The sequence below is a fragment of the Myotis daubentonii genome, chromosome 2, assembly GCF_963259705.1.
Source record: "Myotis daubentonii chromosome 2, mMyoDau2.1, whole genome shotgun sequence".
In the NCBI taxonomy this organism is placed as follows: Eukaryota; Metazoa; Chordata; class Mammalia; order Chiroptera; family Vespertilionidae; genus Myotis; species Myotis daubentonii.
This window is the reverse complement of record NC_081841.1, coordinates 107,457,737-107,577,889: the sequence shown is the minus strand read 5'-3', so window position 1 is coordinate 107,577,889 and position 120,153 is coordinate 107,457,737. Positions and strand designations below refer to the sequence as shown.

The 120,153-nt window shown below is 38.5% G+C and overlaps 1 protein-coding gene and 1 pseudogene across 3 annotated transcripts; one reads left to right on the top strand and one right to left on the bottom strand.

The window, feature by feature from the left end:
• Positions 1-36,403: 36,403 nt before the first annotated feature.
• Positions 36,404-118,926, bottom strand: PSPC1 (paraspeckle component 1). 3 transcript variants are annotated; one of them, XM_059684159.1, is made up of 9 exons: positions 118,361-118,919; positions 103,661-103,962; positions 94,616-94,711; positions 90,934-91,130; positions 79,948-80,032; positions 64,932-65,037; positions 45,406-45,463; positions 40,865-41,034; positions 36,404-39,074 (listed from the first exon to the last, which is right to left on the bottom strand). In XM_059684159.1, the coding sequence occupies exons 1-9, from the start codon at positions 118,724-118,726 to the stop codon at positions 38,889-38,891; spliced, it is 1,566 nt and encodes a 521-aa protein (XP_059540142.1). In that variant the 5' UTR covers positions 118,727-118,919; the 3' UTR covers positions 36,404-38,888. The 3 variants fall into 3 exon arrangements, with proteins under 3 accessions (XP_059540142.1, XP_059540144.1, XP_059540143.1); XM_059684161.1 differs by lacking the exons at positions 40,865-41,034; positions 45,406-45,463 and having other exon boundaries at positions 118,361-118,921; XM_059684160.1 differs by lacking the exons at positions 36,404-39,074; positions 40,865-41,034; positions 45,406-45,463; positions 64,932-65,037; positions 79,948-80,032 and adding an exon at positions 88,004-88,529 and having other exon boundaries at positions 118,361-118,926.
• On the top strand, positions 107,366-108,810 carry LOC132228169 (actin-related protein 2/3 complex subunit 1B-like; annotated as a pseudogene).
• Positions 118,927-120,153: the final 1,227 nt, after the last annotated feature.

The window sequence follows — 120,153 nt, the reverse complement described above, 5'->3', positions numbered from 1 at the left end:
AGAGAACATGAAAGTTTGAGTCAGTGCCAGATGTGCTAACTGGAATACATGTAGAGGTACATAATTTAATACAGTTGCTCAGAAGTATAGCTTCTCTAAAAACATACTTGTCCCTGAGTGGAAAATGCTGAAAGTTCTGGTTTCTTATATGTAAATGGTATGAACAGTGATTTCTCTGGGAAACAAATCAATTTCTAAGTATTAACTTACCAAAATGTATACAGATAGGCTTAGTACTACAGGTCAAAACAAATCAATCTCCTTGTATAAAATGTGTATAAATAACACAGAACACATACCTGAGCTGCTTATTTCAACCACAGGTGATCTCATGACTAAGCAGGTCATCACAAATGGGATGCATTCCTCTTTGGCCAGACTCCCTGAAAAGCAATTTTATCTTTAAAAAAAAGAAAAGAAAAATCACTCCTCAGCCATTCCTCCTTTCCAATGTATAATGACATAAGGACACATAATTGGGTTATTCAGTCAACTTAACTTCCTAACTACACCATTATAGACAGCACATTACACATTCTTTTATCTGCAATACTTAGTACCAAAGAAAAGTACCTAGTAACACTCACTAAATGATGGACTACAGTTAAATAGTTAATTTCATATTCCTGGACTGAGACCAATTTAATTTCATACAGTATCTTCTCAAGTCATTCCATCTGAATTCTTAAATTTGTGGGATTTACTCAGTGGGATGTCAGGAGGTTGCAATTTGGAACTCGGGTGCTGCTTTTTAAATCCTCAGCATTACACTGTTAGCTTTATTATTTTTAAAAATATATTTTTATTGATTTCAGAGAAGGGAGAGGGAGAGATGAAAACATCGATGTGAGAGAATCGTTGATCTGCTGCTTCCTGCACTCCCCCCACTAGGGATCTGGGCATATGCCCTGATTGGTAATCGAACCATGACCTCCTGCTTCATAGGATGAGGCTTAACCACTGAGCAACACCGACTTAGCTACACTGTTAGCAATAAAAGTCACAGGATAACTTAATAGTGCTAACAGAATATTAACGGTGAAAGGGCCTCACAAACCATTTACCATGAAAGTCTAGACTTTGAGTAAAAACTGGGAGAAACTGAAAAGTATAAATCTACTTTTGCCAAACCTTTATATATCACAATAGCCAAAATTGACTTCAAAAATGAGAACTTTGAAATTTTTCATACAGTTAATACAGTTAATACTGTATAAACATCTCAAACTAAATGTTGCTCAGTTCAGAGGATGGCTGATAGAATACACCTTGCTTCCTCCATCCTGTGCTAACATATAATACTTCTTTCCAACCCAGTCTGGGATCTCTAGGCCTGGATGCTACCTCCGTGTACACAGGACCCCTAATAATAAGCTGGAAATTATAATGAAAGAGGGCTCACAATTAAATCAGTTACAAAACTGGAAAATAGTTATCCATCATCCCGAGTTCCCAGAGGACTCCCATTTGAAATCTAATCAGTTTAACTTGTAAGAATATAATTTCCATTATTCTACAACATATTATCTCTGCCTTACTCATATCGCCCATTTACTTTCCTTGGGCCAAGATATATGCTTTAGTAAAAACATGATTTTTCTCACAACAATGACAGACTTCTTGAATGGCTCCTTATCCTAGAGACTGACCCAAAATTGCCGGGGGTAAAGGAGGTTTGTCCGTTGTTCTGTATTTGTGGGCTGCTACCATAATACTTTACAACAATAACCAGAAAGACCACACAAGGAGTAGGGTACAGATCTTTAAAATAAAATAAAACCAAAAACTGAACAAAAATGTAAAGTTTGCTCTATTCCGATATTTAAATCATAGAAAATTTGTCCACGAAGCCTAATTTTTTAAATGTTGTGTTATTGCTCCTATATGTATACATTGCTAATATGGAGTAATAAACTCACAAGTGAAATACAATTGGTTTATGGCTTTTTTCCTCCCATGTCTTTACAAACATTCTGTTACAAAGAAAATAATTTGCTGAGTCACTGAGCAGCAGACCTAAAAATATTCAAGCATCGAACTAGTCTGTTTGAACTATAAAATATTATTCAATAATTCACTTCTAGGACTGGCATTTTGTTGTGAGGTCATACAGAGATTAAGGACCTGAGGGGATAAATATGTTAATACTAAAAAGCCGTGGTTCCCAGACCAGAGTCCCCCACCTCTGCAGAAATGAGAACCTCAGGCCCAAATCACATGCAGGCGAGGCCAGCAGTCACTTTCACCGGTCCTCAGGGGATTCTGCTGCACCTCCAAGCATGAGAACCACTGTTTGAAAGGATAACCTGAAGATGTCAATGTTTTTAAAGATTTTTGAAAGAGGAAACTGCCATGTCACTTCCTTCTATGAGTATTAAATTTGTATTTTCTATTTTATTAACTTAATGTTCAGAAAGTTAATAAAATTATCTTCAACGAACCAGTATCTTTACACTGACTAGAAAATAAAATTCTGTAATGGAAAGTAGTTACTGTAAAATTTATATATTTCAGAGAGGGAGGGAGGAGAGAAACATCAGTGATAAGAGAGGTCATTTTTTAGCTGTCCCACCCTGGGGATCGGGCCCACAACCTGGGCATGTGCCCTGACTGGGAATTGAACCATGACCTCCTGGTTCAAAGGTCAATGCTCAACCACTGAGCAATGTTGCCCGGGCACTTTTTTTTTTTTTTTTTTTTTAACCAAAATTAACTTCAAAATCCTAAAGTTCCAATAACAAATGCTTTGGTGTGTGGTGCATTTAGCCTACATATATTAGATTTTTTTCTTGACCCATAGGTAAGGGGTTCTCTAGTAGAAACCAGATTTATTTGTATGGCTTTTTTTAAAAAAATACATTTTTTATTGATTTTTAGAGAGAGGAGGGAAGGGAGGAGAGAGAGAGAAACATCAATGATGAGAGAGAATCATTGGTCAGCTGCCTCCTGCATGCCCGTACTGAAGATCAAACCTGCAACCCGGGCATGTGCCCTGACTGGGTATTGAACCAGTGACCTCTTGCTTCATAGGTCCACACTCAGCCACTCAGTCACAACAGCTGGGCTTTTGTAGGGCTTTTCAAAACAAAACAAAAAACGCTGCTGGATCCCACCCCAAGATTTTCTTTAGTGAGCAAGGGTGGATCTGAGAATGTTCATTCTTAAGTTCCCAGATGATAATGCTATTAGGGACTAGCTTTGAGAATCACTGCCCAACATTAATTTTCTAGAGCTATACAATAGTAGCAAAATGGCTGTCACATTTCAGGGCTGCATGAGTTGTCAGATATTTTTAAATGGTTAAACTTCTCAAAAGTCAAGTATGCTACATCAGTGTTCCTCAGTGTGCATGGCAATTTCTGAGTTTTGTTGAAATGGCGGTAGTTCCACTGTGTGTCCTGAGATCCTGCACTTTCAAGAGGCTCAGGTAATGCTTGCGTTTCTGGTCCCAAGAGAATGGAATTTGTCATCAGCAGATAAGGAATACACTTAATACTTCCTGGATCTGTCAGGATGACTACAACATCATCCAAATTCTGTCATAAAGATCACAGAATTGTAAATGTTAACATAAAATTTTGTGTCTGACTTAACAAAACAATAGAAAAAGTATTATCCCTCTACAAAGGTTAGAAAGCAACAAGGGAGAAAGGGACCTTCTATCCCCCTACCATTGATCGGATATTATGATATTAAACCATTTTAAGATTACAGTCTCTCCAAGGGAACAGAAGACTAAAATTTTAGGCTTCAGATCACTGAATACCAAGAGGGATCTTTTTTCCCTTTAGTAAGACAATATGTAATTTCTATTCTCAGTCCAGTTCTACCTAAAGACAAATCAAGGCACCTTACTACTATTGAGGAAATACAAGGGCAATTTGGAGCTAAAAATAACCTCCAGCGGTGGCCAGATGGCCCACCTGGTTGGAATGTCTTTCCTTACACCAAAAGGTTATGGGTTTCATTCCTGGTCAGGGCACGTACCTAAGTGGAGGGTTCAATCCTTAGTCCAGGCATGTACAGGAGACAAGCAATTGATGTTTCTGTTTCTTTCTCTCCCTCTCCTCCTTCCCACCCCCTTCCTCTCTAAAATCAATAAACATATCCTTGGGTAAGTATTCAAAAAAAAAAAAAACTTAAAAAAATAACCTCCATCATTGCTCAGAGAAAATGGACTGTTCAAGTCAACAGCACCAGGGAAAATCACTAAAGAAACTAGGAAGGGGGAGAGATCAACCAAAGGACTTGTATGCATGCATATAAGCATAACCAACGGACACAGACACCAGGGGGGTGAGGGCATGAGTAGGGGGGGTGGGCAATGGAGTAATAAGGACACATATGTAATACCTTAATCAGTAAAGAAAATAAAAACAAAACTAGGAAGGGACGAATAAACAATTACAACAGAGACCCACCTGAAAATAAATGACTTCCGGATATCATCTCTAAACTTGATTTCATGCTGGAAGTAGGATTTCAGGTAGCTTCATCTATGTGTTATTTCATTCTCCTAGGATACAATAAAATCAGATTTAGCCTTTTATAAACCAGTTTCAGTAATCATTTAAAACAGCGGTCGCCAACCTTTTGGACCTCACAGACCATCAGTGGTCCACGGACACCAGTTAGTGACCACTGATTTAAAAGACAGAAATGTTACCTCATTCCTTAGAGGTCTTAAGAGTAATGTTTTCATTACGATGCTATTTAAAGTCTATACCACATTTGATTATTTCCATTCAGTACAATGTTTCTTTAATTCATTTCCTCAAAGATCAACTAACTTAAAATTCAGTTCACTTTTATGTTTTGGCATTAAAAACTATTAAATTCTAAACACTAAATTTTCAAGTCTGCTAATGATTGTAAAATATTGACTCTCGCTAAATCCCCCCCCCCCTTTTTTTTATTTCCATAGATAAGTTCTCTTGAAGGTGTATTATCCAAAATCCTACACAGAATCCTGATTCCTACTCTATTTACAAAATTTTATTCTTGTAGCGAGGGAGGGCACATAAATGTCTGCTGCAATCCATCAGAAAGACTCTTACTTACACTACTAAAAAACCTTGGAACAATGTTCTCCTACAAGAGTGTGGACCCCAGATTTTTAATTGGGGCAGTTTTATGTTTCATATCCTTAGAAAATGTGTGTCTTATAAGGTACCTGACACTGACAGTACAGTAGTCCACAACTCTAATCTCTAGAATTTAGCCAAATTCTAGTTGCCAATATTTAGGCTTTAAAAAGGAGACTTATCTTACTATTTGAACATAATGTTCAAAGGCAGTCAAGTTCTGTGGCCAATTTTCCTGTACACTGCAATATAATCAACACTAATGAAACACCACGTGGAGTTCCTTTACATGTGCATCTTTTTAGTGATACTGGTAATTTGGTTTTGAAATCTGTGAGAATACATACACAAAGATAAAGGCACTTTAAGGAATCAAAATGATACTGTCAAATATGGAAAAAAATAAAAGCATTAAAAGAAAAAGTCTCCTTTGATTAAAATCTTAAAGCTTAACTGTAACAAGAGTATGTGACACCACTTTGGACAAAAATAGTGTGTTTAATTTTAGGATAAAAAAAAAAAAATTTAGGATAAAACTGGGTCAATGAGAACCATGTGCAAGTTAATGTTGCGTTTTACCCTCCTATGCCAAAACATTTGAATTGTTAATAGTGAAAAAGCATCTCTAACCACACCCTAAGGTTTTTTCATATAGTCAGAAATGTATACAAGCCAAATACCACATATACTTTTCTGAAGACTTTTCATAAAGAATAAAACATTGAAGACACAAAGTCAAATGCACCTAATATTCTCCCCTCTCTTTTAAATTACAAACGGTATCCTTTTCTACTGAGAACAGGGGTCTACAATTATTCATAAATTACATATAGTTTATATTTGTAATATGTGAATTACATAAATAATAGAAACATTCTAAGGAAAGAAATGTTTCAAATATACATAACAGAATTCAACAAGCATACAGGCAAGCAAGAACAGTGCTCTGCAAAGCTGTTCACTTTACAACGTACAAGTTGTAAGAACCCAAGAAACAGGACTTCAATAAGGACTCATGTTGAAAGACTCCTTGCCAGAAGTCAACCTCAAAGGCAGGCTTCCTCTCAAGCGGACACCCATGGTAGAGAAACATGAAGGAATCGTATTGTTATCTACATGCTCAACACAGGGCCGGGGCTCCACATTATCAAACATGTCCAGGAAGATCTACATAACAGTATTCACACCTGATGATCCTTTGCCTTCATGACAAAGACTCGGATTAAAGCAATAAATAAGCCAAATGCTATTACAAGCAATTCATAACAGGAAAAATATGCAGGATACTCTCCAGTGAAGTAATCTTATTACAGTGTTAATAGATTCTATTTAAGCAGCAAAGAATGTCCAACAATACAGAGAAATTGTATGTGGAGAATATCAAAAAGATTAAGGCAAAAAACTCAAAGGCCATAATTTCGTACTGAACTTGAGAAAATGCCCATGAAAGAAGCAAATTTGTAAAATACGAGACAACATACGAAGTTTATTCTGCTTTTTGAAGCAATAGTTTTAACTGGTGAACAAATTATGTAACAATATCATTAGAAATGAAAAAGAAAAAATTGTAAACTTTAATTTTCAATTATATAATGAATAACTTCCACAAATGAATAAAAATCCATAATATGAACATTTAACTCTGGATTCCCAACAGCATCTGGTTTTCCAGGATTTTAACAAAGCCACTTTTATTTTTACATCATAGGTTATACATACGCCAATGTTTTGCATCAGATAACAATGAAACCACACAGCCTAACTATAAATAGCAATGGGGGTATGATGAGTAGGGAAAGGCAAAAGTACTTCACACAAAAAAAGGGTATCTGAGTGGCCCAAAGGCATATGAAATGGTATTCACATGAGAAGTCACTAGAGCAATGTAAACTAAAACCACAATGACATACCTCTACACACTCCCTATAATGTCTAAAACTAACAAGACTGACAATGCTGAGTGTAGACAAGTATGCAGGGCAACAGAATCCACATACACTGCTCATGGGAGTATAAAGCAGGAAACTTTGGAAAATTGTTTGACAATATAAGAAACATACCTGTATCCTATACTCAATAATTCCACTCCTAGACTTTTTTTCCAAAGAAAAATGAAACATGTAAATGACTTGTACAGTAACGTTTGTAGCAGCTTTACTCACAACTACAGGCCAGTGCATAAATTCGTGCACTAGTGGGGTCCCTCAGCCTTGCCTGCGGGATCAGGCTGAAACTGGCTCTCTGACATCCCCTGAGGGGTCCCAAATAGTGAGAGGGTGCAGGCCAGGTCGTGGGACCCCACCGATGCATGATCGGGGCCAGGGAAGGACACAGGGGGTTGGCCAGCCAGGGAGGGACCGCAGGAGGGCTCCAGGGCATGTCCGGCCCATCTCACTCAGTCCTAATTGGCTAGACCCCAGCAGCAAGCTAACCTACCGGTTGGAGCATCTGCCCCCTGGTGGTCAGTGCACATCATAGCGACTGGTTGACCAGTCAACAGACTGCCCCCTGGTGGTCAGTGCATGTCATAGCGAGTGGTTGAGTGGCCTTAGCGTATCATTACCATATTATGCTTTGATTGATTGAACGGCCGACTGGACGACCAGACACTTAGTATATTAGTCTTTTATTATATAGGATAACCCCAAACTGGAAGCTACTCCAAGGATGTATCAATAACAGACTAGACAAACAAAACATGGCATGTATATTTAATGGTTACACTAGGCAGCAATTAAAATAGAAACAACTACTGACATATGAAATAATACAAATGAATCTCAAAAACACTATGTTGAGTGAAAGAAGCCACAGGCAAAAAAGATTCCGTTCATATGATATTCAAAAACAGGAAACACTGACCTATGGTGATCAGAACAGAATAATGGTTACCTCTGATATGGGAGATGGACTGACTTAGAAGGAGCTCATAAAATCTGAAATGTATGAAAACGGTCACTGTCAAATCAAGCAAGCTCACAAATTCTGAGTGACAAAAAAGTCTAAATTTTTGAAAAGCAGGATTTTAAGTTTTAAACTAATGAATCAGAAAAGGTTATTTTAAATTCATGAAGCAACTCAAAAGTAAGAAATAAGTACATAAAATATGGTTCTATTTAAGAAATAAGAATTAGCATTTGTAAATATCAACATTGAAACCTAGAAAATATTGAAGGAAAAAAGATTGTAACTATTTAAGCCACAAGGCACATATTTTCAGTTTTATTGATGGCAAGTATTTTTCAGGAAAATAATTTATTGATTATACACACAGGCACACACACACACATACAATCTTTTCCTCCAAAGGTCATAAGTAACATTTACTGTGATTATCAAAGAAATGTAAAGTTCAGCAAAGACTCAAATGAAATCCAGGAAAGTACAAATTGATAACTTGATCAAACATATTCAACTAATAACTTCTAAGAAAAGTTAGTATTACCTCAGAGTCAAGGGTCCAGACCTCTATGTGCTATATTTGCAAAGCAATTGAGATGGTAAACCAAGACTCGGGAATGAAAGGTAACACTGAAATTTTTCAAACTTAATTTTGTCCCCAAATTCTTTTAAAGCCATTGCAATTTTTAAAAATCTGCACCATGGTCTTGTGATAAACTAAGATTTATCAAGCACCCCTCCCCAAAAGGTTAAAGTAAAAAAAAAATCCCTGATCACTGCATAATCAAGGTTAAGTTTTAAAAAGAAGTTGGGCCTTGGCTGGTGGTTCAGTGGTTGGAGCATCAGCCCACACACAGAAGGATCTCAGGTTTGATTCCAGATCAAGGGCGCAAGCCTGGGTTGCAGTTTCGATCCTTTGAGTGCTTACTGGAGGCAGCCAATCAATGTGTCTCTCTCTCATGGATGTCTCTCATGAATCTTTCTCCATTTTCTCTCTCTCATTCTCTCTCTCCACTCTTCCTCCCTTTCACCAGCTCCAAAAACTCAATGGGAAGGATACCCTCAGGTGAAGATTAACAAAAAATAAGTTTTAAAATTAGGACTACAAGAATAAATTACTTTTCTAATTCAAGATAACAGATGATTATGAACTTACCTATATAGCCTTCACTATTTTCTTTAAAAGTTCAGTATGTCTATGGAAAATTGCCACATCAAAGAATCCCTGTTACTTAATGTAAAACCATGTTCATATCTAATGAAGCAGCACTGAAGACAATTATCAAATGATAGTCAACGGCTTATTTTTGATCTTAAAATACCACTTAAAACCACTTAAAAATAGCATCCACTGTTACTTATTTTGAAGATCCCATGTAACTCAACTTAATAGAAAAAATATTTTTTGCAGAATCCATGAAATGGACTTACTGGTATGCAGAAAATAATATCACAATGTTGTTTTGTATGTGGGAAAAATTACTCAGACATCCAACAAGTACAATCTGAACTGTTCAGTGTTGACCACCTATTAAAATCTATTTAAAAGTAGGGTGGCCCAGCCGGCATGGCTCAATTGAACCGTGACCTATGAACCATAAGGTCACGGTTCAATTCCCAGTCAGGGTATAATCAGGTTGTATCGAGCTAGCAGGAGCCAGTCTATCAATGATTCTCTCTCATCGTTGATGTTTCCATCTGTCTCTGCCTCTCCCTTCCTCTCTGAAATCAATAAAAATATTTTTAAAAATAAAAACAGGATGGCATGCTCTGATAGGTGTGTTAAATGGTTAGTGTTCACCCTTGTACCAAAGTAATTGGGTGAAGATTAACAAAAGCAAAAAATAAAAATAAAAATAGGGTAGAAGCAGGTGGTAAACAAAATCAGTGTTGAGGCAAGATGGTGAACATCAATCATAACCCTCCTTTATCTAGTGCTTCATTTAGCAAGTCCTCGCTGGGGTACTCAATTTGTGGAGGTACCCTATTTCTAATTAGAAATGTGTCACCAAACTATATTTACATGAAAATACAAAAATACATTAACATTAAATGTTTTTTTCTTGTTAATCCTCATGAGGATATTTTTTCCCATTGATTTTTAGAGTGGAAGGGGAAGGTGGGGTTGTGGGGGAGAAGAAACATCAGTGTGAGAAAGACACAACCATTGGTTGCCTCCACACAAGCATGGACTGGGGCCAGGGATCGAACCTCCAATCCAGGTACATCCTCTTGATTGATCATTGAACCCACAACCCTTTGGTGTAAAGGCAGATATATGCTCTCACCACTGAACAACACCAACCAGGGCACTTTGTTAAATGTGTTAATGCTTTATCCTGAACAAGTTGCCAACATATATATTTTTTTTAATGGGGGATAATTAAAAAACACATTTCTATTTATTTTCCCCCCAATATACTTTCTTTTTATTTTTTATTTACTGGAGCGACACTAGTTAATAAAATTATCTGTTCCAACTGCCCAATTTCAAAACACATTATCTGTATACTGTATTGTGTGTTCACAATCTCAAGTCTACATCCATCACCATTTATCCCCGCTTTGCCCTCCTCCCCCCTCCCCCCCCGCCCAGCAATCACCACACTGTTATCCATGCAATGTTTCTCTCTTTCTTTCCCTTCCTCTCTCTCTCAAATCAATAAAAACATATCCTTGGATGAGAAGGGGGGGGGGGACCAAATGAAACAAATGTGGGATCTAATGAGCAAAACAGAATAAAAAATATAGAAGCATGGAACAGACTGTCGAATCTCAGAAGGGAGGCAAGGGTGGGTGGGTGGGAAGAGATCAACCAAAGAACTTGTATGCATATATGTATAGTCCTTAGACACAGACCATAGAGTGGTGGAGGTCTGGGGTGGGGCGACGGGGCAGGTTAGAGGGGGTCAATGGGGAGAAAAGGGAGACATATGTAATACTTGCAATAATAAAGATTTTTAAAAAGAAAAGAAAAACAAGACACAAAGTACTACAATCATAAATCTCACTTCTCAAACTTCCGTGCCTCCACTGCATCAGTAAATTCAAGAAACTTCCATCATGAAAAACTCCAAACACGACACCTGCACTATGTCTCATCAAAACCCAACAGGATGCCATGTGTCCCGTGACAATGCATATTACTATCTCCTAAACGGTGTGTGAACCTTTGAACTCCCTGCAGACCATATATACTTCACATTTTCAGTCACCATCAGGGCTTATTAAAATATTCCCAATAACACAGAACTGAGACAAACTGTGTAATATAAATAAATCTCATCTGATTTTAAAACCAATTAAAAATGTTTACTGATTTTTAGAGAGAAGAGAGGTAGAGATAAAAACACCCATGAGAGAGAAACATCATCCGTCGGCTGCCTACTGCACACCCACTTCTGGGGATCAAATCCACAATTCGGGACATGCCCAGGAATTGAACTGTGATCTCTTAGTTCCTGGGTCAACCACTGAGCAACACCAGTCGGGCTCATTTGGACTCTACTCCAGAGTGACCTTGGAAAAACTCTCCCGATTCAACAAAAATGTAGTGAACATGTACAACAGAGTTCCTATGCCCTGTGGTATTCACAATATTTCAGAGGGTCCAAGAACTATAAAAAGATTATTTAATTCTAACAGAAACAATTATAATCACTACTACTGTAGCAGAAAAAGAGAGTAGACTGGCTTTTAAACAGATTCTCCAATAAAAGGCATGGAGTGAATAGAAGGCACAAAATATGGGGTGAGGGCATGTTCCTACTGAGACAAAATAAAACTTAAATGAACCTAGAGTTTTGACATTCTAAATTACTGGGGGGATGTGGGAGAGAGGAGGATTGTGTGTAATCATCTAATTACATACAAATGACTGAAAAACAGGAAAATTATAACAAGGTTAAAAATCAGACAAGAGTCTCATTACCCAAGGGATGTTTCTTTCCTACAATAAAGTGTGTTGCATAGGGCAAACTCTGTGTCTCCAAGGGCATTTTCCTAAGCTTTCATCAATATTCTGCATACATACCTTATTTATGACCGTTAATGCTTTCTCTAATTACTAGAGACCCGGTGAACGAAATTTGTGCACTGGAGGGGGGAGGGAGGGGTCCCCTCAGCCTGGCCTGTGCCCTCTTGCAGTCCGGGAGCCAGCAGTTGGGCATCCTTAGTGCTGCCACAGAGGCAGGAGAGGCTCCCGCCACCACCGCTGCACTAGCCAGCTGTGAGCCCAGCTCAGGGATTCTGGCTGAGCGGCACTCCCCCTGTGGGAGCACCACCAGGGGCAACTCCTGCGTTGAGCATCTGCCCCCTGGTAGTTAGAGCACGCCATAGCGACCAGTCATCCCACCATTCATTGGATTTGCATATTAGCCTTTCATTATATAGGATTCTCTCTTCCTTTCTCCTCTTCTGTATCTACATTATCAATAGTCTTTATAGACCACTGATGGCGAACCTATGACACGCGTGTCAGAAGTGACACATGAACTCTTTTGGTTGATTTTTCTTTGTGCAATGGCATTTAAATATATAAAGTAAATATCAAAAATATAAGTCTTTGTTTTACTATGGTTGCAAAGGTAAAAAAAATTTCTGTATGTGACACAGCACCAGAGTTAAGTTAGGCTTTTTCAAAATGCTGACACGCCAAATTCCAAAGGTTCGCCATCACTGTTATAGACCATATCACCATTACTTTCTCATGACATCCCACTCCATCCCTCTGGAACGTGATTCATCTTTGTCCCACGTATACCTCACTTTATTGGCCCAATTTGTTTGCCAGCTTTTATTCTGGCTCTCCTTCAGCCAAGTCTCCATGAGTAGTTAAAATTCTCTTCTAAAACATAAATTAGATCACATCACTATGTGGCCCAAGGCTTTCCATTTTTTATTTCATCAAGAAAAGTCACAACTATTTGTCAGGGCATAAGTTGTTTCTCTACATCGCCCCCAGTAAAGAGAAAATTAGTTGGAGGTAGGAGAAGGGGAGGGCAAAATCTTAAACTTTAATCCCTTATGTTTAAAGCATAGATAAAAGATACAACTACGATAGTGAAACAGCTGTCTGTGGCGTTAAAATTTCATTAGAGAGTTGGGCCAATTAGAAAGAAAACAAGATTTGAGGAACACTTGCCATGTTGACTCAATTCCAGACACTTTAGACATTTCCCTCTTTCTTGTATTACATAGTAATCCCCTCACATTGAACTGAGTTAAATTCAACACCTCCAACTTTGCAAGTCCTTCCTTTTGATCATTCAGATATCAACTCAAAAGTTTCCTCAGAGGGGCCTCCCAGACCATCCTACCAAAATGGATGTATTTGTTTTCCCAAACCATAGTAATAGATATTCCCAGTGCCTAGAACAGTCCCTAGCACTATTACAGTATATGCTCAATAAATATTTGTTGGTAAACATAGTACTAGGAAGTACAATATATGATGAAGAAAAATGTTTACTCTCCGTCATAACTTGGAGATAACTTTCACAATTACAACGAACATTAAAGTATAAGATGGAGATTTGTTTTTCAAATAGCCAACTGCACTCTTTCAAGTCCTTACGTATAAATGTATTCATTATTGTTATAAGTTACTATCTTAAGATACAAATTTTTAAATTAAAAATCATTTCATTTTGCTATGAAGACTTCAAATTTATGTCATAATTCACTAAAATAACAAACCACAATTCATTGGGCGTGAACACAAGTGTTTAGTTGTCCAGAAATACTAAATGGAAAGTTTTGGAAATAAACACATACATGGGCTGTGGGCTCAATCTCCAGTGGAGGGAGTGGAGGAGGCAGCTGATCAATGATTCCCTCACATCATTGATGTTTCTATCTCTCTCTCCATCTCCACTCTTCTCTGAAATTAATAAAAATATATTTTACAAAATAAATCCTGCAACCACAGTATGTGCCCTTGACCAGGGATCGAGACTATGACCCTGCGGTGTGCAGCCAGTGCTCTAATCATTTAGCAACACCAGCTAGGGCAATGCACTGTTCTTAAGTAGCATAATGAAATCTCATGCCATCCCACTCCATCCCTCTGGAACGTGATTCATCTTTGTCCCACGTATACCTGGTTGCATATGCTCCCCGCCCACTGGGAGCTGCCTAGGTTATCAATTCACCTGTTGAGGAATCCCAGGAACACTCGTACATGTGTTCAAGTAACCCTTATTTTACTTAATAATGGCCCCAAGGCACAAAATCAGTGATGCTGGCAATTCAGAAAGGCCACAGAGAAGCCATAAAGTGCTTCCTTTAAGTGAAAGATGAGTGTGGTACAATAAGATTACTTTGAGACCATATTCACATGACTTTGATTAATCTCTTACTGTGCCTAATTTAGAAATTAAACTTTATCATAGGTATATATCTTTAGAAAAAAACATGGTATATATAGGGTTCAGTACTATCCACAATTTCAAGCATCCACTGGAGGCCATTTGGGCACAGGAATGTTAATAATTCCCATTTCCCATTACTAGAGAATTGCAGAATTTTTTAAAAAAAATTTTAAGATTTCTAAATTTGAGTCTAATGCCCTCCTTTTGAATAACAAAAGTAAATTAAGCCATTACTGAACTCAGTAATACCTGATAAAGCAAAATGTTAATGTTCATCATGCCATCTAAAAACACAAACATAGCCCTGGCCAGTTTGGCTCAGTGGATGGAGCATCGATCGGCCTGCAGACTGAAGGGTCCTGGGTTTTACTCCGGTCAAGGGCACATGCCCAGATTGCAGACTCCATGACCAGTAGGGAACATGCTAGAGGCAGCTGATCCATGATTCTCTCTCCTCATTGATGTTTCTCATTCCCTTCCTCTCTGAGGATGTATAAATATATACAAATATAATACACACACACACACACACACACACACACACATGTCCGGTGCACAGATTCATGCACATTGAAAGGAAATTAGATTTTAATATTGCTATTCGCCCTTTCTCTATAATAGAAGTGTCAACCAAATTCATAATTGACAATGACAGATCTTAACACACACGTGCGATTGGCACCATCAAGACCTTAATATGTATTGCGCATGTGAGTCAACTTAGCCTTTTATAGATATAAAATAAACTTGCTTAATTAGCCCTTTCTGATTTAGCTACACTTTTTCCAGCCCAGTGAAGCACCCCAAATTCTATCAGGTAATTGTCAGCAACACAGCAGTAAATATCAACACGAAGCACATTATTGCAGATCATGCAGGGAGAAAAAAGGGTGAAATATTTAACTGCAGCAGTGTTTGACTATGTTCTGCGCAGTGAGGAAACCTGAAGTCATTTTCAAGGTCCACCATTTCTTGCTTCTTTTCAGTCGGGTCAAGTTTCTAAGACTTCTAAATCTCCGTTTTCCGGCCGATGAAAATAAAATAGGATTCTACTGAGTCTCCTACCTACCTATTCCAGGACTTCTGTGAGGATCAAAAGAGATGAGGCACGTGAAAATGCTTCAAAAACATTTGGTTAAACTGTGAAATGTTTGCACCTGGCTATAAAGCAAGTCATATTCCTGGGCAGAAGAAACTCCAAGGAGGCTAGTCGCTAGGGAGAGGAAGCCAGGTGTTGCTACGTGACGTCATTACCCGTTGCCCATAGCGACCGCTGGGTGGGCTGTGAGCCGCATTTTGTGCCATGGGATCTCGGCAGCATTGGCTTTGATTTGGTGGGTGTCACTCCGGGGTGGTGGTGGGGCATGTGTCCCACTTGGGGGAAGCCGAGTGTTGGTTTGTTGGTGCCAGGTTTGTGGTGCCATTTATTTTTAAATGGCCAGTGTGCATCATGGCAGCTCCTACATTGAGCGTCTGCCCACTGGTGGTCAGTGCGCATCATAGCTACCAGTTGGGGCAGACACTTAGCCTTTTTTATATATGTAGATATACACATACATACATACATACACACACACACACACACACACAATTTATATGTATCCATATACTAATATATAAAAGGCTAATATGCAAAGCGTCCCTCGGGAGTTCGATCACTTGCTATGATGTGCGCTGACCACCAGGGGGCGGCGCGGAATGAAGGAAGGCCCTGGCCAGCCAGCCTTGTGTGTGTATACCAAACGTAACTTTCTGAGATATTAATGTTTATTTACTAAAATCATATAATTTCTATACCTAATTTTTACTATTACCTGAAACAACCTGTTTTTAATCAATATCTGACCTTATTTACTTTATACATTTGGTTGGGAAATGCAACAAAGTTAAGCTTTCATTGTCCATGGTTAGAATAGGCAGCATCTTAAAAACTTTTAAGAAATTACAAAGGTTAGCCCAGGATAGAGAAGCTGTGTGGGTAACTGTTGAACACATGGAGAAATTTACTTTCATTACGTACCAATTTGTATTTCTATGTTTGTGTACCAGATACATATTATTCAAAGAATTCAAAACTATATTTAGTTTATGCATCAAAAGTACTTGAAATCTAGTTAATGTCCAATGCTGTGATAAAGATTATTTCTATATCTCAAGGATTTGAATGATGGCTATAAAATAGGACCTATTTAGGTAATTTTAAGTTTAAGAAATAAGAATAGCGGTAAGTCCATCTCCGTTATCCACATTTCCTCATGCTCTCTTTGACCAAATATGAATAAAATAACCTCCAATAAATGCCACTGTTTAAAATGCTTGCTTCCGTAACCAATGAACGTGACCGCAGTGCTCTACATAGCATTAAAGGCTTAGTTGTATTCCAGTATGAGACTGAGTCCATTAACCAGTCCTTCAAGATCTACATAAACAGCCTTGTCTTTAGATGTTTAGGGGACATCTCAGCCCCCTAACCTATATAAATTTTGCATTGGTGAACTACTTATGTGTCATACTTTCATTTATAAATTATTGCTTCCTTTGTTGATGACATTCCAAATTCTTGAGCCAAGACCTTTTCCTAAGCACCACTTTCTGTGCTCAAGGGCCTGATTAATGCCTTTTATCCTGATCTTGCTGCCCTAATTATTCCTAAAAGGTAGTGGAACCAAAAGTACCTGCCATTTCCTTAACACCAATCATCCCTGCCTTATTCCCTCCACATAACCCTCCCACATCCAACTAACCACCATGTCCTAACATTTTCATGATCAACATATTTTGATTTCTACTTTTCCTCTCCAATCCTATCACCACATATCAACTGCTTCCCATTCTATGTTCTGGCTTATTATAAATGCATCCTTCCCGCAAATGTATTGCTCTCCTTCAAAAAAAATTCCTGGTAGCTTATCATGGAAAAAGATCTGATCCCTTTTTCCAGTCTCATTTCAGGAAAATACAGCTTCATGCACATTTATCAGTCTCCAGCCGTCATTCATGATGGCTCCAAAACAAGTTATAACTCTACCAGCCATTGTGGCTCAGAGGTTGAACATTAACCCATGAATATAGAAGTTACTGGCACATGCCCAAGTTGTGGGGTTGATTCCCAGTAGGATATGCAGGAGGCAACCAACTGATGATGTTTCTCTCTCATCGGTGTTTCTACCTCTTCATCTCTTTCCCTTCCTCTCTAGAAATCAATAAAAACATTTTACAAAAAAAGAAACATCTTAAAGTTGATTTGCACATTAAGGTACTCATCCCTATTGTTCTAAAGAGCCTTCTAACTCTCCCCACACAAGAACATTTTTACACATGCTATGCAAATTCTCCCCAATTGGTTTATCTTATACCCACTTTTCTCTGAACTCCTTATAACACTCAATTTTGGACAACAGGTTTCATTTGTCAAGTCACCAAGGTTACCAGGCACTGCTACTGATCTGTACACAGAGCCAATGATTTTTTTCAAATGGGTCATGGGTACTAGATAGCCAATTGCATGCTGCTCTAATAAGCCAACCACACAACGTGCATTCTTTGTAACAGGAATCCAAGATTCCTTCTGTGTTCCCTGTACTTTCTTGAATTTTCCCTTCCTTTCTGTTCGCTTCCCAATCCATGCAAATGTGGTGCAAGATAAATTATTAAAAGGTGTATCCTTTGGTTTTCCCTTTGGGCTTTTGCTGCATTCGATTGTAACTGCTGTGTTGTATTCTCACCTCTATCTCTGAGTGTGGAATTGCTCAAGAAGAAAAGCAACTTGTACCCAACTCATATTGGCTGCCTTAGTTGTAAATGAAGAAAATACTTACTGAATGGGGCTCATATTCCAGGTCACCCATACGTACTATAGAACTAGTCATTTATAACTGATGACAACTTCTGGTGTACACTAACCTACACTATTTCCAAATATGACAATGCTATAATCCTTTACAATTAAATCATGTGCCCTTTACATTTTGTTTTTAAACTTTTTTATTGACCAAATACAGTGTTAGAATATAGCCAAGTGTCATGACAGCAGGAAACCATGTGCATTAACACTTTAACACCTTAGTTACCTTTAACAATGTAATAAAAGTTTTTAAAGCAGAACTCATTGTAGTACTGGTACCCTTGCTACTGTATGTGTGCATACTTATGTACTATGTAAAATAACTATTAAAGGATAAACAGGAAAGAATTATAGTTAACTGTCAAAATGAACCCAAGTCTTTAAAGATAATCCAGACAAGAGCACATGGAGCCTATAAGAGCAATGGAATCCTAAGGGATTTGTTTTTGCTGCTGTTATTCTACACAGCAACAGCTCAGATTAGAGCAGAGAAAGGCAGGCCTCCAGAGGGAAGTGAGTGATGCAGAGAGGAGCTAAATAAAGACAGGATGATGAAGAGCAAGGAAAGTTAAGGAAGTGGTAGAGGTACTGATGCTGGGTAAAAAATTTTATGACAGGAGGAACCAAGATGGCGGCATAGGTACACACCTGTACTTGCTGCTACACACAACCACATCAAAACTACAATTAAACGACAAAATGGGTATCATCCAGAACCATGGGAAGGCTGGCTGAGTGGAAGATCTACAACAAGAAGGAAAGAGAAAAGCGCATTTGAGACTGGTAGGAGGTACGGAGGTGTGGAAGTGCGGAGGTACGGAGGCGCGCGAATCGGGCTGGCAACTGGGTGCGCTGTTCTCTTTTACAATCCGGAGGGAGATACAAGCTCCCGATTGCTCTGAACTCTGGGGACCCAGACGTGTACAGGGAGAAACTGGACTGTCTGGCATCAGGCAGGAACACGAGGGCAGCTTTATCTCAAAGGTGTTGCAGTGATCATTGTTCCCCCACAAGGGGCAGAACGCGGAAACGCAGGAACCTCTCCCATGCAGGGCTGACTGGCAGCCACTACTGTTTGCTCCTTGCTGGTGATTCCCAGAGACCCCGCCCAAACCAATTTACAACCCCACCAAAGGTGTGCTCAGCAGCTTTTGCATATGAATGGCCTGTGCTCTCACTGCTTAAAACCTAACAAACTACACCTGGGTCAGAGAACCCCAGATCTTCCAAAAGAAGGCATGAGGCTTGACAGCAGCCTACATTGCTACACAGCTGGGCCTCATCTGGGCACCTTTAAACCCCAAAGAGGAATCTGCAGATCTCTCTGTAGCTCCTTCTGGGTGGCCTCAGGCAGTGGCTGACTTTGCACCTCCTTGAAGACCCAAGAGGCAGTGTACCCAGGGGTCAGAATGAGACCATAAAAGATTAAAACTCTTCACATCCATAAGTGACACACTCAAGGGGCAGACTCAGTGAACACCAAAGCCCCACTGAAGCAAGTCCTGCCCCATAAGGGTGTCTCCAGTACAGCAGTTCTTCCTTTGTAAACACAGCTGGTCCTCACAGCCAATTGGCCTGGTGGTCAATTTCTCCCAGTGATACCAATAGCAATCAAGGCTTAACTACAACAAGACTGTGCACACAGCCCACAAAGGGGTGCACCAAGAGTGTCCACCTCAGGTAATTAGGGAGGCTGAGCCACTGGGCCCTATAGGACACCTAACACACAAAGCCACTCTATCAACACAGGGAAGCAGCCAAAATGCAGACACAAAAAACATGTCACAAACAAAAGAAAAGGAGGAAAGCAAACTACTGGATATAGAGTTCAAAACCACGATTATAAGGTTACTCAAGAATCTTCTAGAAACCTCCGAGAAATTCAGTGACACCCTCAAGGATATGAAAAAGGACCAATTAGAAATTAAGCATACACTGACTGAAATAAAGAATAATATACAGAGATCCAACAGCAGACTACAGGATCCCAAGAATCAAGGCAAAGATTTGAAATACGAAGAAGCAAAAAACACCCAACCAGAAAAGCAAAAAGAAAAAAGAATCCAAAAATATGAAGATAGTGTAAGGAGTCTCTGGGACAACTCAAGCAAACCAACATCCAAATTACGGGGGAGCCAGAAGAAGAGAGAGCAATATATTGAAAACCTATTTGAAGAAATAATGACAGAAAACTTCCCCTACCTGGTGAAAGAAATAGACTTACAAGTCCAGGAAGTGCAGAGAACCCCAAACAAAAGGAATCCAAAGAGGACCACACCAAGACACATCATAATTAAAATGCCAAGGGCAAAAGACAAAGAGAGAATCTTAAAAGCAGCAAGAGAAAAACAGTTAGTTACCTTCAAGTCTATGAGTACCCATATGACTGTCAGCAGATTTCTCAACAGAAACTATCAAAGCCAGAAGGGAGTGGCAAGAAATATTCAAAGTGATGAATAGCAAGAACCTACAATCAAGATTACTCTACCCAGCAAAGCTATAATTTGAATTGAAGGTTAGAAAAAGAGCTTCACAGACAAGAAAAAGCTAAAGGAGTTCATCACCAGCAAACCAGTATAATATGAAATGCTGAAGGGTATTCTTTAAGAAGAGAAAGAAGAAAAAGGTAAAGATGAAAAATTATGAACAACAAAGTGACAACAAATACATATCAACAAGTGAATCTAAAAATCAAGTGAATAAAAAACCTGATGAACAGAATAAACTGGGGAATATAATAGTATCAGGGGCATAAAAAGGGAGTAGACTGACAATTCTTGGGGGGAAGCGAGTGTGGGGGATGCGGGAAGAGATTGGACAAAAATCGGACACCTATGGATGAGGATAGTGGGGGAAAGGGCATGTGGTGGGGTGGGGTGGGAACCGGATGGAGGGGAGTTATGGGGGAGAAAAAAACACCCCATAAGGTGTTTGTTATTACAACTGTAATAATCTGAATAAAGATTTTAAAAAAAATTTTATGACAAACTTGCACAAATGGGTTCAACCATCTAATTAATGGTCTTATAAACCAATCCTTCCACTCTCCCTAAAAAAATCAATAGAAAAGTATCCATTGGGGGAATAGCCTATGTAATAAAAGCCTAATATGCTAAGTGTCAGGTCGTCCAGTTGGCCATTCAACCAATCAAAGCATAATATGCTAATGATATAAGGCTACTCAATTGCTCACTATGATGTGCACTGACCACCAGGGGGCAGATACTCCGACCACTAGGTTAGCTTGCTGCTGGGGTCCGATGATTGAGACTGAGCAAAATAGGCCGGACATGCCCTGGAGCCCTCCCGCGGTCCCTCCCAGGCTGGCCAACCTCCCACGTCCCTCCCTGGCCCCGATTGTGCACCGTTGGGGTCCCTCAGCCTGGTCTGTGCCCTCTCACAATCTGGGACCCATCGGGGGATGTCAGAGAGCTGGTTTCGGCCCGACGGCAGAATGACCAGTTATGACATGCACCGACAACCAGGGGGCAAACAATCAACACAGGAGCTGGCCCCTAGCAGTCAGTGCACTCCCACAGGGGGACCGCTGCTCAGCCAGAAGCCGGACTCATGGCTGGCAAGCACAGCGACAGTGGTGGAGACAGGGAGTGGGCCTAAGCCGTCAGTTGGACAACCCCCAAGGGCCCCTGGACTGTGATAGGGCGCAGGCCAGCTGAGGGGGATGCCCCCCACCTCAGTGCACAAATTTTGTGCACCAGGCCTCTAGTTAAAAAAGAAAAAACAATCCTCTTTCCACCCTATTGAGTATAAAGATAGAAATTTCAGCATGACTTGAGTAAATGAATGTATTAAAATATATTTGTATTTCATGTACTATATATTAGCTATATAGAAACAAGTTATATTAGAACTTTGGCAAACTTGATTTCATTTGTCCTCCAAAAGAAGTTAGATACCACTGTAACAAGTTATTAGCCAAAACGTGGTGGCACTCCCATTCTTCCTGACCTGCTCATATTCATTTGCATTCACTCTAACATATATAGCTCAGGATACTTATGCAAACATACTAAATATCGTATATATTAAAAGACTAATATGCTAAGTGTCCAGTGGTCCATTCAGTCAAAAGTGTAATATGTTAATGATATGCTAAGGCCGCTAAACTGCTCACTATGATGTGCACTGACCACCAGAGGGCAGAGAGTCAACTGTTCAACCAGTCGCTCTTGTCTGCACTGACCACCAGGGGGCAGATGCTCTGACTGGTAGGTTAGCTTGCTGCTGGGCTCCGGCAGATTGGGACTGAGCGAGGTGGGCCGGACACGCCCTGGAGCCCTCCCACGGTCCCTCCCCAGCTGACCAACCTCCCGAGTCTCTCCCTGGCACCGACCATGCACCACTGAGGTCCCTCGGCCTGGCCTGTGCCCTCTCACAATCTGGGACCCCTTGGGGGATGTCAGAGAGCCGGTTTTGGCCCAAACCCACAGGCCAGGCTGAGGGACCCCACTGGTGCATGATTTCATGCACCAGGCCTCTAGTACATAATAAAAGAAAAACTAAAACACAGGAACTTCAGTAATGTCTACCCTATCACTAAGAAAATCTTAATTTAATATGTCCTCTTAGAAAAATTTCGAATCATTTTAAAGGGAATCCTGAGAAACTAACAATGCTTATTTTATAGGTAATTTTAAAAATCTCTACAATCCATCCGATTGAACAGTGAAAAATTTAAACTTAAAGACCATAATAAAAGCAGCAAGAAAAAACAGGAAAGGTGGAAGGGAATAGTCACATTTAAGAACCCATTAGAATATCAGAATTATCCACTCTCAAATTGGAACTATTAACACACACAAAAAAAACAGAGAAATGTTTCTTAAACTAAGCATTACATGCTTTTCATCCTCCCAATATTTGTGCAAAATGATTTTTCAGTGTATTTTGGTGCAATACTCAACTTATTTACCAAAGCCTCTGAGAGGATTAGGTGTACCCTTTATAACAACATACAAGGTCTACTGAATTATTTCTTTGATACCTTAACCACTTTGTCATTTTAAAGTTCAATTACTAGGTGGGTTACCATCAATAGACCTTCAATGTCTATAGAAGTGCATATGATGATCACATAGAAGTATATATGGATAGCCATATCAATGAGAAATTGCTGCATTTTAATAAGAGACAGTTTTGAACATTTCCTGATGAGTTGCTCTTAACTGCTAACCTATCCCACACTTTTGCTGCTTCTAATTGTCTCTTCAATGTACAGCCATGTAAGATAAAAGAGGAAAATAAATATGTAAACTTTTAAAACCAGCAGTCTTCATTTTACACTCAATTAGAAAAAAATTACTTTCCTAAAGAGAACTGAGTAAAATTTGGACATTTGAGGCAAGCATTTAAACTTACTACAGTTCCTCTGTTCTTCTCCTTGCTTGGTGTTCCACCAACACCAAGCATTATATCAGTATAGCCCAGTGGTTGGCAAATAAACTCATTAGTCAACAGAGCCAAATATCAACAGTACAATGATTGAAATTTCTTTTGAGAGCCAAACTTTTTAAACTTAAACTATATAGGTAGGTACATTGTTATTAACTTAATTAGGGTACTCCTAAGGCTTAGGAAGAGCCACACTCAAGGGGCCAAAGAGCCACATATGGCTCGCGAGCCGCAGTTTGCCAACCACGGGTATAGCCAATACACAAAAGATATACTGTGATTTTCAAGTTTAAAAATTTAAACAAACCCTGAGATTATTGTTCCAATTGATAAGAACTTGTCTTCTACCTATCCCCTCTCTAGCCTCAGATAAAGAGATCTGGACTTCCATCCATCATCCCAAATTAGTCCCTTTACATATTCACTCTCTCCACTTCTCTTGGTACTTTCTTTTTAGACATATCTCCATTTATACTTATGTAGGAGTACACATCCCAATTTTACTAAAAACTGGACTCATATTCTCTGCTGACTCTTCTTGCTCTGTCACAAACATCCAGTTGTCTGAGAATTCGTTATTGCTTCCCGTAATTTCTACTGCCACCCACCAGAGTACAAGCTCAAAGATGGGGAGCAATTCTAAAGAGTTGAGATAAAAATGCTCGATAACTATTGACTAAATAAGCCATCTGCAATTCTTATCCACACACTTCCAACTGGTAGTGAAAACTATAAATCTGTGCCATTACTCTGTATTTTTCTCCTGGATTTTCCCTCAGACTGGGTCAACAAATACTGCATGCCAAACATTGTGCTATGATACTGAGAACATTAATAAAAGATTAATAAAATGCGGGCACAAAAAGTAAATATCACCTACTGACAAAGTGACAACAATGAGAAGAGATGATGTGTCCTTCTACTAGGGAGCTCTTTCTTTGGAAACCTACCAAAATACCTGGGGAGACAGAGGAAGCACCTGAGTATTTAGGAAGCAAGGAATGAAAGGTGTATGAGGCTGGAAAGTTCCACTGAGAGCAGATCAAATAAAGCCCTGTGCCCTATGATGTAGGTGGATTTTGATACAGACAGAAAGTGGCTGCATCTGAAGGACAGGAATGATGATCTAATTGACATTTCTAAAGGAAGCAGCAGATATTACTCGGAGAATAAACTGCAAGAGCAGAAGTAAAAGCAGGACCAGTCAGGGCACCAGTCACCTTCAGCAATACATGGTAGTGCCCTGAGAGAACACTTTTACCAGGTAAACAGGTTGTGTAGTTTTTAAAATCCCAACAACCATAGGTATTCCAAACCAAAATATATAAAATCCAACAGATTCCAAAATCCATTTTCCTCACCCTCAGGCAGTCACCCACACCCCAGCCACAATCTTGAATACACTTACCTTTCATGTCTGTTAGTGGTATCACCATCACTCCACCATTCAAACCAGAAACTCCCAGACCACTGCATTTCCCTCTCCCCCATCTACACACCAACAAGAATGTTAAATTCATTTTACTTCTGAATTACTCCTGTCTGGAATTTGAGCAAACCTGACACTAAAGGTTCTTTCAAATATCACATTGGGGGTGGGGCAGTGGATCAATGTTCTATCTGGTCCTTCTGCTTTCCATTTCCTCCAGTTACTCTTGTATTTAAAATAACTGACCTGACTCCTAGTTACCTAAAATATAAAGAGCAAAACTCCTTAACTTAGATCAATCACAGTTTATCTAAACTTTTTGTCTTCTCCCCAACACGTTCTTATTAGCCCTTAACCACACCCTCCCTACCTTCTCCCTCAAAAAAAAAAAAAAAAAAAATTTTTAAGTCAGTAACTGGCAAGTACATACTCACCTTTAAGATATGCTCAAAAGTTATCTAAGTGAAGTCTTCCCAACATAGGTGTATATTTGTGTCTATGTTTTCAGAGCATTTGCAATCCCCTTCATTACAACAAAATGGTCAGTTTGCTTACAGCTCTACAGATACCCAATAAACTCCAAATCCCAAGAGTGTAGGGAACACATTTTGTTTATTTTTGTCTTCTCATTAGTAAACATCATCTGTCCTACAGTTGGTGTCATTCATTCACTGAACAAACGTTTAATAAAGACTTGCTAAAAAATGAGGATAAATCACTCAATGATAAATAAGATCCCTACTCTCTTAGAGCCGACATCCTGGAATGAAGTAAACAAATAAATAAATATGGAAACTTTAAACAAAGGTTTTAAGAGAATCTTGATGACAAAAATGTTTCAGGACTTACCATATTTGCTTAAATATTTTATGAAGACAGTACTAAGTAGATATAAACACAAAGGAAAAGTAATAAAAGTGAAAGAAAATGTAAGCTTAATATGAGCAATTTATCTCCTGAGAACTGGATGTTCCAATAACTCTCTTGCACTTCTGCACAATCACCAAGTAAACTGGTCTCATCCTGACACCTAATGGTATGTACTTAACAAACTTTAAAGTTCAACCTCAAATTATTTATTTAAAATGATAAAAATAGCCCGGCCAACATGGCTCAATAACTGAGCATCAACTTATGAACCAGGAGTCACAGTTCAATTCCGGGTCAGGGCACATGCCCAGATTGTGAGCTCAATCCCCAGGGTGGGGCGTGCAGGAGGCAAGCTGATCAATGATTCTCTCTCATCACTGATGTTTCTCTCTCTCCCCCTCTCCAGTCCTCTCTGAAATAAAAAACATATAGATATATTTTTAAAATAGATATAGATTAAAAATAAATGAATTATATTACTACAGACCACGTAATGAGATTCTGGGATTACAATTTTGTAAAGAAAAGATAAAAAATTGTTATTTTAAACCAGCACTAACCCAAAGAAAAGTGCAAACATAAGAAATTTTACCTATTAACTATTCTAAGATTTGCTAAGAATATTACCTTAGACTTGAATGCATTAATATATAATTTTTAAAGAAGGTATATTTATGGCCAAACTACAACACAACTCTAGCAGATTTGGGTAAGATTACACGAATGGATTGGGACAGATCCATCCTCAGTGTAGCAAAAAAATAATTAGCACAAATCTAATGATGAATCAATAACTTCTTATATGAAGGATTAACCTTTGTTCAAAATAGTCACCTTGGTCCTGTGGAGTTTAGGCTCCCCCTAGTGGCTATATGGCAGCCATCAAATGTTTACAGTTATCTTTATTTTCTATTTGCATTTTCTATTTCAGCGGTTCTCAACCTGTGGGTTGCGACCACCAGAAAACACGTACAGCATATCAGATATTTACATTACGATTCATAACAGTAGCAAAATTAGTTATGAAGTAGCAACAAAAATAATTTTATGGTTGGGGGTCACCACAACATGAGGAACTGTATTAGGTCGCAGCATTAGGAAGGTTGAGAATCTATTTGCTCTTTTAAGCTAGATCAATGATTTTCAACTGGTGTGCCACAAGAATGTTTAAAACGTGTAATGCCTGACTATTAGGTAAGGGGCACTCACCTCTTTTTCCTTAGATTGTCAAATAAAAAAAATGGCAACAGCAAACACAACAATAGCCATCTTGTGTGGATGAATCAAAATTATACCTATTTTTTGTCAGATTGGCAAAGTATATATTTTTTGGTGTGCTGCAGAATTTTAGTAATTAGTTTATGTGTGCCATGAAATGAAAAAGGTTGATAATCGCTAAGCAACACCAAGAACAAAATGTCCTAAGACTAACTATTACCAAAAGATGTTTTCATTGGTCAGTTTGCTAAATTAAGAATGAAAGTTATAAGACATTATTGCAAACAACTAAAAAGGAAGGAAACAGAAGTGACAGTATCATTACAATATTTAATATAATTATAAGAAGCAAATTAACTTAATTGGATATAGATGTTTTCTTTACTTTCTTTTCTTTTGCTTTGTCTCCTTTTATCCTTCTTCAACCCTGAATTTTACTGATGAGGAAATCAAGGTTTAAGGGATTTAGTAAATATCCCAAGACCAGACATTTAGTACATGACAGTAAAGTTACACTTAATACAGTTTTTTTCACCAGAAAGACATTGGCCATAATTACACATTGCCTGAGAAACAAGTTAAATAAGATGTTTTGTACCTCTTTGTAATCTGATAAATTCTTAGCATATTCCAATGAATTAAAGAAAATAAAGTTATTTTTATAATGGTGAGAAAAATGTAACTGGGTTCTCTCTATATACATTTTTAATAATTGTTTCAAGATATTATTTTTTAATAGAAGATAGACCAAAAAAAAGAAATTTTAAATTTCTTAGAAGCTAAGTTAAAGGGGATAAAAAGCAACATATAAAATTAGTATATATATTCTATTAAGTATACATATTTTATTTAACCAATATAGTCAAAGTATTGCTTCAATTTGTAACCATGTTAAAATTAAAAGATATTTCACATTCATTTCTTCATACCAAAACATTTGCAATTGTGTATATTTTACACCTCTAATTCAAGTGATAAAATTTCTTCGATGCTTGTAGAGTTCATTAACTTTAGATGCACACACCCACATCATTCCAAGTATGCTTACATTTGATAGCTGAATTTAATTTAGTTACAGTTGCACTGGTCCTATTCCTAAGATTCAATAGCCATACATGGCCACCACACGGGATAACAATGCTCCCACAGTGCACTTACCGCATCCACTTATATCACCACAGCTTTGTTCTGCCAGCAGACTAAAGTAAACAGAGAATGCTGCCCATTTATCTCCTGAGAAAGACAATTTCTAATCCCCTTATCTAAAATAGCTGGTCCTTTTCTCTACCCTTTTGACATTAAGTTATTTCAACTGTTTGTCGCTCTTTGTCCCTGTAGATCTAGAACACATGTGCCACAGGGAGCTGAGGGTTGGTCTACTATATGCATAGCTGTATCCCAAGTGTCCAGACTGCAAGAAATTGTCTATATAGCGATTGTAGAAAACCAGTATTGAGCACTTCAAATGTTGCTAAAACTACTTTTGCCCACCCCTGTATTTGATATACATGATTCTTATATGAACTATTAAAAAGACTAGCCTTGACCAGCAGTTCAGTGGTTAGAGCATTAGCCCACACACATAAGGGTCTCCCAGGGTTTTGGGTTCCTTCCCCGCCGCTAGTGTCACTTGCACATTCATGTTTCCCTCTCCTCTCTCTCTCTTCTCTCCTTTCCTCTCTTCTTTTTATTCCCTCTCTCTCTCTCCTTCCTTCTCCCTTCCATTTTCTAAAAATCAATGGGAAAAAATATCCTCCAGTGAGGATTAAAAAAAAAAAAAGCATGATTAGAAACTGATTGTGACAAATAGCTTTCTTCCATATTGATCAATTGGGAAAAAATCCAGATTGAGATCTGTATTTTTAATCAACCTATGGAATACTTCATAGGTCTAAAAGATCATAATATGACACACTATACTTTAATTTTACCTTACCTCTAACACTTGTAGCAAAAATACTAGGATGTAGATTAAACTTAGTCTTCCTAAAATAAAAGCACATTATATTTATTTCAAGGCAGAAGCATCTGAATACGTATTTTTTATATTATACTTCTCACCCATCCCCAAATTTGGGGTATATAATTTTCCAAAAAGTTCTGATCTTCCTCTTACTAATATCTTAAAAGAATTAATGGCTCCAGGTATATATATACAGATAAGAAACAAAAAAAAAGGTCTTTTTAAATTTTCCTAATCATCGTGCATAAATCTAAATAGTGGCAATAGTTCACATATAAATTTAAAATTTTAATGTCCAGTAGGATAAAAGTCGGGCTATTATCACATAAAAATGTATGGGAGGAGGAAAAGCAAAGAGTATAGGGAAACCAGTCTAAATGAGAAACTCAAAACTCATATTTTTCTGCATTCATGTGCCTAAAAATAAAGTTAAGCACTAACTTCTGTAGAGATATAACAAACTCATTGTAGTAATAGGAGTTAACACATTGTATGCGGGAAGCGTATTTATACATTTTACGTTGACTGGTAGTAGAGCGCGGGACACGTATTAATATGTTTTTTATAGACTAGCGGTAGAATGCAGGTAACGTATAAATATGTTTATTTTTTATACTTTTTTATTGCTCTAAAGGGATGCTAACATGCAGATATACGAATTCCAAAGGACAAAATGTGGGTCTCTAACACATACAATGGTGAATTATGTATGTACTTCCAGGTATAACGGTAATCTATTCAACTGCGTAGAGTCATCCCTTCACACAATTCCAGTATTTGTCTGTTTAAAATTTAAGAAAAGTAATTCAGTATACATTTTATAGTAAATCACAAAAAGTTTCATTGAAAAAAAATATGTAAAACTAAAGTTATCGTAATTTTACTGAACGTTGCCATTTGCGCAAAAAATTAGCAAAAATGGCCTGCACCACCTGTTAGCGCACGATAGAAACTACCCGCAAACAATGTGTTAAAATAATTTCTTGATTGGAATAATTGAACAGAAAAATAAATCTACCAAGAACCTAGCCTCATAAATTTTTTTAGTAGATAAAACTTCTTTATTCTGATTAGCCTTCATGAGAATTGCTCAGTTGGAAAATAGGTTAAGAAGCCCCTTAGGGTAAAGCCAACTCAAAGTCCTGGGCTAGAAGCAGCAAGGAATATTGATTCCTTAATTTAAAAAATGAGGGAGAGGTGAGTTGGTGCAAAGTTAAAAGATAAAAGGATTGATAAAAGGACTTCCTTGATCACAGATATACCCTCCCGAAGACAAACACATTTCTACCTCACACAAAAAAAATACAAAAAGCTTGGACAAGTGAACTTTCTGGGAAATTGAAAGCACACTAAGCTATGGTAGGCTTTGGGAAGCAGGATAGTCACACAGATGACATCTGGATTAAAATCCTATATAATAAAAGGCTAATATGCAAATCGACTGAACGGCAGAATGACCAGTTGCTATGATGCGCACTGACCACAAGGGGGCAGATGCTCAATGCAGGAACTGCTCCCTGTTGTTCAGTTAGCCCCCACAGGGGGAGCAACGCTCAGCCAGAAGCCGGGCTCACAGCTGGTGAGCACAGCAGGAGTGGCAGGAGCCTCTCCCACCTCTGTTGCAGGCGGATGGTAAGGAGCAAGGGGTCCTGGACTACAAGAGCCCCAGACTGTGAGAGGCATGACCGTGCCTAAGCCGACAGGCAGACATCCCCTGAGGGGTCCCAGACTATGAGAGGGCGCAGGACAAGCTGAGGGACTCCTTGCCCCCCTCCCCAGTCCAGTCCACAAATCTTGTGCACCAGGCCTCTAGTTAGAAATAAGTATCTATACTTTCTTCTTATGTAGAGATATTCTTAGAAACATCTACCACAATGTTCTAGAAAATACCTACTGAGATAATTTAGCAGGCTGTAAACCAGGTGACTTTCTTAAAAACTATAATATAAAAAAAATTTGGAAGAAACTACTTTCAATATAGCAGCTAAGTACTTTAATATATTGCATAATTTAAAACAGACATTGACTCACATCTGTATGTAATACAATCCTTATAAGGTCTGACAAGCAGCCTGTAACTTTTTACCATAAAACACACTTAATTCCCATTTATTGAACTCCTCAGAAGGCATTCCTTTCTAAAGTGATTAACAAAGATAAAATGGGTCAGGCCATCATTTAATCTATCAAAGTGGTATCATATTTTCCAGGATGGTAAGTTATAAACCCTTTATAAAATTTTCAAAATGCACTTTTTTATTACCTCCTGACTTGAATTATCTAGGCTTGTGAACACAAGAAAATCCTATTTCCGCAAAGGCAATGATACTATCTAGTCAAAAATCATGGAGTTTGTGCAATACTTGTTAGGTGGCAGTAGCTGGAAGAGTTGGGGTGGGGGGGGGGGGGGGGGGCTGTCTATGATTTGCCAGGAATCCTAGACAATGTCAAAGGAAGAACATTCAAACCTAGAGAATTTTTTCGAGTTATTTGAGATTCTGTCGACAATTGCCAGGAAGCTAAATCTCAACAGATTAGGGTAATGCTCCAGAGAATGGCAGTTTTGCACCTTATTTTATACATGACAATAAAGAGAAGATGCAAGTGCAATACATGAAATCCACTGATGATAGATTGGGGAGGTGGGAGAAAAAAAGCAGGGGATTGGATGAAAGGTAAAATGATAGACACATCTTTTACACAGATAGGTACAGGATAGTTAATAGTCAACAATTAACAATAACAATGAGAGGATTTCTGTTCTCTGGCCTGGTGAACTGGTTGTATCCTGAGGAGTCTGGAAAAGGGGGAGTTACCTTGACATTCCAAAGGAATGTTATCCTGGATGCAAAACAATTGACAGGTTTTGTTAAGGTCAAGATAGACCTTTGTCTGGGAAGATTTTGCCTAGGACATGACAACCTGCCATAAACTGCTTTTAGTTTAAAAGTTTTAAATTCAGACCATCTTTTGTGGTTACCTTAGGTCAAGCATGTCAAACTCACAGCCCACAGGCCGCATGCAGCCCACGAGTATTTTTGCGGCCCAACCAATATAACGGTATGTAAGAAACGTTTTAATAAAAATTTTGTAACTTAATTTTTACAATATCCTGTTATACATTATTAATAACAAACTACAATGTTCGCTAATGACTGATTACTGTAATTGTTTGCATTCATTTCCCTTACACGCCTTATGTGCAGGTGCACCATTTCTCTCCACTAATATCAGCAGTGAATCTTTTAGCAGCCAATTGCCACGTCATTAGTCTTGGACTGACTTGTTTGGTCTTTGCAACAGGAAATATTTCGCTTTCGGAAAACAAGAAAAATAGGTTTATTTGTATTACGCTTATTATTTTGTGCAGTTGTTCAGTGTCCGATAAGTTAGTGTATAAGAAAAAATATTAGTTTTTATTAAAATGTTCTATTATTTTAATGATTACTCATTTAAGTCCTTTGTATTCAACATGTCTCTATCGAAATAAACCTAGGTTTCTATGAAAATTGAAGCTTTTGCTTATTTTTCAGCCTAGATAAACTTAAACCTTATTTGGCCCGTGTTAGCCTTTGAGTTTGACATGCTTTCTTTAGGTCTCTGAGTTTGCAAGGCCGTTATGCAAGCATTCCCTGAACTTCTCAGATTAGCATGTGGCTCCATTTTGTCCACGACAGACAATATATCAGGATAGTCATTATGCAACAACAAAAATCAACCAACAAAAACATTGCCTATTTTGAGTAACACCAGAACAGAGGTTCTCAAAGTAATGTCCCTAAACCTAATATCAGTATCACCTGGGAACTTGTTAAAAATGTACATTATTTAGCCCCCTTTGGGACCTGCTGAATGAGAAACTCCTGGGTAGAGCCCAGAAGTCTATTTTGTAATGAGCCCTCCAGAGAATTCTGAGAGAACAAACAAGTTAGAGAACAGGGATTTTGTTCTCCCACTGCTTTTATATCACCTCTAGGAAAGGATCCATTCACACAATAGGACACCTTGGTAAATGCTAGTACAATCCATAAATGCATGAAGTGGCGTTCTGAGTGGCATGGCTCTCCAAAAAACTCTATATGGCTGAGAAAGTATCACTTTGTACACAATTACTCCAATTATGATGTTCAATTTGCTCAACTGTTGGCTCCTCAGTGATCCTAATGTTTAAAATATTCTAACCAAGTCCAAGAACATGTAAATATTCTAACCAAATTAAAGCATTAACATTATAATCACTCAGGAAGTCACTACTGCCTCCAAAACTAAAAAGGTCAGAAACTATTAAAAGAATCACTTCGTGTGAGATGTACTTTTTCTCATTACATTAAAAAAGATATGTAGCCCTGGCCGGCTTGGCTCAGTGGATAGAGCGTCAGCCTGCAGACTGAAGGGTCCCAGGTTCAATTCTGGCCAAGGGCACAAGCCTGGGTTGTGGGCTTGATCCCCAGTGAGGGCGTGCAGGAGGCAGGCGATCAATGATTCTCTCTCATAATTGATGTTTCTATCTCTCTCTCCTTCTCCAATCCTCTTTGAAATCAATAAAGAAATATATATATTTTTAAAAAGATATGTAAATCTAACCAATGTCTCACATATACCAATTGACATTATCTAATAATCTGCATATGCCCTGGGTGGAATTATTCTGGCAAAATATACAATGAAATAAAATGTTCTCTATTTTCACATATGATAATATGGATAATTTTTAAAAAATAAACCTAATTAAGCACAGAAAATGTTACTCATCATGATAAGGACTGTTTACACAGTTCTTTTAAAACCCAAAAACATACTTAAAAATCTCAAATTTACAAAAGTCCATCTGAGTGACAATTTACATAAAAGATAAAACAAGGAAGACTATGTCTTAGAGATCCAGTCATAGATATAACATAAAACATAGTAAACCACTGTGGCTATTCATTTAAGAGTCTGATATTACCTTAAATACATATATTTTCTACCTTAAATTGAGATGTATAATAAAAATGTGAAGTTTGAATCTATACTGACAACTTCAGAGCTAGAAACTAATTTTAGTATAAATATCAAGTCAAAATCTTCAACACTACAGATGACACACTTACTTATACAGAGCATTTAATAAGTATATGGTCCACTTACATTACTATTGACCTTTGTACTTAATACAAAAACATTTAACTATACTTTTTTATTTTTTTTTATACTTTTTTAAAAATAAGGAAAATTGAATAGAAAAACGTCATATATTCAAACTAATTACACTTCTTTTTTTACCTAAGCCTACTATTTTGAGTCTTAATTTTGAGAGAGAAGTGCCTTACATGAAATTTAGGTGACTGTATTTTATGAAAAAGAACTGAAATTTTATTTACATGCATAAGCAGAATACCATCTCTTCTAAAATTCAATGCTTTAACTCAGAGACAAATTAAACAGTAATGTTAACTTAAGATTTTTAAATGAACATAGTCAACAAAATATAGTATCTGTTGCAGAGGAAAGAGGTGCTGGTATTTAGTAATTTGAGCAATAAAACAATATACTCGAAAAAAATTTTTTAAGATGGGAATTATGAACTTCAGCTAGATTACTTTAAGGGATGAAGTATCCTCCACCTAGAATATATAAGCTTGTCTTATTGATAAGGAAAATTAAATATCATAAAACAAAGAAAGTTGAGACTGCTAATTCTACCAGGTGAATAAAAATATAATCGAATAATGCCCGGCCAGCTTGGCACAGAGGCTGAGCGTGGACCTATGAACCAGAACATCACGGTTCAATTCCCAGTCAGGGCATAGGCCAAGGTTGCAGGCTCAATCCCCAGTGTGGAGCATGCAAGAAGCAGTGGATCAATGACTCTCTCTAATCATTGATGCTTTTATCTCTCTCTCTCTCTCTCTCCCCCTTCCTCTCTGAAATAAATAAAAATATATTTAAAAAATATATATATATAATTGAATAAGAAGTTTCAACCAAAAGGAAGCCCTAGATATTTATAATCTAAACATGCTTTTATAGAGAAAGACAGGTGGTCAAAAAATATTCCCAAAATAACATAGCACTCTGAATGGGCCTTTAAATATTTACTCTTTTAAGATTCAAATGTCAGCAATTAATACTGTTATAAGTAATCAAAGAAACAAATAAAAAATTAAGTATTTTCCCCACATTTAGAAGACAGTGCTTTTGACAAAAAAAGGGCTAGTAAAGTATATAATACATAAAATGCATATTTTAAAGATCAGATATTATAAAAATCATGGAATTCTTTACTATTTCCCCAGAGTGACATTCCATAAATTGTATGACCACATTCAATTGGGAAACTGTATGCATACTTCATTTTACACAACTGGAAAAAACAATATGTAAAGTGAGCACATTAAAATTACTTTTTAAATTTAGCAATAAAAGATAGTGTAAAGAAAATACTGTTCTTGTTATGTATAAAAGTACTGTTTATTTTACTTAATCATTATTTCTTTACCATGAGATAAGCTTGAAACTTACTTTGAAATAGTAAGGCCACCGTCTAAGAATATCTGTCTATGAAATAATCACAGGAAAACATTTACATCTAGGAGTTAGGTATGTGGGTGTTTACTAGCTTATTCTTGAAATTGTGACTTTTTACATCATCATTACCCTCTCAAATTTCAGGAATGTATTTTAACATATTATTAGCTATTGTAACAAAACTCTTCACACACAAAAAAACATAAATACCACAAGTACTCCCTAAGAAATTCCCCGTTATTTTTAAAAAAACAAAAAAGTTTAGTACCTTTTATTTTGGACTAGTCCCATTTGTCACTAAATTTCAAACCTTTTAAAGGTTTAAGCGTACATTTGATCACATTATTTCATAAAATATTTCCTTTCAATCACACATTTATGTTCTTTTTCTCATTCAGAATCTACGTTGTAATTATCAACCTAACCCTCATTTTCAATTAGTTAACTACTGATTATTCACAGTAACATTTAGCAATTATAGACTTTAAACATAAACACAAAGTTACTGAAATATTCAAGTATGCTTCTGATTAAAACATGAAGGTGTTTCAATTAGTATTTGAGAAACAAGATTTCAGTTACTGTCCTTATTGATAATTTCTATTAAATCACAATTCCAACTAAACAATAATTTCTTCCCTAATATTACTGATATTGTAGAGTTTAAAAAAACAAATATTTAATCTGTTCCAATGAACACTCAGCACTTATTTAAATAGAAAAATCCAAAAACTCAAGGAAGAATAACCAATTAAGCTTTATGAAATATAAGTAAACATAGAGTCCTTCAAATACTGTAGCTCAAGAAAATTAATGCATTTATTTTCATAATAAACAAAAACAGGGAAATCCTAAGAAAATACATTGCTGAAATAAAGCAATCAGAAAAATGAGTGTTCCTTTATTTTGTGCATATTAATTACACATTAACAGTATATGAAATCTAAATCCTGCAGACTTTAAACCCAGTGTTTCAAATCATGGCACAAAACATAATACTGTGATATTATAATACTAAAATTGTTTCATATTACCATTTTACGGAAATAATTATGGTAGCATATATGAACAAACTTACATTTATTTTTATATCTACCACTTTTAAGCAAATACCATTGAAATATATTCACTGGTATACTAATTCACAAGAAAAATATTGACTGATCCAGCCATAGGTTAACTCTATGGGAACACTAAAAACTGAATAGCTAGGAGTTCACAGATGCTCCACTTGACTGTCTCCCAGAAGCTGACTGTTCCCAGGGTAAACTTGGTTAAATACTGGAACAAGGATTTTCTTGATGCAGGGAAAAAGCTGTGCAGAACTCTTTTCTTGGAGCCAGAGCTGAGCCGGACACTAGAATGTTCAGCAGATTTGCACGTCTTTGTGCACTGGCTTTCAAATGTTCTTGAATGAATCTTATAGAATTCCACAGCCTTGGCCAAAGATAGCTTGGTATTAACATCAAAGGATAAAGTTTTCCCCAATATCAATTCTGCTTTGAAACAAAATACAAAGCTAAAAATTACTTAAGAATTATATTTAAAAAAAAAACCACACATGTTGGGAAAGGTATGAGGTGCAATATATATTACTTTAAAATTATAGCTAATGTTTAAACTCCTCACACTGCAATTAAGATACAAATTAAAACAAATCCCACTCCCTGCTAATATATATTCATGGAAAACAGCAATGAGAATAATCTTTATTATTTTACAATCTCCATGACTGCCAAAAACAAAAGCCTGTATTGGTGCAAATTTTAGAAAATAATTCCACCCACACTGTTGTATCTAAAAAATAGTACATAAGAACATTTTAACTGGCACAAAAGAAGTTATCTCAGTTACACTTCACACCCAACTGCGTTTATGCAAGATTTTAAATTAACCAAATTTATTTCTTTCCAAAGTATGCCCTCCAGCAAAAACAGAAACTATGCAAAAATAAAAGGTAGTATTTACATGCTGTTCATTTTATACTAGTGCATTATTCTTCCAAAAGAAATGCTAAAGCATGATATAGTAACACTGAAAAGTTATGAGGAAAAAATATGCTGTGATCAATGGCTAATGTGTCAGATTTGCAGTTTAATTTAAAGATATGTTCCTTACATGCAATTTTAAAACAAGCATGGCGAAAACACAAAATTTTAAACACAGCAAAGGCTTTTTTTTGGAATAAAAATTATAATGTCATAAAATGTTTTCCCCTAATATTGAAAATCAAAATTCAAATTACATATCCAATAATAGAGAGATGTATTATGATTCCAATGACTCTAGCCATTCTCAAGTTAATTCTGTTTTTTAAAATTAAACTTGTATTCCTTGGAGACAAACACACCTAGCCCGTCAGACAAATTTTAATGGAGACTTACCAACTCTAGGAAAATATTTACAACACTGCAGAGTCAACCATCTTTAATACTTTTAGAAACTAACCTTCTCAAGAAATGTCTCATTTCTTATAAATCACACAGTAAATCCTCATTTAGTATACAATCTAACAGTATTGTTTAATTTTAAAGAAAATTTAAAGGGTAAGATCTAGATATTGACACCAAATGGGAGGAAAGATAAAAAATGAAAAATACACAAACATTATATCATAAGCAAAAGAGATTTGCCTTCAAACAGGTTTTTTTCCAAGACTGAAAAGATTTATTTGAAAAAATCAGCACAGGACAAAGGTATCCTTAAGATTCCTCTTGGAATATCTGAATATTCAGATTCTATATGAAATCTGACAGCAACTCTAGTTTCACAGAACATGAATGGTTTACACAAATGTAAACTCCCAGGCCAGACCCCTTATTAACATTACCTTTCACTAGCTGCTATCTTCAGTGCTACTTGCACAAACTAAAAACCAGGAAATCCATTTTCAATTTTAGATGGATGGGATTAGTTAAAGCAACCAAAGTATTACTGTTACAGCCAAGTTTAGCAAAACTGTAAGAGAATACCAGTAATAACATTTGTAAATTATCCAAAATGATTTCTTTATTGAAGTAACTACATAGATTTCAACAGTACTATGGGATATTTATATTTAGCTAAAGTCACAAACACATTTTAACATTCACAATGATGAGCATCAGCATTACCATTCTAATCTACAAAGCTCATGAATAAAGAAAAATACAAAAACCTCGTTTTACAAAGAAATACTTCAACATCTGCATACATTAACAATAAAACCATTCTTCCAAGGTAACAGGTTAAGTGTAAAGGCATACCACTGAATTTTTTTTTTCTCTAAATAGGAATGAAAGAATGTTTAATATCTACGACGCTTATTAGGGCCTTCAAAGTTGCCTGCTTGGCTTCCTCTACCAAAACCACCAGGACCACCACTAACAGGACCTACACCACTCATGGGTGCTTGAGAGGTTTCAGAACCTGTTCTACTACCCATAGGTGATCCCATCTGTGATGGTGGTCCTTGGGGAAATCTATCATTGTGCTAGAATACAACACAATAAATATGAAGTCCATTTGGAACACGCCAAATATAAGTGACAAGAAAAATTGGCAAATCCCAAGTAGTGGTGTCATGAAGTTCAGCAGAAAGTCCAGCAGAATCAGGATCACACATAGAAGGAAGAAAGGAGCAATTTAATTAGTTACTATGTTTAAAAAAAACAAAACATCTGAAGAGTTACATACTGCTATATAATGCCCCAATTTCATGAAGAACAAACTGATTTTAATGGAGCAAATGCCATCCTAAAAACCTCTTATCAATATTATAGTACTATTCTGGTACATTTTTTTAAAAAAAGTTTATATTGCATGTAACTGTGATGCATAAAAAATACTTTTTAAAAAAAACAGCAGAGATAAAACTGAGGAGTAGCATCATATTCAGAAAGTAAAAAGTTATGAAATCTTTTGAGATGTTTTTTGCAAAGACTATTATTGAGAAAATAAAGTTTTTTAAAAACAACAATTTATTGGACATCTGAATCTTAGTTAGAAAAATTTCACAGTAATAACCACATATATTAATTTCAAAAGTTGAACAGACTCAAAACTCCAGTGTGAAAAAGACCAAAGACAATATTTAAATAAAGTATACAATTTCAGAGGAAGGGGTGGAAAAATTGGCCACTTATAGCGCTTCAAAATTACTACTAATGATTATGTTGCTACACAAAAATTTAAACAAGGTGTTGCAAGCTTTTACTAGCTTTCAAACATTTTACTCTAAAATAAAGCCTTCCACTGAAGTTAATACACTAATTACATTGAACGCCATCCATTCATAAAGATATGACAGCACTGCCTCTTTATCTCTTTACACTCATTTTAAAAAACACTGTTAGCATGTCTAATTTCTCCAAATTCATAAAAGATAGCAGTTAAAGTAAATAAATTTTAAAATGGTAAAATACTGCATCCACCAATTCTAAGACACACATCCACTTTTAACACCTCTGAGACCAGGAAGGAGTTACAGCTGATGGCATGTCTGAGTTTAATTTGCAGTGCTTTTTCTTTCTTAGCAGCAATGGCAACTTAAGATTTTTGTAGTGGTTTTAAAACTAAATTTCCTTTTCAAAATATACGGTCAACCAATTTTCCATTTCTAAATGGTACTTAGAACAACCATGAACAAAAAATAAATGAGAAAATGTTTAATATAAAGCCTCATTTAAACAGTGATAGACTTTGAGGCAAATGAAACAGATATTAAGTCTTGCTACTGATATTCAAATGTAAGAATTATTACTGAAAAACATTTTTATAATAATGCACACAAAGATATCTTCACACTCTCAAACCAAGACATAAAACTGTCTACTTTTAACTTAGTAACTCATGTAATTAGTAATTCTACAATGTAAGTTTAAAATTTTAAACTTATGTTTACAAAAAACTGTTTTCACACGTATTGGAGTTTTGTCCCCCACCAAAGGTAAGGAGTCCACACAGGAAAAGAACACAATCATAAAGTACTTGAATGCTGGTAAGAGGTGGATACAAATTGAAAGCACTGTAAAAGCAAATGTAACATATGTGTTTGCTACATACCTAAGTACAAAGCATGCCATGGGTGGTAATCAAAACTCTCTCAAGATACTTAAAAATTGCCTCATAATCAACATATAACTTCACAAGATTGCTTTTTCTTCATTGCATATTAATATTTACTGCCAAAACAAATGCTAAATTATCTTAAGTGTGAAGTTACCTTTGGAGCATAAGTATGTATTATTGAAAATAATCAAAATAATGTTTCTGATACATTACCACTGCTCCATTATCTGGCATCATTGGAGTTCCCATATTTGCAGCTCCTTCTGGTCCCATGGCAGGACCAGGACCCATTGGTGGGCCAGGTATAGTTCCTCTGTTGTTCATATTCATACCCATCATTGGAGGAGGACCTTGGTTACCAGCAGGTGCTGGGCTAAACCCATCTACGCAAAACAATCTATACTTAGAGCTGTCCTATCTTAGTTCAATAAACATTAAAAATGTAACAACACTTAGGCAATGTATATAGATGACATCATCAAAATCATTTTCCTTCTCTGAGAATGGGACACTCAGCTAAACTACTCTGTAACAGAGTATTACCTACACTAATAGAATTTTTTCATTCTAAAAACAAAAGTATATAAAACATATGAGACAACTATCAATTACTTAAGGACATTTGAAACTGTAAAAGCTTAAGAATTTTTAAATGAAGTCAGTATGATTTCTATGGTTTGCTTTTTAACCAAATACTCCCTTTACATGGTAGCTAAGCTCTACCAGTTCAAATGAAAAGTAGATTAGCATTTTGAAAACCACTTAATATTTTTAGTCATGACTAAAAATGTTATGTAAATTGCATTAAGTTGTGAGAGAATCCATTCCCTTCAATATATTATGTTCACTATAACTAACTAACTAGTTAATGAACATCTCCAAAAAGTAAGAGGTACTGTTTTTTAACTTTATGTAGAAATATGTGATCTAAACAAATTGAAATGATTCTCAACATGACAAAGCTTATTTTTAAAAGCCACTGCAACCAAATACAGATATATTATTACATTAGCTTTTTAAATTTTTTAACACGCTGAAATTCTTCAAATGGGAACAAACTCTTTCATAAGAAAGTCGAAAACTACAATAGTGTTTGAGCTATAATACCACATTTATAAGGGCCTCAAACACAGCATTTTTAGGTACCTTCCACAATTTATTTTTAAATTTTTAAAGTACTGATATATTTATCACTAAAAATTCATAATAAAGATTGTCTCAGCCTGGCTGTGATGGATTAAGTGTCATCTCAAGGACCAAGAAATCCAGGGTTCACTTCCCAGTCAGGGCACATGTCCTGGTGGGTTCAATGCCCAGTAGGGGGCATGCAGGAGGCAGCCAATCAATGAGTCTCTCATTGATGTTTATATATATTTATCTCTCTCTCCCTCTCTTGAAATCAATAAAAATATTTTTTTTTAATTTTAAAAAATTGACTTTAACTTTGAGTTTTCTTCTACTATTTCATTATGTAGGTCAATTTTATAACATCCTGAATTCAGTTTCTCAAAAACACATTATAACATGAGTTGAAGTTTTCATTAAAACCGACAACTCTACATGGCTAAGCACAAGGAACAGCTGCGAGAGAAAAGTCTTATTCCTTTATCTGTCCCTGACAACACACTATTGCTCTTTCTGAACCCAATCTTCAGGAATCTACCAACTTCATAGGGAAGGAATTATTTCCTTAATCCATAAATTGTCTTCCTGATGAATCGATAACTAAGAAATTTATATTCCTTAGCAGTTATAAACAAAAAATTTTACTAGACTTCCAATACATCACTCACAATGGAAATGAAAAAGAGTGAAGACATGAATCTGGGAGGAATCAATCTGACCTCAACTTTTGCAAAAACAACAGGTCATAGATTAGGGTGGGTTTTTTTTTAATAGAACAGAATTGTTACATCTAATTTATGAGATTCAAATATAACTATGCTACTATCGGTATAGTAAAATAACTAAAAAATAATATTTCCAACTATCAATAGTTGAATTGTCTTATTTTTAGCAATCATGTCTTCTACCACACATACGTAATTAAACTGAATTTAACAAAATCTAAGCCCTGGCCAGTGTACTAGAAACTCTGTTGGAGTATCGTCCCGTGCACCTAAGGGTCTTGGGCTCGATTCCGGATCAGGGCACACATCCAGGTTGCAGGTTTGATCCCTGATCAGGGCACATGCTGGGAGCAGCCTATGGATGTTTCTTTCCAACATAAATGTCTCTCTCTCTCTCAAATCAGTTTTGTAAAAACTACATAGAGTACATATTCAAAAAATGAAAAATCTAAGACTCTGGCCAGTTAGCTCAGTTGGTTAGAGCATCAGCCCAATATGCCAAGGCTATGGGTTCAATCCCCAGTCGGGGCACATACAAGAATTAATGAATGAATGAATGCATAACTAAGTGGAACAACAAACCAGTTTCTTTCTCTTTCTCTTTCTCGCTTTCTCTTCCTCTTCCTTCCTCTCTCTCTCTACTTTCAAAAAAATAAAATTAAAAAAAATTTAAAGATCTAAGAAATGTTAGAATTATCTGATCCCATGAAAACCAGTTTTATAACCTATTTTCCACTTAGTATGTACACTGGTAAACACACCAGAAAAATCTATTGACACATTCCATCAATGTAACTTGACAGGATGTGAACTGACACCAGCAACAAAACTATATAATGATACATAACCCAGTAAATCATTAGGATAAAGTGTCATGTTAAATAAAATGTAAAGAGGAGAAAATTACATGGATTAGACTTCAGGAAGTTGAGTAAATGCTCAAATGTAAATATGGTTCTCTGGTAAATAAAATGCCATAAAATTTGTGATTCTCTTAAATTCCTAACTATATAAGGAATCTAAAGGCACGGTTTCATATTTCTTCTGATAAAGTTGCTAACAGAACAGTCAGAATGTTTTTGTGTCCTTGGCAACATCAGATATACTTCAAGTTTGGTTATGATATTGACAATCTAATAATTAAAATGGCATTTCAAACTGCCTACAATCCATAAAATCACACTTATATTCTTAAAACCACCTGGACCAACCCACAATTTACTTTGAAATAGACATAAATACTGAACTACTTGTACTTATTATATATATATATAACTGTGTTTCATAATTTACAATTAATTTACTCTGATTATTTTGTGTATCGATTGTATTAACTCACAATGAAGTTCATTATGGGTAAGGGCAATGTTTCATGCTTACTTTGCATGCCAGAGATTCTCAGTTACTACTTTAGTAGGTAAGAAAAGTAACAAAGTGAACAGCAATAAACGATTTCAGATCATCTAATTGGCAGTGGCAGAGAAACTGCCAAGAGAGGGAGAAAGGAAGCCGATAATGGAAAATACTTATATCACACATTAGAGGCTTTAAGATTTTATTCCATATACTACGTAATCTAAGTACAATTTGGATTTGTTCAGTGGGTGTGCATGCTATGCATATTGAAATGTTAAGGTAATATAATTTTTACAACAATATGTACCTGCGTGTTATGTAAAGATTTATATAACTTTTAAATGCGTAACACTTCCAAGTTAACATGAAAAACTTCCACACTTACTTTTCCCTAGCTTATGTACTCAGTGCTATTTCCCTAAAAACATAGTTATAAGCCAACAAATATTAAAGATGTTATTAACATAGGCATTTTCTTAAAAACTTTACATCAACTCTTGCCCTGGCCGGTGTGGCTCAGTTGGTTGAGTGTTGACTCATGCACCAAATGGTCACCGTTTGACTCCCGTCAGGGCACATGCCAGGGCTAAGGGCTTGATCCCCAGTAGGCTGCATACAAGAGGCAGCCAGTAAATGTTTCTCACATGGATGTTTCTCTCTTTTCCTCTCTCTCTAACATCAATAAAAACATAATTTAAAACACACACATACACACAACTATATCAACTCTAAAGTTATATATTAACCTAAATGTGTAAGACATCTCATTTCCTTCATAGTCATAAATGTCTCCACAGAGCATGTTTCTGTGCACAATACTGTAGGTTACGGCAAAATATTAAACACTTAGTAAAATAAATAAAAATAGCTACACAACACAAAAGGTTACCTTAAAATAGAAATTTCTAAAATACTCCCCAAAAGTTTAGATGCTCTACAACTCAAAAACTACCAAATTTCCAAAGTAAAAAGGTTAAAGACGTGAAATTTGATTTTTGAAATATTATACCATGCAATTAACTGAACAAGTTTCATATTGTATCAAAACCTGGTTACAGGTATTTTTCATTAAGTCTATTAAAAGATAATACAGCCCAACTGGTGTGCCGCACTGGTTAAGCGTCGACCCATGAACCAAGAGGTAGGTTACTGGTTCGATTCCAGGTCAGGGCACGTGCCCAAGTTGCAGCTTGATCCCCACTAAGGGGTGTGTAGGAGGCAGCCAATTGATGTTTATCTCTTTTCAATGTTTCCATCTTTCTATCCTTCTCCCTTCCTCTCTAAAAAAAATATAAAAACATATTTAATAAACAAACAAAAGATACTGCCTATTTTAGCCTTCAAATAAACAAAATGAAAAAATTCTCCCTAGGCATATATTTTTAAATATACTTATATCTTTTAATTTCATAAATGTAAGAGATTTCATCATTAAAATGTTGATTCCAAACTTTAGTTTGTTACTGACATGTAGATACCACAAATAGCATATACCGTTGCCCAAAGAATTACAAATAAGTTATAGAAGCCTTTGCTTCCAATCCCTACCTCCCATGTTTATTGCTCCACGGGGACCCATATCACCCATTCTCATTTCCTGTTCTCTCTGTAAGTAAACATAGTTATCACAGTCAACCTATCGATCTTATCACATTTCCCATCTAAATCAAAAAGAAAAGAATAAATTGGGACAGCACTTTCCATTAAAGAATGTTAATTTTCCAACACCTCTTACTTAATAAGAGCACTGAAAAGAAACTTCAGTCTCCCAGGCTTAACATACTACAATGTTTAAAGCACCCAGTTTATAATGCTAGATTATAAATAAGTCAGATTACATGAAATTTACCAGAGAATATTTTTAATGTTTTTATTCCATAGATCAAAGACACATCCCTAGATTTTTTTTTTAAATCTCGTAATAATAACCCCCAGGGCCAATTATTTTTTCCTCCCAGATCACTAAAGTCTTCAAACAGAAATGACTGTTACCACTTTTATATTCAAACACATTCATACATACAATAAAAACAGCTGTGGGACACTAAGCTAAAAATAGTTATAGATTATTTTTACTTCTGAAATACTGGAATTCATCCTTGCCTTTTTATTCAAGTATTCAAGCATTATTTTACCCAAGACCAATATAATACAGGGTTACCATAAAAGTCTCCAAAAACACAAGCAATTATTGAATACTCTCAATGTAACACTCCCTTCCTTCATTAGAACAGTGTTTTTATTTGGAAACCTAAATAGAAGTGGTATTGCACAGTTGGCAAGTTATGAAACAAAATGCTCTTGAGGTGAACACAAAAGGTCATATAAATGTATAAAATATGTAAAACATACTACATTTGGCAAAATAACTCAACATATAATTGCAATTTGCACTATTATTTGATCATCTTTTCCAATATCAGACAAATGTGTTAAAGGTAGTGATCCTAAAAAACATGCTCAGACAAAAGTAACAATGTCTGAATCTAAAGAAAGCATAATTTTTCTACTTTTAAAATTAATTTTAGCCCTGTGCGTCAACCTATGAACCAGGAGATCATAGTTCTATTCCCAGTCAGGATATATGCCCAGGTTGTGGGCTCGATCCCCAGTACGGGGCATGGAGGAGGCTGCCGATCAATGTGTCTCTCACATCAATGTTTCTATCTTTCCCTCTCTCTTCCACTCTCCCTAAAAATCAATGGAAATATATCCTTGGGTGAGGATTAAAAACAGGGGTTCAATTTGTATTTTTACTTTTATATTTGACTTAACTACAAAGATTAGAAATGCAGTTTAGAGAAGGTAATTATTATAGTCTCACTGCTTGAAGCTTCAATTTTCAAATCTCCCTTATATACCCTAACACCCTAATTAGATGCCTATGATTCACTGGTGGGGTTAAGGTGTAGAGACTACCATTTCTATTATCTTTTTATAACTTCAGCTTTACCTATAGCTATCACTTTCTGAAATAACATGTTTAGCTTTATTATTCACAAAGTACTTTTAAAAAATATTCTTAAATTGTTCTATTATTCCATTTTCTTAGTTAACACAATTTTGTGAAAATCATATTAACACAGTGAAGAGATCTATGGTTTTAAGTCAATTATGCAACAGTAGCATTAACATTCCCTTCCTGATGCTCCAATTCTAAAATATATTTCTATAAATAATATAATAAAAACCTTACAATAATCCATGTTAACAGAGCAATATCACTGGTAAAATACCAATTTATATTGTATAGTATAGCATGTTTCACTAAACACACATACATTCAATTTATTAGTGTTGAGATTTCCTTAAAGAGTATAATTTAGTGTTTTTATATAGCTTCACTCATAACTTTAAAAAAGACAGTATGGCCCTAACTGGTTTGTCTCAGTGGCTAGAGTGTCAGCCTGCGGACTCAAGGGTCCTAGGTTCAATTCCGGTCAAGGGCATATACCTTGGGTTGCGGGCACATCCCCAGTAGGGAGTGTGTAGGAGGCAGCTGATCGATGCGATGTTTCTAACTCTCTATCCCTCTCCCTTAAAAAATAAAAATAAAAATAAAAATATAAATAAATAAATAAGACAGTATAATTAGATGACAGATCATTTTTTAAACTATTTTAGAATGAGCAGTTTTCAGGTTCCTAGTAATGTCGTAAGGTTACTGTTTCTTTCTATAAATCCACTGCTATATACTTGTAGTAAAATGAAAGAGGCAGAGATGTAATCAAAGGAAATTAAGACAGTAAATCTCATTATAACTTAATATGTCAATAAGGAGAATCACTTGAATAAGTTCACTATAACTGTGTACCCACTCAAGAAGCAATACATATAGAAGCAATTCACTTCTATAAATTATTCTTATATATTTCAAATTAGAACTGGCTCACAGTATGTGTGACATTTTTATAATATAAATTGTAATAATGCTTCATTACTTTAGCATAAATTAAGAGTTGTGGTTTAACAGGAGACAACCTATATGTAAAGAAAACCTCAAAAGACTACTACAGTGCAATAAAGCTATGAAAATTGTTTTTAATTAATTCAATTAAACTCATAGCAACCCTGTAAGTACGTTTATTGTTATCCTATTTTAGAGATCTTTAAAACTGAGGCACAGAACTTTTAAATAACTTATCAAGGTCATACATACATATAGTAAGTGGTTGAGCTGACCTATAAAATTTTGCCAAAACAGAGCTCATGAAATTTTTCACTTTCATAAGACACCTTCATTTTTAAAGAATTCCAACAAAAACTAACAAAAGACACAATTTTCTTAGTTTATTCTTACAATGTTTATAAGAAGGTATGCTGTCTATTAAGAGTTATGCATAGGTATCCCTGAAAGCTTGTCACTGAAGAAAGCTTAAATTAACATATTACCAACAAATCAAGCAAAGTATGACTGATTTTCAGAAGTATATATCAAAGCAACATTTCATTCAAATAGCAATTCTTGAAGTACTCAGAGTCCCCACACCATTTCATGAAGTGCACAAATTCAAAACTGTTTCATGACTTATTAACACTAGAACATAGTTATAATGTTATGATCTATTCGGGCTTTTCACTCTATCGACATTTGTGGATAGTGCAAAAGCAATTGTGGGCAAAAATCCAAGTTTTTCTGAGCAAAAATCGAAGCATTTGTATTCAATTTTTACTAGAAATCATTGTATTCTTCACATGCATACAATAGCAGCTTAAATTTTTAATTATGATACCTGGATGAAGCAATAAAAATTATTGTTTATTAAACCACTATCATTGGATACATATCTTTCTAATATTCTATCCAACAACACAGGATATATACATTAAAGCATGTCTGCTGCATTATGAAGTATGGTGATTGTTTCAAGAAAAACAATTACTATGATTGAGTTAGAAGCTTAATGAAACCCTTTTGGCTTGTAACAAGAATTTTTCCTGAGACAGCATTAGACAGGCAAATTTTTGCAGACATTTTATGATGACATCAGTTTTGGTATTAAGATGTGGTTTTTAATTTTGTATAATAAAATACATTAAAATCTGAAATATTTGTGTAACTTGATAAACCAGTATTTTTCCAATGTTGGGTACATGACATTACAAAACGTGCCGGGGTAAGAGAGCCATTCAAAGTTCAAAGTAGACCAATATGATTGTAATGGAAATTAATGCCTATCAAGTTTTACTATAGTATCAAACAAGCATATCCACAATTACCAGAAAAGGTTAAAACACATCTCCAGTGTGAAGTCAGATATTTTTCAAGTACTTTAACCAAGAGCATTTTGCAATCGATGGAATGCAGAAGAAAATATGGGGAGCCAGCCATTTTCCATAAAGGCAAACATTAAATAAATTACAACACAGTAAAACAATACCGCTCTTCCTACTACATTACAGTTGAGCATTAAAGAAGTTTGCAAATATATATATATATATATATATATATATATATATATATATTTATATATAAAAATAAATAAAATAAGGCCATTCTTCCCACTAAAACCCTTCCCTCCCCTCCCCTGCCCCCCACACAAATTTCTCCTTCTAAATTTCTAATATGGTAAACACTGATATAACCTAAACAACAGCTCTTTGGGGTCCTAATTTTTAATAGTCTATAAATAGGATTTCAAAACCAAAAACTTTGAAAACCATAAAATAGCAGAAAATTTGCACCAATGTAAATTAATTAAAGCAATATACCCTAAAAGTGCAGCATCTGACATTTTGTGTAATGTAAGGATTTTTTTCCTTTAATACTAAAGATATCAATCTGTAGTTTTAAACATATTATATTTATTTTTCTAAGTAACCTAACTTAAAGGTTTTACATGGGACAAAAATAAAGCTAAAATTATGTATAACCCTTGACGGTGTGCACAGTGGTTGGAGCATCGGCAGTTCGATTCCAGGTCAAGGGCACGTGCCTGTGTTGTGGGTTTGCAACCTGTCCCCTGGTTGGGGCATGTGCATGTACAGGAGGCAACCAGTCGAATACTAGTCAGGGCATATACCCAGGTTGGGGACTCTCTCACATTGAGATTTCTTTCTTTCTCTTTCTCTTTCTCTCTCTCTCTCTCTCTCTCTCTCTCTCTCTCTCTCTCTCTCTCTCTCTCTCTTTCTCCCTCTCCCTCTTCCTCTTTCCCTCCCTCCCTCCCTCCATTCCTCTCTCTAAAAAACCAATAATAAGGAAAAGGAACTGTAAAACAAGAGTGAATATTTTTTTAAAAGTTTATCTAACAGAGTGATCAACCTAAATTCTTATTTTGATTCAGTAAGCCACAATCATTTCTCTAATTTATAAAGACATCTCTATATGTCCCTAAAAAGATTCTATGGCTTATCTAGGGATCATCATGAGCCATTTAGATTCCATGTCTTTTTTTAAAAATATATATTTTTATTGATTTCAGAGAGCTAGGGAGAGAGATAGAAACATCATTGATGAGAGAGAATCATGGATCAGCTGCCTCCTGCACGTCCCCCAGTGGGGATCGAGACCACGACCCAGGCATGTTCCTCTGACCGGAATCAAACCCAGGACCCTTCGGTCCGCAGGCCAACGCTCTATCCACTGAGCCAAACCGGCCAGGGCTAGATTCCCTGTCTTAATAAGGAAAATGCTAAAAATCCTGTTATAAAAATACTGATATAGAGCATTTAAATCTATTAAAAGAAATATGATTACAGAGAAATGTATTAGTTCTGGCAGTTAACAAAGACTCAACTTTTCATCATCAAATATTCCAAAACTTTTTCCTAAAAAGAAATTACACTTACCACTTGAAAATTTATATTTTATTTCATTAGAGAAGTAAAGGAATAATAAGACAGTTAGATAGCCAGTCAAATTGTCATGGGAGAAATTAGACAACGTTACTAGCCAGAAGTATTAGGTAATAAACAATATATTCTGAAGAATGGACAGCAATCAAGTACGTGACATATTAAAATAGGTATGAAGAAAAAAATCTGAAAAGTAGGCCCCTTTGCCAATAAATTATTCACTCATTTAATAGGTGTTAAGATATTAAAAGGTGTGCATCAACAAAGTATCTTTTCCTTTAAACTAAAAAGGTAAAGACACATTCTCATTGATACAACTCAAATAATATCATGCAAACTTTCCAACATAACCAAAAGAGAATGTTTGGAAAACTTGCTAGACAGAAAAGGGGAAAATACTTTCTGTGACATAAGATGATCTTGTAATATATACAATCCGTGGTGGTTTGCTCCTCTCAAATTGAATACATGCATGACAAAATATCTGCACCCATCAATACTGGGGAAATGTTTTTCAGTTCTGTTATTGTTAAAATGAAACTTTACATCATATATCATCATGGAATTGCAAATTAAAGTAATGAGACACCAAAATACAACCATTAGAATGGCCAAAATCTTAAACACTGTCAACATAAAACGCTGGCAATGACGTGGAGCAATTGGATCTCTCATTTATTGCTAGTAGAAATTCAAAATGGTATATCCACTTTAGAAGACAGTTTAACAGTTTCTTAGAAGAGTAAACATACTAGTATTCTTACCACAGAATCCAACAATCATGCTCCTTGGTATTTACTCAAAGGAGTTGAAAATTTGTATCTACACAAAAACCTGCACAGATGTTTATAGCAGCCTTATTTATAATGGTCAAAACTTGGAAGCAACTAAAATGGCCTGCAGTAGGTGAATGGATAAACACATTGTGGTGCATCCAGACAAAGGAATATTATTTAGCACTAAAAATAAATGAGGTATTAAGTCATGAAAACACACAGAGGAACTTTAATGAATAATACTAAGAAGCCAATATCAAAAGGCTACTATGATTCCAACTATATGATATTCTGGAAAAGGCAAAACTATGGAGAAACTGGTTGCCGGAGGTTAGGGAGATGGGGGAAGGAGGACAGATGAACAGGTGGAACATCAAAAACTTTAGGACAGTGAAACTACTTACTCTGTGTGATACTATAATGGTGTATCCATAACATCATACATTTATCCGAACCCAGAGATTGTGCAACACCAACCATGAACCCTAATGTAAATGATAAACTTTGGATGATGAGGATGTGTCAATTACAACAAATGTACCACTTCTGTACTGTGGAAATTTGATAATGGAATCTGTATGTGGGAAAAGGAATCACATGAAAATGTTCTATAGCTTTTGCTCAATTTCGCTTTGAACTTAAAACTACTTTTAAAAAGTCTATCTAAAAAAAAACTTTAAAAATGTTTTTGCACAATTAGTCTACTTTATATCACAAGTATTAGTCACAAAATAATATTTGTTAAATTTCATACCAGAAACAGAGGGAACAACAAATGTAAGGAAGGGGACCTACTCTTAGCTCACTGTATTCATTAATCAAAAGATACATACCTCCTCTTAAACTAGATTTACTCGACAATGTATTTTTTCTGGTTCAAGTAACTTAGTAAACAGTCTAGAGGCCCGGTGCACGAAATTCGTGTGGGGGGGGGGGGGCCGCACAGGGTCCCCTCAGCCTGGACTGAAACCTCTCCAATATGGGACCCCTCAGGGGATGTCTGACTGCCAGACATCCCTCTCACACAATCCGGGACCACTGCCTCCTAACCGCTCGCCTGCCTGCCTGCTTGATTGCCCCTAACCGCTTCTGGATGCCAGCCTGATAGCCCCCTAACCCCTCTGGCGCCAGCCTGATGGACACCTAACCGCATCCCTCCTGGCCCAATCACCCACAACTGCCCTCCCCTGCCAGCCCAATCGCCCACAATTGCCCTCCTCTACCTGCCCAATCGTCCCCAACTGCCCTTCCCTGCCAGCCTGATCACCTACAACTGCCCTCCCCTGCCGCGACCCACCTCCTCTCCTCCAGGACCCACCTATTCAGCGGAAGGCAGTGGAGACACCAGGACCAGCCTCCTCCATGCCATGCGTAGCTGTGGGACCCCCAGGCCTCACTGCGTGGAGCGGCAGCCGGGCCCCGCCTTCACTGTGCGTACTGCCATCTTGTAGCGGCCATCTTTGTGGTGGCCATATTGTGACATCACACGCAAGAGCACGAGGACTACCTAGGCTTTTATTAGTATAGACTAGAGGCCCGGTGCACAAAAATTTGTGCACTCCGGGGGGGGGGGGGGGGTCCCTCAGCCCAGCCTGTGCCCTCTCGCAGTCTGGGACCCCTCGGGAGATAACGGCCTGCTGGCTTAGGCCTGCTCCCGGGTGGCAGAGGGCAGGCCCAATCCCTAGGTGCAGCCCCTGGTCGGGCTCAGAGCAGGGCCCATTGGGGAGTTGGGGCGCCGCCCCTGTCATGCACAGAGCAGGGCGGATTGGGAGGTTGCGATGCCACCCTCAGTCATGTTCAGGATAGGGCTGTTTGGGGGGTTGGGGCACCGCCCCATAACACTCAAGGCAGGGTCGATGGGGAGGTTGCGGCGCCACCCCGTCACGCACAGAGCAGGGCCAATCAGGGGGTTGGGGCGCTGCCCCCTGTCACTCACAGAGCAGGGTCCATCAAGGGGGTTGGGGCTCTGTACCCTGTCATGCACAGAGCAGGGCCCATCAGGGGGTTGGGGAGCTCCCCCCTGTCACTCACAGAGTAGGGCCAATAGGGGAGTTGGAGCACCGCCCCCTGTCACACACAGAGCAGGGCTGATGGGGAGGTTATGGCTCTACCCCGTCACACACAGAGCAGGGCCCGTGGGGGGGGGGGGCGCTTTAGGGTGCTGCACCCTGTCACACACAGAGCAGGGCCAATCAGGGGGTTGGGGCACCGCAGCCTGTCACACACAGAGCCGCAGGGCAATCAGGGGGTTGGGGAGCTCCCCCCATCAGGCACAGAGCAGGGCTGATCAGGGGGTTGGGGCGCCTTCCCCTGTCACGAACAGAGCAGGGTGGATAGGGAGGTTGTGGCCCCACCCCGTCACACACAGAGCCACAGGGCGATCAGGGGGTTTGGGCGCTGCCCCCTGTCATGCTGATCTCGGTGCTGGGAGGCATATTACCCTTTTACTATATAGGATAGAGGCCTGGTGCATGGGTCGGGCTGGCTGCTTTGCCCTTAAGGGTGTCCTGGATCAGGGTGGGGGTCCCCACTGGGGTCCTGGCCAGTCTGGGTGAGGGGCTGAAGGCTGTTTTCAGGCTGGCGGGTGACTGAAGCTCCCAACCGCTCCTTTTTTTCTTTTCTTTTTTTATTCTGGGCCAGCTTTAGCTCTGAGGCTCCAGTTCTTAGGCCTCCGCTGCTGAAAGCAGGTTTCTGGCCTTTGTTTACCTTCTGTATTTGAAACAATGTTGCAATCCTTCTGGCTGAAGCACAGCCGACTAAAGCAGGTTTCTGGGGTTTTGTTTAGCTTCTATATTTGTAACATAGTTGCTTAGAGTTGCAGCTCAGAGGCCGGCAGTGGCAGGCGGGGAACATTGGAGTCCTCCATCACTGAAGCAAGCAAGCCTCATGTTCGCTTTCAGCTTCCTGGCTGCCGGCCACCATCTTGGCTGGCAGTTAATTTGCATATCACCCTGATTAGCCAATGGGAAGGGTAGCAGTCGTACGCTAATTACCATGTTTCTCTTTTCTTAGCTAGGATTATTCTGATGTCACTGTCAAGTTCAACTGACTATGTAGCAAAATTAAATGCCACTTTTTATAATACTAAACATGAATTATAACTAAACATGAATTAAATATAATAACATATAATCCAGAATGCATCAAAACAATTAAATTTATATTCAGCTGAGAATTTTATTTTTAATCTATATAACTCACAAATATTATAATTTTCAATTGTCATGGCAAACTCTTTGAAGGGGTGCTTTTAAAAATTGAAATTTTAGAATTTAATTACTCTTCAAATTTATTTTATCTCAAATTCTTAAAGAAATCAGCAATAACGATCTCACAGCTACTATAAAAACACAATTACTTTTAATATAGTATCATAAAGTTCACATGAGACTAGTTTACATTTTTTAACCATAACCCCTTACCCAGTACACTTTCTTATCAAATTCAAAACTACTACCATGATTAACCAGATTAAAGTATGAAAGATTAAGGCAAAGAACAAATATAAACTGCACGAGAAGCTCTTCCAACTTGGTCCCACAAACAGAAGAAAGCAGAAGCACACAAAGCCTATGTGTTCCAATGTGTGAAAAATTAAATACACACTTAACAGATAATATCTTTTTCTGCTTGTAATATTAGAAAGTAAGCAAATTATCTTAGTCTACTGAAGCTTTGAAATTCTGTCAAAATATGTATTTTTCCTAAGTAGATAAGTCAAAGCAACAGATTCAATATACAGACAGTCCTCGGGTTACATCGGACTCGATGTACATCGTTTCATGGTTATGCCGCCATCTCCCATTTATTAAAAAAAAAGTTCCATCATTTCGATGTATGTACATATGTGCTTTATGTTTTTTATTATTTATTTACCACAAGTAAAGGTCAGGAATTGTTATCTTTCCATTTAAATTTTTTTTACTGTTTCACTTCATTACTGCTGTGTGCGTGCTCCATGTGAGTGACGTAGGTGCTTACGTAGTTGGGTTCCGATTTACAGTGAAAATCGCGTTATGTCGTGCCATAGGAACGGATCTCCGGCGTAACCCAAGGACCTACTGCAGTGATGGCGAACCTATGACACGCATGTCAGAGGTGACACGCAAACTCATTTTTTTTTTGGTTGATTTTTCTTTGTTAAATGGCATTTAAATATGTAAAATAAATATCAAAAATATAAATCTTTGTTTTACTATGGTTGCAAATATCAAAAAATTTCTATATGTGACACGGCACCAGAGTTAAGTTAGGGTTTTTCAAAATGCTGACACGCCAAACTCAAAAGGTTCGCCATCACTGATCTACTGTACAGTAATTTTTAATTATTTAAACAGTAGTTAAGTTACTTTAGAGATACTTAAAACCAGAAGAAGAATTTAAAACATAGTATACAATATATGCAGGATATCATAAGACGAAGAGGCAAACTTACCCATGTACTTTTAATTAACTGAAATCTTAAGCAGAAACAAATACATTTCATCAGCAGAGCATGCTTACAAACCCAAATTCCTACTCCCTGCATCACTAGTAATTTAGTTAATAACTACACATGGACACTGACATTCATATTTTCTTGTTAGATCCAGTATAAATTTCTGCCACTTCAAGTGATACTACCAGAGCTTACTGCTTCTATATGAAGTACAGAAGATTAGTACTAGATACTGATTTGCCTACAAAATTTTTGTTTATATAATCACCTTGTGAAATTTATATAAAAAATGTAGAGGCTCTAAATATTATATCAAGAAGTCACAAGGCAGAAGTAACAGATTAAATTAAATGTTTTGTTATTAATTCAAACTATTTAATAATTAACATTCTTATTCATATTACATATACTAGATATTATAAAAATGTGTTTTATTCAGTTGAAAACTACTATTTGACAATCTTGACTCTCCTCTTCTCTAACCCTCAAAAAAGGTAATGTCACTAAAAGATCTTATCATTTTGAACCAAGTAAGATTAGAACTTACCATTTCAAATGAAAAGATATCGGCTATACCTACAACACAGTGGAATAATAAACCAATCATGCCATTTACAAACCAAAAATAAACCCAAAATAATTTTGACAACAGTGGTGAGAATGCTCAACACACCAGACATTTCCTAATAGAGAACCTGTAAATTCTCCAAACTTCTTAACTATATATCTCTCTACAGAGGTATCCACACCTAAAATACTCTGAAATCCCCTCTGTATCCTCTACTGTTCTAAATGGAAACCTCCAAGTCTTCCTGTAAGTCTAATGCTCTGAAGGGACAATCAATTGGAAACAGCATATTGAAATATTAGGTGTGCTGAAAACCAAGTACACAAAAACTGTGGTCATTTAACTGTTTAAAATTCACTCTTCATTATGTTATTCCATTATGAAGTCTAGAAAAATAGTGGTGGCTCAATGCCACCTATTTTTCGAAAATACTGATGTTAACATCTGTGAGTGAGTATGGTAGCCCATAAAAAACACTGAAAACCATGTGATTGAGCTGCACTGGCATTTGAAACATCACACACTGATATCAAGACACCAACCCCAGCTGGTGGATCAGTTGGTTGGAGTATCATCCCATACAACAATAAAGTTACAGGTTCAATTCCCAATCATAGCACATACTGGAGGCAACCAATTGATGTTTCTTTTTCATATTGATGTTTCTCTTTCTCTCTCTCCCTTCCTATCTCTCTAAAACCAATAAACATATCCTTGGGTAAGGATATTTTTTAAAAATCAGACATCAAACAACTACTTAATTCTCCCAGCTCACATCTATGTGACAACAATATGAAAAAGTCTCCTGACCTGAAAAAATTTTGAGTTCAATTAGTGGACAGCAAAGTCAGAAAATAGTTAGAAAGCAAGGTGACAGGTAATAGAAACCATATTAAAAATGATAAAGGACCACAGCTGGGTTGAGTAGTCAGAGGAGGTTATGTATGCACCGAGTATATACTTTTCCTCCAGGAGTAAAAAAGATATATGAAATTTTTTCCTGATCATAAGCCTCTCTGAAACTCTAATGGAAAGTAAGACAAAAAGGAGTATCTGAATAATCTAATATGACACAGAAATAATTTAATTCAATAAAGTGTCCTCTGATAGTGTATATGCAGGGTGTAAAGGACTCAGCAATCGTTTTCATCTGGACTTATTAAATAATCCTTTTGAGAAGTAATCAAAGATTTCAAGTTTACTTAAATTAACATATATCTTCAACCCAAATACCCCAAATTGTAAAAATCCTAGAGATCACTTTCAAGAGTATATGTAACCATTATAAACATCTTTGTTTTTGTGACTATAAAAGTTTAAGTCAAGTTCCAATAATGTAGCATCCCAAATATGCAGTTCTTAGTTCACTGTAGGAAATGAATTCAATTTTTTTTAATGAATAACTTTTTAAAAATTGATCATAAGTAGAGTATTATATTTTAGACCACTGCAATATAACTATTACTATCCAATTTGCTTTTCACCATCATGTCCAAACCATCGAAAATAGGCTGCCATTATACCAAAGCAGGTCACATCTAAATGTAATACCAAACCCTACAGGAAATAGTTCTTCAGTGATTTCCATAGAATAATAGAGAGCCTATAAAAATTCTTGTGAAACATTCAATTACTCGAAAGCTTAAGATGTTTAGACTTCCAAAAAACCAATATTCTACTGCAATACAATCAAATCTCTTGAGGGGCTAAACATTAAAAAAAGAGGAGTGATAGCCATGTGGAAACCACAAAATGGCAACTTCTTCTCCCGCCCTCAAAAATTCACAAACCTTTTCAGAAAATGTATTTGCACCTACTCATTTGTACCTACTTCAATAGGGATCAGGTCTCTCTGCTAGCACTTAGTAATACAATTTTATTATTGGCTGACATGTCTGTTTTGAGTTTTGTACATGGCACATCAGGGGAATTTCAGTTATAATTAAATCAAGGGTTAATAAGAGACAGAATACCCACTCAAGAAGCAGAAAAAAGAGACTGACATAAAGTAGGGGCTGAATAAACAACAGGTTAAATATGGCAATATTGATCAAGAGGAAATAACATCTGATCAAGAACAATGCACCCTGGGCAGGTTGCTCAGTCTGTTAGAGCGCTGTCCCATGCAGGGCTTGAGTCCCAGTCAGGGCACATACCTAGATTGCAGGTTAGATCCCGGGTCCGGCTTGCACAAGAGGCAACCAATTGATGTTTATCTTTTCACATCAATGTTTCTTTCTATGCAATAAAAACATCCTCAGGTGAGGATTAAAAAACACACACACCACAAACAAAAACAATGTATTATGCCTCTACTAACTGGAAGAAAAAAAAAAAGGGATAAAAACCCCATCAGCGGTAGTGCAGCAATGCTTTATCAGTTCTTCCCATAAATTTACTCTGACTTATATAACCATGACTATCAATGAACCTTCTGGCACTAATTTGGATTCTTCAGGAACTTTGGGTCTAAGATATAAGGTGCTCTGCTCAATAAGCCTTCTAACTACACTGGAAAAGAACATAAAATTAATAAATTTCCATTTCAATTCACAAACTTTTCTGGTTAAGGTCCAGATAGTAAATATTTCAGGATTTGCAGGTCAGAGTCTTGATATAGTTTCATACGGTTGTGTCTCAACCAGACAATTCTCTGCCACATTGAGGCAAAGCAGCCATAAACAAAATATAAACAAGGCTGTGTTCCAATAAAACTGTTCCATAAACAGACAGTGCTCAAATTTGGCCTGAAACCAAAACACAAATAAATTTATAGGTTGGAGATCTAAGAACCCATATTTTTAAAAAGCTCCCTGTGTATGTATTATTTGAAAAACACTGCCATGGAAGAGATGTTATACCTTTAGCCTCTTGGTCACATCTCCTCAATGCTTTGGATCTCACTATTTAATAATCCCTGGAGCTATAATGGAATAGCCACTGACAAAGGAACATGACTGGGTCAAATTATTGCCATAGCATATAATATACATTCTTTCTCAGGTTTATTGTGCACATTTGTTCATATATTATGCACATATTCCCACTTATTCAAATAGGAATAAAAACTCTTCAATATCAATTCACATATATATTTTGAAACAAATATGAAGACCTATTCTTCAATAAAAACCAAACATAAATATCTCATCAGAGGACACTTTTAACAAATTAGCACCCAATTTTCCTAAACAAACTATTTTAAAACTACTATAGCTAGAATGACATTTAGAAATTTTTATAAGATTACCATTTTCCCAAGAAAACAAAGTTTACTCTAGAAACTGCATTCTTTAAAAATATAATGAAAATGTCCCCTTTACTCCAACCCAGATTAAATCCACAAATAAAGGCTGGGATAATGCAGTATATCAATGTTTACACTAATTTAATCAACAGTAAGTAAAGCAAACTAACACAAACACGATCACAAGACAATCTCATAAATTCTTATTGTTAATAGAATAACTTCTTGTGATGTGTCCAAAAGCTATAAAACTGTGCTAAGTAGAAAATTGGAACCGCATAAATAGTATCTAAAATATGGTTCAAATACATTCTACCCTACAATAAAGATAAAAAGTAAGTGTAATGAAGGCATAGCATAAAAATATGTGCATTGTTATGGTAGTCAAAATACATTATGCTACAGGAGTGAAAAATAACATGTTTAATTTATAATTACTAGAGCTTTTATCATAGAGCTTGACTATCTTTAAGGAGAAATAAGATATGAAATAAAAATGACAACATCTAAGTGAGAAGTACTGACATAGCCTTGAAACTTTGAAAAATATATTCACATTTACACTATAAAATCATGATAAAGTTAAAGGCTAACAAAAAAAAGCATGACCAAGCATGATAGATGTTTTCTGTCATCTTTTGTTCCATTTTTAAAAAGTATTATTAAAAAGACACAAAATACGAAAGTATTTATTTTATACTTCAAAGCCCATACTATCAGTTGTTCCGGAATACTTCTAAGAGAAAAATTAGAAAGAAATCAGAGGTGGCATCTTAAAACAAGTAAATCTACTTTACTCTTTACTCTTATTATGTGGGCAAGCTTAACACTTACCATTTCATTCCTTTAAACTGAACAGTGAAAAAGAGAAAGCACATAAGAAGGCCTAATTTTCAAGGCTTTTAAGAACAAAAACAAACATTAAAATTATTTAACAATTTTTCCAAAGACAGTTTTCAAAGTAAATGTAAAATAACTGAAACAATTGCCTCAATGTTTTCTCCATTAACATAAATAGTCAAGACCTATAGAGCTTTTGCTAATATTTATTTAGTGCTTGATTAGTGTACATTAACAAGTATCAGGAAGCTAGGAATTAAACAAAATTGACAACAATTGTGTCTGCTCATAATTTCTAATCTCAGAGATCTAAAAATAGAACAAAGATTATCTTCACCCAAAGATTTAATTCATTGTTACATACTATTTTAAATATGGTTCCTCTTCAAAAAAATTAACAACTTAGTAAACTTTGAGGCCTAACACGAGTATTAATTAAAAACAACAACAACACAACACTCCTGCCCAGGGAGTTAAGGGGTTAAAGAGTAAAAGTATTTTGGGTTTTGTGGTCACACATACTCTCTAATATTCCTTTTTCCCACCATTCATTAATCCCTTAAAAATGTAAACACTATTCTTAGCTCTGCAGTAGGGTGGATCAGTAAATAATCTATTTATAAAATGCCAACATTTGAAAAATAGATTATTTACATGAGGTGGACTTATATTTAACTTATTTATTCACAAAATTCATTAAATATTTATAAACTTTTGCCCACCACTAAAATGCATTTTAGGCCCTGGCCAGCTAGCTCAGTTGGTTAAAGCATCATCCAGATATACCTAGGTTGTGGGTTCGATCCCTGGCCAAAGAACATATAAGAAACAACCAATGAGTGCAACAAATTAGTATAACAAAATGATGTCTCTCCTTTCCCCCCGTCTCTAAAACCAATATTTTAAAAAATATAATAAAAAAATAAAATGCATAGTAAACATAAAAATGTTTTTAAATTAAAAATAAGGCTACGTAATAATTCAGTGTTAAATTTTAGCAACATTTCCAAGTAGTTTTTTAATAGAAAAATAAAATTAAAATGATCTGTCCATTAAACATACTTATAGTAAATGACAATAAGCATATTAAAACACTGGTGTTTTATAAACTGTGAAAAGAGTTCAAATAGTCAGCAATGAGGTTTGTGATGGTGAACTTAATCAAGTTTAACAGCAGGATACTAGTATGTTTTAATCATTTCCTTTTACAAACCTAAATGATTTATGTATATCACATTATCACAAACTAGAACCCAGTCCATGAAAATTCATGCACTGGAGGTGGGGGAATCCCTCAGCCCCGCCTGCCCCCTTTCACAGTCCGGCTGCCCCCTCTCACAGTCCGGGAACCCTCAGGGGCGGGAGGTGACCTGGCAATCAGGGGAAGGAGACGCCCCATCACACCTCTGCTGCTGCCATTGCTGGCAGTGCAAAGCCTCCGGCAGCCCTGGGCAGCTGGGGGACTGAGGGGACTGGGAGACTCTGGAGGCAGGCGCCAAGAGCGGGACTGGGCGTCGCCATCTTGTGGCTGCGAGCGCTGCCATCTTTGAGGGCAGGGCAGTCAATTAGCATATTCCCTCCTTACTAGCTGTGGATGCCTCCATCTTTGCTATAGCTGAGGGTCAATTAGCATAGTCCCTCTTTATTAGATAGGATAGCTACATGTTTTCTCCAAGGATGTAAAATTTATGCCAGAAAAATATTAAGAATGTTAATTCCACCAAGCACTTTAGTAAAAGAAATGTTAAGATACATAAAAAGACTAGGAAGAATTTCCTAATCCTCCGTGGAATGAAATAAAATTTTCCTAATACACTGACTCTATTTGAAAAGAAAAACACTAGCAACTACTTTTCAAAATATGGGCCTGAAAATTTAAATTCTACATTTAAATTTATAACATCAGAAAATATCCTCACATTGATAAATCCAACAGGTTTATAATCAAATATAACAATCAAAAAAATCTAAAACAATTTAAAATATGCACTCAAAGAGAAAAATAGAATTGCAAAGTGTTAGAAATTACTCAAAAACTATTTACAATGCTTAAAAAAACTTACTCTTCTAATTTTGTGATGAATTTAAAAATAAATCTTTGATACATCTTAGAGATTTTTTTTTTATCCTTGGATAGATATTATTTTACTGATTTGAGAAAGAGGAAGGGAGAGGGAGAGAGAAACATCGATCAGTTGCTTCCCATACATTCCGTGACTGGGGATCGAACTTCCCAATCCAATTATGTGCCCTGAGCAGGAATCGAACCAGCAAACATTTAGTGAACAGGATGATGCTCAAACAACTGAGTCACTCTAGCTGAGCTTATATGACTTATAGAAACTCTTTAAATTGAATTTAAATGACGCATAATTTTCAAATAATATTGACTTGGTGGGAGTGAAGATAAACATTTCTTAATGTTATACAAGCCAGAACTTATTTGACAGTGTGAACATTCTTTCAAATAAGAAAGTTGAAAAATGTTCTAGGGATAGACCTGGCAGGTATGGCTCAGTTGAGCATCATCCTACGCATCAGGTCACTGGTTCGATTCCCAGTCAGGGCACACACACACAGGTAGCTGCTGGTTTGATCACCAGGAGGGATGAATATGGGAGGCAAGCAATCAATGATTCTTTCTCAAATCAATGATTCTCTCTCTCTCACTCAAGTCAATAAAATAAAATAAAAACATTAAAAAAATAAAAATATTCTGGGGTCAGAAAAACAGGAACAAAGAAAGTCAGAAAAAAGGGCAACAATGACTTGAATACGTTTAGCTTCAAAAACTTATTAAAGAACCATGGCTTTTAAACAGCTAGAGAGAAAAAAAATAGTAAATATTTTTCAGAATGAAGTAAGCTGGCATTCAAATAATGTAAACAATGAGATTCTGTTATTTATCATTAAGAACTTGTGAATTTTAACACAGTTGAGGTATCCTTGTTTGCCCTAGCATTTTGCCTCCCCAAAATAACCACTCTAGTCAGATCATCTCTTTGGAATTAACTCCACTTTATGAGAAATTCAGAAAAAAAGAAACTTGTTAAACACACTGCAATAAAACATTCAACAATATTCACGATGGGAGATAATGTATACAATAACACTCGGAAAAAAATGCTTTGGCCGGATGGCTCTGCTGGTTGGGGCATACATAGTCCCATACACCCAAAAGGTCGCAGACTTCATTTCGAACAGGGCACATACCTAGAACTCAAGTTCAATCCCCCGCAGGGGTACATAAGAGAGGCTACTAATGTTTCTCTCTCTCTCTCTCTCAAATCAATAAATATATCCTCCAGTGAGGACTAAAAAAAATAAAAAGGAAAAACATAAAAATAAGAGAAAAACATATGAACTAAAATGATGTGATTTATCAGACAATTTAAAAAACCAATAGTCTAAAAAAAAAAAAAACCAAAACCTTAAAGGCCTGGGCAAATTTAGGCATTTATTAGTTAATATTAAAGAATTGACAATTTTTTGCCCTGCCAGTGCGGTTCAGCGATTGAGCGTAGTAGACCCATAAAACAAGAGGTCACAGGCTTGATTCCTGGTCAGGGCACATGCCAAGTTTGAGGGCTCGATCCCCAGTAGGGGGCGTGCATGAGACAGCCGGATCAATGATGTTTCTCTTTCATCAATGTTTCTCTCTCTATCCCTCTCTCTTCCTCTCTCTCTCAAAATTCAATAAAAACATACTTTAAAAAAAAGAATCAACAATGATTAAGACATAAGGATATTTTCAAACAGAGACCTGCCCTGGCCAGGTGTGGCTCAGTGGTCATCTGCGAGGTTCGATGCCCGGCCAGGGCCCATACTGGAGACAACCAATTTATTTTTCTCTCTTTCTAAAAATTAATGAAAATATACCTTCAAGTCCTTATCATTTCAAAATACATATTAAAATACGGATGAGTAAAATCATTTGAAGTTGGGAATTTTATATAAAATAATGGGGGAAAGTGGGTATACTTGAAGATGAAGAAAAAGATCAGCCAGTTGTTGGTAACTATTATGTTTAGGTGATGAACACATGCGAATCTACTTTTACAATATCTAAAATCTTCCAAAGTAAAGAATTTTTATTATCATTAAATAATGAAAATCAGTCAAGTGGAGATGGATTTATAAAGACTTCTAATTTAGTAACATATATTTTTAAAAAATAAGGTAAAACTGAAGAAAAATTAACGTATTTCATAAAAAATGAATACCTTCAGAAACTAATTTTAATTTCCTACCTGAAAGAGGTTTAAAAAAATCATTTAACACACAAAAGCATGACAAATTTAGAAAGACTAGAAAATATATTAATATATAAAGCAATACCTAAAGAATTCTCAACATACATAATCCACCTGACAACAAAAAATAATTTTAATTAACTAGTATTTTACTTACATTTTCCATATAATTTGGCTTAAAGCCCTCTTGCTGTCGCCTCAGTTCCTCCTGTTCTCTGTGTCGAATCATTTCTTCCTCACGACGACGATGCTCTTCTTCATGTCTAAAAGATATTTAAATAAAAACTTCAGCATGTTTGCTTTGTAAGCCATAATCAGGTATTTTATTTCAGGTTTAAAAAAATCATTTATGCAAAATACACTGTCAAATTTGTCAACAATGAATGGTTTAGCAGATTTACCTTCCCTCTATTTTGCTCTAAATCTTTAATAAATCAAATAAACCAAAAATATAAAGTAACTTAATTAGAATAATTCCAAAAGGTAACAACATATAACCAGTAATGTTAAATGCTTAAAGTAAAAAAAAAATTCAGAGCCCAAATACTGAAATACGTACTATATTGCTGTTTAAAAAGAAAAGCCTGGGATCAATTACTGCCATAGCAAAGTTCCCACAGACACTCAGAATCTATCCCCCCTATGTAAGCCAGTACAAAGAACTGTACTGCCTAGACAAAATTTCTATTACATATAGAAGGAGGTCTTAAACTCTCCCATCCCCATTTCAACAATCCACTGAGAAATTCTAGTGTAGCAAGGGACAGCCCACACCAGTTTTGTAAATTAAGTTTCATAGAACAAGAATTTACTGTCTATGGCTACCTCAGGATAAGTAGCAAGACAGACCATATGACCTGCAAGGCCTAAAATTGTACTTGCTATCTATCCCTTTTCCCAAAAATGTTTGTCAGCCTCTGTCCTACAAGTATAGCGAAGCATTAAGGGGAAAGTAAAAATAAAACCACATATATGTGCAGGATTACTATTAAGTTAGTAATCCTATCCTATATAATAAAAGGCAAATATGCAAACAGACCAAAAGGCAGAACGAGCAAACTGGTCGCTATGATGTGCACTGACCACCGGGGGCACACGCGGAACATGGCAGGCGTGGGCAGCAGAGCGCAGAATATGGCAGGCATTGGCCACGGCGGGATGGTGGAGTGGGTGAACAAGGCAAGATGCCAGTTGCTGCTGAAATCGGTTTGGCTCAGTGGATAGAGCGTCGGCCTGCGGACTGAAAGGTCCCAGGTTTGATTCCGGTCAAGGGCATGTACCTTGGTTGCAGGCACATCCCCAGTAGGAGATGTGGAGGAGGCAGCTGATTGATGTTTCTCTCTCATCGATGTTTCTAACTTTCTATCTCTCTCCCTTCCTCTCTGTAAAAAACCAATAAAATATTTTTTTTTAAAAAAAGATGCTAGTTGCTGTCATCAGGGCAAGCCTCTGGTGGTTACTGAAAATTATTTGCTCCCATACGCCGCACTCCCACCAGCACCAGTCCCGCTGGCACCCGCTGCCAGTGCCCAGTGCCGGTCCCAAATGACTGAGGGTTTCTCCACCTCCCCCTGCTCCTCAGGGGCAATCGAGGAAGCAGCTGCCACTGGAACCCACTGACGCTGCCGGCCCCACTTGCACCCACTGCTGGCGCAGGCCCGAATTGCTCCACACCATCAGCAGCAGCAACCAGCTCATGGGAGCGACAATGGCAGGAGCGGGGCGGTCGGCAGACAGGGGCCGCTGCAGGAGGGGTTGGGTGGGGGTGTGGAGGATGGGCCAAGACCCACCCCTGTGACCATGGCAGCCTCGCAGCCCAGTTCTTTCAAGGTGCACTAATTTGTGCCCCTAACATAAACACACACACACACACACACACACACACACACACACACACACACACACACACACACACAAAATAAAAGCCTAAGCGACCTTTACGGCATAACGACCAGAACGACTGGTCGCTATGATGCGCACTGGCCACCAGGGGGCAGACCCTCAATGCAGAAGCTGCCCCCTGGTGGTCAGTGTGCTCCCACAGGGGGAGGGCTGCTCAGCCAGAAGCCAGGTTCACGGCTGGTGAGTGCAGTGGTGGTGGTGGGAGCCTCTCCTGCCTCTGCGGCAGTACTAAGGAGCAGCGAGCCGAGCAGTAAGGAGCAGCAAGCAGTAAGGAACAAGGGGTCCCAGACTGCAAGAGGGCGCAGGCTGGGCTGAGGGACGACCACCCCTCCCCCCCAGTGCAGGAATTTCGTCCACCCGGCCTCGTGTGTGTGTGTGTGTGTGTGTGTGTGTGTGTGTGTGTGTGTGTGTGTATGCCTAAGCAACGGAACAATAGGTCGCTATGACGTTCACTGACCACCAGGGGGAAGATGCTCAATGCAGGAGCTGCCCCCTGGTGGTCAGTGTGCTCCCACAACAGGTTCACTGCTCAGCTGACCACCGGATGCCAGATGCCAGGCTCACGGCTTGTGAGCGCAGCTGCGGTGGCACGACCTTTTCCCGTCTCCGCAACAATGAGCTACCAAGTGGCAGTGGAGGCAGGTAGAGTGTGGCTGGGATGAGCAGGATCAGTGTGGTGCCCAGCCCGGGCTCCTCCCCAGCCGCGTGTCGCTTCATGCCAGGCTGAGGGACCCCACTGATGCACGAATCTGTGTGCAGGGCCTCTAGTTAGTTATAATATGACTAGAGGCCCAGGGCACAAAATTTATGCACTGGGGGGGAGGTCCCACTTAGCCCTCCTGGGCCCTCTCGCAGACCAGGAGCCCTTGGGGGGATATCTGATGGCTTAGGCCCACTCCCACTGGACATCCTTAGCACTTCTGCCACGCCACTACGCTGCCCCTGTGGGAGCACACTGAACACCACAGGGCAGCTCCTGCGTTAAGTATCTGCCCCCTGTGGTCAGTGCAAGTCATAGCAACCGGTCATTTTGCCATTCGGTTGATTAGCCCATTAGCCTTTTATTATACAGAATTAAGATAAAATCCTACAAAGTAACAGTAAAGTAATAGACTCATATTACACTGACATTTACATCAAACTCAAATACAGATACCCTCCACCTAAAAACAAAAAATACATATATATTTTTAATTTCAGAGAGAAAGAAAGAAGGAAAAATAGAAACATCAATGATGAGAGAGAATCACTGATCAACTGCCTCCTGCATAGGCTGCAACCCAGGTATCTGCCCTGACTGGGAATCGAAATGTGATCTCCTGGTTCCTAGATCGACACTAAACTACTGAGCACCACTGGCCAAGCTAAAAAAGTAATTTAAATAGTAAAGACTAGTCTAGCTGGTATGGGTCAGTAGGTTGAGGGTCATCCCATGCACCACCAGACTGCCAGTCAGAACACATGCCTGGGTTGCGGGCTTGATCCCTGGTGGGAGTTGTGCAGGAAGTAGCCCATCAATTTTTATATCTCTCCTTCCCTCCCCTCTCCCTTCCTCTCTCTATAAAAAATAATTAAAAAACACATTTTTTTAAAAAATAGTGAAGACTATATTAACACTGATGTCCCCTAAGTAGGTCTCATTTTCCAGGTTACTCTTTTATTTTTTAAATGTTTTTATTGATTTTAGACAGATGGGGAGAAATAGAAACATCAACTACCTGCATCCTGCAAACTCCCTACTGGGGATAGAGCCCCCAACTTGGGCACGCATCCTGACCAGGAATTAACATCGCAACCTCTCAGTGCACTAGACAACACTCAACCAAGTGAGCCACACCAACCAGGGCTCGAGGTTACTCTTATAGCACCTTTCTACACTGACTGTAATATTCAAAATGCAAGAAATTTATTTCATTTTTTTTAAAATATATTTTACTGATTTTTTACAGAGAGGAAGGGAGAGAGATAGAGAATTAGAAACATCGATGAGAGAGAAACATCAATCAGCTGCCTCCTGCACATCTCCTACTGGGGATGTGCCCACAACCCAGGTACATGCCCTTGACCGGAATCGAACCTGGGACCTTTCAGTCCGCAGGCCGACGCTCTATCCACTGAGCCAAACCGGTTTCGGCTCAAATTGCAAGAAATTTAGTTGTTGTTTGTTGTACAAGTCAAAGATCTGAAAGAAATGGTGAAATCTTCCACAATCGGCAGAAAAAAATGGCTGTTAAGGACTTCATGTCAGACCACATGCAAGTAACAAGACATAAGGGATTTCAAGCAAAATCTGAATTATTTTGAGAATAATGTTCCCTATATAAAACTCGACTGAAGTAAGTTAAATATTCAAGTAAATTGGCTAATCCATTTCTTGGACATTAACACTCATAAATTTTACTGTTAAGCCCTAACCGGTTTGGCTCAGTGGATAGAGCATGAGCCTGCGGACTCAAGGGTCCCAGGTTCGATTCCGGTCAAGGGCATGTACCTTGGTTGTGGGCACATCCCCATTAGGGAGTGTGCAGGAGGCAGCTGATCAATGTTTCTCTCTCTTCGATGTTTCTAGCTCTCTATCCCTCTCCCTTCCTCTCTATAAAAAATCAATAAAATGTATTTAAAAAAATTTACTGTTAAGAAAATACTTTCAAATACCACATGATCTTGCTTATATGTGGAATCTAAAGAACAAAATTGAAACAGGTTCATAAATACAAACAACAACAGACAAAGGGGAAGTGGGGTGGAGGGCTGGGTAAAAAAAAGTGAAGGAATTAAGAACTACAAATTGGTAGTTACAAAACAGTGACGGAGATGTGAAATACAGGTAGAAAATATAGTAAATAATATTGTAATAACTATGTATAGTGCCAGTGGGTACTAAAAATATTGAGATCAATATGTAAAGTATGACTGTCTAACCATTATGCTGTACAACAGAAATATAAAACATTGTTGAAAGTAAACTATAATTGAAAAATAAAATTTAAAAAAAGAAAATAGCTTTGTATTCATATACTGCTGACAATGTACATAAGTACAGATAAAATTTCCCCTATTCAAAAATTCTTAAGTCCACATGTGTTTTAAACTGAGTTTTTCCAATTTTGAAAAGGATTAATATATTATTATTATATTCCCAGTGGAATCTGAGACAAGACCTAATAATCAACCACATCATTATTTCTGCAGTAAAATGAAAATTCATTCTGTGGACATAGAAAAGGTTGGACAGGCCCTAGCCGGCTTGTCTCAGTGGATAGAGCATTGGCCTGCAGAGCAAAGGGTCCCAGCTCGATTCAGGTCAAGGGCACGTATGTGGGACCTGGTTGGGGCTGGTACAGGAGGCGACCAATTGATGTTTTTTTCTCACATCAGTATTTCTGTCTTTCCCTCTCTCTTACATTCTCTCTTTAAAAAAAAAAAAAAAGAAATCAATGGAAAAATATCCTTGGGTGAGGATTTAAAAAAAGAAAAGCTTGGACATTACTAAAATCGTAAGTGCAGGTCAGGTTTTTTCCATACAATAGACTTAGATCCTATCACATGATGTTAGATGAAAAGGCTTTGGGTTTTCAGTTTTTTTGGTCTTTGGAATTATAACAATGACCTTGTATTACATACATAAGACAATTTTAAATGTGCAAGTCCATTCCCAGTAAACTAAACAGAAATAACTGCACAAGTATGCAAGGGTGTCTATATGCATACACACACACGCATGCGCGCGCGCGCACACTGTGGCAAAGGTTGCAAACACAATCTATATACATAAAATGCCAATATGCTAAGTATCCTTCCCTCTGTCCGGGTTGCAAACACAATCTATATACATAAAATGCCAATATGCTAAGTATCCTTCCCTCTGTCCGGGTTGCAAACACAATCTATATACATAAAATGCCAATATGCTAAGTATCCTTCCCTCTGTCCGGGTTGCAAACACAATCTATATACATAAAATGCCAATATGCTAAGTATCCTTCCCTCTGTCCGGGTAATGACGTCACATAGCAACGAACGGCTTCCTCTCCTTAGCGACAACAAGCCTCCTTGCAGTTTCTGCAGCCCAGGAATACGATTTGCTTTATAGCCAGGTGGAAAACACTTCATACTGTAACCAAATGTCTGTGAAGCATTTTCCTGTGCCTCATCTCATTTGATCCTCACAGAAGACCTGGAGTAGGTAAATAAGGGACTCGATGGAATCCTATTTTCTTTTCATCAGCCGGAAAACGGAGATTTAGAAAGCTCAGAAACTTGACCCAACTGAAAAGAAGTAAGAAATGGTGGCCCTTGAAAATGACTTCAGGATATAGTCAAACACTGCTGCAATTAAATATTTCACCCTTTGTTCTCCCTGCATGATCTACAATAATAATATGCTTCGTGATGATATTTACTGCTGTGTTGCTGACAATTACCTGAAAGAGAAATTGAGGGGCTTCACTTGGCTGGAAAATGTTTAGCTAAATCAGAAAGCAGGCATAATTAATTAGCAAGTTTGTTCTATATCTATAAAATTCTAAGTTGACTAGCACATGCATGATACAGATAAAGCTCTTGCAGGCGCCAATCGCACATGTGTGTTTCCAAATGTCATTGTCTATCATGAAATTTGGTTGACACTTCTATTATAGAGAAAGGGCGAATAGTGATATTAAAATATTTCTTCTAAGTAATTTCCTTTCGATGTGCATGAATTTGTGCACCGGGCCACTAGTCAATTATAAATGGGGGACAACTATGGTTCCCCAATGCCAAGAACACAACTGTTAAAAGAGGTAAGTTTGCATTTATAGACATGAGTGAATGTCTAAGGTATTGTCAGAAAAATGAGCAAGTACAAGAACAACACTCCTATTTATTGTTGTTGTTAATCTTCACCTGAGATATTTTTCAACTGATTTGTAGAGACAGTGGGAGGGAGAGAGTGGGAGGAAAGGAGAGAGAGAGAGAGAGAGAGAGAGAGAGAGAGAAAGAGAGAGAGAGAGAGAGAGAGAGAGAGAGAGACATCCAAGTTAGAGAGATGTATCGATTGGTTGCCTCTGGCACGTGTCTTAACCAGGGCCAGGGATCAAGCCTGCAAGTGAGGTATGTGCCCTTGACCAGAATCAAACCTGGGACCTTTTAGTCCTCGGGTTGATTGATGCTCTATCCATTGAGCAAAACCGGCTAGGACTAGAATAGTACTCCTATTGCTGTTTTTTTCTTTTTAATATATTTTTATTGATTTCAGAGAGGGAGGCATATGAAAAGACAGAAACATCAATGAAAGAAAATTAGGTTCCTCCTGCACTAACCCCCACTGGGGATGAAGCCCACAACCCGGACACATGCCCTGACCAGGATTCAAACCATGACCTCCGGTTCATAGGTTGATGCTCAACCACTGAGCCACACCAGTTGGGTCTATTGCTACTTTAAAAATCATTTTGTATGAGCAGAAAAGAGGGTATGAAAAAGTTTATATCCTCTGGTCAGTGCGGCTCAATTGGTTGGGCATCCTCCCATGCATTGAAAGGTTGCCAGTTTAATTCCCAGTCAGGGCACATGCCAGGGTTGGGGGCTCTAAACCTGGTAGGAGGCATGCAGGAGGCAGCAGATCAATGTTTCTCTCTCTCCCCGCTCCCTTCCTCTCTTTCTAAATAGCAATAAAAAAAAAATTTTTTAAATAAGCAAACATATATACAACAGGGAAAAGAGAGACAGAAAAAGAAACACCAATTTTTTTTTTTTATTAAGGTGTTACATATGTGTCCTTATCCCTCCATTGCCTCTCCAGAAACATCAATTTTTGTTGTTCCACTTACTTATTTATGCATTCACTGATTGATTCTTATATGTGCCCTGACCAGGTATTGAATCCTCAATCTTGGTATATAGGGGTGACACTAACCAGATAGCTACCCAGCTAGGTCCTAAATAACACTTCTTATATGGTAGCAGTCTGGTCAGATAAATTTCTGCAGTTTTACTGCTATTAATTATATCTGCTTTGTCTTACAAGTATTATTAGCATGAAATTAACTTCCCAAACACAGTAATTTTTTCCCTTCCCTTGACACATGCTATAAAACTAATGATTTTAAGAAAAGTTGTTCAGATTCTTAAATCAGTATTATCACAGTAATTTCAAAAGAAACTCCCCACCACCAGGCACAGGGTAAGCATGTTAATACATTTGTCACTGCACTTATCTAATTAGAATGTAACCAAGCACCAAGATTACCCATCAAATTATCATCTCACTATAAAGATTTTTTTTTTTTTTTTTTGTTAACCCTCACCTGAGGATATTTTTTTCATTGATTCACTGATTTTTTAGAGAGAGTGGAAGGGGCTGTGCAACCAAAGTAGGTACCCTTAACCGGAATCTAACCCAAGACCCCTCAGTCCACAGACCACACTCTAACCACTGAACAAAAACTGGCCAGGGCTGATATAGTTTTACTATTAGTATACAGTTATCTGAATTTCAGGTTGAATATGATAAATCTTTGCATACTAAATAAGATTAATGAAAAAACCATTCAATGAAAAATAACCATATACATAGAAAACTCATGTCAAGCAACCAATATTTCACCTATTATGAAATAAGTAACCTATTAAAAATTTCAATAAGTACTCCATACTAGGTCTGTGTACTTGACTTGCTTTTTAATGATCTGATAATTCCAATTTATATGTGCCTCCCTATCTAAGTTCCAAAGTAGCAGAATTTGTCTTTTGTTCCCCACAGAACCCCCAATACCTAGGGTACTCCCCCCCCCTTATTTCTAATTTTAAACTTAGAGAAAAGCTGCAAAAATAGTACAGAATTCCTACATATCCATCATACATTATCCCCGAATGCTAATATTTTACATAACCATGATACAGTTGTGAAAACCAGGAATTAACATTGGTATAATACTACAGTTATACTACAGATCTTATTCAAATTTCACCTGTTTCTCCATTAATGTCCCCTTCTGCTGTTCAAAGACCCTATCGAGAAGCCCACATTGCAAATTATTTCCTCTCATTAGTCTCAGCCAGTCTGTAAAACAGTTCACTTTTTATCTTTCATAAACATGGCATTTTTAAAGAAAACTGATTATTTTGTATAATGTTCTTCAATTTGAGTTTGTCTTATGTTTTCTCATGACTAGCATGAGGTTATACATTTTTGGTAAGAAAACCACAGAAATGACACTATTCTTTTTACTTTTAAATAATTCTTTATTGTTGAAAGTATTACATATGTCCCCTTTTTTCCTCGAAATGACACTATTCTTCTAAGTGCATGATATCAAGGGGTCTTGGTGCCAATGTCTTATTACAGATGACTTAAACTTTAACACTTGGTAATGGTGGTTCTGCTAGGTTTCTCCACTTTAAGTTTACTATTTTTCAATATATACATAATACAAATTTCAGACGATGCAAATCTTGTTTCTCAAGTTTTGCATAACAGCTTTAGCACCCATCATTAGACTTTATGAGTAACAATCATCACTGCAGTATTTGTCCACTGGTGATTTTCTCATTCCTTCTGCGTTTATTAATTGGAATTTTACTGAAAAAAAGTGCCACCCATTCTCCTCCATTCATTCATTCATTCATTCATTCATTCATTCATTCATTCATTTACTCCTATCATATGAATTCACAGGTATTTATTCTACAGCTTAAAATCTAACATTGCCAAAACCGGTTTGGCTCAGTGGATAGAGCGTCGGCCTGCGGACTGAAAGGTCCCAGGTTCGATTCCGGTCAAGGGCATGTACCTGGGTTGCGGGCACATCCCCAGTGGGAGATGTGCAGGAGGCAGCTGATCAATGTTTCTCTCTCATCAATGTTTCTAACTCTCTATCTCTCTCCCTTCCTCTCTGTGAAAAATCAATAAAAATATATTTAAAAAAAAAATCTAACATTATCAGACCTGGCAGGGTACCTCATTTGTTTAGAGCATCATACGGATACGCCAAGGTTCTATTTCTGGTCAGGGCACATACACGAATCAACCAATGAATGCATAAATAAGTAGAAAAACAAATCGATGCTTTCTCTCTCTCTCTCTTTCCCTCCCTCCCCGACTCTCCCTCAAATCAGTAAATTAAAAAAAAAATTTTTTTAATATAACATTACCATTTTTTACTTTGTTGTTGAAACTGTGCTAACTTTGGCCATTTGGGTCTCCTTCAATTTGGCTCGTGTTCTTTTCAACATGTCCTAACCTTTTTATTCTTTAAAAAAAAAAAGGCTTTTTATTGATTTTTAGAGAGAGAGGGAGGGAGGGAGGGAAGGGGAAGGGAGGGGGGGAGAGAGAGAGCGAGAGCGAGAGAGAGAGATTGAGATTTATGTCAAAGAGCATCAATTGGCTGCCTCCTATATGCCCCCTACCAGGGACTGAGCCCACAACCAGAGCATGTGCCCTGACCAGGAATGGAATCAGCAAACTTTTGGTGCTTGGTACGATGCCCAACCAACTGAGGCACGAGCCGGGGCACATCCCACCCATTTTTTATTATATTCTTGCTATTTGGCAAAAAGGTTCCAGGCTCATCTTAAGCTTTTCAGTCCTAGCCAGCCCTCAAGAGTGGCTCAGTTGGTTTAAGCTTCGTCCTTCATATGTAAAGGTTGCCTTTGCTTCCCAGCCAAGAAACATACCTGGGTTGAAGGTGCAGAAGGCAACCAATCGATGTTTCTCACAACAACGATGTTTCTCTCTCTCTTTCTCTCAATATGTCCTCAGGTGAAGATTAAAAAAAAAGTAAAGAAAGAAATAAAGTTAATCCTCACTGAGGTAATTTTTCCATTGATTTTCAGAGAGAGTGAAAGGGAGGGGGAGATACTAAGAGAGAAACATCATTGTGAGAGAGAGAAATATCAATTGGTTGCCTTCGGTGCATGTCCGGCCTAGGTACATGCAACCAAGGTACATGCCCTAGACCAGAATCAAAACCAGGACCCTTCAGTCCACGGGCTGACGCTCTATCCACTGAGCCAAAACGGCTACAGATAGAGAAAGGTGTTTTGAAACAAAAATCTGGGCACTAGATGGGCCCACAGTTTCTGAGGCATCACTGCTTCAAGATAGAACCATAAAATAATGAATGCGCCTGGACACCCACATATACACACATCTATATTTCTCTATTTGTCTAAATTAAATACTACAAAATTCAAACTGACACCTCTGATCCTAATATGACAGAAGATCATTTTAATTTTAGCCCTGCTCTTTTCGTTCTCCAACACTGAGAAACCTGGGTCTCATTATCTATATTTACTCATGTGTTCAATTTATAACTATACATTTATTCTCATTAAAGACCTAAATAAAGATAATACAAATAAAGTAGTTTCAGAATTGCTAACACATCATCTCAGTGAAAAACACCAACTACATTATATTGTTCTTTTTGTCATTGGCCTATAGTATCCAATCCAGATACTGTTTTCCAAAGTTATTTAGATTCCTTATTTTCTTTCCCATCTGCTTTCAGTGTGATATTTTCCAGTTGAAATATAGTTAGGTACATTTGTTATGTTTGTCTTCTTTTTTGTTGTGATTTCAGAGGGAAAGGGAGAGGGTGAGAGAGATAGAAAATCAATGATGAGAATCATTGACTGGCTGCCTCCTGCACACCCCCTACTGGGGATCGAATCCACAATGCAGGCATGTGCCCTGGCCTTCATAGGTCAATGCTCAACCACTGAGCAACACTAGCTAGGCCATTTGTTAGGTTTGTACTCTATTTTGGGTTCTCCAAAATTCTCTTTGGTTTTAATTTTTTATTTTTTCAGCACATGAAGGGTAAGGTACTAATTTTAAAAGCCTAGCTGTCAAGCATGGTGAGCCCTGGAAGGTATTATGCTAAGTGAATAAGTGAGTCAGAGAAAAACAAACACAATATGAGTTCACTTATATGTGGAAGCTAAAGAACAAAATAAACAAACAAAACTGAAACAGATTCATAGATTCAGAGAAAACACTAATAATTGCCAGAAGGGAGGGATGGTGGGGGACTGGGTGAAAAAGGTGAATGGATTAATAAGTACAAATTGGTATTTACAAAATAGTCATGGGGCCCTGGCCAGTGTTGCTCAGTTGGCTGGAGCATCATCCATGCACCAAAGGGTCACAGGTTTGATTCCAAGTCATAGCACATACCCAGGTTTCGGGTTCAAACTCCAGTTGGGGCACATATAGGAGGTAACCAATCTGTTCCTCTCTCTCCCTTCTCCCTGTAAAAATCAATGAAAAGCATATACTTGGGGGAGTATTAAAAAATAATAAAATAAAAAGTCATAGGGATGTATAATATAGCATAATAAATATAATCAATAGTACTGCAATAACTATATAGTACTAGGTAAGTACTGAAATATAGGAGGAACTCTTTGTAAAGCATGATTGTTAGGTCTAACCACTATTGCTGTTCACCTGAAACTTATCTAATAATATTGAATGTAAACAGTAATTGAAAAATAAAATTTTTTTAAAAAAAACCACTACTATGGTCATATTAAATGAGTTTAAATTGTTTTTAAAAAATAAAAATCCTAGCTGTCAAACAGTCATACATACCGTGGTTCTTGAACATCTCCCATCTCAAACAATTTGGTTCTAGACCAAGTTGTTTGGGCGGGGGACAGGACTTGTTAAAATGTCTTTTGTTAACTTTGGTATACTGACACCCCTTTCATGCTGATTCATCAGCATGACAAAGCAAAAACAAAGGAGAATGTGCCCAGGTGAGTCAATATACAGCTAAACCTCTCCTTGTTAACATCTCAGAAAATTGTGCTATAAATATTTTGGGGGGTTTTATATTTGTTCTTTTGGGGTTTTTGTTTTGTATTGTTGTTTTTTGCTTTTCTTACTGGCCAAATGGACAGATTAACACAATTTTAAAATATAAGGAGGTTATCAAGAATGCTTATATTGCCCTGACCAGTGTTGATTAGTGGTTAGAGCAGCTATGGGCAAACTACGGCCCGCTTGAAATGAATAAAACTAAAAAAAAAAAAGACCGTACCCTTTTATGTAATGATGTTTACTTTGAATTTATATTAGTTCACACAAACACTCCATCCATGCTTTTGTTCCGGCCCTCCGGTCCAGTTTAAGAACCCATTGTGGCCCTCGAGTCAAAAAGTTTGCCCACCCCTGGGTTAGAGCATCAGCCTGACCACAGGAGGGTCATCAGTTCAATTCCAAATCAAGGGCACTTATCTGGGTTGCAGGTTCAATCCCCAGCCCAATTCATGGGGGCAACCAATAGATGTCTCTCTCTCCTTCCTCCCTTCCCTCTCTAATAAATCAATGAAAAAAAATATCCTCCAGTGAATATTAGCCAAAAAAAAAAAAAAACGTGTTAATGTTGCCCTGGCCAGTGTAACTCATTTGGATTGACATCACCCAGTGCACCAACAGGTTGCTAGTTTCATTCCCAGTCAGGGCACATGCCCATGTTGTAGACTCAGGGCTTGCAGGAGACAACCGATCGATGATTTACTCTCCCATCACATCGATGTGTCTCTCTCTAAAATTCAATTAAAAAATCTTAAAAAAAAAAAAAAGAGTGCTAATGTTGTTAAGGGTGTGAAAGAAACAATGATCACAAGCAATTAAAGAGGTAAAAAAAAACTGTTGACTTGGAATAAGTGACAGCATTTCAAAAACAATGATATGTGAAAAAGTGAAGCTGCCTCATACTGACCTCCTGAAAGACACCCCTGGAACCAGTGTTGAAAATTATTTAAGGCTAGTAAAGGGTAGTTCAATAAATTTAAGAAAATAAGTGTTTGCTTAAAGATTAAACAGTACTTTAGACATACTGTACATAGAAACATTTAAACAGAATCATTTGGGATATGAAACGAGTTAATACAATTTATATTATTTCTAATGGGAAAAAATGATTTTAGTTTTCGAAAATATCCCTTCTCGAACAACCTGCTGGAATAAAGGTTCCACTGTATCACTGTAAGTGAAAGCTGAATTCAGATAAGGTTTTTTGTTAAAGAAGAGGAGTATTCTTTTTCTTTGTAAAAGTATAAGAGACTTTAACACATTCACATAAAAAAGAAAAGAAGATACAAGAGCGAGCCAGAAAAAAGGTCTCTCATGTAAGGAGTTCATGTGATGAGTTGTATACAATAAGGACTCTGAAGCTTTAGGGAATCCCAGAATCACTTAGAGCAGTGGTTCTCAACCTTCCTAATGCCGCGACCCTTTAATATAGTTCCTCATGTTGTGGTGACCCCCAATTTCATTGTTACAAATTGAACATAATTAAAGCATAGTGATTAATCACAAAAACAATATGTAATTATATATGTGTTTTCCAATGGTCTTAGGCGACCCCTGTGAAAGGGTCGTTCGACCTCCAAAAGGGGTCGCGACCCACAGGTGGAGAACCGCTGACTTACAGAATTTATTAAAGCTCTGTCCCTATAGTTTATGAGGAGAGGTTTCAGACTTTCTAATCATTCCCCCAGTTAGAACACTGGTGTGGCCTGGTCAAGTACTACAATTTGAGAATAAGTAGGTTAAAGTAAAATCATAGTCGTTCCAAGATGTAAGCATATATACAAACCAGGTACAAAGTTGGAAAAAATAAACTAAAATATACTGAATACTACCTATTCCCAGACTATGAAGACACTTTACACTCATTCAAGATTTTTTACTTTCTTCTTTATTTTTTATTTCCCATGAGCACCTTACTTCCTCTATAAGAACTTACTACACTTTTATAGTACTTTCAGAAACAAATTTTAAGTTTGCTTTAACCTATCATAACTTTGTTCATAACATTTCCTAATTATTATGATTTTTAACTTTTAAGAGTAACATTTACCTCATATTTCACAATTAAATATTACAGGTACATGGAAAGGTGTTTCAGAAGCACAAAGATGCATAAAGGAATTCATATCATTGTCATACACAGGCAAAAAATTAAAACTAAGAAAATGCAGTAAATCATAGTGCATTCTTACAATAAATTGTATTCAATAATGCCTAGGCCCCATATGAAAAGTCACAGTGTATGCCATCAAAGTGTCAATAACCAGCTAAAAAATCCTAAGAATAACAAAAAAAAAATACGCGACTTTGTGGAATAAATCCCTAAGTATAGTCAAAAACGGACAATTTTGTTTGTATTTTCCAACTTGTACAATTTGTTTACACTGGGAGGGTGATGTTTTATTAGTAACACACAAGAACTATGTGTATTCACATCTATGTTACAATGTATTTATTTTACCTCAGTTGTATTTGCTTCCGTTTTTGCAGCTCTTGGTTTCTGAGTTCTTCCAGGCGTCTGAGTTCTTCTTGACGCCTCATTAAATCTATAAAATATTGATTACCCATTAATATTTTAGCTTGCCTTCTGTACTTTTTTATCAATGAGCATATAGACTCTCTATTATGGGCAATATACATAATAATTTATTCATATTCATACAAAATTCATAGTAATTTATTCTCATTCATGTCTTTATTATATAACCTTATAATAAAAGATTATAAGCTGTGTAATTAATAAAATTAATAAACTTCCTGGGCCTGTTTCTTCATGTGTATTAAGACAATCATAAAATTCATCCTTTTCTTCAGAAATTAAAATAGGTAAGATATTTTTAACATAGGCGCTAAAAAATACTAAAAACAGAATAAATGATAGCTGTATATCACTTACACCTTTTAAACAAATCAGAATTTTCCGTTGCAAGAGCAAAACCCAAAAAGATGCTTTGGGAGACATCAGCAGAGGGCATGTAAGAACCACACCAGACAAACAGTAGGTATAGCGGTTATACACTGCATAAAGCCCAAAAAGCATCCCTCCCAACACAATTAGTGTGAAATTCCTCCTACACTAAGTCAACATTTATGAGGTGAGTTGTATACAATATAAAAAAGGGCAATGAGGAAAGAATTCCTGAAAGAGGAAAAAGGCTGAATGAACAAGATCATTTTATTTTTTTTTTAATATATTTTATTTATTTTTTACAGAGAGGAAGGGAGAGGGTTAGAGAGTTAGAAACATTGATGAGAGAGAAACATCGATCAGCTGCCTCCTGCACACTCCCCAATGGGGATGTGCCTGCAACCAAGGTACATGCCCTTGACCGGAATTGAACCTGGGACCCTTGAGTCCGCAGGCTGACGCTCTATCCACTGAGCCAAACCGGTTAGGGCAACAAGATCATTTTAAACAAGATAAACGAAGCACTCCAATCCCACTGTCACTATACTTGCTATATCAAAAACAGGAGTTCCGCCGAAACCGGTTTGGCTCAGTGGATAGAGCGTCGGCTTGCGGACTGAAGGGTCTCAGGTTCGATTCTGGTCAAGGGCATGTGCCTGGGTTGCGGGCACATCCCCGGTGGGAGGTGTGTAGGAGGCAGCTGATAGATGTTTCTCTCTCATCGATGTTTCTAACTCTCTATCTCTCTCCCTTCCTCTCTGTAAAAACTCAATAAAATATATTTTTAAAAAAATTAAAAAAAAAAAAAAAAAAAGAACAGGAGTTCCACAATACTGTAAGATAACAAAAAGTGTATTTGTGTTGAGAAGTAGTGGATTGACTTTCCAAATGTAAAAATCTTTGTAATATCTTACCAAATTATATGTGCATACAAGCAAAGACTAAAAAACATCAAAATAATGAAATACTCTGAATGGCACAATTATTGGTTGCTTTTATTTTCCTTGTCTCTCATCATGATACCGGGATTTCTACAATAAACATAAATTATTTCAATTATAAACATTTCATAATAAATCACTACATTCAGAACTTACATAATATTAACAGTTCCAGTTAACTTTCTATGTGACAATAACCCTATCATCATAACCATAACAGGACTGGAATCACAGCCCTAACAAGGTAAATATTATCATGTCACCTTATAGATTGTAAACATATTGTGTATTATGCCCTCTCTCCCCAAAAATAATTCAAATAGATTATAAATATATTCTAGCCATTCAGCTACTGCTCAGTTCAGCAGGAATATACAGCCAAATCTATCCTAATTACAAAGCTCTTTCCAAAATGCCAGTGCCCCAAACCTGGATAATCAGAAACAGTGGGAAACTTAAAAAATATACATTAAAAAACAGATTTTAGGACTCTCAGAAAAGTCAGTTTGGGCATATGGAATAGGGACCAGGTAATTTTAATAACATGCCCGATGAGATAACACTTAGTTATCTTAAAGAATATCAAATATGACTAAAATGATTTCAAACAGTTACACAATTAGTTGTCAACCATAACTAACTGCTAATTAGAATTACTTAAATACGTTTTAACCACAGACCAATTAAATGAAAATGTCTTGGCAAGTGGACCAGACATCAGTATTTTTTTTAACCTCTTTAGATGACTCCATTGTGCAACCAACATTGAGAGCTACGCAACTATCACATAATTACTTTAGTGGGAAAAATCTAAAATATATAATCAACTTATATTCCTAAGAGGAAAGGCTATATAATAAAGGGCTAATATGCAAATTTTCCCCATGCACTGACCACCAGGGAGTGGCGCAGAATGAAAGCAGGCCCTGATCCCACCTGATCGCTAGCTGGGCCTGGGGACCTACCCGTGCATGAATCTTGTGCACCGGGCCTCTAGTTCTTCAATACTCCAAGCCAAGAAAAATGTCCTACTATCATTAAGTATCCAAGAAAGTCAATCCAGTATAGCCTGTAAAAATTTATCGTACCTGGGTAATTTTTGTAGTTTTTAGAGACTACCTACCATTTCTATAATCCTATAAAAAAGAAACATGGTAACTGGCGTACGACTGCTACCCTTCCCATTGGCTAATCAGGATGATATGCAAATTAACTGCCAGCCAAGATGGTGGCCGGCAGCCAGGCAGCTTGAAACTAACATGAAGCTTCCTTGCTTCAGTGACGGAGGACTCGAACGTTCCCCGCCTGCTGCTGCAGGCCTCTGAGCTGGCAGTTTGAAACATAGTTACAAAAATAGAAGCTAAACAAAACCCCAGAAACCAGCTTTCAGCTAGCCGGGATCTCAGACCTGAAGTTGATACAGAGTTTCGATTGTAGAATCGAAACAAACCAGATACCTGCTTTCAGGAGCAGAGGCCTCAGAGCTGGAGCCTCAGAGCTAAAGCTGGCTCAGAACAAAAAAAAAAAAAAAAAAAAAAAAAGGAGCAGTTGGGAGCTTCAGTCCCAGCCTGAAAACAGCCCTCAGCCCCTCACCCAGACTGGCCAGGCACCCCAGTGGGGACCCCCACCCTGATCCAGGACACCCTTCAGGGCAAACCAGCCAGCCCCCACCCATGCACCAGGCCTCTATTCTATATAGTAAAAGGGTAATATGCCTCCCAGCACCGGGATCAGCGGAGCCGAGAGGGCTCCCGGCACCAGGATCAGCATGACAGGGGGCAGCGCCCAAACCCTGATCGCCCTGTGGCTCTGTGTGTGACAGGGGGTGGGGCCACAACCTCTCTATTGGCTCTGCTCTGTTCCTGACAGGGGAAGGCGCCCCAACCCCCTGATCGGCCCTGCTCTGTGCCTGATAGGGGGGAGCGCCCCAACCTCCTGATTGCCCTGCGGCTCTGTGTGTGGCAGGGTGCAGCGCCCCAACCCCCCAACACCACGGGCCTTGCTCTGTGTGAGACGGGGTAGAGCCATAACCTCCCCATCGGCCCTGCCGAGTGTGAGAGTGGCAGCGCCCCAACCCCCTGATCGGCCCTGCTCTGTGGGTGATAGAGGGCGGCGCCCCAACCCCCTGATGGGCCCTGCTCTGTGCGTGACAGGGGGTGGCGCCGCAACCTCCCCATCAACCCTGCCTTGAGTGTGACAGGGGGCGGTGCCCCAACCCCCCAATCGGCCCTACCCTGAGCGTGACTGAGGGTGGCATCACAACCTCCCAATCCGCCCTGCTCTGTGCATGACAGGGGGCGGTGCCCCAATTCCACAATTGGCCCTGCTCTGAGCCCGACCAGGCTGCACCTAGGGATTAGGCCTGCCCTCTGCCACCCGGGAGCAGGCCTAAGTCAGCAGGTCGTTATCTCCCGAGGGGTCCCAAACTGCGAGAGAGCACAGGCCGGGCTGAGGGACCGCCCCCTTCCCCCCAAGTGCACAAATTTTTGTGCACGGGGCCTCTAGTAAAAACATAATATGCAAATTAGACTGGACAACCGTGCGGACGACTTTCCAGAAGAAGACAGGGCTGTGAGGGAAACCCGGGTCCTGGGTGCCTGCTGGTGGCCGAGGGAAACCCAGGTCCCGGGTGCCAGAGGGAAGCAGGTGCTGGTAGCCAAGGAAAAAAGGCCTACTCTTGCACAAATTTCATGCATCGGGCCTCTAGTATAACCGTAAATGTAAAAATATGCATTACAACCCTGGTCCATGTTCTCAATGGTTAGAGTGTCAGTCCAAGCACCAAAGGGTCGTGGGTTTGATTCCCAGACAAAGGATCAAATGCCAGACCCCAGTCAGGGTGAGAGCAGGAAGCAACCAATAGATGTGTCTTTCTCACATAGGTGTTTTTCCTCCTCCTCTTCCCCTACTCCCTCCCTTCCACCATCTCTCTCCCCTTTTTTTTTAACAGAGAGGAAGGGAGAAGGATAGAGTTAGAAACACCGATGAGGGAGAAACATCGGTCAGCTGCCTCCTGCACACTCCCTTCTGGGGATGTGCCCACAACCATGGTACATGCCCTTGACTGGAATTGAACCTGGGACCCTGGAGTCCGCAGGCCGATGCTCTATCCACTGAGCCAAACTGGTTAGGGCTCCACTATCTCTTAAAAAAAAAAAAAAAATTAACTCTCTCTCTAAAAAATATCAATGGGAAAAAATATCCTCTGTTAAGTTTAACTATATGCAGTGGTTCTCAACCTGTAGGTCACGACCCCTTTGGGGGTCGAACGAACCTTTCACAGGGGTCGCCTAAGTCTACTAGAAAACACATATATAATTACATTATTGTTTTTTGTGATTAATCACTATGCTTTAATTATGTTCAATTTGTAACAATGACATTGGGGGTCACCACAATATAAGGAACTGTATTAAAGGGTCGCGGCATTAGGAAGGTTGAGAATCACTGACTATATGTATATGCATTACATTTTTGTCCATGAAAAGGAATAAGAAAAGACCATAAATGTTTGTTTTCTGACAACTGGATCTTCTCCTTTTAAGATGTGCCAGTTGATAAAGCTGCTTTTACCTCTCGGTTCACATTTTCTTACCTGTAACTTTGGTATAATAATTAGTTCAAAGGACTGGACAATGCAATTATCTGATAAGCGTATTATCTGATACTAAGTAGGCACAATATCAACTTAAAACTACCATTTTACATTTACTGAATTGTTTTAATTTATTTGAGAGAGAGGGAGGGAGGGAAGGAGAGAGAGAGAGAGAGAGAGAGAGAGAGAGAGAGAGAGAGAGAGAGGAAGAGAGAGAAAAAGAGAAAGAAAAAAGACTGATTTGTTGTTTCACTTATTTATGCCTTCATTGGGTTGATTCTTGTAGTATGTGCCCTGACCAGGGATTGTATCCACAAACTTCCTGGCATACTGGGACGATATTCTAACCAACTAAACAACCCGTCCAGGACCTAAATTATTTAAGTTTTGTTAATATCCAAAGTTGCTAAAGTTGCACTAAAGTGTATATATCTGTACACTGTAATAACACCCTTCTCGGGGTAAATTACCAAAAATATATATAACTAGATATGTTTTCATCCTTTGATCCAGTAAATCATACCCTTATAGGAATCTTTCTTAAAAAAAAATAACCCAAAGTTCCCTGTCCAGTTTGGCTCAGTGGGTAAAGCATTCGCCCATGAACCAGAAAAATCTCAGCTCTGATTCCCAGTCAAGACCAGTAAAAAAATAAAAATAAAAATACTTTTGCCTGGCTAGCGTGGCTCAGTGGTTGACCTAGGACAGTGATGGCGAAACTTTTGAGCTCGGCGTGTCAGCATTTTGAAAAACCCTAACTTAACTCTGGTACTGTGTCACATATAGAAATTTTTTGATATTTGCAACCATAGTAAAACAAAGATTTATATTTTTGATATTTATTTGATACATTTAAATGTCATTTAACAAAGAAAAATCAACCAAAAAAATGAATTCACATGTCACCTCTGACACGCGTGTCATAGGTTCGCCATCACTGACCTAGGAACCAGGAGGTCATGGTTCAAATCCCAGTCAGGGCACATGCCCAGATTGCAGGCTCCTTCCCTAGTGGCGGGTATGCAGAAGGCAACCGATTAATGTTTCTCTGTCATCAAATGTTTATCTATTTCTCACTCTCCCTTCCTCTCTGAAGTCAATGAAAATATCTTAATTTTTTTTAATATATTTTATTGATTTTTACAGAGAGGAAGGGAGAGGGATAGAGTTAGAAACATCGATGAGAGAGAAACATCGATCAGCTGCCTCCTGCACACCCCACACTGGGGATGTGCCTGCAACCAAGGTACATGCCCTTGACTGGAATCGAACCTGGGACCTTTCAGTCCGCAGGCCGACGCTCTATCCACTGAGCCAAACCAGTCAGGGCAATGAAAATATCTTTAAAAAATTTTTAAAAACTGATAGATGAAAAGATGTAATAAAGCAAGAATGGTAAAATATTAACAACAGAATCTAAGTATTGAGCACCTTAATATTCTTTCAAGTATTTCATTTAAGATTCCTCATAACAAAAATTTTTGGGAAACATGTACTGGGTAAATTAAAGATCATTAAAACAGAATGCTAAAGAGCTAGCATCGCAGCATTATTCACACTAGCCAATATATGAAAAAAACTAAGATCTGTCATCAGATGACTGGATCAGGAAGACATGGTATAAGGGGCATAAATGTTAATGAAGTGGTGAACTTGGAGTGAACACACAATACAATATATTATAGAACTGATGTATTATAGAATTATACCCTAAAACCTATATAATTTTACTAACCAACGTTACACCAATAAATTCAATAAAATACATCCTATATAATAAAGAGGTAATATGCAAATTGACCACACAAGATGGCCGCTACAAGATGGCCTGCAAAGGAGGGCAGTTAGGGTGACCAGGCCTACAGAGGAGGGCAGTTGGGGGGAACCAGGCCTGCAGGGAAGGGCAGTTAGTGGTGACCAGGCCTGCAGGGGAGGGCAGTTGGGGGGAACCAGGCCTGCAGGGAAGGGCAGTTGGGGGGAACCAGGCCTGCAGGGGAGGGCAGTTGGGGGCAATCGAGCCGGCAGGGAAGGGCAGTTAGGTGCTGGCAGGGGAGTGGTTAGGGGGTGACCAGACTGGCAAGCAGAAGCGGTTAGGGGCAATCAGACAGGCAGGCAGGCAGGCGAGTGGTTGGGAGCCAGCAGTCCTGGATTGTGATAGGGATGTCGGATTGCCCGTTTAGGCCCGATCCCACTGGGCCTAAAGGGGCAGTTGGACATCCCTCGAGGGGTTTCAGATTGGAGAGGATTCAGGCTGGGCTGAGGGACACACTCCCACCCCCATGCATGAATTTCGTGCACCGGGCCTCTAGTATATATATAAAAGATGTGGTGTATATGACACAATGTGATCCATATACCGTGGGGCTTTGACTTACGAGTTTAATTCATTCCGTGATAGAACTCGTAACTCAAATTACTCGTATGTCAAATCAATTTTCACCATTACAATGAATTGAAATGCCATTAATCTGTTCCGGACACCCAAAAAACACCGCAATTGTTTTGTTAAATGTTTTTAAATAAGAAAAATGTATTTAAAAATAATGAATATTGTATAAAAACACAATACTAAACAATAGAATGTAGTGCAATAAACTTGTTTTACTAAGTTTAATGTACAGCATTTACCTTGGAGATCAAACGACTTAAAGATGCTGATGGAGTTGGAGGAGAAAGGCTGAACTGAATAACTGAATAACTGAATCTTATTTGCTGATTTTTGCCCTTTTCGCCACGCTTTCATCACTTCCATCTACAGGAGTTTTCGATAAAAACCTGTCCAATGAGATCTGTTTCATCCTCCCTTTCAGAATATTTCTGAAATTAGTTAGGCAAGTGTCATTAAATAGCTCCATCGCACGCCCAGTTGCAATTTTTTCTGGGTGTTTCTTTTGAATAAAGTCTGAAAGTTTCTCCCACATTCCCAACATTTCCTTTATCTCACTTATAGAGATAACCTCCTCCTCCTCTTCCGTGTCATCTATTTCCTGCAAAACCTCCGTGTGCTGCTACGTCTGTAGCTCCTTTAGCTCCTTGGAGTGCTCCTCGACGAGCTCGTTGATGTCACCTTCCTTTATATCTGCGCTCGCTGCCTCACCATGTCTGACAATGGAGTGAATGCCGGTCCTCTTTTTAAAATTTTCAAACCAGCCCCGACTGGCTTTAAACAGCTCGCCCGATGCCTCGTCCATTGAAGTGCCTGGGGTCTGCTGCAGCAAATCAGCGTAAATAAGCTCGTGCCTTCTCGCAGATTATAGCCTTCGTCACGGTATCTCCTGCGAGCTGCTTCTCCGTTAACCACACCATTAGCAGCTTCTCCACATTTTCATGGATAGATGTCCGCTGTTTAGAAATTACTTTAACGCCCTTGGCTGGAGTTGTAGCCTGTATCGACTCCTTCTGCTCCAGTATGGTGCAGATCGTAGAAGTGCTGCGCTCGTACTGCTTCGCCAAGTCGATTACAGGCACACCTTGGTCATGTTTCTCAATAATTTCTTTCTTTAATTCAATGCACATCATCTGCTGCTTCTTCTCAGCACTGTCCTTCGCACTTACTTTCTTCAGATCCATGGTTGAAAAAACGAAGTTTTGCAAAATATCTGCAAGCACAAATGCGAGCACAACACTGATGCTTCAACTAAGGGCTAACTGCTTAAAGTGAACGAGTGAGACACGTGACGCTGGGCTGATGTGGCGTTCACTGTGACGTTCACTGCACCAACTAGCGGTGGGGTATCTGAAGCTGGCTCGTAACCCGAATTTTAGCTCGCAACTCAAAGCAAAAAATGGGCCGAGAGATGGCTCATATCTCGAAAAACTCGTTAGTCGGGACACTCGTAAGTCAAGGCCCCACTGTATATATAGACAAACACATACACACCTATATATACAATATAAAAAATATAGGTATGCATATACATACACATAATGGAGTATTATTCAGCCACTAGAAATACATGTATCTTAACAAATGTTTTTTAATATGTTTTTATTGATCTGAGAGAAGGAGAAAGAAACAGCAACTGGCTGCCTCCTGCATGACCCCTACTGGGGATCATGCCTGCAACCTGGGCATTTACACTGACCAGGAAAAGAACAGGTGACGTTCTGGTGCAGGGGATGATGCTCAACTGAGGCAGACAGGTAAGAGCAATCTTAGCAAATTTTTATAAATGCTGATATCCTGCCATTTGAAACAATAAGGATGAACCTGAGGGCATTATGCTCAGTGAAATAAGCCAGAGAAAAACACTACATGGCATAACATGTCTGGAATCTAAAATAAGTCAATAGAGTACAAAAGTGGTTGCCAGGGACTGGCAAAGGGGACGTAGGGAGAAGTTGGTAAAAGGGTACAAACTTTCAGCTAAAAGATGAGTAAGGTCTGCGGATTTAATCTATAACATGGTGACTAGAGTTGGTAACATTGTATCATATAATTAAAAACTGATTAAAGAGATTAGAACTTAAAGGTTCTCACATAAAAAGTCACCTTTAAAATTTTTAAAAATTAAGTCAATGTAATAAATCTACATAAATTGGAAACAAAATTAATAGAAGTAAAGGGGAAAAGAGAGAGGAGGAGGAGCTAAATATGCCTATTTTGTTGTTCTTTTTGCTTCGGTAACCAGGAACCAAAAGATATCGTTTAAAGGAAAGAAATGTACTTTTATTACTTGATTTATCAGTACAAATGCATACAAAAATAGTATTAACATAGTCAAAAAAGTCCAGTGGTACAAGAGTGGAGATTAATAGCAAAATGCATGGCAGGGTTAACTCTCTCCACTGAGAGTTATATAATTACACTAGAGGTTGTGCACAAAATTCATGCAGGGTAGGGTCCCTAACGGCTGTCAGCTGTCACCCGGGGCCTTCCTTCATCCCGCACTGCCCCCAGGTGGTCAGCACACATCATAGCGAGTGATCGAACTCCCGGTCAGCCGAACTCCCGAGGGGACATTTTGCATATTAGGCTTTCTATATAATAAAAGGTTAATATGCAAATCAACCGAACGGCTGAACAACCGGTCACCATGATGCACAATGACCATCAGGGGGCAGACGCTCAATATAGGAGCTGCCCCCTAGTGTTCAGTGCGCTCCCACAGGAGGAGCACCACTCAGCCAGAAGCCGGGCTCACAGCTGGTGAGCGCAGCGGAAGCCTCTCCTGCCTCTATGGCAGTGCTAAGGACCCCGAGGGGTCCTGGACTGTAAGAGGGCGCAGGGCGGGCTGAGGACGGTGCCCCCCCCCCCCAGCAAGTGTATGAATGTCCAGTAAATTTGACCAGTAAATTATGACTGCTCTTAGAAATTCAGTTAGTTAGCTCTGTCTCTAGTGTTTAACAATCTTCCTAAATCATATCCACCAGTACACATGAAGTTTTTCTTTTCAATTTTAAAAAAATAATTTTATTGAGGGCACAGAGAAAAATCAATGAGAGAATATCACTGATCATCCATCTACCTCCTGCACAACCCCTACTGGGAATAGAGCCCACAACCCGGGCATGTGCTCTTGACCTTCAGTCCACAGGCCGACACTCTATCCACTGAGCCAAATGTCTAGGGCATGAATCTTTTTTTTATCTCTGTCAAAGAATATTCATTTGTAATCTTTTCACATGTGGTAATAATCTTAAATAGCCAACATTTGGCATAATTCCTTACACAAAAATAAAACAAAAAAAACCAATCTTTATAACATTATCTATATACCAAAAATTATCTACTTTCCTTATTTTTGTCAGCAGAATCATGTACTTTCTACAAGCAAAATTTAACAGCAGCCTTAATTACCTCCAACAACACTACTTGTGTAGGAAAAATATATTTTTTTTATAAGGACATTCTCTCAGAAAAGGGAGAATGTTGCTTCTAATATGTTGAGTTCCAACTATCTCTAAACTAAGTAGCAATTTAAATAGTAATAGATGTTACTGGGAACTATAAATAAGCCTTAAGAAAAAAAACAAAAACCCATCTACGTGAACCCACCTTACCTTGTCTCATCAACATCAACTGGTGCTCATGCCTGGCTGCTTCCATTTCTGCCTCCAGCTTCTCTTTGGCTTCTCTGATGTTTCTGTCGACCTGCTCACGCTGCTGCTTCTCCATTTCGTCAAGAGCCTTCCATCTAGATGCATACTCAAATTCAAATGTCCCAGGCTGAGCAAAACGTGGTGGCTGTTCTCTTTCCCTACGTTTACAGTTAAAAACATACAGAAGTGTATGTTTAAAAGGTAAAACAGCTAAAAATAAAAGAGCATCGTTTACTGAGCACTCACAATATTCACGGCACTGTCAGGAAAATATTCTACCTGAATTGCCTCGTGGCAATACTGTGATGCAGATTTTAAAAAGCCTGATTTTGAGAAACTGCCCAAGAATGTCACAATAGTAATGAAATCAGAATTCAAAGCTATGCAATAGGATACTAAACCTGTACTCCCCTAATAATCACCTACATTAAGGCCTTTCTAGTATTCATTGAACAAATAATTTTACATAATGAATCTGCAACATATGAATCCAATGTGTCCTAAGTTAATTGTCTAGAATCAATTTATTTTCCCCTTTTAAGTAGTAACTTTTAGGGATAGTAGTAAAAGCATGTAAGAGATTACTAAATTTTTTTTAAAATATATTTTATTGATTTTTCACAGAGACGAAGGGAGAGGGATAGAGAGTTAGAAACATCGATGAAGGAGAAACATCGATCAGCTGCCTCCTGCACACGCCCCACTGGGGACATGCCCGCAACCAAGATACATGCCCTTGACCGGAATCGAACCTGGGACCCCTCAGTCCTCAGGCCCATACTGTATCCACTGAGGCAAACCAGTCAGGGCAAGCTTACTAAATTTTATGTGCCAGGCTAATTGGCTAGGCCAAAATATAAATACCTAACATACTTCAATTGTAGTTATTTGTTCAGTACTCGTTTTCCTTGCTATTCTGTGAACTCAATAAAGACATGAAATGCCTGTTAACAGCTGTACCACAATGCATACATTTATTATTTACTATAGGCCCGGTGCACGAAATTCGTGCGTGGGTACGGTCCCTAGGCCTGGCCTGGCCAGCGATCGGGGCCAACCTGTGGAGTGACCAGCGGAGCAATTGGGGGACCCCGCTGGCACCCACCTTGGCCAGCCAGGCACCGCCCACTCGCCCCTCTGTGGGAGGCAACAGGCGGGGCGACCAGCGGGGTGATTGGGGGACCCCCGCTGGCATCCGCCTTGGCTGGCCTGGGGCCTGAGGGAAGCTCCTGCGTTGAGTGTCTGCCCCCTGGTGGTCAGTGCGCATCATGGCGACTGGTCATTCCATCAAAGGGTCCCAGGTTTGATTCCCAGGCACAGACCTGAGTTGCAGGTTCAATCTACAGGGCGCGTATGGGAGGCAACCAAAAGATGTGTCTCTTTCACTTCAATGTCTGTCTATCTCCCCCCCACCCCCCTCATTTCACGCTCTCTAAAAATCAATGGAAAAAGTATCCTCTGGTGAGGATTAACAAACAAACAAAAGAAAGCCACACTCCTCCGCTCCCTAGCACCCACTTTTCCCAGTCTTTGTCACATATTTGTTTTACTTATATTATTGGTTACCCATTTTACCACCCCACACAGCATGAATTTCTAGTCTATTTTGTTCTCTGATACATCTTCATCACTAGGCATATAGCAGGCACTATATATCATTTGAATCAAGTGAAATGAAAAACATTCAACTACACTAAAATCAAAAAATGCCAATTAAAATAAGAGACAAAAAATAGTATTTTGAACAGACTATTAAATCTTAAAATCCTAACACCCAATTATCATGAAGAAAAATCCTTTTAAATATACATCAATAAGTATAAATTGGTATGAAATTATTGGTGAACCATTTGGCAGTATCAATCAACTTATTTTAAAAAGGGAGAGGAAGAGAGAGATAGAAACATCAGTGATGAGAGAGAATCATTGATCAGCTGCCACACTGGCAAGGCTCTAAGTAGTTCTTTAAATAGTACTTCTGCCCAGCTGGTGCTGCTCAATAGTTGAGCATCAACCCATAAACCAGGAGGTCATGGTTCAATTTCCTGTCAGGACACATGCATGGTTGCAAGCTCAATGCCATGTAGGGGGCATGCAGTAGGGAGCTGATCAATGATGTTTCTATGTCTCTATCCCTCTCACTTCCTCTTTGTCTAAAAATAAATTAAAAAATTAGTAAAAAAATAATGCTGATTTCTTTAAAAAAGTAAATTAAATAGTATCTCTCACTACTTAATAGATGTTGTATAATCTTCAGTTCATTATTGGGTTTTACAGGTTTTTTGGTGTGTTTTCTAAAATTGATTTTAGAGAAAGAGGGAGAGAGAAATATCGATGTGAGAAACATCGATCGGTTGCCTCTCATAGGCACCTAATTGGGAATGGAACTGACAATCTTTCGGTGCACAGGACGAAGCTCAACCAACTGAGCCACACTGGCCAGGGTGTTTTTATGTGTGTTTTCATGTTCTTATTTTATATTCTTCGGTTCATTACTTATCATGTATCTCCACCACCTGAAATGTAAGCAACATGAGAGCAGTAACAGTGCAAAGTTGCAATGGTAACACCTAGAACAGTGCCTGGCATCAAGATATTCCAATATTTGTTCAATTCATGTTACAGCTTTACTTATTATAATAAACAACTGACTGGTTAAAATGTATTTATACAGCCCTGACCGGTTTGGCTCAGTGGATAGAGCATCGGCCTGCGGACTGAAGGGTCCTGGGTTCAATTCCAGTCAAGGGCATGTACCTTGGTTGCGGGCACATCCCCAGTGGGAGGTGTGCAGGAGGCAGCTGATTAATGTTTCTCTCTCATCAATGTTTCCAACTCTCTATCCCTCTCCTTTCCTCTCTGTAAAAAATCAATAAAATATATATTTTTTTAAAAATGTATTTATACAGCAACTTACATATGCATCAGCCCAGCCATTGTGGCTCCGTGTTTGAGTGTTGACCTATGAATCAGGAGATCACCATTTGGTACCCAGTGAGGGTACATGCACGGGTTACAGGCTTGATCCCCAGTGTGGGGAGTGCAAGAAGCAGCCAATCAATGATTCTCTCTCATCACTGATGTTTCTATCTCTCTCTCCCTCTCCCTTCTTCTCTGAAGTCAATAAAAATATATTTAAATTTTTTTGACAAGTTGCTTCATACTGAGTGAAAAGCAACTGATAAAATAATATACAATATTTTAACAATAAGCTAATTTTCTTTTAAATCTCTAACAAGAGATCAAATGTGCCAAGTTATTTATCTGGGTCCGCCCCCAACTCTACCTCCCAAAAAAATCTCCTTTTTAACTAATAACATACCTGAAGTATACTAATTAAATAAATATTCTCATAAATCTAGAATTCATTGTTTCTCTAACATAAACACTGCCAATATACTCCTACCGACCCATCACAGACCATTATAAAAGTAGGGACTTTTCTAAGTATTAACTTAATGTTTTACCCATATACAAAGAAAACTAGCATTCCATGTAAACCTGGAATCATTAGGCCACTCTAAAAACCAGATTATATGACTAAAGAGAATAGCTTCTAATCCAACAATATTTGAAAACAAATGTGATGTAATAAATAGCCTAGATGGCACATATATAAAATATCTTTATTACACAATCTTACTTATGATATTGTTGAGTTTTCTGCATTAGCTTCTCTGGCAAGCCATCTTCATCATCAAACTGCTCCATTGGCTCCACAATGACAGGACGTGGGGTCCTGGACAGGTAAAGAGCATTAACAAGGATTAATACAGTGTCTAAAATTAACATTCGCTTAGTAATGTTTTATAATTCCAAGATACATACTTGGAAACTATCTCTCAAGATAAATTTCTCAGAACTTAGCATATATACTCAAAAAATCAATTACCATTTGCTGCACCAGACACAGATGAACAACAGAGTCAAAGATGAATGCTTGTTTCTAGAGCACAGAGTCTATTTAAGATGACAGAGAAGTGAACCCACTATGAACCTTTATGAACATATAGTTAACCTTTAGAAAGTATGAAGGATAAGAATAGTAATGAGTACCTAATTCATGTTTTATGTATATGGTATCATGTTCCCATTTCCCACAACCTCAAACTCCCATCTCTGCCTACCTCTCATAGCCTCTGTCTGTGTTTAACCAGTCGTCTTCAGAAAAGTCTTTCTAAAACATAAAATGAGACCTAAAAGGTATCAGCCAGGCATAGGGGAAGGAGGAGTCAGAAGATATAACATATTCAAGGAGCCAGATAAGGGGAAGAGGAAATCAAGAACAGTAGAAAATAATGTAAACTCTAATTGAAAAATTTTTTTGCCTTGGCTGGTGAGACTCAATTGGTTGGAATGTTGTCCCATGCAATGGAGGGTCACAGGTTCAATTCCCAGTCGGGGCACATACCCAAATTGTGGGTTCAATCCCTGGTCAGGTATGCATACAGAAGAAAACTAAACGATGTTTCTCTCTCTCCCTCTCCCTTTCTCTATCTCTAAAATCAATGGAAGCATATCTCAAGTGATTAAAAAAAATGAAAGACTCCTAGCGGGTTTGGCTCAGTGGATAGAGCATCAGCCTGTGGACCAAAGGGTCCCAGGTTTGATTTCCATCAAGGGCACAATCTCAGTTGCAGTCTTCTCCCCAGCCCAGGCCCTGGTTTTTATACCCAGTAGCAAAATGCCTTTCAAAGAACAAAATAACCAATTTCCATTAGCACTAGGAGTTATAAAAACGCTCATGTGACATCACTTTCATTCACCGCGTATTTTTAAATATTTACCAACATAACAGATTTTTTTTTTAAGTTTGTCTTTCTTTAATTACTAATTAAAAGTGATTTAAATATCCAGCACGCCCTGCCTGGCCATTGTGACTCTATGGTTAGAGCGTCAGCACCAAAGGGTCTAGGGTTCAATTCCCAGTCAGGGGCACAAACCTGGGTTGCAGGTTTAATCCCTGTTCCCAGTCGGGGCTCCTGAGGGAGGCAACCAATAGATGTGTCTTTCTCACATTGTTTCTCTTTCTCTCTCCCCGCTCCCTGCCTCCTTCTCCCTCTAAAAAAGCAATGAAAAAAATATCCTCGGGTGAGGACTAACAAAACAAAAAAAATACTTAGCCATAAATGTCTCTCCTGAGTTAAAAGAAAGCCCTAGAAGTTGAAGGAGAACTGGTATGTTAGGAAGAGGTAATAAATTCTTTCTCAAAAAAAAATTTTAAAAATGAAAGGGACAAATATATAGCAAATAGATTAATAGGACACATAACAAGGATTTGAGCTACATCAATATGGGCTTGATCCCTGATAGGGGGCATACAAAGACAGCCGATAGATGGTTCTCTCTCATATTAATGTCTCTCTCTCTCCCGCCTCTCCCTCTAAAAATCAATTTTTAAAAATCTTTAAAAAAGCAAGTTTTTAAAAAAGCTGTTCTTGGATTTACCATAAATAAATAAATAAATAAATAAATAAATAAATAAATAAGTAAGTAAGTAAGTAAGTAAGTAAATAAGTAAATCCCAAAGGTAATAAAATAAGTAGTGATATAAAGGAGAAAGTCTAAAAATGTCTTGAAATCTTCCTATAAAACAAACAAAACAAAAAAAGAATAAGTATAAACTCTTAAAGCGTAAAAGAAAACAACAAACTGAAGCACATTCTGAAAAAAACTGTCCTAAACTCTTCAAAAATGCCAATGTCGTACCCCACTGATGTGGCTCAGTGGTTGACCATCGACCTATGAACCAAGAGGTCACGGTTCCTGGTCAGGGAACATGCCTGGGTTTCGGGCTCACTCCCCAGTGGGGGCATGCAGAAGGCAGCCGATCAATGATTCTCTCTCATCATTGATGTTTCTCTCTCTCCCTCTTTCTTCTTCTCTGAAATAAATTTTAAAAAGAGAAAGGAATACCTTAAGAAGCTTGATGTAAACTCTCTTTTGCCCCACTTTAAGAAATAAAAATTAGAAAAAAAAATTTCTTTTAAAGTGCCAATGTCCTGGCACTGACACTTTGTCATTTGGAGAACTATTACAGATAAAGAAAAATGACAACTAAATTCAATTTGATTACTAGACTGAAAAAAGTTACAAAGAATATTACTATGCAGTGGGGAAATTTCAAATATAGACTATATGTTAGATAACAATACTGAATAAATGTTAAATTACCTCAGTGTGATAATGATACTGTAGCTTTATGAGAGAATATTCTCAGGAGACACATGCCAAGTACTGTATTCAGGGGTATAGTATAAAATCTGTAGCTGATTAACAAATGAATTTGCAAGCAAGATTTGAGTGTATATATACTGTGGGGGTTGGGGGGGGGGGGGGAATGTGGCAGATGCTAATGATTAGTCAATGCCAATACCATTAAAGGGTTGTTTTAAAGAGAAAATTTCTTCTCCTAACCAAAACTGAAATGGACACATTTTTTTGCATTTTTCTTTTTAGTCCTCACCTAAGGGTATGTTTTTATTGATTTTGAGAGAAAGAAAGCAGGGAAGAAGCACCTATTGAATGCCTCTAACCAGTGATGGAACCCAAAATCTAGATCTGTGCCCTTGACCGGGAATCAAACCCACAACCCTTTGGTATACAAGACGACACTCTAATCAGCTAAGCCACCAGGGCAGAGTCACATTTTTCTGCTTTTAGGGAAGCAACACCAACATTATCATTTATATTTATATTTATATTTATTTTTATTTTTATTTTTATTTTTATTTTTATTTTTTTTAATTAATTTCAGAGAGGAAAGGAGAGGGAGAGATAGAAACATCAATGATGAGAATCATTAATCGACCGCCTCCTGCACGCCTCCTGCACGCCTCCTGCACGCCTCCTACTGGGGATCGAGCCTGCTACACAGGCATGTGCCCTTGACCTGAATCAAACCTGAAACCCTTCAATCTGCAGTCCAACAACGCTCTATACTCTGAGCCAAACATTATTTTTAAGTATCAGCTGGAAAATGGTAAAAATAGACCATTATACAGGGTGGGGCAAAATTAAATCTACAATTGCATTATTATTTAATTATTTTCTATACAATCAACTGTAAAACTATTTTTGTTCCCCTCTCTGGAATTTTCATTTAATTTAACCTGCAATAATCATTTCAAAAATTTAAAAAGCTAGAAAGAGAAAAATTTAACTATTGAGCACCTATCATTCCTGTGCAATTCTAGGCATGAGCATCTCTAATGGTCTAGATGCGATTCTAATGTTTAACAATGTGGATACACCCTTATTATCAGAAATAAAGGTGTTTAATTTTCCTTCCTCCCCCTCCCCATTTTTCTGCCTCTTGTAATTTCAAAAGAGCTTAAGTACATACTTTTGCATCTGTTAATTATATATACTGTATAAATACATAAACCAATTTAAAGACAATTTAAAGAAATTTAAGAGAAATTGTGATTACACAATATGTCTACATTTAATAACCAAATCACTTCATTTAACTCAGATGTCTGAACTGAGATTCAGTCAGTTCATCAATAAATAATTCATTACATAGTAAGTACCAAGACTGTACTTGGGGCCAGGAATATAAGGGTAAACAAAATAATCCCTAAAGTCTTCTAAGAGATAAAAGATTGTAAACAAAATAATCATTTTAACAGCTATTAGAAAGAGTAACAGAGGGAACACACTTTAGATAAGGCAGTCAGGAAATCCTTTCCACGAAGTAACATTTTAACTGAGACCCACTAATCTAGCAGCCGAGAAAATAGCATCCTGAATTCCATGAGAAGGTTTAACTAACAACAAAGTTCGTGAGCATGGAGTCACAGGAAGAATAAACAACTCCACTTGCCGGGAGCCGGTCCATGCTTGCTGTTTCAAGGGACCTGGTATATATGGCATACTGTTCTTAATATGTTTGCTCACCTTCTTGGCACTATGTGTTTTAACCAAGGTCACCTCTCCGAGAAAGGTTGAATCCCCAGGTAGGGATTTTCCCCTGAAGTTAGGGAGGGAATAAAACCCTTCAACTAAGTGCCAGGCGGGTAATTAATCACTTTAACTATGAACAATCATGCTTAAGCTACATAATCTTTACTCCCTGGAATGGAGATAAGAAACGCCCTAACCTTTGGAATAGAGATTGATAGGATTGGAATCAACTGGTATAAATACAGATGCAACAAGACAGCAAGAGACAGAATTCAGAAGACAGAACCTACACGGAGCCTGGAGACAGAAGAACTTCGCTGGAGAGAACATGGCAAAAGATCCTGGACTGAACCTGTCTATAGAACATGGCAAGAGAACCTGACTAGAACCTGGTGACTGGACCTGGCTGGAGAACCTGGACAGAACCTGGCTGGAGATCCTAAGCAGAACCTCTCTGGAGATCGAGACCAGAACTTGGCTGGAGATCCTGGCTAGGCTGCTGATCAACTGAACGCTGTCTCCGTGTCATTCCTTCTTCGCCGACTCCGTCTACGCCTTTGGGAACCCCTGGACCTGCTGGGGTTGGACCCCGGCATTCACTGGTAGCACAATATAAAAAGCAAGAATTTGCCCTCGCCGGTTTGGCTCAGTGGATAAGCATCCGCCTGAGGACTAAAAGGTCCCAAGTTCCATTGCGGCCAGGGGCAGGTGCCCAGGTTGCAGACTGGATCCCCCCCAGTGGGGGGCATGCAGGAGGCAGCCAATCAGTGATTCTCTCTCATCAGTTTTGTTTCTATATCTCCCTTCCTCTCTGAAATCAATAAAAAAAAAATTTTTTTAAAGGCAAGAATTTGCACCAGTAGAGCCCAGTGGTTGAGTGCTGACCTATGAACCAGAGGGTCAAGGTTAGATTCCCAGTGAGGACATATGCCTGGGTTGCAAGCTCAATCCACATTAGAGGACATGCAGGAGGCAGCCAATCAATGGTTCTCTCATAGATGCTTCTATCTCTCCCTCTTCCTTCCTCTCTCTGAAACCAATAAAAACATTTTTTTCAATTTATTAAAAAAAAAAAATAGCATCAGACTAAACTTCACCACTTATTAGCTGAGCAATCTTCTTAAGCAAATTACTTAACATCTCTGGCCTAATTTTCTCACCGGAAACATGGGACAAATAATAGCCAGTGTTGTTATGGAAATCTAAGAGGTCACGATTATGAAGTATCTAACAGATAATAAAATATTCAATACCTTGCCCATTCCATTAAAAGTATTTTTCAATTATTCTAAAAGCTACCTGTAAGAACTTGTTAAATATTTACCAATTCCTACAACCTAGCTTGTCTGGCTCAGTGGATAGAGTGTCAACCTGCTGACTGAAGGGTCCCAGGTTTGATTCTGGTCAAGGGTACATGCCTGGGTTGGGGGCTGGATCCCCAGTACGGGGTGTGCAGGAGGCAATAGATCAATGATTCTCTCTCATCATTGATGTTTCTCTCTTTCCCTTCCTCTTTGAAACCAATAAAATACATTAAAATAGGTATAAATATATACCTATATATTTACCTAGCCATACAAAATTAAAATGGCTACAAAAAAGTACCTCTCAATAATAACCCTAAATGTAAATGGATTAAATGCTCCAATCAAAAGATGTAGAGTAGCTGAATGGATACAAAAACGAGGCCCAACTATATGCTGTCTACAAGAGACCCACCTCAAAACAAAAGACACACACAGGATGCAAGTGAAGGGATGGAAAAAATTTTCCATGCAAATGGAAAAGAAAAAAAAACTGGAGCCCTAACCGGTTTGGCTCAGTGGATAGAGCATCAGCCTGGGAACTCAAGGGTCCCAGGTTCGATTCCGGTCAAGGGCATGTACCTTGGTTGTGGGCACATCCTCAGTAGGGGGTGTGCAGGAGGCAGCTGATCGATGTTTCTAACTCTCTATCCCTCTCCCTTCCTCTCTGTAAAAAATCAATAAAATATATTTTAAAAAAAAAAAAACTGGAGTAGCAATACTCATATCCAAAAAAATAGACTTTAAAGGCATCATGCTAAGTGAAATAAGCCAGTTGGAGAAAGATAAATATCATATGATCTCACTCATTTGTGGAATATAATGAACAACATAAACTGATGAACAAAAATAGAGCCAGAGGGGGAAAAAATATCCTAAAATATAATAGAAGTAATCCTGTTATTTGCAGATTTTTAATATTTCCTACAATTTTTGTGATATCATACTATGTTAGTACAGTTCTGATATTATTATACTTAAAATCCTTTTATTCTTGAAATATTAATGTTTACTGCATATAATATTATATATAAGATCATTTTTCTAGAAATTAAAAAAATAGAACTTCAATGGCAAACTGAAAGGCATGTTAATTTAGCAACAGGTATAATGACCTTTTTAATTACATAAAATTAATTTTAAGTAAATGGAGAGATATACCATATTCATGGATTAGAAAATGTCAATACTGTGAAAATGTCAGTTTTGCCCAAATGAGCTGTAGACTCAATGTAATTATAATCAAAAGCCCAGGAGAGCTCAGGCCAGCCAGTTCAGTGGTTAGTGTCAGCCTGCACATGGGAGTATTGGAGGTCCAATCCCCACCACCCCCCACCCTTTGGAGTGCTTGTGGGAGGCAACCAATAGATGTCACATGAATGTCTCTGTCTCTCTCTTTCTCTCTCCTCATTCCCTTTCACTCTGTCTAAAAGCAATGGAAAAAATATCCTCACTCTTTGGGTAAGGATAAAAAAAAAAAAAAAGAAAGGCCCAGTAGGATTTTTAATTGACAAACTGATTTTAAAACACAGTAAGGTTATAAAAAGAAAAAATGATAGCCAGAAAAAATTTGAAAAACAATAAAGTTGGATGATACTACCTGATTTCAAAGCTTAGGCTAAAGAAAGTACAGTACAGGTCAAGGAAAGAGAAAGAGTGCAGGTTTTCTTTTCCAGACTTTTGATAGAGGTAAAAGGTAAAAAAGAAGAAATACTCTTTACGATTAATGGTGTTGGAACAAATGGGTATCTATACGAAAAAAAATGAACTGTTACCTTATATCATACTCCAAATGGATCACAGGTGTAAGTAAAAAAAGCTATAAAATGTCTCAAGAAAACATGAGAGATGCTTTATTACCTACCTTAGGAAAGGCAATGATTTCATACAACATTACAAAAAGCACAAACCATAAAAGACTATATTTGATAAATTAGACTTCAAAAAATATAAAAATTTCTGCTCTTTGTAGAACACTATGAAGAAAATGAAAAACCCACAGACTGGGAGAAATAGTCATGATACACACCTGTATCCAAATTGGTTAATGATATAAGACAAACCACCCAATTTAAAAAAAAGCTTCACCAAAGATATGAAAAGAGTAAGAGGACATGAAAGATACTCATCATTAATCATTAGGAATATAAAATTTAAACCACAATGAGACACACCTACACTCAGAATATCCAAAAAACAGAGATACTATGAAGTGTTGATACAGATATGGAGCAACTAAAACTTTCCCATTCAATGCTGGTGGGAGAGTTAAATGGTATAACCATTTTGGAAGGGTTTGGCAATTTCTTACAAAGGTGAATATACAGCCATTAACTCTTAAATATTACCCAAGCCACATGAAAACATAATGTTCACAAGTCTTATACACAAATGCTCATCATAGCTTTATTGATAATAGTCAAAACTTAGAAGAAATTTGAATGTCCACCCTTAGGTCACTGGACAAACTGTGGTTATAACCATACGATGAAATACAACTCAGCCATGAAAAAGAACAAAATCCGAATACAACAACAAGAATGCAATCTCGTAAACATTATGCTAAGCAAAATAAATCAGACACAAAAGAGTACATGCTATATGATTTCATTTTTATGAAATATTAGAAAAGGCAAAACTGATTTATAGTAACAGAAAGATCAATAGTTGTGTAGGACAGGTATAAGGAGTGGGGAATAAATGCAAAAGGACACAAAGGAACTTTTGTTGGATGATGGAAGTATTCTTTTATCTTGTGATGGTACGTTGTGTAAATATATATGATTTGTTAAAACTCATTGATTTAAAATTGAGTGCATTTTGATGTATGTAAATTACACCCCAATAAAGTTGATGAATATGTCATTCTTTCATTCATTATTTAAATATAGAGACATACCTTGTTTTATTGCACTTCACAGATATTGTGTGTTTTTATAATTTGAAGTTTTGGGGCAACCCTGTGTCCAGCAGTCTACCATCATTGTCATTTTTTTCAATAGCATTTTCTTTTTTTAAGCAATAAAGTATTTTTAAATTAAAGCATGTACTTTAGACATAATGCTATTGCACACTTAATAGACTACAATATAATATAAACATAACTTTTACATGCCCTGGGAAACCAAAAAATTCATGTGACTTGCTTTATCACCATATCTGCTTTATTGTATTGGTTTGAAACTTAACCCAAATTATCTTCTCTATAAAATTTTGCTGTGCATATAATAGATGTTCAGAAAGTTAAATGAAAATCATAATCTGAAACATTCCTAAGATTCAAGTATGAATCCATATACTTAAGTGGGATGAAAATATGACCCCAATTCCTAGAGGTACACAAAAATTCTTATTAATCTTCACTGAGTATTTACTCAATACCTACTGACCATATGCCAAGACAGTATGAACTACAAGGAAACAGAAATCCAGGACAGAAAGAAACCCATATGTAAAACAAGATATTTAAAACTTACGTTGTTAGCAAGAATGCCCCATCACCACATCTTTCCAGAGCCTTTCGTGCAGGAGGTTTCGCTGCAAATTCTACAAAACCTTTTCCAGTAGCTCTACCGCGATCATCCACAACCACAACCGCTTTCTCTACTGGACCAAACTGGGAAAATGCTTGCTCTAGAAGCTCATTGGAAACAACTGGAGAAAGGTTCTTGACAGTCAGGGCTGCTCCATGTGTAGCAAAACGAATTCGGAGAGGTCTGCTCTTCAAAATGGTGCCATCCAGCTCTGCTTTTGCAATTTCAGCCAGTGTTCTGGATTCCTTTTTAGGAGGAAAAATCACTTTTTAATGATATCAACACAAAAAATTTAAAATAGTGGTTTGTTTCTAGGGAGACTCGCTCGGTAGCTTTAGGAAATGACTGATAGAACCACTTTATTTCTGTCTTTCAATTTTGGTAGCACAAAATTAATTAAAGTTAATTTTCAAAGTTAATTAATTTTAGCCCGACCACTGAGTGTCAGACCTAAGAACCAAGAGGTCACATTTCAATTCCCATTCAGGGCACATGCTCAGGTTGCTGGCTCGATCCCCTGTAGGGGGCATGCAGGAGGGAGTCGATCAATGATTCTCATGATGTTTCTATTTCTCTCTCTCCTTTCCTCTCTGAAATCAATAAAAACATATAAAAAGTGAGTAATTTTAAATGTTCTAGGAAACCCCAAGCCCAATGTCCTATTAAAAGCCATCACTTAAAGGTTATCTGCTCACAAAAAATTACACACTACTAGTTATTCCAAGCAATATATTTTAAAATCTCCTACATGTTAAAAGAAATACTGTACATAATTACTATTCGAGACCAAGTACCAGTTACTATTACTAGAAACTACTGTAAAAACAAAGTGTTCAGCCCTAATCAGTTTGGCTCAGTGGATAGAGCATCGGCCTGCAGACTCAAGGGTCCCAAGTTCGATCCTGGTCAAGGGCATGTACCTTGGTTGCGGGCACATCCCCAGTGGGGAGTGTGCAGGAGGCAACTGATCGATGTTTCTCTCTCATCGATTTTCTAACTCTCTATCCCTCTCCCTTCCTCTGTAAAAAATCAATAAAATATATTTTTAAAAAAAAAACAACGAAGTGTCTATGCATTTTTTATATTTATATCTTTTTTTGCATTGATATTTTAGAGAGCAAGGAAAGGAGAGAAACATCAGTGTGAGGGAGACACACTGATGGGCTGCCTCCTGCATGTCCCCTACCAGGTAGGTATCCAGCCCCAACATAGTCATGTGCCCAGACCAGGAATCAAACCGGAAAACTTTCCATGCATAGGACGAAGCCCAATCAACTGAGCCACACCAGTCAGGGCAATATCTATCAATATCTTAATAAAACATCTACCTCTCCAATGTCAGACAAATTGCCTTTCCTTTCTATTTCCATTTTTCTGTTATACTAGAGGCCTGATGCACAAAATTCATGCAAGAGTAGGCCTTCCTTCCCCTGGCTGCTGGCACCGGCTTCCCTCTGGCACCCCGGGATCTGGGCTTCCCTCGCACCCCTGGCTTCGTCTGGAAGGATCATCTGGTCTAATTAGCATATTATGCTTTTATTATTATAGACTAAGAGGCCAACCACTCACCTGCCTGCCTGATCACCACTAACCACTCACCTGCCTACCTGATCACCCCTAACCCCTCTCCCTGCCTGCCTGATCACCCCAACTGCTCACCTGCCTGCCTGATCGCCCCTAACAACTCTGCCTGTCTGCCTGATCGCCCCTAACTACCTCTGCCTCGGCCCCCGCTGCCTCGGCTTCGTCCAGAATGACGTCAGAAGGTCATTTGGCTGTCAGGTCTAATTAACATACATTTTTATTATTATAGATTATCTGTGAAAACTATCAGGTATTGTTAATCACTTCTGCAGAAATACTTTCATGGGCTACATATTTCTCAGCATTATACTGAAAGAAGCACACACACATACACATTCATGGGTTATAAGAGTTCTCTCCATTTCATAGAAAAGCAAGTGCACATGCACTTATAAACTAGAAACCACAAAAGATACTTCTTGAAAATAAAGTATAGAATGTAGGCATATAAAACAATAAACAACAAACTGGTAAACTTAATAATGCAAGTACAGTGGGGCCTTGACTTACGAGTGTCCCGACTAACGAGTTTTTCGAGATACAAGCCGTCTCTCGGCCGATTTTTTGCTTTCAGTTGCGAGCTAAAATTTGGGTTACGAGCCAGCATCAGATACCCCACTGCTAGTTGGCACAGCAAACGTCACAGTGAACACCACAACATCAGCCCAGCATCACGTGTCTCACTCGTTCACTGTTGATTTGACATACGAGTAATTCGAGTTACGAGCTCCGTCACGGAACAAATTAAACTCGTTAAGTCAAGGCCCCACTGTATGTTCTTTTTCTTTGTGTTGTGAGAACTCTCCAGAGAGATGGAGAGATGTAAAAGAGACTGTATATGCATTTGTAAGAGTACAAATAGACTATCTTATAAAAAAAGTTTGAAGGTCATAAGAGCTCTTTATTCAATCCCTAAAATGTTGACAGCTTCAAAGTACTACACTTATGCAAAAGTCTATCTACAAAGCTAATATTACAAAGACAAATGAATCCAACATTTTTACAGATATTCAAAATGGACACTTTCTTTTGTACTCTTAATAGAAGTAGTACTAGCAAATATTTAATGAGTATCTAACTAGGGATAGTTACTATGTATTTAATATATCATATAACCTAACAATGCTGTGAAGTACATTTTAGGAATGGAGTCTTGAATTTAAATGCTGTCCAGTATAATTGGGAATGGGAAGGAACATAAGGAAATGTCACAGGATGGTGATAATGTTCTATATTTTGATAGGAGTTTGAATTAAACAGATGAATGTAAATACCTAAAATCACCAAATCAGCCCTAACCCGTTTGTCTCAGTGGATAGAGCGTTGGGGCAGACTGAAGGAGTCCCAGGTTCACTTCCGGTCAAGAGCATGTACCTCCATTGCAAGAGGCAACCAACTGATGTGTTTCTCTCACATCAATATTTCTGTCTTTCCCTCTCTCTTACACTCTCTAAAAATGAATGGAAAAATATCCTCAGATAAGGATTTTTTAAAAATCACCAAACCATACACTTAAGAGTTGTGCATTTTACTGTATGTAGATTTCCAATACCTTAAAAAATAATACTGGCCCAGACATGGTGGCTCAGTGGTTGAGTGTCTACCCATGAACTAGGAGGCCACGGTTCAATTCCCAGTCAGGGCACATGTACGGGCTGCAGCTAGATCCCCAATGTGAGGCATGCAGGAGGCAGCTGATCAATGACACTCTCTCTCCCTCTCCTTTTCCCTTCCTCTCTGAAATCAATAAAGATATATTTTTAAAAAACAAAAAACTGGACTTTAGCATTTCAGAGTCATGGACTGATGAATAAAAAGAAATGAACCAGATATGTGAAATAACATATACAGCCTGACTAGTGTGGCTCAGTGGATTGAGCATCATCCCATGGACCAAGAGGTCCCAGGTTCAATTCCCAGACAGGGCACATACCCAGGTTAAGAGCTCAATCCCCTGTAGAGGGCATGCAGGAGGCAGCAGATTGATGTGTCTCTCCCATAGATGTTTCTCTTTCTTCCTCTCCCTTTCTATCAATGAATCAATAAAAATATTTAGCTGCCGCCCACGAGGAAGTAAGTGGCTGCAGGTCCCAGAGCCGGTTCAGCACGTCGACTGACCAGAGTCCGCAGCCGGGAGCCCAGAGGAGCTGAGAAGCCATGGCCTACCACAGCTTCCTGATCCGGGAGCCCATCAGCTGCCACGCCTGAAACAAGGACCGCACAGATTGCCATCTGCCCCAACAACCATGAGGTGCACATCTATGAGAAGAGTGGAGCCAAGTGGGTCAAGGTGCATGAGCTCAAGGAGCACAACGGGCAGGTGACAGACACTGACTGGGCCCGAGAGTAACCGCATTGTGACCTGCGGCAGACCGCAATGCGTATGTGTGGACACTGAAGGGCCGCACATGGAAACCCACCCTTGTCATCCTACGGATCAACCAGGCTGCTCGCTGTGTGCGCTGGGCCCCCAATGAGAACAAGTTTGCTGTTGGCAGTGGCTCCCATGTCATTTCCATCTGCTATTTCGAACAGGAAAATGACTGGTGGGTGTGCAAGCACATCAAGAAGCCCATTCGCTCCACCATCCTCAGCATGGACTGGCACCCCAACAACATGCTCCTGGCCGCAGGCTCCTGCAACTTCAAGTGCTGGATATTCTCAGCCTACATAAAGGAAGAGGAAGAGCAACCAGCACCCACCCTATGGTGCTCCAAGATGCCCTTCAGGGAGCTAATGTTCGAGTCCAGCAGTAGCTGCGGCTGGGTGCACGGTGTCTGCTTTTCAGCCAGTGGCAGCCGCGTGGCCTGGGTCAGCCATGACAGCACGGGTGATGCTGACAAGAAGAGGGCAGTCACAACTCTGGCCTCTGAAACGCTGCCACTGCTGGCCGTGACCTTCATCACAGAAAACAGTCTGGTGGCTGCGGGCCGACTGCTTTCCGGTGCTTTTTACCTACGACGGCGCCGCCGCGGGGACGCTGAGCTTCGGTGGGCGGCTTGACAGCCCGCGAGCGCTTCTAGAACCTCGACAAGAAGGCTAGCTCCGAGAGAGGAGTGGCTGGCGGGGCGGGTCTAGACCCGCTGCACAAGAACCGCATCAGCCAGATCTCCGTACTCAGAGGGGGTAAGGCCAAGTGCTCACAGTTCTGCACTACTGACATGGACGGTGGCATGAGCATCTGGGATTGGGATGTGAAGAGCTTGGAATCAGCCTTGAAGGACCTCAAGATCAAATGACCTGTGAGGAGAATGTTGGCCTCATCCCAGCAGCTGGGGGAGGGGTCAGGGAAGCTAAGGCTCACTTTGCTGAGTATTTCTATAGCAACCACAGGGGAAAGGGGGGGGAGAGGGTTGGAAGTTTTTCTTACCTATTTGAAGGAACACGTGCCTTTTTCTTAAACAAATACTTTCATTTATTGTAAAAAAAAAAAAAAAAAAGGTCCCCAAAGCACTCTGCTAGTCATGAACTGCTTCAAAACATGGAGGTAATAAAAATACAATAGTAGAGCCCTGACCGGATTGGCTCAGAGGATAGAGCGTCAGCCTGTGGACTCAAGGGTCCCATGTTCGATTCTGGTTAAGGGCATGTGCCTTGGTTGCGGGCATATCCCCAGTAGGGGGTGTGCAGGAGGCAGCTGATAGATGGTTCTCTCTCATCAATGTTTCTAGCTCTCTGTCCCTCTCTGTAAAAAATCAATAAAATATATTAAAATTAAAAAAAAATACAATAGTAGAAAAATAAATAAAAATATTTAACATAAACATAACATATACCAAAACATTTAACTGTTTGCCATTTTTTCAATAGCATTTTCTTTTTTTAAGCAATAAAGTATTTTTAAATTAAAGTATGGAATCTAGGTGATGGGTGCATGCATAATCATTTCTGTCTCAAATCTTTCATAATAAAAATAGAGGCCTGGGGCACGAATTCATGTACAAGTGGAGTCCGGCTGGCCAGCACCGCGATGAGGGCTGATCGGGGCCGGGTGTGGGTGTGTGTAGGGGGACGTGGAAGGTTGGCCAGTTAGCCCCGCCCCCAATTAGAGTAGGGGGGGCTGATTGGGGCTGGACCAGCCAGGGGAGAGGGGCAGCAGGCAGGTGGGGGCGGGGGGGCTGATCAGGGCCCCCATAAAGCTGGTTGGCCGTCACAGTGCATATCATAGCAACCAGTCGTTCTGGTCGTTCTGCTGTTCCGGTCGCTTGGCTTTTATATATACAGGCAGTCCTCGGGTTACCTCGGACTCGACAGACGTCATTTCATGGTTACATCGCCATCTCCCATTTACAGTATTTATAAAAAAAAAAAAAAAAGTTCCATCATTTCAATGTATGTACTTATGTGCTTTATGCTTTTTATTATTTATTTACCACAAGTAAAGGTCAGGAATTGTTATCTTTCTCTAAATTTTTTTTTTACTGTTTCACTTCATTACTACCGTGTGTGTGCTCCATGTGAGTGACGTAGGTGCTTATGTAGGTGGGTTCCAACTTACAGCAAAAATCGAGTTAAGTCGCACTGTTTGAACGGATCTCCAACGTAACCCGAGGACTGCCTGTATAGATGTTTGGGGGCAGGAGGATAAGAGAACATGGTGAGGCCTTTGTAAAATTAAAGAGTGTTTCTCACCTCTTCAGATTCAGTCAGATAAATTTTACAATGTCTTTCTTTTGTTGTTGTTAATCATTCCCTGAGGATATTTTTCCCATTGATTTTTAAAGGTGGGGGGAGAAACATGGATGTGAGAGAGACACATCAATTGGGTGGCTCTCACAAGCACCCTGACTAGAGCTGGGGATCGAATCTGCAACCCAGGTTCATGCACTTGACTGTTAATTGATCCAAAGACCATTCAGTGTTCAGGCCAAAGCTCTAACCACTGAGTCCACGAGCCATGGCTTGGTGTGGGTGTTTTTGTTTTTGTTTTAAGGGAAGTGAGGAATCTCTATTTTTGTTAAATCAAGTAATTCTTCACTGTTGGCAATGAGTTCAATTTTTTATACTTCTTGGCCCAAAGAAAATGTTTATGCGGTCAGAATTTTCAATGGCATCAATCTTTTTAAACGTTTATGCTGTTCATGATTTTAAATAGCTCCACATCAGGGGTTTTTTTGTGTGTTTTGTTTTAAGTATGTTTTTATTGATTTGAGAGAGAGAGGGGAAGAGAGAGGGAGAGAAAAACTGACAGGCTGCCTCCTGCACACCCCCTACTGGGGATCAAGCCTGCAACCTGTGCATGTGCCTTGACCAGGAATAGAACCAGCTACCTCTTGGTGTATGGGACAATGCTCAACCAAATGAGCCACACTGGCGAGGGCTACATGAGGGATTTTTAACCTCAGACCACTAACATTATGGGCAATATAATTTTTGTTGGGGGTAGGGGCTGTCCCATGCATTATGGGATGTTTGTCAGTAGAACCAACCTGCAGTTTTAACAAACAAAATGCTTCCAGACACTGTCAAATGGCCCCTGGGAAGCAAAACTACCCCATTGAGAACCAATGCCCGCCCTAACGGGTTTGGCTCAGTGGATAGAGCATCAGCCTGTGGAGTGAAGGGTCCCAAGTTCGATTCTGGTCAAGGGCATATACCTTGGTTGCGGGCACATCCCCAGTAGGGAGGATGCCACGGAGCCACAATGGCTGGGCTGATGCATATGTAAGTTGCTGTATAAATACATTTTTTAAAAAAATATATTTTATTGATTTTCCACAGAGAGGAGGGGAGAGGGACAGAGAGCTAGAAACATCGATGAGAGAGAAACATCGATCAGCTGCCTCCTGCACACCCCCCACTGGGGACGTGCCCACAACCAAGGTACATGCCCTTGACTGGAATCGAACCTGGGACCTTTCAGTCCGCAGGCCGACGCTCTATCCACTGAGCCAAACGGGTCAGGGCAAAATAATAACTTTTTTTGTTATTGTTATGAATACTCACCCAATGGTATTTTTTCATTGATTTTCCAAGGAGAGTGGAAGGGAGGGGGAAGAGACAGAGAGAAACACTGATGTGAGAAAGACACATCCATTGGTTGATTCCCGCACACACCCTGACCAGGGCCAGGGATTGAGCCTGCAACCCAGGTGCATGCCCTTGATCGAAATCAAACCTGGGACCCACACTGGCCAGAGCTACTTCAGAGGTTTTTAACCTCAGCACCATTGACATTATGGCCAAGATAATTCTTGGGGAGCGGGGCGCTGTCCAGTGCATTGTAGAATGTTTATGTCAGTAGAACCAACCCACAGTTTTGACAAACCAGAATGTCTCCAGACACTGTCAAATGTCCCCTGGAAAGCAAAACTACCCTATTTGAGAACCACTTCTCTAAATGTGTATTGAAGTATTAGTAATAAATTAAAAATACGTATTTGAAATGAAACCAGAGATTTTTTTTACTTCCAGAATCAGAAAATCTTTACCAAGTAGTTACTATATTCTAGCCATTCATTATAACACACGCGTGTTGCACGCACATTCTCTTTCATTATCCTTGCCAAGTCTTATGAAGTAGGTTCTGTTACTATCCCCACTTCACATATGTGGAAACAGGCCTAAAGATATTGAATTTACCTGCCCAAGATCACACACTGCAAATGCTAATTTGAATCTACGCACAATTCACAATCTCCACCAATACAAATACCACCTTCCGGCTTGTGTCCCTACATCAGTCTGCACAAAAGGTAAAATTACAGGTTCTTAACTGAAAGGATTACAAAAAATAAAAATAACAATAAACTAAGTGACTACCCAAGATAGAGACTGCTTGAACTGGAATCTAATGATTACCAGGGAATCATTTCCGAAGCACATGATCTTTTCTCTCATTATTTATTAGTGGTTAAAATCCCCCACTGCAAGAATACTATGTTAACAAGTATAAGGAAACCCACTGATGGAAAATGGAAATAGCCTTCAAATCTAATCAATAGAAGGTTGAATAAAAAACTTACAGTATACATTCATACTGTGAAATATTGTCATTAAAAAAAAAAAAATCTAGCCTGGCCTGAGTCACTCAGTTGGTTAAGCAGGTCCATTGCACTGAAAGATTCCTGGCTGATTGCCAAGCAGGCACATACCTGGGTTGCAGGTTCAATCCCCAGTTGGGACACGTATGGAAGGCAACGTATCAATGTTTCTCTCTCACATCAATGTTTCCCTCTCTCTCTCATCCTTCCTCCTCTCTCTGAGCATGTCCTCAGGTGAGGATTAAAAAATAGTAATCTAGCCAGAACCGGTTTGGCTCAATGGATAGAGCGTCGGCCTGCGGACTCAAGGGTCCCGGGTTCGATTCCGGTCAAGGGCATGTACCTTGGTTGCGGGCACATCCCCAGTGAGGGGCGTGCAGGAGGCAGCTGATCGATGTTTCTCTCTCATCGATGTTTCTGGCTCTCTATCCCTCTCCCTTCCTCTCTGTAAAAAATCAGTAAAATATATTTTTAAAAAAAAATAGTAATCTAATGACACAAAAAGATGTCAAAGATATAATGAAAACTCAAATCACAATACAATGTATAGTATAGTTTGATTTTTATGGAAAAATATACAAAAGTTAACAGTAATCATGTTTAGTAAGTGTACTAGGGGAGGGAAGATCTTTCACTAGTGTAAAATTATAATTAAGAGAACTTCCTTGAAATAAAAGATGACTTGAAATTATGATGAACAGGCCTACTAAGTACATTTTGCAGTCTAATTAATATTTGAACATTCTATAAGAATCATACATTAGCCCAGCTGCGGTGGCTCAGTCGTTGAGCATCAACCTATGAACCAGGAAGTCATGGTTCAATTCCTAGTCAGGCCATATGCCCTGATTGCGAGTTCAATCCCCAGTGTGGGGTGTGCAGAAGATAGCAAATCAATGATTTTCTTTCATCACTGATGTTTCTCTCTCTCTTTCCCTCTTCCTTCCTCTCTGAAATCAATAGATATATTTTTAAAATAATAAAATAAAAAGCATGAGGGAAGGGGGTTTAGTCCCCCATAATTAAATATAAGTAAATTCAGTTAATTTCTAATTCTTTAATTAGAACAATGGTTCTCAAACTTTAGCTTCAGAATAATACTCAAGCCCTGGCTGGTGTTTGCTCAGTTGGTTAGAGTGTCATCCCATACACCAAAAGTTTGCAGATTCAATTCCCATTCAGGGCGCATACCTAGGTTCCTAATTCTGTCCCAATTGGGGTGTGTACAAGAAGCAACCAATCAATGATCCTTTCCCTTTTCTCCTTTCTACTTCCTCAATCCTCTTCTCTCTTCCCACCCCCCAACCCCGCCCCTAACCCTGTCATCTAAAAATAAACAAACATATCCCTCTGGTGAGGATGCCCTGGGCTGGTGGGGCTCAGTTGAGTATAGTCCCATTCCCTGAGAAGTGGCAGGTTCAATTCCTGGTCAGGGTTCAATCCCCAGTAGGGGCCATGCAGAAGGCAGCTGATGGATGTTTCTCTCTCTCCATCTCCCTTTCTCCCTCTCTCAAAACAAACAAACAAACAAAACATATTGTTTTTTAAAAAAAAGATCACCACCCATGACTGTTGGACCCCAAACCCTAAATTTCTGACTTAGATCTATAAAGGAGCCTTAGAATTTGCATTTCTATTTCTAACAAATACCCAGTTAACTGACTGTTGAGGTGAGACAATTTTTGAGATGGTATAAGGTCAGCACTGCTAGCATGAATGGTAGGGGAAAATAAGTGGCCTTCGTCTTACACTACAAAGAGAATGGGAGCTGTTGGACAGGGACCACACTTTTGTGAAATATTGCACCAGAAATCTGGTTTACTAAAGCTAAAAGTAGGGGCTGGGGTTAAAAAAAAAAAAAAAAAAGCCAAAACGGAGTTCAGGTGAAAGTAATAAAGACCTTTAACTACATTAAACTAGCTTTAAAATGCACTACAACTTTTGAGTTAATTTATCCAATCTAAATTTGCAGTAACTAGTAAAAACCTAAGCTTCTGGGTCCAAAATTCCACAAAATGTATCCAAAATATACACAGTCTATTTCATCTCTAATGTACTAGGGGCTCACACTATGGACTAGGATCTTACAAGGGAATGCTACTTAAAATCTTTCCCTTCGCCCAGCCAGCGTAGATCAGTGGTTGAACATCCTAGAACCAAGAGGTCACAGATTTCCCCTTCAGGGCACATGCCCGAGTTGTGGGCTTCATCACCAGTGTACGGCGTGCAGGAGGCAGCAGATCAATGTTTCTCTCATCATTGATGTTTGTATCTCTCTTTCCTTCTCCCTTCCTCTCTGAAATCAATTAAAATATATTTTTAAAAAATAAAATTATGCCGAAACCGGTTTGGCTCAGTGGATAGAGCGTCGGCCTGCGGACTGAAGGGTCCCAGGTTCGATTCCGGTCAAGGGCATGTACCTGGGTTGCGGGCATATCCCCAGTAGGAGATGTGCAGGAGGCAGCTGATCGATGTTTCTCTCTCATCGATGTTTCTAACTCTCTATCTCTCTCCCTTCCTCACTGTAAAAAATCAATAAAATATACATTAAAAAATAAATAAATAAATAAAATTAAATTAAAACTGCAATTAAAACCACACACACACAAAATTTCTTTCCCCTGCCCTGGTCAGGTAGCTCACTTGGTTAGAGCATCCTCCTGATACTGATCTCTGGTCAGGGCACACCCAAGAAGCAACCAATGAATGCACAAGTAAGCAGAACAACAAACCGATGTTCATCTCTCTCAAATCAATGAATAAAAACTTTTTTAATTCTTTTCCCTACCATTATATATTAGTAATGCTGATGCTATACCATCTCAAAAATGTTACCTCACCCTGGTCAGTGTGGCTTGGTTGGAGCATCAGCTATCAAAAGTTGGCAGATTAGGATTCAATCCTTAGTCGGGGCAAGTACAGGAGCAGCAGATGTTTCTCTCTCACATCCATGTTCACTCTTTCTCTTTCTAAAATTAATTTTTTTAGAGAGATTCCTTTTAAAAAAAATTTTGTTTGACCTCATCAATTAACTGCAAAACTACAACTACCAGTCTAAGAAAATGTATTTGCATTTTTAAAATTAATTGCTGCCCGGGCATGTGTTCTTCAGTGGTTAGTGAACGCCCTTGAATCAAAAGGTTGGGGGTTCAACCTGAGGCCCCAGTCGGAGCGTGTGCAAGAGGCAACCAATGGATGTGTCTAACATCCATGTTTCTCTCTTACTCTCTCCACTTTCCTTCCACACTCTCTGGGGGGGGGGATCAATGGAAAAAATATTCTCGGATAAAGATTAACAAACATAGCCCAGCCAGCGCTCAGTGGTTGAGCATTGACTTATGAAACAGGAGGTCACTGTTGGATTCCAGGTCAGGGAACATGCCAAGGTTGGGGGCTCAATCTCCAGTTGGGAGTGTGCAGGAGACAGCCGATAGAGGTTTCTCTTTAGGATGATGTTTCAATCTCTCTCTCCCTTCCTCTTTTAAAAAAAAGTCAATAAAAACATACAGTGGGGCCTTGACTTAGGAGTGTCCCGACTAACGAGTTTTTTAGATACCAGCTGTCTCTCAGCCAATTTTTTGCATTGAGTTGATAGAGTAATTTGAGTTAACGAGCTCCTTAACGAGATCGGGTCTTGAAACGAATTAAACTCGTAAGTCAAGGCCCCACTGTATTTACAAAAAAAAATCCCACACAACAGTATTTGTAAAAACACAAACCAGATAAAACCAGCAGTATTTTAGAGCCACTACACCATCCCTATATATACACTATAGCCACTATACCATAACTTACATTCAAATCAGACATACATTCTATGATTTCCCTAAGTAGAAATAAATACATAATAGCTCAGAAATATTTCAGGCTTTAAAACTTACCTATTAATCACAGAGCTCAGATTAAATAGTAAAGTTATCCATGAAGTCAAATTTTGTAAGCCAAATTCTAATTTCCAACTGACAAATTTTTAACATGCTTACATAAAAATTTATGGTGATAAGCCTGGAGGAGCATATCCCAAAGGAACAAGGTAATAGCAGTCCTTCTTGGTTCCCCATTTCATAATCTCACAGATTTTTTTTTTTAAAGAAAGAAAAGCAATGAGCTGTGCTGTCCAATGTAGTAGCCACTATTCAAGAATAAATAAAATGTGCCCTAGCCCGTTTGGCTCAGTGGATAGAGCGTAAGCCTGCGGACTGAAGGGTCCCAGGTTCGATTCCGGTAAAGGCATGTACCTTGGTTGCGGGCACATCCCCAGTGGGGAGTGTGCAGGAGGCGGCTGATAGATGTTTCTCTCTCATCGATATTTCTGACTATCTCTCTCCCTTCCTCTCTGTAAAAAATCAATAAAGTATATTTTTAAAAAAAAGAATAAAATGTAAAATTCAACTCCTTAGCCACAATAGCCACATTTTAATTACTCAACAATCACATATGGTGGCCATTATGTTAGACAGCACAGAAACATAGCATTTCCATCACTGCAGAAAGTTCTATTGCACAGCACTAATACACTAAAGAAAGAAGGATTATTAGCTTTAAAGATAGGAAGGAAAAATATTTTCCCATGTGAATAAATTGTTTATTGGCTTATTTGTAAGCATAAGACTTCCAAAAGAGAGGGAAATGCAGCCCTACCATTCTTCCAGAATGTCAACTTCAGAATAGACCAAGAAAATGTTAAGCAGCATCCTTTTGGAAAATTTACTAAAAATTGTCTATAATTAATGCTTTATTATAGTATTCCTACCTTCCTTTAAGAAAACTTTGGATATATTAAAAACAAATTTACCAAGTGATAAGCTGTTTCTCTAATGTCCAAAATATAATTAAGAGCATTTATGATTTTATGTTGAAAATGCATTATTTAACTTGAATTTTAAGGAAACTTCCATGTCTCATTAATACCCTATGAAGATTTTTGAGGCCATTTAGATGTTCAAATGTCCTCCCTAAAAGGTACTGTCATTTAATTACTATTTTCTATTCTGCCTTGACCACTCACTGAGAGAACCCAATATTAAAAGCTAAAGTTCCAAAAGAAAGCTTCCACAAATTACCATGAACATAAAATTTGAGAGTCAAAGTAAACACACACTTCTTTATGCAAACACTACTTTGTGTAAAAAAGCCTCCATCCAAGAAAGATATTTTATTAGCAAAAATCTAGCATCTAAATATGAATTAAAACAGTGCTGCATAACTGACACTGATGGAATTCACTAGAAAGCACATAGAAAAAACCAAGTAGCTGATATTATGTCCTGTTAAGTGTAAATCCTCACCAATCATATTCTTTTCAAAAAATATAAGGGAGCCCTAGCCACTTTGGCCTGTGGACTCAAGGGTCCTGGGCTCAATTACTCCGGGGCACAAGCCTGGGATTGCGGGCTCCATCTCCGGTGGGGGTCGTGCAGAAGGCTGCCAATCAATGATTCTCATCACTGATGTTTCTATCTCTCCCTTCCTCTCTGAAATAAAAATATATTTTTAAAAAAATACAAGGGAGGCACAAATTGTGCAGACTATGGGATAAATTCCTAAGGTTTAGACTTAAAAGTAGTAAAGATATATAGTATTCTAGTATTAAAATGTGTAAGTAAAACAATACAATTCCAAAACGTGGAAACCTCCCGAGTGTTGGAGGGGAAGACACATTTTATTAGATACAATAATTCAACACCGTTCCAATACTGCGGAGTGTAAGATAAATGCGGGCTCCGCCGACTGGGGAGGCGGCGGCGTGAGAAACACGAGGCTTTCCGCTCCGCGCGTGCGGGTCTGTGGAAGCCAAAGGAACGAGGTGGGTACAACTATAGGGAGCAATTTCGCTGGGAGGGCCTTCGGGCCCAAGGAGACTTCTGGTGAGAAACGGCCTCCCCCGCCAAGGCCTGCCGCGTCCGTCCCCTTCTAACCCATTCTGCCTGGACTCCGAGTTCCCGCCCCCTGGTGCCCGGGACTAGTGACCGACCTGCAGCCGGGCTCGGCTAACCGTCAGCGAGGCCGGCGGCTCCAACCGCGGGCGACCCGCCGGCGGGGAGAAAACCACGGCCCGCGCCCGCCCGACACTCACCAGGCGGATGAAGCCGAAACCGCGGTCGCGGTTGATGAAGACCTCGCTGGGCTCTCCGTAGCGCTCGAAGAGCCGCTTGAAGTCCTCCTCCGTGATGTCCGTGGGCAGGTTGCCCACAAAGAGGCGGCAGCGCTGCGTGTACGTCTTCTCGCCCGGCTTGAGGAAGCTCTTGATGTCGATGGTGAAGCCCGCCTCCTCCTCCGGGCGCTCCTCCGCGGGTACGGGAGCGGGGGTCGCCGGCTCCCCAGCCAGTGAGAGGGCCATGGCGGCCGCAGGCTCGCTCTCGCCCGCCGCCGATTCGAGAGCACGCAGGCGGGCCGGGTTTTTCTCAATGCGAACTTGCTTCAGATTTCCCCTTAACATCATCAGAGGGCTTCACCTCGGGCCGGGAAGCAACCTTAGAGATGTGTCTATGGCTCCGTGCCTCCCCACGGAGACGGTACTGTGAAGGAGAAAGCCAGAGAAGACGAGGGGGTCGCCACTCCGGCAACCAGCAGGCCTTTCCAACCCACCTAATGCCCGCGGCCCCTGCACGTTCAAAATGGCGCTGCCTCCACCCGCAGTTGGAAGTGACGCCGACCACAAGCCCCGCCCCTACGTAATCACCGGAACGGAGGCAACGCGCCTGTGCGGTCGGCGTCAATGCACCTGAACTAGCATAGGCCTGCGCACAGCAATACCAGGGTTCGATTCCAGGGTTCCTGATAGGGCTGACAAATGCAGCTGCCCAAACCGCTAAAGCAGCGGTTCTCAACCTGTGGGTCGCCAACCTGTGGGTCGCGACTGTTTGGGGGTCGAATGACCCTTTCACAGGGATCGCCTAAGACCATCAGAAAACACATATATAATTACATATTGTTTTTGTGATTAATCACTATGCTTTAATTATGTTCAATTTGTAACAATGAAAATACATCCTGCATATCAGATATTTACATTATGATTCATAACAGTAGCAGTAGCAAAATTACAGTTATGAAGTAGCAACGAAAATAATTTTATGGTTGGGGTCACCACAACATGAGGAACTGTATTAAAGGGTCGCGGCATTAGGAAGGTTGAGAACCACTGAAGCAGGGGTCCTCAAACTTTTTAAACAGGGCCAGTTCACTGTCCCTCAGACCGTTGCAGGGCTGGACTATAGTTTTAAAAAAAACTATGAACAAATTCCTATGCACACTGCACACATCTTATTTTGAAATAAAAATACAAAACAGGAACAAATACAATATTTGTATTTGCATGTGGCCTGCGGGCTGTAGTTTGAGGACCCCTGCAACAGGGATTCTTGGTTGTACACGTCAATGGTAAATATTGTGGACTAAACGGGCCACATATTAAACCTGACAAGCTCATGTCAAGAGTTGCATGGCACCCTTACAAACTTAAAGACCAAAAATAACCACAAAGGATAGCCTAAAATTAAAAATTTTTAACTAAAAGCAGTTTATGATAGGTAGTCACGTCCTAAGCTGGCAGCTCCATGACAAAGCTCAATCCTTACCTAACTGAGCCTGTCTATTGTCTTTTTGCATCTTTGGTTTTTTTTGTAAAATCATGGTAGATTTTACTTTTTAAAAAAATACATATTTTTATTGATTTCAGAGAGGAAGGAAGAGAGAGAAACATCAATGATGAGAGAGAATCATCAATGGGCTGCCTCCTGCATGCCCCCTACTAGGGTTCAAGCCCGCAACCAGGCATGTGCCCTTGACTGGAATCAAACCCGGGACCCTTCAGCCTACAGTCTGACACTCTATCCACTGAACCAAAGGAGCTAGGGCTGTCTTTTT

What these genes read in the sequence shown, in the direction of transcription:
- PSPC1 (XM_059684159.1), bottom strand. Translation starts at nt 118,726, where the DNA reads ATGATGTTAAGGGGAAATCTGAAGCAAGTTCGCATTGAGAAAAACCCG. An exon ending in AAAACTCAACAATATCATAA is followed by an intron (nt 91,131 to 94,615) that starts GTAAGATTGTGT and finishes CTGTAAACGTAG; the next exon opens with GGAAAGAGAACAGCCACCAC. An exon ending in CGGAAGCAAATACAACTGAG is followed by an intron (nt 65,038 to 79,947) that starts GTAAAATAAATA and finishes AATATCTTTTAG; the next exon opens with ACATGAAGAAGAGCATCGTC.